Source organism: Dipodomys merriami, unplaced genomic scaffold (assembly GCF_024711535.1).
Source record: "Dipodomys merriami isolate MVZ:Mamm:240054 unplaced genomic scaffold, mDipMer1.0.p SCAF_2, whole genome shotgun sequence".
NCBI classification, from domain to species: domain Eukaryota; kingdom Metazoa; phylum Chordata; class Mammalia; order Rodentia; family Heteromyidae; genus Dipodomys; species Dipodomys merriami.
This window is the reverse complement of record NW_027203381.1, coordinates 14904219-15048397: the sequence shown is the minus strand read 5'-3', so window position 1 is coordinate 15048397 and position 144179 is coordinate 14904219. Positions and strand designations below refer to the sequence as shown.

The following is a 144179-nucleotide window of genomic DNA, read 5'->3' as shown; positions in this document are numbered from 1 at the left end:
AGATTGAGGAATAATTATAGCTCAGTTACCATTGACATTTCTACCCCTTCAGGTTGATGCTATTGTTTAGAGTTGTTACTTACTGTCTTGTCAGCTGGCAAGCTCAGAACAGCAGAGGACTATAACCTGCAGCATTGAGATTATGCAGACAGCTTTTCTTAACATATCTATGAGAGGGTATATTTGTCACTTGGCATTATGGATCGGTACCGATCTTGTGAAGGCTAAACTACTGGCTATGATCTCAGTAATCTAGTTCTTATTGACCTAGCCCATTTTTTTCTCTGTGAAATATGTGGTATGTGAGAAAAGTTTCTCAGCCCCCTTCTTTTGTTATATTACCTTTAAAAAAAACAGTAAATCAAAAATTCAGATGGGCTGTTAACATCTAACATAAAATTTCAAGCTAGATGCTAGTGGCTCACACCTGTAATCCTAGCTACTTAGGCAGCTGAGATCTGAAGATCACAATTCATAGCCATCTTGGGCCAGATAGTCTGTGAAACTCTTATCTCAAATGAACCACCAGAAACCCAGAAGTGGAGCTGTGGCTCCAAGTGGTAGAGCACTCGCCTTGACCAGAAAAGCTCAGGAACAGTGTCCAGGTCCTGAGGTCAAGTCATACAACTGAGAAAAAAATCCATTTTCAATTTTATAGTAACCAGAATTATTAAACAAGATGAATTGTTTTCCAGTAATCAGCTGTTTTATATAACTAAAGCGCTGGGTTTCTTCAGAATTTTGTCCATTCACTCTTCTCTTGCACTATCTTATCACTGGAGCTCAAATTTAACTGTTAAAGCAAACAAACAAAAGAATCACTTGAGAAGCTTCTTCAAAATGGAATTTCTTGGCCTCTCACCCAAAGAGTTCCATTATCATTATCTTTAGTTTACAAGACATTTAAGGCATCTGCATTCTTGGCTAGAAGGAAATTCTGTTTCAAGCAGTCTCTGGGTCTCACTTTGAGGAGTTATCTCTGTCCTTCACCTTTGTGATTTCTAATACCACTAACTAGTCAAACCTACGTATTGACCCACACTACTCTCTTGATGTACACATTCATCTATGCTCCATGCTAAACATTGTCGCTGAATTTTCCCACTGATCCCTTTGAATAAATGCATCCAAGTTTATTCTAACTTCCTCTTCCTTTTCCTTCCCACCTGACAAAAAGAAAAAGAAAATACTCTTCTCTATATTCTTTCTCTGCTGTTACACCCCACATACGGCCAGGTAAACTTCTGCCTTATTCCTTCTTCCCCCTGCCACAGTCCAGATCATATTTTGCTTTAGCATCTTTGATTAAGGCTAGAGTTTTTTTTGGTAAACCTCAGTAAGGCCATGAACAAAAATAAAATCAAACTAGACTCGCCATTAACAAAGCTTAAAATAAATGCTGGACATGATCAATATGATCCCCCATATAACTTAGCTGCATACTAAAGCAAGAGTCACTACTTTTCAGAGAAAGATGGTAAAAAACAGATTTTTCAGTATCGTATCATCTACAATGTCTACTATACAATCCAAAAATTATGAAGCAGAAAAATGTAGCCCACAGCAAAAACATAAGATAGTTAATAGAAGCAGACTCACAAGGATACCAGATGCAAGAATTAGTAGATGAGGATTTTAACATTATTATTAAAAACATTACTGAAAAATTATAGAAAAATATAATAGAGGGAAAATTTCCAACTAGACGCAAACACACTAAATGTAACCTAAATATAAGTCCTAAAACTATATACGTACTTACACATATACAAACATATGGACATGTACAGACACATATATCTATCTAGTTTTATATTACTATAATTATATGCATAACTATATGACTAATTATATATTGTTTTGATAAATAATATATAATAATATATAATTATCATGTAAACTATAATGACATAATTATGGGGGGGAGGAAGGAGACTGGGTCGTGGAGGACGATGCCCGCACCCGCGTGGAAGCGGGAAGGGTGGGAGTCACTGCTGAAATCGCTGGAGAACCACCCGGTCCTCGCTGGACCCCAAGAGGCCCTGGAGGGGCCCATCGGACGCCTGATGTCGCAGTATTTAGCAGCAGGTGAGGTCCACCGCAGACACATGTGTGTGGACACGCGGAAGGCCGGGCCGGGCAGCTCGCCCTTGAGCTGGGGGATGACCTTGCCCACGGCCTCGGCGGCGCCCGTGGATCAGGGATGAAGCTCTGGGCCGCCCCGCATCCGTCATGCTGCAGCTCACCGCACGGACCGTCCAGGGTCTTCTGCGTGGTGGTGATGGCGTGTGCCGTGGCCAGGAGGCCCTCGACGATGCTGCCCAAGTTGTCGTGGTTGACCTTGGGGTGGATGACCTTGGCGCGGATGACCTTGGCGCGGATGACCTTGGCGCGGATGACCTTGGCCAGTGCACCAGGCAGTGGGAGGTGCAGGACGCGTCGCTGGAGATCTTGAGTGAGTTGTATTTCTCGGGGTCCACCCCCATCACAAGCATGAGGCGTCGGTAGATGGGGCAGAGATGATCACAGGCTGGGCACCGCCTGCCACCCCATTTGAGATCGGCAGGATCTCTCTCCTGGAAATTCCTCACACCTTAGGTGGTCTTGGCCTATATAAGCTTTGGGCTAGCTGCATTCGCAGCCGCTGGTCTTTGAGACAAATGTCCACCGGCTCTCCAACAAAGACTCCTAATTGGGCATCTTAAATGGTGGCATCTCTGATTCTTGCGACTGAGTTCCCTTACAACAAAATGATATGAGTACACCAATGTAAGTGATAACCAAATTCTCATAGGATTCCAGGAAGCAAAAAATGTTAATGATTTAAAAAAACAACAATTAACTAGAATTCTACATTCCACAAAAAATCCTTCAGAACCAAAGGAAAGATAGAAAGTTCCAGATTATTGAAAGCAAAGACAATTCAAGTTTAATAGATAGGAATCCGAAGAAGTGACAAAGCTTGTGAGAGGTCAAAGGAAACTCTAATGTACATGAAAGAATAATTCTGAGAGACCAACTTTATATTTTATGTTAATATTAATAATATTTGAGAAGAGCATCTAAAGTAAAAAGGAATAAGGTTATATAAGATGAGGTTCATGGTATACAAATACACAAAATGTATGGAAGAATCACGAAGTTGGGGGGAGCCTGTTGGTCAGCTTCCAATCAATATAGCAATATCTGATATACACTGACTTAAGAAAAGAAAATATTTCTTGTGGTTCACATTTTTGAGATGCTCATTTGTGATCAATTTGCTCCGTTACTTTATCCAATGGCAAAGAACCACTTCAGGGTAGGAGCATGTGTCAGAGCAAAACTGCTCACCTTATGGATACAAATAGAGCAAGAAGGATCAAGGGTTCCACAATCCACTCAAGGGCCTGACCAATCACCTAAACGTATCAGACTATGCCCCACCTCTTACAGGTTCTACTTCCTCCTGTAGGACCACCCTGAGGACCACACTTACCAAATAGACCTTTAGGGGAAATTCAAGGTCCAAACTATCACTAGTAGAATTAAGTGAACTATACTGTTGTAAATTTCTTATGACTACCCATTCATGCTGAACCATAATAAAGATATATTATGTAATCTCTAGAGTAATCACTAGTACATAATACCAAGGGATTTTACCAAAAATCTCCCAAAAAGAGTACATTGAAATGCACAACTAACCAAAAACAAAAAATAAAGAACACATGAGTCAAGCACTATACCGACAAGACAGACACCAAGTTGGCCCAGTGACCTTCTCTCTCATCACTTAGCATGCTCCTTTCCTAGGCAACACTAGACACATTTAGTAAAGGCAGTAAATAACCAGCCTCAACCCTCCCCCTCCCCCTCCACCCCGCAACTTTACCTTGAGATGATACTCCTTTGGGGCAGATACAACCATATAAGGCAGCAAGATCCCCTTGGAGTAATATTCAGGTCTGGACAGCTGCAAGATCGCTAATCTACTACTTGGGCAGCAGCCATCAATCCTAACCTGCTATAATGAAACCCCTAGTCCATGTATCCACACCAGAGTCTCTTCCTCCAAGTCCTTCCTAGCCCCAGCAGGTTATATAGGTCACCTGACACAAATAGCTAACACTTCTTTATTATTATTTCTTTGTTCTTTGTACCTGGATATCTGCATGGTTTTCTGGAATAGTCTAATTTACTCTAACACCATATCAATAATTACCTTAAATATAAATACATTAAAAATCCAACTAAGAGGCAGGGAATTTCGATTTTGATTTGGATTTTCATGAAAATAATGTTCAACTATAGATTGCATACAAAAGAGGCTTATAAAATGTAATGACAAAGACAACTTGGACATAAAATAGCAGAAAAAACTACCAATACAAACAAAAGGAGTTTGTTGTATCTCCATTAAGACTAAACATAGTAGGCTTCAAGGCAGGGGGCCTTAACTGAGATTTTAAAAGGAATGTCATATAATATATAGGAGGCAGCTTATCTGAGACAAAGAATGAACTAATTTAGCAGCGATTCTCACTAGACACAATATTGAAATGAACTATATAACTTGTGGGGAAGGAAGGTTGGGAAGAAAAAAACTGGGGAAAAAAACAAGGGAAGGGATGACACTGTTCAAAAAAAAAATGTGCTCGGTCCCTGACTTATATAATTGCAACCCCTCTGAACATCACCTTTACAATAAGTTTTTTAAGTCAGGTTATCAAGAAAGACATTATTCGTAAATGTCTGTGTACCAAAATTCAGAATAGTCTAAGTAAAATTTAACAAAATTGAAAGCAAAATTTACACAAATCTATTTTATACAGGTGATTATTTAATTAGCCTACCAAAGGCTTAACTCACGTATACATTTGTTGACAAGGTCTACTAGCTTCATAAGGTTCTGATAATCAAGTCTCCACAGTTACATATTATATAAATAAATATTTATTGAAAGTATTAGAGCAGTTAGAGAATTATCTTTCTACTTGAGCAGAGATAGTACTCTGCTCTGTGAAAAGTTGTTTCCTAATTTTTTAAATTATTTTCATGTAGTTGTACAAAGGAGTTGCCATTTAACAATGTGGTTAACGAATATAATAAATCCTAATCAGTGTCAACACTTTCAACATTCTCACCTCTTCCTCCCAAACCAACTTACTCTTCATTTTGTACAGTGTTATACATTGAATTCTTATCTGCATTTTCCTCCTCTTGACCTTTTCACTTATTTACCCTTTTCCCTTTGACCCCACCCATCCTTTTTGAGTCCTCTCTTCCTGGTGTTTTATTTTGCTGAACTATGACTTTGTCTTTCTAAGGAATTACCCAGAGCTTTCCCTTCAATCTACCAGTTTCAGTTAATACATTTGAATACACTTACATCCCACCCAATGTATTTACATATGAAATCTGGCTTCCACATAGAAGGGAAAACACACATCCTTTGTCTCTCTGGGCATGACTTACTTCACTTAACAAAATTTTATTGGCCTCATACTGAAATAGCCTATGTAATATTTTAAATGAAATATATCAAGCTTAACAAACTACCTTCTTGCAATGTTATTTTCCATCAACTTATAAATATATAGAAATTAATATTGAAATCAAAGTCTGCACATAATCAGCCTTCTTTTCCTCCTTTCCAAATCTAACATGCAATTCCCACTGTTATATAAGAACATATTTTATCTTATTTTTAATTTGGACTCAGTATCTTTCAAGCCCATTTATTTTATATAATTTGCAAGGAACATCAGTATCATTGAACTAATTATCAGAGGCAAATGGAAAATGACTTAACATAAAATTAACCTTCTCAGCCCCATTAAATTAGTTATTATTTAAATTTACCAATTCCTTTTCTTTATATGTAATTATTTTTAATATATGTGACTGAAGACAATTAAAATAAGTGAAGAATAGAGTTGTGAAATTGATTCCTATGTTCTACTTTTCAGTATCATTAAATACTACCTAGTCTCTCAAAAACAGAAGAGTATTATGAAGACAATATCCTGAGTGATGGTAACCTGGCTCTTCCAAAGAAAAATCGTCTTTAGATTCATCTTTCTGACCTCTTTTCCCTCTTTTCTCTTTTCTGCCACTCCACCTATATTTCTTCTTCACCTCAAAGTTCCAAGCCCTTCCACAACATTTTTGTGTAATGATCCCCTTGTCAGCCATAGGAGAGGAAAGTAATCTTCTGCAAGTTAGGATAAGCCTGGAGTAGAAATCATCTACTTTCCATTTCAGGATAGAGGATCTAAGAATGACCAAACTTTAGCTCAGAATTTTACCTTTCTACAGATTTTCAGCCTAATAGTCACAGTATCCCAGTTATGAAATCATCCTCATCAACAAATGAACTGATATATAATATGTGGTACCTAAATACAATGAAACATTATTTAGCTATAAAGCTATATTCAGCTATAAAGGAGAATAAATTTTCCAGGTGTCTTTAATCCCAGCTACACAGGAAGCTGAGTGCTAAGGATTGAGGTTTGAAGCCAGCCTGAGCAGGAAAGCCCATACTTTTATCTCTAATCAACTAGCAAAAAGCCAGAAGTAGAGCTGTGGTTCAAGTGGTAGAGTACCAGCCTTGAGCAAAAATGATAAGGCCCTGAGTTTAAGTCCCAGTGGTGAGAGAAAGAGAGAAAGAGAGAGAGAGAGAGAGAGAGAGAGAGAGAGAGAGAGAGAGAGAGAGAGAGAGAGAGAGAGAGAGAGAAATGATGGTATTTGTAGGGAAATAGATGGAACTGGAGATCATCATATTAAGCAAAATAAGCCAGACTCTAAAAGGTGATATCACATTTCCTCTTGTATACAGAAGCTATATCTAAAGAAAAAAAGTACATGAATGGAGAGAGAAACCAAAGGTAGGTGAGAGGAGAAAAAAGAAGGTTGATGGAATAGAATATGCTTTATGAAAATCATAATAAAACTTAGATTTTAAATTTGCAGAAAAAGAGTCAAAGGGAGATAAGGGAGGGATAAGAAAGAGTAATAGGAGTTACATATGACTAAAGTACATTATATGCATGTGCAGAACAGTCACAATAAAAATCCTCTTACTGTATAATTAATACTCACTAATTAAAAATGTGGGAAAAATCTAAAGCAAATACAACAATATATAAAAATGACTTACATCTGGAGGTGTTTATCCAGGCATTTCTTAAATTATTCTTGATATGTTACAAATATTCTTAGACAAAAGGATAGTATGAGTTAAGAAAAAAATCCACAGTCTCAAGTTTAAGTCCCCAGCTATGTCAGCTATGTGGCATAAAAGTTCTTTGGTGTCTCATCAGTAGAAATGGTAATATATGGTTCAGTTCACCAATGTTTGATTGAAGCTCTTGCACATTAATGTTTAATCAAGAGGAAAAAGACCATAAAATGGAAAATTATATTTCACAGTAAAGAAATTATTATAAAATCCTATTACTTAAGTTGAAAGTAATAGTAATATAACGCAACAACCATTAAGATATTTTCTGGTATCTTCTCTTTCAAGAATCAGAATATGAAGCCATTCCTGATCTTTTCGATGGGGGGGGGGGGGTGGAAAGTAGAGAGAGCATGGATCCTCTGAGTTCATACAGAGAGCAGAGACTAGAGCCTGGAGTAATAAGTTTTATGTGTGTCATAATCTTACCTAGTGCCAGCTATGGCCAAAGTTCAAGACTGACACTTCATACTTAGGTAGTCTCTAATGCCACACCCTTCGTTCAAACTAGATTGATTCAAACTAGATTGTTAAACAATCTAGCAGCAAACATAAAGTGCAGCAAATAAAACTCCAGAATTTATAATGGTCCAGTACCTTAAATTAGACTTTAATAGCATATACATTCCAGACATCTTTCCAGGCTTCTTATTTATGAAGAAAAATGTAGATCAACTTGGGGACCAAAGTTGTCGGCAAGACAGTTTGCAAGTAAAATTTGTTTACAGAGGAGGCTGAATCTCCCTAAGTTATTGCCCTCTAAACATGACAATATTTACAGCACCACTCACTTTCTGCAACTAATAAAAATGACCTAAAAAGATGCTCCACAAAACCTTAAATTAATGTAAAGTTATTGGAGAAAAGTAAAGTGCAAATGAGGCAAGAAATGCAGCCATAGACATCAGCCCCAATAACACCTGGAACTCAGTCTGTTCTTTCTGCAGGTTGTTTTAGAGCTACCTGTGCTTGCATATAGAGCGGTACCATAGATGCCCTGTGGGTAATTGTGAATGGCTGCCAGGGGAAAGCATAAATTCAAGGAGGTTTTGACTGGTTAGTAGCAAAGGCTATAAATCTGAACTTCCTGACAACTAAGGTTGAATTCTCATCCATTGTAGTTCACAGATGGTTTTCTAAAGGAAGGGACTTTCTGACTACCTTTATTAATTAAGTGCTTTGAATTATTACACCACCACCATAACTCCTTGGTGTAGCAAAAGAATTAAACAAAAATACAAAAATCAAAGAGAAATTGTGACTTCTAAGGAGTCAATTAAGTTGTGTGTTTGTGTGTGTGTGTGTGTGTGTGTATTTCCCTTTTGGATATGAATGTGCCATACAGATCATAGGGTTTGTTATGGTGTTTCAAGCCATATAGTAATATAGTATTTGCTTGCAATAGCTAACATTAAAGTGTCTAATACAAAACTAAAACAGCTACCTTTATGAGGCACTTACTATTGGCCAAATGCAGTAGGAAGAGCATTTTTCAATTTAGTTAACTTAATGCTTACCGTCTTGCTAGAAGAAAGTAACACTATCTTCTTTTTACAGACAAATTCACTAAACATCTAAAGACTTTTGGCAACCTTAATTAGTCCCAAGGGTGGAAAGCGGTACCACTGTGTTTCCAGCTTGACTTCATTTGGAAAGCTTGTTATAAAAGCAAAGGCCCCATCTTCAGTGTCTGGTTCAACAGATCTGGCATGAAGTCTGAAAATCTGTGTTTCTGTAAAGTTCCCAGGTTGTCCTAATTTTGCTGATCTAGAGACGAGACAAACCACTGAGTAGGTATACACACAAAAGCCCATACAGGAATTGTCAAACTATATCCACAAAAATGGAAAGATAAGGTGACACTCCAGTTACTATACGCATTTCTGCCTCCCATATCTTGTAATTTTAAAGACCATTCACCATTAAGAGTAATGAAGACTACTTGGATAAAGCCTTGGTTTTATAGATTGAGGTAGTAGATTAAAAATTGAACCTGAGCAGCCTTTTGATAAGAAAAAGTATAACAGGGCTATTGGAAAGATGGGGCATGTCTAAATGACACCAAAGTTAAGTTAAAGGCATTTCAACTGGCCAAAGCTGGGGAAATTTAAGCATCAGAATAGATGATAAACATGACTGGGTATAACCTATTAAGTAAATTAGGACATTGTGAGTGTGTATTACTACCTCATTGATGAATTCTAAGTAATACTTTATTAACAAAATACAAAATATTTGTTAATGAACTTTGCAGTGGAGAAACCTTAAAAATGCTATCTTAAGTAAATAATACAGATTAACATCACAAATGTGACATTGGGGGCTCTACTTAAATGCTACAGAATACAATATTATATCTGAAGTGCTTCTTACATATATGCATGAGAAAATAGCAGATCAATCCAAACTGAGTGATATTCTTCAACATATCTGACCGACTCTTTTCAGAAACAATGTTAAAACCATCATTGATAGAGATATATTGTATTTATAAACTGCTTTGTTAAATAGCAGCTCCTTTGTACAATTTTTTTAAAAAACTCAGTAGCTATTATAAATGGAGGGAAACAAAAGCAGCTTCATAATCAAGGAAATGAACTGATCTGAAGATGATGCTGAATATCGGTAGGACAATTAGAAATCTGAAGGATATAACCCTGTGGATTATACTGCATGTGCGCATCCTTCCAGGTAACTCTGGTTTGGATCAGTGGGTTGTGTTAATATGCAACAGCCTTGGTAAGGCAATATCCACACACACCCTACAGCCTTTGAAAGTAATAAGCAGCATATCTGAAAATTACTCTCAAATGGTTCACAAAGAAAAGGACAGAAATAATGTGTGTTTGAATTTAGGGAGAGAGTCAGACTGATAAAGCACATGCAAAAATGAGCAAGGAATATACATTGCTCAGAATTCTTTGCAAATCTTTCCCTAATTATACAATGGTTTCAGAAACAAAAACCAAAAACATGGAATTAAAATCATTCACAAAGTTGTTATGGATGGAAATGCCACCTTCCAGTTCACTCCAAGATTGTGTTAAAGACTCTTTAATTCCAGATTCTGTGAAAGTCTCTTTAGCAGACAGAGCAGTATTCTGAAAGGCAGTGTGAGTTTTAAAAAGAATCTTGATGCAATGTTAATTTCTCTTAATAATGGGCTATTCTCCCCATACCTACATTTATTTGGGGGCAGAACAGTAATGATGTTATTGTCAATAACATTTACATGTCTTTTTTCCAACTGTGAGTCATCACTTAGAAGAAATTTTTCTCTCACACTTTCTCTCCTGACTAACAGTTTAGTGTTGAAGCAGAACACAGAACATGTTGAATGCAGATGGGGAAGTCATTTCCACTGTAGGCAGAGAAAACTCCTAGCCTAACCTTCTCTTAGTTTTGGCAATGTTATCCCTTAGACTTTTCTTTCCCTTTGAGAATAAATAAATATGTTTCTGAAAAAAAACAACTTTAAGAATGCACAGGCTGCCAACCCCTGTATATCTTGATGATTTGTGAGCATTTTCTCTTAATTATGTAGACAAATTTACTCATTCTGCTTGCCAAAACACAGGTTTGTTATGACTTGGAAAGTAGAAAGTTTCCTCAAAAAAAAATTTTTTACAGCCTTTCCCAACCATACATCTTCATGCACCCAGCAAAAGCACAAATCACTGTCTGGGGAGTTGATGCATAAATAGAAATATCAGTGTACTGGATCACAGATGCGATTGACTTAAATGTTTCTTTGATCTTTCTTTTAGAGCCTGCTCTCTTTCTTGTGCTCTTGTGTCTGCACATCACATTTCTATAAACTTTCCATCATAACATATGCTCAAGAATAAAATATGCAGATGTATAATCATAATTTATTGGAGTAGTGTGCCAACCCAGGACTATTCTTTTGTGATGATGTTGGCTGTTATTTTTAAGCTAATAAAAAGTAATAACAATGCAGACTATTTAAGACACACTTCAGAGTATCTATCTCCAAATGTTCTCTTATGTCATCAATTTTAGCAAATTTTTATGGCCAGTTGTTCATAAAGTATTAAGGATTATATGCACTCTCTTCCTCCCTCCCTACTATTGTTTGAATATGGTTTATCCTTACCAAAACTCATGTTGAAATTTAATTGACAGGATTAAGAGATGATGGAGCCTTCACAAGTACAGTCATAGGACTTCTTCACAAACTGATGATTTTCTTTCTCAAGAGACTAAGATTGATGATCTTGAGACTAGGTTTCATTTCATGAAAATGACTTAAATCGGGCAGGGAATATGGCTTAGTGGTTAAGTGTTTGCTTAGCATGCATGAGGCCCTAGGTTCAATTCCTTGGTACCACATAAGATTAATAAAATAAAAGGAAATAACCATTAAAATTATTTTTAAAAAAAGAAAATGACTTAAATCTCTCATGTGTGGATTATCTATGATAAGAATGGATTGTGTTAAAGGAAATCCAAAGCACCACCACCACCACTACCACCTCCACCGTGTTGATCTCTCACACATCTACCTTCCATCTTCTGCCAAGAGTTGTCATAAGTTAAACCTCTTATTGGGAATCAATAAAAATGCTGGCACCATGCTTCGGGGCTGTGAGCTAAATAAGCCTCTTTTCTTCATAAAGTGTCTTGTCTCGACTATTTTGTCATAGCAACAGAAAACAGACTAAGACACCCTTGTTCATGTCACCTACAACTTACTCAAAAAGATACAGTGGAGGGATTGTACCAACTTGGGAAGTTTAATACAAACCAAGGTGAATATCTTCACCCTTTGAATCTCCTCATTTAAACCTAATCTTAGCTTCCACCAATGAGAAAAGCATAATTGAGAGTATGAAAAACATTATTGAATATAAGAAATGCCTTACATTTAAGACTGAAGAAACAAGTGAAAAGGAGTAACATTCATAAAAGAAAGGAAAAAAATGGGCTGAGGAGGTGGCTCAGGGGTAGAGCGCTTGCCTTGCATGCATGAGGCCCTGGGTTCGATTCCTCAGCACCACATAAGCAGAAAAAGCCAGAAGTGGTGCTGTGGCTCAAGTGGTAGAGCGCTAGCCTTGAGCTGAAGGGCTGAGGGACAGCACCCAGGCCCAGAGTTCAAGCACCACGACCAACAAAAAAAAGGAAAAAAGATATAGGAAAAACAGAAAAGGAAAATTAACAATTAATCATGTCCCTTGCCTACATTCAAAACAATTCCACATTGGGGCCAGAAATCTAAATTGCCTTCAAGTGAAAATGTCTCCAGCCTTACAAAGTCCTTATCCAGATCAAAGTCTTGGCAACCAGTTGTTTCTGAGGTAACTGCACAGGTTGGTGGAGGCCATTTTGAACTCTAATTGCTAGGCAGAGCCTGCTGAGTATAGAAGCAGAGTCAGCATCTGCAAGCATCCATCCATAGGGGAGACGTTTCCAAGCGATGAGCAAAGGCCCAGCTAACCAACCAGACAGCCCCTGCTCCCTGCCTGCCACTGTAAGCTAAAGGCCTTCTCAGCATTTGAACTAAATGGGAAGTTGTTCTACCGGTATATAGAGTTCGAGTTTTGCAAGATGAAAAAGTCTTGGAGATCTGTTACAGAACAAGGTACATGTGGTTAATGCTAACCACACTTAAAAATAATTAAGTCAGTAAATCTGATGACCTGTTTTTTAACTACCAGAAAAGCCATATAAACCCACAATCCGCCTCTGCCATGTTCTAGATTGAGCAGAGAGGAAAACTGCATTTGGAAAGGAGGGGGTTAAATGAGGCAAGGGCAAGAAAGTGGATACATGGGGCATTTTCTACTCAGAAGAAAGTTCCATGGAAGGGATGCAAACTGTGAAAAGACCACAGAAGACATTGGGGTGCTGGGGATAAGAGTAAAGATGGAAGAGAAGTTGGAAGGAATTGACATGGAGACAGTCTCAGTGAGTGCACCTGTTACCTTGTTGAGTCAGCTGACCTGCTCTCTCCCGTCATCCACTCAGGAATGCTTATTAATTTTTACAAGCTATGTTAATACATCACTCCCTAGCCACAAATAAAGCAAAGACTCCCCTGCTTGCACTTCTAAATAATGTTCCCAAGTCCATTTGTTGAAATCCATAGGCCCCACTAACATTTTTTGCTTTTATGAATGCCTACTCTGTATTTTATGCTTTCTTTACCTTAGTTGACTTACTGTAATAAAATTGCTGTTGTCAGTATCTATTTATCTATATATGTATGTACATATAGAGATAGAGATAGATATATAGCTAAGGAAATGACCTCAGAGATGTTAGTTAAATCTATTTGGTATTCCACAATTCAAAAATAAGAGTTGGATGTGATCATGCATGCTTGTAATCCCAGCACTCCAGAAGCTAAGCCAGAGGGTCAGGAATCCAGGAATCCTGGGCTGCACAATAATAATACTGTCTCAAGACAAGACAAAACAAAACAAAACAAAGTAACATTTGAGAAATAGGCTCAAAAATGGCTAAGAAAAGTCCACAATTCATTCCATTCATGAACAAATACATTATTATTTGTTGGAAAATACTTACCGAGTACCTACAAAAAAGAGGCATATAAAGAGGCATATATCCCTCTGGGGGAATTAGCCATACACCCATAAAAGGATCACCACCACAAATGCAGGCCCATAATTTTCCATGGCTCTATCCATTATTTATTGGCACAATGGACAGTGCAGCAAATCACCCCGAGGATGCAATGGATTAAACAATCAGGGCTGGCCAGGGGTGTAGGGTCAGGACTGCGTCCTGCAGTCTGCTCTTCTACGCATCTCACATTGTCCCTTCGATGCTTTCTGAAGCCATCCTGTGAGGTGGGAATGACTATCTGCCTTCTATAGTGAGAAAACCAAGGCTCAGAGAGGTTAATTATGTAGCCTCTGTCAGTAATTGGCATTGCCTAATTTAAACATGGGCATATCTAACTCCAATGGTTTATTTCCTCTCAATTTAGACTTCAGAGAAGATTATTTGAGATTAAGTTAAAAGGTCAATTAGAAATTAAAATCCAGTTTGAAAAACAATGAATTTTGTGCAAATTCCAGTCATGCTCTACATTTTCTCTTTTTAAAAAGTCTCATGGTTTTCTTCCTCAACATTTGATAAAAAGATCAAGCCATGGAACATGTGAGTTGGGTGTAAATGAATCATTTTTTTTCTTGTGCATCTATGGAAAAAATAGAAAACCAAAAAAAATACCAGTTTGCTTTTGGCTGTGCTTAGAAAGAGATTTTTTTAAGTATCTGAGAAAATGTACTATCTGGAATGGTTTTATACATACAACTTTAGGAAAGTAATCAATGTGTCCTGTTAAGTATAACTAAACCTTCTCACGTGGTCAGAGCACACAGCACTGACTTTAGAAAACCGTTGAGATGATCCCAAACTCTTGCCATTTGCCAACACAAGCCATTACATTTTGTTTATTTCCACAGTGCATTTATTGCCAAGAGTCATAAATCACGGAGAGGTACAGGGAAATCTGGCCTCTGAAACATATGGAGCAGCAAGATTCTGCATGAAGATTTTGATGGAGAACAGTCTTCACCTCAGTGAGAAATTGTAACTGATGTTGGGCAATGGCACACTTGGGTTTCCTTCCCATCATTTTGTTCCTTCTAGCTCCTCCCTATCATTAAATACTTTAGTCTGTGTTATACAACGACTGTCTGCCTAGCAGTGGGCTATGGAGAACAGTAAGAAAGGAAAAGCCTGAGTCCCTTGAGCCATCAGACTTACAGAGAGGGCTGGAGCCAGAAAGCTCATCAGACTTCCAAAAGACAACCCTGTCATTAGTTTGTGAGGGGAACATCTGTGGAGCAAGGCACTGATTGGCATGTGCTGCCTTTTGAATGACAGGATAGAGACAAGTCTGCAGCAAAGCAGCAAAGTAGCCATCTCTTCCCAAAGTTTAGCCCAATCACAGTGATGAGTGTCTGTCTACTGCACAAAGTGGTGAGCAACTTAGAAAATCTGGTCAATACCTCACCCTATAGGGATGGCCATGAGGCAAAGACAGAGCACTGAAAGGGTCTGTGAAGTAAATATCAGCCTTGGCAGCTGTGCTAACTCATGAGACAAGGAGCAAGAAACAGCTAGATCTCCCAGAGTCACACTAAGCCCTCCCAAGGATTCACATATTCGCTCCAAAGCAGCCAGCATTTGGACAGACACCTGCCACAGAGAACCATACTTACATGGGAAAATAACCCCACTCCAAGTTTCAAAGCACCCGTTCTTCCTGCCATCTCTAACCCCAGAGAAGCTTGATACACAGTATTGAGAGAGGGAGGAGGGTAGAAGCCATGGTAGATTGTACTCTCTTCCTTTCTAAGTCCATCAGAACCACTCCAGACCCAGGCTGGGAGGCGGGGAGATGACATATCATTCAGCTGCACGAAGACTGAAGTTTTAAATTGGCCCAGACTGGACTGGAATGGTTAATAACTGAAAGTGACTGAAAAGTTATAGGGTAAACCTGAGATGTCATGGAAGAATTGAAAAGGAGGATTCAGCTGAGCACGGTTGGAGACAGTGATTGGGGGAAGATAATACGATTTCATCTGTGTCCCCATCCTAAATCAGACTCTTCAATAAACCCATTACTCTTATCTGGGTCTCAATTTTCTCCTGTGAAGGTTAGAGCCCTTCCAGGTCTGCCATTCTCAGAGAAGGAGGCTCTTCACCCTGCATGGTTGAGATGTTCACGTTCCCCCTGGGTATTTTAATGGGGCGCACAATATGTAAATCAGCCACTCTTCCATCTTCAATTCCAACCACCAAAATTAATATTCAAAAATCATCAGGAGTGAGTCAATGACCTTTCACCAACACTGACATCATCATCTTCCTCAGAGTCTAGGTGTCAAATTTTCCTTAGCTTCAGTCCTCTTTTGAATAAAATTGGATTTCTTGGTTTCTCTTCCTCTTCAAGCCAATATATGTATGTAGGCTGCTTTCCATGTTTAACAGACAGAGTAAAAATGGACAGTGCTAAACAGCCAATAGTGTTTCCTATGCTGATTTTCTATAGGTTGTGTGTATAGTTTTTCGTGGACAGCAAAAATGAGCCATTAGTCTTCTACTAATAATTAACAACTAATTTTGTCATTTTCCTTACAACTATTACTGGGCTCTATATTGCAAAAAGAAAAAAAAACCTTGTTTTGAGTTTTATCAGGATCCTTTTCCTGGTGAAAGTGCATTTACCAATGAATCAAGCATGTGTATATTGACATGTATGCTTAAAAAGAATCCCACATGAAACTACTTTATCAAGTAAACTATCTCTAGTTTATTTTTACTTCTATAAATTATTTCTACTCATTAAGCTGACAATTCAGCTCAGTTGATATTTTGGGGTGTACGCTGGTCATGGGGCTTGAACTCCAGGCCTGGTCACTGTCCTTGAGCTTTTGTGCTCAAGGTTAGTGCTCCACCACTTGAGCCACAGCTCTGCTTCTGGCTTTTTGGTGATGAATTGGAGATAAGAGACTCAATCTCTCCGGCTCATGCTTACTTCAAACCATGACCCTTAGATCTCAGCCTCTTGAGTAGCTAAGATCACAGATGTAAGCCACCAATGCCTGGCAGCTGAGTTATGTTTAATGCTTAGTTATTGAGCTAAGAATTGCCAGCACCTCAACAATAGAGGAGCTGTAGAAGTGGCAGCGCCTCCTCCCACACAGCGCTGTCTAGTGCTCCCAGGTGAGCAACCCACCCAGTTGAAAGGATGGCCTTGAATCCATTTGCCTTCTTTCTCTCACCAGAAGCCCCAATGTGTCCACTGTAATTTTTTTTTAAATAAAGGCTTTTTGAGCACATCACTTGTGAGCAAAAAAGTAATTGGAAGATGTGGCCTTATTGGGATATAAGTAATTGACCTAATAAATCAGCCATACTTCTAAGGTGGGTATCAAAGTATTACAGAGACCTAGACATGGAGGAACCAATAGAAAATAACCATAAAGCTGTAAAGTCAGTGTATAGGATATCACTTTTCTGTTAAAATTAGATGTGCTATATAAGTGGATGCTAATTTAATTCCAGTCATTTAGATAAATAATGAATAGATCATTGCTCTATTTTAATTGAATGAATGGTTCACCTTCACCCAGTATTAAGACTCTGAGCCCTAAAACTGTTCACCCTAAATACCTGAAAGGAAAAGATGTGGATCTCACCTACTGCAACTCCGAGAGCTGGGCTCAGTGGGACTCACCTTAGTACTCTCACTGAGGAATTAACACAAGGAACGAAGGCCAGTGAACCCCAAAACCACATGCTTCACTGAGTTATAAACATATTCCAAACATAGGTATGGTGAATAAAATACCTAAAAATGATTTATGTTTGGTAATGTACTCATTATGAAGAAAAGTCTAGGCCTAGAATGTATTTTTAAGTACTCCAATCTGAGTGTGTGACATGCCATTTACAGCAATAATGTCTAAGGATTCGTTTTCATTCAAGGACAATACAGAAGGTCCTCTGAAGCCTTATTCTTGCATCTTCCTGAGTCAGGCTCAAGAAACACATGAAAGCATTAACACTCTATATAGTCCATTTAGCCCATTGAGTTCAGTGGAATAAGAAGCAGGGGAAAAAAGGATACAATGAATACAGAGATAACCAAAGGAATATTATTTTCAAATCATTTTTCCTAATGGTTTTCCAATAGTTTACCTTAAAATAAAAGCCAATGATCTGGACATCGTGATATACACCTTTAATCCTAGCATCAGGAAAGCTAAGGAGGGGTAAGATGAGGCTTGTCTGAGCCACATAGCAAAGCCAACAAACAAGCCAAAAACAAAAACAAAAAACAGATAAACTACTCAATGAACAAGATAACACAAATCTTGGGGGGAAAAAATCAGTGTCCATAGCTTGGGTTCATTTCATCTTATATGGTCATATGTACATAGCTTTTGAGCTTTTCTGCTCATCTGATCAAAGTATCCTAGACATACATGAATTATTGTAAATGAGGGAAACCATGGGACCCTCTATTTCTTTGGGTCTGGCTTATTTCACTTAATATGATTTTTTCCAAGTGTTTCTCTGTTGTTGTTGCTTGTAATGGACTATGTGATTGTTTTGTTTCCTATGTATGTTCTTCTCCCTGTGGTACATCCCCTGTGGTCACTCATACTTGATTTTGGTACTCTGCATCTTATATATGCAGTTGTCTCATTGGAGGAGGGGAAGGGGAATAACAAAACGCTGAAACAAGGACACAGGATGACCTACTGCAGCAATGATACCCCAAGACAGTCTACTGGAAAGGAACAACAAAGGAAGGAGTAACAATGCTCAACAAGAAATGTACTCATTGCCTTACTCATATCACTGTAACCCCTCTGTACAGCATCTTTACAATCAAATAATTTTTTTAAAGCCAGTGCAACTACTAGTGAACATGTGTTCACTCATTTGCCAAACTACTGGTCTGCAACTGTATGGCCCGACCACTGAGGCAGTGGCCACCACTTAGATCATCACCATTTTGCTCTGAATGCAGCAACACCGCCATCCAGTGGCAACCCGTATTCACTGCTGGGCGACGGGATTTTTGCCTGTCTGGAGTGGTGATTGGTGGCTGTGCCTGTCCCAAGGAGGTGGGACCAGAAAGCCTCATGGACGCTCCCACTCCCCAACTTGGACTATTTCCACTCCATGACTATCCATCTCTTGCGAAACATGTGTTATTTAAAACCAATTTTTCAAAGCATTTCATTGATTTTTCAAAGTGAAACACAAAGAATAAGCAGTAAACTCATCATTTATCACTGGTGAAGCATACGGGGAGTGTCACATTTGATTTGTGTGAAAGCTACACGTTAGTGGTGTCTGGTATAAGTGCCAGCCACAGAGAATCACGTTTGAGAGCCAGAGGGAGCACCCTTATTTTAGAGCTGAGAAACCCGCATTCTAGGGGGGTGAAGAGGCTCAGACAACGAGTGAGATGCAGAACAGCAGTTGGAATTTTGGTTTAGGCACCACTCACCTCAGGTCCCTGAAACCAGTTCTGTCTGGTATACCTGAACTCTGATTACATCCGCCACCAACTAGTGAAGATACTGCTTGACTCCTTCCTTAAGCCATTTTACATTGAGAACCACACAAGTGCATGGCCCCTCTCCTTTGCCAGGCATGTTTCATGAAGACTGTAGATGGGTATAAAGGAGTTGAGATTCTAAGGAAGGTCATCCTTAATTCACACCTGGTCTCATAATTTTTGTTTAGCAGTAAACTCATACATTATTTTTTCATGATACCTTCTCTGACTCTTGGATTTAATAACTATGAATTCTGTTCCTAATTAGGACTCTGATTTCATAAGGAAAATATTTCTACAGATTGCCTCCAGTCATACCTGATGTCTTACAGGACACATCTACCTCACTTTCCTGATGTAGTGTTTATGATTGGCACCTGCTATAGTCTTGAATGTTTGTCTCCCCAAAATTCACAAGTCCAAATCCTACTTCTCCAAATGATGATATTAGGAAAAGAAATTGAGCCATGTGAGTGGTGCTTTCATGAAAGCCATTGGTGCTTTTATAAGTGATGCCCAGGAGATCTCCACCTTTTCTTTTTCTTTCTTTATGTTTTAAATAAAGGGGGTAGGAAAGCTTATCAGGAAATGAATCTACTTTCAATAGACTGAAGACAAATCCTCTGAGTGCTATAGGGACCTCTCTCGCTCTTTCTTCTAAAGGACACATCAAACAGATAAAGGCTGCCTGTGAACCAGAAAGCTGGCCATTACCAGTTAAAATTTTTTCTAGGACCACCATCTTTAATTTCCTGGCTTCCAGAACTATTACAAATAAGTTTTGAATGTTTGTAGGCCACACTGTTTGTAGTATTTGATTACAGCAGCCCAGCTGCCTATCAAGATGGTCTCTACCAGGCTGATATGCTACCCCAGATGCTATGAGTATTGGAAGTTCCCCTCTTGTCTGAATTTCTATGAGTAGAAAGCACATCAGCTAGGAAATCATATTCAGAGTAGAAGAAAGCACAAAGCTAGAAATTGATTCAGTGATTACTTAAGGCCAGCTCTTTTAGCTCAAGAAGAAACATGTGTGTGTGTGAGAGAGAGAGGGTGGGGGGAGGAGAGATTTAGTTAATTTTATTGAAGTTCTCTCCTTCCATAGACCAAACCATTTCCTTGTGGTGACAGTGAAGCTTGCTGTTTTCTTCTTCTCCTACTCTTCTCACTCTCCTATATGTTTTTCCTGTTCTTCCTTGTTAAATCATGTACATCCAAAGTGTAGGCTCTTTCATGTTACGAACACACCCTAAGACATCTATCATTGTAGATCAGTGCTAGCCACTTATAGAAGTCACTAACTAGAACTGGAAGCATGGCTCCAGAAATAGAGTGAAAAGCCAAGTGAGAGCAAGAGGCTCTGAATTCAAGTCTCACTGCTAGCAGGAGAGACACAGAGACACAGAGACACAGAGAGAGAGAGAGAGAGAGAGAGAGAGAGAGAGAGAGAGAGAGAGAGAGAGAGAGAGAGAGAGAGAGAGAGAGAGAGAGAGAGAGAGAGAGAGAGAGAGAGAGAGAGAGAGAGAGAGAGAGAGAGAGAGAGAGAGAGAGAGAGAGAGAGAGAGAGAGAATTCCTAACTGATGCCAGAGTTGACAAATTATGCCCAGAACCATGGAAGATTTTGATTAAATACAAATGCTAAGATTTACAACATACCAGAAACTGGCCAAGCTATTTAACTGCTGAAAGGTTTAGCTTCTATGTGCATACGACCATATAAGATGATGCTAAGTGAAATGAACCCCAAGATATGGACACAAGAGGTTTTCTTTGTTGTTGTTTTTAATGCATTATGTGATATTTTTGTTTCCTTTGTATGTTCTTCCCCCTATGGTATATCCCTTGTTGTCACTGTATTTGATTTTGGTACCTGCATCTTGTATGCAGGGTATCTAATTTGGGGAGGGGAAGGGGAATAACAAAATGCTGAAACAAGGACACAGGATGACCCACTGCAACAATGATACTCACAAGACACTCTGTTGGAAATGAACTTTTACAGTTTTGGTAGCTAGAGGTGGGAGAGGGAAGGTGGGACAGATGGGAGAGGGAAGGGATAATAGGAGAAAAACAAAGAAGGGGGTAACAATGTTCCACAAGAAATGTACTCATTACCTTACTCATGTTTAACCCCTCTGTACAGCATCTTTACAATAAATTTTTAAATGTAAAAATAAAAGAAAGCCTTAGCTTCTTTGTCTATAAAAGAAGATACCAGTAGATAATTGTGAAAATTGAGTCATAGACTAATATGGATATTTTAGGATGTCACTGTCATTGGGCTCTGTCCAAGTGATAGAGAGGTCTATGCCCCATGAGATCCATAGTTCTTTCCACAATGTTGGAAAAGGGGCTGGGCCGTGAGTCTGTGCCTTTATATTCTTACAACTCCTCCAAACCCTGTAGGTGTGTCTCCCTGACTGAGCAAACAATTCATGCAGGACAGCAGGACACAGCCCTAGATCACTCAGTCTATATGTTTAAGAAAATTTTGGTTTAGTTTTAACATAAGTACATAAAATTTAAATATATGCAGTACTGCTATAAGTTTAGGCCAGTGCTGAATGCATTTCCTGTAATATGTTAATGTTAAGACTAGCAATAGCTAATAGCTAATATTTATGGATGTTCACTATGTTCCAGGACTGTGTTAAGTACGTTATATTCATTATTTTTATTTAATCATCTTACCAACACCTTGAAGTACTTTCTTTGTCTCTGTCTCTGTCTCTCTCTCTCTCTCTCTCACACACACACACACACACACATGTGCACACATACATACACACTTTATAGATAAAGTAAGACTACAACTTTATTCATGTCTCCAACTTTGTTAGTTGGCTTGGTTTGGATTTTAACACAAGTAGCCTGACTCTAAAACGCAATACCAATTTCATACTTTCTCTCCAGGAGCATCTTATTTGCTTTCCTGTAGCTACATCATCCCTGTAACCTCCATTGTATGCCCCTTCAACATCCCTTGGGATGTTCATCCATTTGTAGAGCTTTGCAATTAAATGCCCACCTGCTCTTGCTCTCTACAACAGAACCTCCCACCCTTGTGTCCTGTTTGGCATTATCTTACTAATGATCTAAGGACTGTACAGCTTTGATATAGCAAGTAACAGTGGTTTTATGTATATCAAACACAGATCACTTTTGTGCTTTAAATGTAGCACTCAGCATCTCTCCAAGAATCGTGTGATGTCACAATTTCAAACATGTGGGTGACTCAGGAGGAAAAGATATATTTGTGTGCAGAATATTTCCCAATATTCCACAAATCCTCCCACATTAGTGATTGCTACTTTCTTTCTGTAAAACATTCTGAGCTGAGCCTGTCTCAAATAGATTACTCACCTGATCACTGGGGGATCAATTTTCCATTAGCTCAGCTGAACGAGTCCCATTCTGTCATCTTTGCCATCATAAACATTATATATTCCATTTTTTGAGGCAGAAAACATGTTTCTACTTCTGAAAGCCACCAGAGTCAGCTTCAACTTCTTCCTTACAAATAAAGGAAGAGGGAAAGAAAGGGAAAGATAGAAAACAAAAATTAGATTGTACCTCCTCTTGGCTATTATATCTCATTTTATTTTAGTTTACTTGCATGAGTATCAAGATTATGCTGAAGCAGCAAAGCTTCCTTCTTTGTAGTCATTTGCAGATTTTTGCATTAAGTAAAGGAAGGTTAAGAAAAAGTTCCTCTGAGCAAATGAGCCTTTAAAAGGAACCTTTCATTAGGCACACAGTGCAGTGATTCTGATCAGTGAGATTCAAATCACAGACGTTCACACTTGACCTCAGTCCTCTGCCACTGGGATAGGCAGTGGAGCACTGTGAGTATTAATTAGAGCAGAAATGCCCATACGATATGCCTGCGTGGATTATGGATAATGAAATGTGGCCTTTCAATTTCTTTTTATCCTTTTCTATCCCCACAGGGAACTCAGGAAGTTTCCTTAATAATCAGAAAATGCACGTAGCTACTCCAATATATATATATATATATATATATATATATACAGGATCCCATTTCAGATGTACAGGCTGAAAATCACAGTAAATAAGCCCAAAAAAAGTACTGCTAAATTAAACAGAAGAAATAAAAATCAGTCACCTTAGATCACTCACTAAAAGGAAGAAAAAGTAGCCTCACCAAAGGTATGATGATCTCATTTGAGTTACAAAAGGTAGGGGTAGATATACATGTACACTAAAAAAAAAAATCTGGACAAATGGACAAGAAGAATGGACAAAAAATCTGGAAAAAGTAACAAAGAAATTGCATATTGCTGAGTAGCAGGAATTTATTTTTATCTTTATGGTATTTCCAAAAATTATGTTAAAATCCTAATAGCCTAGTAGCTCAGGTGAAGCCTTACTGGAAATAGGCCTGTTGCAGACCTCAGTGGCTAACAAAGTCACATCGTAGAGAGTGGGGGCTAATCTAGCTGCTGTTCTTCCATGAGGAGAAGGATGTGGGTGGGTGATGACCATGAGAATACATAAATGCATGAGGTAACGTGATGATGGGGCAACCCAAGACACATCACGGATTGATGATGGCCCAATGAGACAATAGGTAGAATCAAGGCAGGAATTCTCTTCCCAAGAAACACCAGCTTGGCTTTGAACTTCATGTTCCCAGGACAGTGAGGAAATAAATATCTCCTGGTTTAAGCTACCCCCTTTGTTTCAATTTGTCATAGTAGTCTTAAGAAACATTTGTACGTTTTTATTTTCCACCTGTAAGTTTTTATTTTCAATGAAGCATATATATTGTGTAAATGATCCTTTTAATAAAATGGAAGAAAAAGAAGAAAGGGAAGAGAAGAAGGGGGAAGGGAAAGGAAAGGAAGAAAAGTTAATGCAATTGATTTTTCTTATTGTTAACCACCTTAGATGATGGCATAGGGAATATCTAATGAAAAATATTTAATTAAAAAAATGCTTAACAAAAATCACAGCTAGCTTGGTACTGATGGCTTATGCCTATAATTCTAGCTCCTTTAGGGGGAAGGATGAGAGGATTGAGGTTTGAAGCCTTCCCATGCAGGAAATCTGGCAATGAAGCTGTGGCTCAAGTGACTGAACACCATAGTTGAGCAAAAAAGCTGTGGTACAATGCCCAGACCCTGAGTTCAAGCCTCGGTACCAGCACAAAAATAATCATAGTTCATAGAAACAGTGAGACATCAATATAAACATCTTTCTCTGTAGCCCTTGGTCAGTCCATTCACTGACTCATAACTACCTCTTACTCTATGTTAACTTCCTCCAGCTATTAGCAAAGAGTCTCTTGACCTGCTAATACCCACCCTCTCCTCCAGTCAGCAAGCCCTATTCATTCTCAGTCTCATAGTCCCAAACCCTTCTCTTTGTGTGACATTCTTTTACTCGTTTGTTTTTTTAATCAACCATGTACTCAGCAAAACTCTGGACTAGGCAATGGGCTAAGGGTGTAAATGTAAGTAAAAACAGTCTTTATCCACATAGAGTTCACAACCAGTGGAGAAAGATATGAAACAGAATGCTTATTAGCACATAGAAAGTGACACCAGAGGGGCTGTACAGAATATGTTGAGAGATCATAAAGCAAAGCTCCTTACAAAACATAGAAGAGGTCGAAGCTGGGGAAGAAAACAACTTTCAGAAGCATATCTAAGTTCAAGTCCAACCAAACCAAAAAAGAATTTTAAAGGAGAGAATTTGCAAAGAAAGGGGGAAGCAACACTGTAGTTTCAGAAATATAAAAGACTCATGGCAAATCTGAGAAGCCTTAAAACATACAGAGTATAATAAGTGAAGCTCCTGGAATGAGAGCATAACCCACAGAACATTATAGGGGGTCAGAGAGAGCAAGATAGCAGCTCTGAACTCTACTCAGCAAGCAGGAGAAAATATTAATTGGTCAGTCATATTTAAGAAAGATTATTCTGGATGCACTGGGGTAGTCTATCTAAACATTCCAAGAATAGAAGCTAAATAAGAATAAGGTAGGCTATGGACTGCTTTAGGATAGCTTCAGGTTAAGGCTTCAATGAAAAAGCCATAGCTGCTATTCTCTTGTGTCATAGAAGCATGAATAAAGATCCAAACTGTCAATTAAGTGGGGGAAAAAAACTTAATAAGGTTGTTTCTAAGATTAAAATATCATCTTTTTAGCATGGGAAAAAGTTAGAATTGAAACATCAAAGGTTTCTTCTTAGTATTTTTAGAGCTAGAAAAAAAAACTGTTAACTTCTCACTTTGGGTTATTTGGCAATCATAGTTCTTGTTATATCTATTAGGAAAGCTTCTTTACAAAGAATCTGGTTAGTTTACAGATTCACGTGAATTCTGTGTACATTCTGAGCAGGAATGGAATGGTTATAATTATAACTTGACCATTTTTGGAACATTCTCCCCTTAACTCATTGAAACCAACAATAGAAAATAATATTGCCATAAATTGAGTTCATCGCTATAATAGAGGATGGATTTACATGCAAATAAAGGGAAATAACAACTTAAAGTGTTATATAAGTTCATTTTACTATGCCAAAGATATTGGTTCCAACCTATATAAAAATGTATATAAATATAATGGATAAGACTGAATAAATATAATGGATAAAATTTAATTTGTAAGTGGCTGGGGAAATTGTCAATATGAGTTAACATGTTAAAATTTATCATGAATGACTACTTTTTCTTCTATTTTGTTTCTTGTCACCATAATTTAATTGAAAAAAATGCCTTCCAATTGAGATTTTGGGACCTTGAAGACTACCTATATTTACTATTAATTTTGTGCAAAATGCAGATGTTTTAGTAACATATATCTATCTCACATTCCATACATTTATTTTCAATAGTGTCATTGCATTGGTTTCTCTTCTTTCTTTGATTTGTTTGCAATTTGCAAATTATGTAATTTCTATTCTTGGTATTTCTCTTTATAGTGTAAAGTTTTAATGTCATCACAGTTTTATATTGATATCTAAGTTTAAAAATACTAATAATCTCTTTCTAAATAAAGCCAAAATGTATCACGCTTAAGAAAAAGAAGGCAGAGCCGAGCGCCGGTAGCTCACTCCTGTAGTCCTAACTACTCATGAGGCTGAGATCTGAGGATCACGGTTCAAAGCCAGCCCAGGCAAGAAAAGTCTGTGAGACTCTTATCTCCAATAAACTACTCAGAAAACAGGAAATGGCACTGTGGCTCAAGTGGTAGAGCTCTAGCTTTGAGCTGAAGAGCTGAGGGACAGCATCCAGGCCCAGAGTTCAAGCCCCACTACCGACAAAAAAAAAAAAAAAAAAAAAAAAGGAAAGAAAGAAAGAAAAAGAAGGCAGGCTGAGAACAGCAATAGAAAAGAATAGGATGGTCTAGAAGAAGTGCATACAGCAGAATGGGGGAGGAAAAGAATGCTCTCTCTCTCACTCATCCCAGTGGTGAATCTGCGTTCTATCATGTAACTTTTTGATGAAGTTGGACAAAGTTACTTACATTTTTGTATCTCAACATTCTCTTGAGAACAATTTTGAGATTTATCTGATTGGGTTCTGATAAAGATTAAATGAGCTAAGCTCCAGCAAGCAGCAGGACTGGAAAAGTTCCATCAAGGAGGACTGAGAGAACACCTGCAAACTCTGGCTGGTAGAAAAAAAAATGCACAGTACTAAGAGTATACTCTAAGGTTTCTCTCTCTAAATAAAATAAAGCACAGGATCTGCATCCAGATCATGGAGGCCAAAACTCTGATAACTGAGATACATACCCCTCCAAGAATAGTGACAAGAAAAATCACCACAATTTTGTCATTACCATGCCATATGTAAACATGGGAAGTTCTCCAACTGAAAGGTCACTGGAGGTTAAACCCTCCAACCATAAACTTGCCCTCAGATAATTAATCACAATATAGAAATATTAGCCAAAGGGAAGCACAGAAAAATGTCTTTTCTAAATGCAAACATAAATGAAATCAAAGATACAAGCAAACAACTGACTTAGAGTTTCAACAAACAGACGTATGAAATAAGGAAGGCAATCCCAGATGTGCAAAAGGAATGTATAAGATATGGAAATCTTGAAAAAAGTAAGGAAATACAAAAGTCAACAACCCAAATAAAAGGCTCAATTGAAAGTCTTGCTAAATCTGATCAAAATACACTGTATGAATATGGACATATCAAAATCGAACCTCCTGTACAACTAATTAATGCTAATAAAAATGGTTGGAAATAGAAAGCCTTTGAAAAAATTATACTAAGCAAAGTAAGCCAGAACCAAAGACCCATAGGCTGCATGGTTTCTCTCATTTGTAATCATTAGAATGTGCCTATAAATCTACAAGTAAACCCAATGGATAGTAAAAGACAAATAATTAACACCTGGACATGATTAATTTAACAGCACTCTAAACATTCACACAGTGAGAACAAAGGAGAATATTCTTAGGAGAAGATCACAAAGGCTCAATAGCTATGTACATATGATCATATAAAATGATGCTTATTAGCCAGGCACTGGTAGCTACTCAAGAGGCTGAAATCTGAGGATTGCGGTTCAAAGCCAGCCCAGGCAGGAAAAGTCTGTGAGACTCTGTTCTCCAAAAAAAAACACCAAACAAACAGAAGTGGTGCTGTGGCTCATGTGGTAACACACTAGCCTTGAGCTGAAGAGCTGAAGGACAGCACCTAGGCCCAGAGTTCAAGTCCCACAACTGACAAAAAAAAAAAGGTGTTTATCAGCATGAACTCCAAGAAATGGAAGCATAAGGTACTGTTTGAGCTGCTGCTGCTTCTTTCTTCTCCTCCTCCTCCTCCTCCTCCTCCTCCTCCTCCTCCTCCTCCTCCTCCTCCTCCTCCTCCTCCTCCTCCTCCTCCTCCTCCTCCTTCTTCTTCTTCTTTCCTTTTTCTCTAGTTTATCCCCGTCTGTTACTGCCTTACATTTCTGTACTCTGTCTTGTATATAAGTTTATCTAATTTGGGGAAGGGAAGGGGAAGTACAGAAATGGTGGGACAAAAGGTGAACCAATTCAGCACTGAAACCCACTATAGATACTATGAGGGAAATGAACTATACAACATGGGGTGGTGGGGAGAGAAGTCAGGAGAGGAAAAACTGGGAGAGAATGAGGTAGAGGGTGACTCTGTTCAAGAGAAAATGTATTCATCACCTGATTTACATTACTGTAATCCCTCTGTACATCACCTTTACAAAAAAATTTTTAATCTTAAAAAAATGGTTAGAAAAACAGCATTAGAAATAAACACTAGGCCAGAGCATTTCTAAAATTAATTATAATCTGAGAATACATAGATTTGTATTTGATTAAAGGTATGTAATTTTTTTAACTTGAAACCAAGATGACCATATTAGTAGACTGAAACAATCTTCAAGTATTAGGAAGTGAAAGGAAGTAGAGGAGCTAGATCCAATAGACTAAGCCCAACTAGACCTTTGGGACACTATCAAAAGACCAAACTACATAATCATGGGAATAGAAGGAGGAAAACAGGTACAAAACAAAGACATAGACAAGCCATTTAATATAATACTAGTAGAAAATTTCACAACCTGGAGAGCATGTCAGCCAAGCATAGGAAGCTTACAGAACACCAAACGGGCAAAGTAAAAGAAAGAATATCCTTAGACATATTGCAGGTAAAGTATTAAATGTACAGAACACAAAAAGGAAATCTTGAAAGCTACAAAGAAGCAGCAAATTCATTAGAATAACAGATTCCTAACATAAGCAATAAATGAAAGGAGGCAAGAGAATACATACTCCAAACCCTGAAATAGAACAATTAGCAATCTAGATTTGTGTATTCAGCAAAGTTCTTCATAATTGAGAGAGAAATAAAAACTTTCTACAATAAGCTAAAGCCAAAAGCATTCGTGACCACTAAACCATAACTACAGAAGATATTTACAAGAATTATATAGGTAGAGGACAAATGAAAATAGGAGAATACAAATAAGAATAAGCACCACTGGAGAGTAGATTAACATGGGAAAAATAGAAAAGTAAACATCATACAAACAAGAAAATGTCTTTCATAACAATATTAGTGGTCTTAACTCTCCAAACAAAAGATATAAAATTTGAAGTTGGACAAAGTAAGTCCTGTTGTTTGTTACCTATAAGAAACATGTCCACTGACAAAGTCAAACATAGCCTTAAGGTGAAAGAATAAAAAAGGAAAAAATGCACTGTCAAGGAAGTAGATCCTCAAAATAGGCAGAAGAAGCTATACTTTTATCTGATAAAACAAACTTCAAAATTAGTCTGGAAAGACAAAGAAGGCCACTTCATATTAATGAAGGGAACAATCCTGCAAGAGGAAATAATGATTGTTAACATATAAGCACCAAATATTGTTACCTAACAAACTCTTTTGGACTTAGAAGCACTGATAGACTCTAGCACAAAACTAGTGGGACATATCAATAATCAATTCTCGCCAATGGAACATCAAAACAAAAATCAACAAAGACTTCACCTTTCTAAAGAATTATACTATTTGAGTGCTCCATAAAGTCTATTATACATCACTGAATTTATTTGTAACCACTTGCATACCACCCAGTGTCAGTACTTACAAGAGGGGTAGTAGTGTCAAGAGGGGAGGGGTAGAAAAGTGAAGGAGGAAGGGGATCAGAATTCAGTCAAGAATGCATTGTATATACCACAAAGTTAAGAAAAATAAGGGAAGGGGGTCGTTGAAGGGGGTGAAAATATTGAAGGAGAAGACAGGAATCAAGATGCAATGTATACATAAACTGCTTTGTTAAATGACTAAATGTATAAATGTATATATCCTACAGAATTCAGAAAAGTGAGGGAATGTGTGCATAGGGAGGGATGGGTAAGAATGTTGAAAGGAGTGACATTGATCAAGACATACTGCATTCATAAACTGCTTTGTTGAATGATAACTCCTTTGTTCAACTACTTAAAGATAATAAAAATATTTTTAATCAACAAAGAAACCTCAGAACTAAATGACACACACCAAATGAATTTCACTAATATCTACAGACTATTGTAACTGGCAGTTGAACAATATATACAATATTTCCAGCAACCCATAGAATATTCTCCAAAACATTACAAACTAGAATAAAGTCACCTGACCAACCATGTCCACCGCAACATTATCCAGATGACCCTCAGTGATGCCCCTCTGTAGATTAATGGATCAACAAGATATTCTGTGGAATAATTTTATTCATCCATTGCAAGGAAATGGATGGACTTGCATTTACTTGTTAAGTGAAGAATCTAGAACTTCTTTGTAGAATTTATCTAGAATGAATGTGTAGAATCTAGAACTAATTTATAAATGTGAAAATAAACACTTAGGGTTGCATGCAAGTGAACACAAATATATTAACCAAAATATGGCATTTTCAGGGGCGAACTGAGACCATATAATTCCTTAGAAAGGCTCTCAGATCAACAAAATGATTAGGAAATGGGTACTGAAAAGTCGGGGGTATGTGGTCAAGGGAAGAGTGTAGATGAGGAAGGAAGGAGAAAGCAGCCATAAAATTCAATACATATGCTACAAAATGAAGAAAACGGAGGGGAGGAGTACTGTTTGGAGGAATGAGGAAGAATGATGAAAGGAATGCACTATATTCATAAACTTATTTTAATGGTAATTTCTTTGTACAATTACTTGGAGATTATTTTTTAAAGTAACAAATCTTTTGAAGACTATGGGACCTTTCAGAAATTTTTTTGTAAACGGAACTCTGTTGGAACTCTCAGAAAACACCATGTAGGCAGCCATAAGTTCACATATCTTTGTTTTGGCTGTTATAACAAAGCATCCTAGACTAGACAATGTATAAATGATAGGAATGTATTTCTCATCATTCTAGAGGCCAGATGACCTAGAGCAGGAAATGAGTGTGGTCAGGTGATGACCTTCTTCTAAAATGCAAATGCCCATGATCTCATTATTTCCTTACATGGCAAAAAGAGTATGAGAGAGTTTCCTCAGGTCCTTACCCTCAGGGCACCAATCCCCTTCATGAGGCCCCACTCTCATGATCTAATTAGCATATAAATGTGGTGACAGTGATGAGGAGTGAGATACTGGGGTAGACAAATATACAATCCATTGCACCTCCTCTGAATTTATCTATCTCTAATATCCATACTGATGTATTGCTGACTATGCACCATGTTCTAGTCCACATACTCTAGATGTAATACATCTTACAACAATAATTCTCGCAACAATATTGTGAGGCATGTTTTACCATCATCATTCCTTCATAGATTGCAAACTGAGGCTCCCACATGCAGTCTCATGTGACTTTCTCTTATAAACTATCATGGCAGCTCTCTAAATACCCAATCAAACAAAACTGTCCAGTTGTCAGAGCCAACTTGCCAGGAAATGGCAACAGCTGATGCAAGTGGATGGGTTCCATGTGGTGTAACTACAAAGGATGGAGGTTTTCTCCTCTTGAAGCATAGCTCCATATCTTCCACAACCCTTAATAAAAATACTTCTTGACTGTTGTCTGGCAACGCTTTCTGGCACCCATTCCTGGCAGCTGATTGAGCACATTAAATCAGCCCACAGGAGTAAGTCAAACTCTATTAGTCACTGTGTAAAAATGCTAAGCCTATTTATTTATTATGAGTTATTCATAAACATCAAGACTAGACTCTATAATTTAGTACCACCTGCAATGATTCCTGAAAGTGGTAATATTTTACCACTACAATCTGATTAATTGACCTGTTCAAACAGAGCTCCAAATCAAGCATAACTTCCTTTTGACGGAAGTGTATTCATCTTCATCTCAAACCAGCCTCCTCTACCCTTCAGGGAGAACAAAAGAGCTCATCTAAGGGAGCCAATTAAAACTGTCTGAAGTAATGTGGACATTCCACTAAAGAAATGCTGATCAGCTCTTAATGTTCCTTTTCAAAAATAACCTAAACAAAGTTGAACGTGCTTTGCAGTTTCACTCAAATAACTTCAAAAAAGCAGGGGTGTCCAAAGTCAGGACAATGGATGGAGGATGGGAACTCAAGACCTGGGAAAGGACTCTATGGAACTAGACAGGTTTTGTATACTGGTGACAAGGCTGTTATATCTTTTTGAAAAATTCATATTATGTGCACTTTTCTTAACATATATGTTATACTTCAATGAAGATGATAAGAGGGAGAAAGCAGTCAAAAATCCAATGTGTAGCTTACAAAATTAAGACGAGTGAGGGAAGAGGTGTGTAAGGGAGGAATGGGAGAGAATGTTGAAAGAGATGCCAAGATGCATTGTATTCATAAACATCTTTGTTAAATGGCAGCTCCTTTGTATAACTACTTAAAGATACCTTTTTATTACCAAAAACTAAGAAGAAAATGGAAAGGAATAGTTGTTCCTCAGGCAGCCACATCAGCCAATTTTATCTGAAGATAGCACTATTCTAACCTTCTACTTCCATAGTTGATCTGGATGAGTAGGTCATATTAACTGAGCTTTGGTTTAGTCACTTGTAAGGTAAAAATAGTATGTGTCTCATAGACTGACAAAATATGATTATACTTAAATATGTATAGAGCAAGGTATGGCTGTGCATATCTATAATCTCAGCACTCAGAAGACGGAAGCACTACAGTTCAAGCCCCACCACTGATGGAAGCAGAAGAAGTCAAGTTCAAGATGAGTTGGGCTACATAGTGAAATTGTCTCAAAAAATATATACAAGGGGCTGGGAATGTGGCTTAGGTACAGTGCTTGCCTAGCAAGCATGAAGCCCTGGGTTCGATTCCTCCATACCACATAAACAGAAAAATCTGGAACATGGCACTGTAGCTCAAGTGGTAGAGTGCTAGCCTTGAGCAAAAGAAGCTCAGGGACAGTGCCCAGGCCCTGACTTCAAGCCTGATGTCTGGAAAAAAAAATTTATATATATATATATATATATATATATATATATATATATATATATATATACACACACACACACACAAATATATATACACACACACACACACAAATATATATACACACACATATATATATATACACACACACAACTATACACATACATATGCTATCTACCATGTTGTTTAAACATAAAACTTTCCTACTATAGATATGCATATATAGAGATACACATATAGGCATCATGGATCACTTAATAACTGGAATATATTCTGCAAAATGCATAATTAGGCAATTTTGCCATTATGCAAAGAACCTAAAGTGCACTGGGACAAACTGAGACAACTATGACACCTCTAGGCAATATAATATTATGGGTTCACTAATGCATATGCCATTGCACCCACCATTGTAAATGCTGTCCATCACTGACCCAAACATCATTATGAGGTACATGACTGTACATAGATACATTTGGTTTTGTATATATTCGTGGGTATAGATATATATGTACATTCTATAATCTGCTGTATGAATTAAAAATTGTTATTATTATTAAAATGATCAAATCATTACTTACAACAATGGCACATACAATCCTTCCTGATAGAGACTGAGCATATAAATTAAAATGTTAATTTTTTATTTTTATTTTTAATAAGTTTTTTATTGTAAAAATACTGTACAGAGGGGTTACAGTTACATGAGCAAGGCAATGAGTACATTTCTTATCAAGCATTGTTGCCTCCTCCTTTGATTTTCCCCTACCATCCCTTCCCTTCCACCTCCACAACTACACTCCCCCCCTCCAATTGTAAAGTTTGTTTTTCAACATAGTGTCTTGTACAGCTCATTGTTACAAAGGGTCAACCCGTATCTCTATTTAAACATTTTGTTTTTTCCCTTCCCCTCCCCAAATTAGAGAAGTGAATATACAAGATGCAGGGCACTGACATCAAATACAGTGAAAACAGGGGTTAAACCATGGAGGAAGAACATATCAAAGAAACAAAAAACTCACATGGTACATTATAAATACGTTAGAAACAATAGCAAGAAAGAAAAAACCACTTGTGTCCCTATCTTTGGGTTCATTTTGCTTAACATTATCTTATCTGGTCATATGTACATAGCTTTTGACCTTTTCTTCTTGTCCCAGACATATACAATATACAAGTTATTGTAAATAAGGAAAACCATAGGATCTATGTTTCTTTGGACCTGGCTTACTTCACCTAATAAAATTATTTCCAAGTCTTTCCATTTCCCAACAAATGGGGGAATGTCATTCTTTCTCATGGAAACATAGAATTCCATTGTGTTTATATGCCACATTTTCTTAAACCATTCATCTACTGAGGGGCATCTGGGTTGGTTCCATATCTTAGCTATGGTAAATAATGCTGTGATAAACATAATTGTGCTGGGAGCTGTATTATGGTTTTGTTTGTGATTATTTGGTTAAATTTCCAAAAATGGGATTGCTGGGTCATAGGGGAACTCTATGTGGAGTCTTTTGAGAAACCTCCATACTGCTTTCCAAAGTGGTTGAACAAGTTTACACTCCCACCAACAATGCAGTAGGGTTCCCTTCTGGCCGTATCCCCTTCAGCATCTATTGTTATTGGAGTTCTTGATTATAGCCTAAAATGTTAATTTTTTAAATGCTAGTCTGAAGAATTCGATGACTGTAACTACATGGTTTTATTACTGGTCATCTACATGTTCACTGGTCTTTATGTCTATTATTATGATGCCAAACTGCAAAGTGGCATTTCCTTACTTATTTCTAAGATCTTTCCTTAATGTACTTAAGGGTTTCTTTCCTCATACAGAGCTTTAAAATTATCCACCCAGTTTTGATGTAAATGGGTTGTCATCTATTAATATCATCAATTCAGTCTCACTGCTTTTTCCTCTAAATGAGACCAAACAGAATGGAATGAATTAGAACATATCAAAGAATGTCTTATACAGAAAGATGAATTATTTAGGTGAAACATTTATGCTTTTGTATCTATTCATATATACATACGGATCCACAGACATTTGTGTACAGATATAAATGCATGTATATGTATACTAAGTTATCGTGTAAAATGTATTTCTTTTTATCATAATGTATAAAAGCCAATGGTACAAACAAATGCCTTTACTTTATACATAACTATCCTGAAGCCAAGAGAAGTAAAGCAACTTGTCAAAGACACACAGATAGTTGGTGGCAATGACAATATAATTAAAATATATACCATAGTGTGTGATTTTGGGCATTTCTCCAACTATACTAAAACAAAATGAAATTTTATTTTTGCTTTTCAAGATAGCAAAGCCTTGCATATAACTTGTGAAGACATATTTTCAGTAAATCTTTATTCATTGTCTTAAATAGAACTCTAAACAAAAATAGTACTATTGACCTTTTCTGAGATCTTTGCATAAAAGCATGGGGCAAAACCAGGAGGTGTTTAATTTTTGCCTTGTAAATTTCCTCACTAAATATGACAGAAGGGAAGATAGCTCATTAAAGAATGTATCTCTTAAATAGGTACTCTTCACAACATAAAACATACAATCCCATTTTCTCCTTTATGATCTAATTTTCTTGTTGGCAGAGCTTAAGACTTTTTCTTAAAAGGAGAAAAAAATTACTTCAGCTACAATAGTGACCTTACCCTCAACCAATGAGAGTTGTTATAAATAATAACAACATGATCCTAAAGGTTTCTAATGGCCTTAAAATTGCAAAGAATTCTCTCAAGAGATTTGAGTCCAAGGGAAGATGCAGCAGTCTCAATTAAGCTGCATACTGGTGAAAGTTGCCAGAGGAGAGAAAAAAAAAGATGTGTGAGGATTTCTTTTTGTTTCTTCTTCTTCTAGAAATCTCTTACAAATAATTATGCAAAGAACTTCAAGCTACTTAAACTGAACTTTGAGCCTGAAAAAAAAAATGTACGTTCTTGTTGCCAAAGATAAATTCTTTGAAACAATAGCCAGCACATAAGAAAATATGGGCCAAGGCTTTACAGCAGAATTCTACAAGGCCTTCAAAGCAGAGCTCACACCAATACTCCTCCAACTCTTCAATGAAATTGAAAGAGAAAGTTCACTACCGAACTCATTCTATGAAGCCATCATAACCCTCATCCCAAAACCAGGCAAGGACTCATCAAAGAAAGAGAACTACAGACCCATTTTTTGATTAACATCGATGCAAAATTTCTCAACAAAATGTTGGCCAATCAACTTCAACAATTCATCTATAAAACCATACATCACGATGAAACATGATTCATTTCAGTGATGCAAAGCTGGTTTAATATACACAAATCAATTAACATAATTCATCACATCAACAAGAGCAAGGATAAGACCACATGGTTATCTCAATAGATGCAGAAAAAGCATTTGACAAGATCCAACACCCCTTTATGATGAAGGTTCTGGAAAAATTAGGAATCCATGGAACATTCCTCAATACAATAAAGGCTGTATATGACAAACCTACAGCCAGCATTATACTTAATGGTGAAAAACTAAAGCCATTTCCTCTTAACTCAGGAACGAGACAAGGATGTTCACTCTTTCCACTTCTCTTCAATCTAGTATTAGAATGCCTAGCTACAGCAATAAGACAAGATGCAGACATAAAGGGGATCCAAATAGGAAAAGAAGTAAAACTCTTCCTCTTTGCAGATGACATGATCTTGTATTTAAAGAATCTCATAGACTCCACTCCCAAATTATTCAAGCTGATTCAAAACTTTGGCAAAGGGCTGGGATGTAGCTCAGTGGCAAAGCGCTTGCCTAGCAAGTACAACGTCCTGGGTTCGATCCCCAGTACCAAAAAAGAAAAGACAAAAAAAAAAAACTTTGGCAAAGTAGCAGGGTATAAAATTAACCCTCAAAAATCAATGGCTTTTCTGTATGCCAACAATGAGAAAAGTGTGGCTGAAATTAGGAAAGCGACTCCATTCGTAATAGCCCCACAAAAAATAAAATACCTAGGAATTAACTTAACCAAAGAAGTGAAGGACCTCTATGATGAAAACTTTAAAATCTTGAAAAAGGAAATTAAAACAGAACTTAGAAAATGGCAAAACCTCCCATGCTCCTGGATTGGAAAGATTAACATCGTGAAAATGGCAATACTTCCCAAGGCTATCTACAAATTCAACGAGATACCTATCAAAATTCCAACCTCATTCTTCAAGGAAATAGAAGAGGCAATCCAAAAATTCATATGGAACAATAAAAGACCCCGAATAGCAAAAAGGATCCTCAACAGAAAGAACAGTGCTGGAGGAATATCAATACCAAATTTCAAACTCTACTCTAAAGCCATAGAAATAAAAACAGCTTGGTACTGGCACAAGAACAGACCTCAGGACCAATGGAATAGAATTGAAAACCCAGAAATGAACCTACAGACCTACAGCCATCTAATCTTTGATAAGGGAGCTAAAAAATAGAATGGAAGAAAGACAGCCTCTTCAGTAAATGTGCTGGAAAAATTGGTTAACTACTCATAGAAAACTAAAGCTAGATCCTTATATATCACCCTGCACCAGAATCAACTCCAAATGGATCAAAGACCTCGGAGTCAAAGCAGACACTCTGAAAACATTACAGGATGGAATAGGAGAAACCCTAGGTCTCCTTGGCACAGGCTGAAATTTTCTTAATAGAGACCCGGAAACACAACAAATCAAAGAAAGGTTGGACAAATGAGATTGCATGAAATTACAGAGCTTCTGCATGGCAAAGGACATAGCTAGCAAGATCAATAGAAAGCCCACGGATTGGGAGCAGGTCTTCACTAGCCATACAATAGACAAGGGTCTCATATCTAAAATATATCTGGACTCAAAAAATTAAATCCCCCAACAACAAATCTTCAAAGAAACAACTGCCCAATAAATAAGTGGGCCAAAGACTTAAAGAGGGGCTGGGAAGGAGGCTCAGTGGTAGAGCGCTTGCCTTGCATGCCTGAGGCCCTGGGTTCAATTCCTTAACACCACATAAGCAAAAACAAAAAAAAAATGGAAGTGGCAGTGTGGCTCAAGTGGTAGAGCGCTAGCCTTGAGATGAGGGACAGTGCCCAGGCCCAGAGTTCAGGCCCCACGAACACACACACACACACACACACACACACACACACACACACAGAGAGAGAGAGAGAGAGAGAGAGAGAGAGAGAGAGAGAGAGAGAGAGAGAGAGAGAGAGAGAGAGAGAGAGAGAGAGAGAGAGAGAGAGACTTAAAGAGAAACTTCTCTGAAGAGGAAAGAAGGATGGCCAATAGACACATGAAGAAATGCTCAACCTCTCTAGCCATAAAAGAAATGCAAATCGAAACAACATTGAGATACCACCTCACCCAGTTAGAATGGCTATAATCAAGAACTCTAATAACAACAGATGCTGAAGGGGATGTGGACAGAAGGGAACCCTACTGCATTGTTGGTGGGAGTGTAAACTTGTACAACCACTCTGGAAAGTAGTATGGAGGTTCCTCAAAAGACTGCACATAGAGCTCCCCTATGACCCAACAATCCCACTTCTGGGCATTTACCCAAATGTTCACAAACAAGAACACACTAAAGCTACCAGCACGACTATGTTCATTGCAGCCTTATTTACCATAGCTAAGATATGGAACCAACCCAGATGCCCCTCAGTGGATGAATGGATCAAGAAAATGTGGTATATATACACAATGGAATTCTATGCCTCCATCAGAAAGAATGACATTGCCCCATTTGTTAGGAAATGGAAAGACTTGGAAAAAATTATATTAAGTGAAATAAGCCAGACTCAAAGAAACTTAGGTCCCATGGTTTCCCTTATTTGCAATAACTAGTATATGTCTGAGTCAAGCAGAAAAGGTCAGATAAGTTGATGTTAGGGAAATGAACCGTAAGATATGTACTCAAATGTTTTTTTTCTTTCAGGAGATTGTTTCTAACACATTTATAAGATTATTTCTTTGTTGCTTTGTATGTCCCTCCCCCATGGTACAACCCCTGCTTTCACTGTATTTGATGTTGGTATAATTTGTGGAGGGGAAGGGAAAAAACAAATCATTTAAATAAGGATACAGGTGGACCCATTCCAACAATGAGATGTACACGTCGTTATGTCGAAAACGAACTTTACAACTTTGGGGGGGGGAGGGCGGTTGGGGGGGGTGGGGGAGGATGGGATGGGAAGGGGAATCAAAGGAGGAGGCTACAATGCTTGATAAGAAATGTATTGATTATCTTGCCCATGTAATTGTAACCCCTCTGTACAGTATTTTCACAATAAAAAAGAAAAAGAAAATATAGGCCAAGAGTTGTATCAAAGACAAGGAATTTTATTTTTGTTTTTTCTTCCCCCAGTGTAAGTTTGGGAGTCATATTATTTCTTAGATTTCTCTGCCCTGAGGTGTTTCTGTGTATATGTATGTATGTGCATGCACATTAATAGTATGTATATGTATGCATATATATACATACACACATATATATGGATTACTACAGTATATATATATATATTATATAGATTGCTGCAGTGTATATAGTATATGTACTGTAGCAATCAAATAAATATAGAGATGTATAGATTACTATAGTATATATACTATGGTGTATATAGTATATAGTATATGTATGGTAGTAATCAAATTACTGTACTATACATATAGTATATATACTGTAGTAATCAAATAAATTCAAAATATATATAAGATAGGGCTTTGCTAAATGCTCATTTCTAAAAGCAAAGCTTCTTTTCACTGTCATCAATTTAAAACATTCTAATAACTATTCATGTGTATATTAACTTTTTAAATATTATCTGTGCTGGGCAACTGTCTTTATGAATGAATTTAAACAATGTGGAAATGCCCTTAAAGCCTAAAAAGAGGAGTAAGACAAAAGATAGCAGAGGTTCCCAAATAGATGGGTTAGTACCAGAACACACCTTCCTGACCTCAGTCTCAATATCCTTTCCTTGGGTTGCTTCATGTCCACTCAAGGTCATGAGGACATAGGCTAGAACACCAAAGGAGGTGGACATACATTTTGAGGGAGATCAAACAAGTCAAAGTGAATTCTAGAGCTCTAAAACCATTACTGAGTAGACAGAAACCTGAGCAATGGCCTGAGAAAGGCCATAGCAAAGAAGAGAGCAAAAGAAGTAAGAGAAATAAGTTGCTCCATTTCTAAATGCTGGCCACCTTAAGTAGGAGATCTGAAGATGCCTGTCACATGTCCAGGTCAAAGTCCAAAGGCAAAGACTAGCATTATGCACAAATATCCACCTGTTATTGACCCACCTAACCAAACGGAACTGAATAGGATGGTCAAATAACTGGGATTCAAACTATCAGGAAAAGAAATCAGTTTGAAGACTGAACGAAATTAAAACACACAAGATGCTCAAGATCAGATGGTCTAAAAGAGAATTAGACTTGTGACCTCCAATTTTCTTTTATTGTATATCACTTTCAGTATTTTTATGCAGGCATTTCTAATATTGACATTTTATCACATATATGCATGTATCACTATGCAAGTATACTACAAGCCATATGCACAAAACACACATATTTTAATGGGAGGAATCAATCCAACAGTTCCTATTTTCCAACAAAAGTTTTCCCTGGAAATAGTTCTTTTTAACTTTTTGGATATTTCTATTATGTTTAAATAGCTGTACAAAAGAGTTACCATTCAACAAAGTAGTTCATGAATACAGTACATCTTGATCGGTGTCACTCCTTTCAACACAGAAGTGTAGGTGAAGAAGAAAAATGCAGGATAAGCCCATAGTATACAAATGGAGGGGGCTGCAAATCCCCTAAAACATTTTCTGAAAAGGGAAGATCATAGACTAATGTCCTGTTGGTCCACGTAACATTTCAAGATGTAGAAGTATCTAGATTATCAACAGTGATAATCCAGAAATGTGATCTTGCAAATTGGCATTGTTTTATTTACCCCAGCAAGGAGCTATGTATGCTTGCCTGGAAAGCCACATGTTCATTTTGCACCTGATCATTTTCAAGTTCCAATTTTATATGTTTCTTTTCTGTTACCTCCTATAATCAGAATCATCTTATAGAAGAATCTCACAGATATATCACCAGTATTTTAAAACTTCAAGATTCAATCCTGACCTACTCCTTCTGAATTCATTAGTTTTCCTTCTATATTCAGGCTTATGTTGCTTATAATGCTTAATACTTTTGACTTTAATTAAAATAAGCACACATCAGTGGAACATTGCATGTTCTAAAATACACTCACCTGTGTATTAGAAAGCAGTAATAAATCAGCTAAGGAATATGTTTTTAATTGTTGTGCCTGCTTCTTTTTAATTCATATCATCTCTGTCATAAGTAGACTTCATGATGGTAGTAGCTAAGGTTGAACTCATTTCTTTTTACATTTCTTTTCCCACAAAAGTCAACAAAAGACAAATAATGCCTAACAGTTATACAGTGGAATAACTATAAAGACAGACAGATAGGTATAGTCACCCAACCTGTTAGCCATGCCAACTTCCACTTTGTCCCTTAAATTAAGCACATAATATATAAATTGATATTAATTATTATATTATTCTTAAGTTATAATTATTCTTATTAAATAATGAGAATAATATAATAGTTATATAGTTAATTATTAATTAACTATGTTATATTAATTATGCTTATGATTTGGGTAAAAGAGGATCTTCTTTAGCAAATAACTATACAGCCAGGTACATGTCTTACTAACACTCACATAGTCAGCCTCATTTACAAAACTGTCATGAGGTTGGAAATGTCTTCCTATATCCACAGTTCTACCCCTTCTTCTAAAAGGTCACAAGACCCTTGAACAACTTCGGACTAAAAAAGTACATTTTTCTAAGGAAATAGCATATAACTTATTTCTACCCACCTCTCTTCTTTACCTTCCCGCCTCCATCCTCACCACCACACTCTCATATTTTCTCAGTAAGGATCTATGAAAGGAACTAACAAGCTTCTTTCAAAATCTATAATCAGAAAATTTGCTAAGCATTGATTAGGGTAGGAAGGTATAGACAGGGCACAGGTACATTAAATAGTTAATACAAGGAAAAGAAGATATACAACAGAGTCTAAAATATATTAAAATCATTAATGAGTATGTATTTATTCATATGAAAAGGAGTCCCCAACTTATTACTAAGATTCTTTTTTTAAAAAAATCCTAGAAATTCCCATTCCAGAGGAACACAGAAGAGGAAAACATTAATATCCAGTAGGCCTGTGTATAAGGTATTAAGTCGAACCTGACCCCTCTCTCTGATTTTTCATGGATCAAACCTGCCTGTAGGCTTCCTCTGGTACACTACAGTTTAATTTTTTTCCTTAGAAATATTTGCAAGAAATACATCAAGTAATCCAATCTACTTCCTGGCAAGAAATAATCTAAACCTTGAGAATAACAATTAGAAGCCCAAGTGATCATTTTAAGTGGATTGGTAGAGATTAAGGAACCTGGATACATCTTTAGACAGTTTCTGCCTATTACTCTAACCTGTGGCAAGAGGTACTAATTTGTGGCTAATTGGGACTGATGAGTGGAAATTATCCACCAATCCCAAGGACTCAAAATCTTCAATGCAAAAGAAGTAAGAGCCACCATTCTCAGCCAACTAGTGGTAACCTTCTGTAGTATAAAACATGATCCTGAGAAATCTTTCCATATTCCCTCTTAGTTAGAACCCTCTGGAGAAAGAAACTGTCTGACCTAGAAAAGAGATGTATTTGTTCTCCAAACGAGGTCCCTGGGGATAAGCGTGTGTCAATACAACTAAAACCTAACCTACCCCAAATGGAGCAAAAATCAATGCCCTTGCTTCTAGAGAGTGCTTAGAGCATTAAACAAACCCATAAATGATTAGAGATCAAGAGTTTTATTATGTGTTAGCTGCTTGAGCTACATTTCATAATGATTCCGGTCACACTTCCATCAACCACATTAAAGGTCCCTTGACATACCATATCATGCAGGTGTCCAAGGAAGCAGGCAGCCTGTAAAGTCTCTGTGTAGAAAAGAAATAAGGGGGGGGGGGAAAGTGCAAGGACCCAGTCATCTGTCTCAAAAGCACCCCTTCCCTTCCCAGGCTCAGGCTGAAGCACACACGCACCCATAAGGCCGGGGTCCTCACCCAGCCACAGAAGAAACTGCCATCCCAAGGAACTGGCATCCCAAGAAACTGCCATCCCAAGGAAAGCTCTCTTCTGAAGTTATCCATTAAATATGGTTACAAATTCTTAAGATTAAAAACGAAAGAAAAATATATCCAAGCCCCCACAGCTTCCCAAGGTAAAAGAGGAAGACTGCCATATAATTCCAGTATAATTCCAAACATCACTTCTGAGCAAAAAAAAAAAACAAACAAACAAACTTAATTTCCATTCAGGAGATATCTAGAGTTCCTGGGCCATTGCTTCTGCCAGCTTGATTATCTTCAAAGATTTACAGCGTGATATTTTCTCTTCTTCTCAATTCTGCCCTTTCAAATTCTTTTCTGCTACCAACTCTATTTTTGAAAGCCTATGGGATGGAAGATATGGATTTTTTCAAAACAAGCACTGCTTAGCTATGATAAGTGGGAGGAAGAGGTATTTGATAATGATAAAATTGAAGTCCCTGGTTATTCCTATTCTATTGAGCTGGGAATCTATTTTCCACTCTACTTCTGATCAGAAAGTGGTTTCTTTTTTGGTCAACCGTGGTTGAAGTGGAGGGTACATGAAGGAAAATACAAGGGCAGATGGCCAAAGCTTTGACAGCAATTGAAGAGAGGATGAAAGGAGCTATAGGACCAAGCAGTGAGTGTCCAGTTTGAGTTAATGAGTACCTACAATAGATAGTTTTCAGAAACTACTGGATGTAAGGACTTCATTAGGACAGTGGTAGATAAACTGTAAGAGAAAGAATATTTGCCTTTTCATTTAAAAAATAATAACAGTATTTTCTGCCAGCTTAAGACTCTGACAGAAAAAAGAAATTAACTGTCTAGATTTAACCATATAGGGAAAGGGACATAAAAAATTCTGCAAATGACAACCATACGTTATGTAATAAAAGATGTCTACACTGGACAAGAAGGCTGTCTCTCACACCCTGAAAATATTACAGGCAGGATAAGAGAAACTCTATGGCTCCTTGGCACAGGCCTAAATTTTCTTAATAAAGACCCAGAAACATAACAAATCAAAGAAAGGTTGGACAAATGGGATTGCATGAAGCTACATAGCTTCTGCATGGCAAAGAACATAGCTAACAAGATCAACAGAAAGCCCATGAATTAGGAGAAGATCTTTACTAGCCATACAACAGTCAAAGGTCTCAGATCTAAAATATACTTAGAACTCAAAAAATTAAATACCCCAACAACAAATCCTCAAAGAAACACCTGCTTGATTAATAAGTAGGCTAAAAGTTTAAAGAGAAACTTCTCGGAAAGGAAATAAGAATGGCCAATAGACACATGAAGAAATGTTCAACTTCTATAGACATAAAAGAAATGCAAATCAAAACATCATTAAGATTCCATCTCACCCCAGTTAGAATGACTATAAGCAAGAAATCTAATAACAGATGTTAGAGGGGATGTGGCCAGAAGGGAACCCTACTGCATCGTTGGTGGGAGTGTAAACTTGTTCAACCACTCTGGAAAGTAGTATGGAGGTTCCTCAAAAGACTCCCCATAGAGCTCCCCTATGACCCAGCAATCCCACTTTTGGGAATTTACCCAAATGATCACAAACAAGACCATACTACAGCTCCCAGCACAACTATGTTTATCACAGCATTATTTACCATAGGTAAGATATGGAACCAACCCAGATGCCCCTCAGTAGATCAAGAAAATGTGATACACACACACACACACACACACACACACACACACACACACACACACACACAGAGAGAGAGAGTAGAATTCTATGCCTCTATCAGAAAGAATGGCATTCCCCCATTTGTTGGGAAATGGAGAGACTTGGAAATAATTATATTAAGTGAAGTAAGCCAGGTGCAAAGAAGCAAAGGTCCCATGGTTTCCCTTATTTGCAATAACTAGTACATGTCTATGACAAGCAAAATAGGTTAAAAACTATGTACATATGACCATATAAGATGATGTTAAGCAAAATGAACTCCAAGATAGGGACACAGTGTTTTTTTTCTTGCTTGCTATTGTTTTTAATGTATTATAATGTACTATGTGAGTTTTTCTTTCCTTGATATGTTCTTCCTCCACGGTATAACCCCTGTTGTCACTGTATTTGATTCTGGTACCCTGCATCTTGTATATACATTTTTCTAATTTGTGGAGGGGAAGGGAAATAACAAAATGCTTAAATAAGTATACAGGTTGACCCATTGTAACAATGAAATGTACAAGACACTATGTTGAAAATGGACTTTACAACTTCGGCAGGGTAGAGAGGATTGGAGAGGGAAAGTTGGAGATGTGGGGAGGGAAGGGATGGTAGAGGAAAACAAAGGAAGAGGTAACAATGCTCCATAGGAAATGTACTCATTACTCATGTAACTGTAACCCTTCTATACAGTATTTTTACAAAAATAAAACATATATTAAAAAAGAAGGGTGTCTCTTATCTTTATTTTGAACTTACTGTTTTCTTAGTGAGGAAGAATTAGTTTTTCCCAGAACTCTTTTATTATTACCAATGATTAATTATATTTAGAAAAGCTGTACAGTGAAACACAAGGATCCAATTCAATCCCCAGCACCTGTAGCTGGAAGGTTACTTATGAGCTAAGGGTATGGCTCACGTGTTAAAATAGTATGGACGGGGGTGAGAGGGGAAGGAAAGGAAGGAAGGAGGGAGAGAGGGAGGGAAATTATTATGGGGTTTTCATTCTAATGTATGAATTCAATTATTATAAACTAATATATATTCACAAATTTCTGAATTAAGGGTGTCTCTGAATAGCATGGAAGAGAAACATCAGAATATGGTGAACCTGAAGAATACAATAGGTAGGATTCTAGAGCCTTAGAAGGGAAGGCACCAGCTACATGACAAATATTACTCTAGAATGTCGATCTCCTGATATGCTATCTTGGCAGGTTTTTATCTCTGGGAGGGCTCTATTTAGTTCAGTGCTCGACAGAGATGCAATTCCAATTCCTCTTTGTAAGCAAAGCCTTGAAAGGGCCTGTGCTTTTAAAAATCCTTATCTGCTATAGGAACAAGCAAGTTTCTGGCAGAACTCAGTCCTTTATGCTGACCTAAGGAGGGAATCAGCATACAAGCAAAGCCAGGCTCCTGCACGAACACCTGGCTGAGATGTAACTGGATAGTGAAAGCCTTACAGTGGATCACCCATAGTCCTCCCCTTCTTCCTTTTCTTCCTCCTTTTCTTCCTCCCTCTCCACTGCATCTTCCCCGCTCTCCCATCCCCATCTGCCTGGCTTGTCCTCCGGGTGGGAGTCCTTCATTAGTGCTTCAGATATTCATATTCAAATCTGTGCTACACTTGCTCAGGAAATGACTAACGTTTGTTTTCAGACCCACAGGGACTATGATAGCGTTCCATTTGAGAAGAGAGATGCCAGACCAACGTCTCACCAGGTTTTGGTAGCTCCTTTCTTAGACACCAGATGCCTGCATCTTTTTAAAAGAATCAGTAATCATATAATGGATTCTTCTATCACCCCCCACAAGCTCACATGAAATACTATGAGGTACCAGGCCTTGAGCACAGCAAACAAGAAAAACAGTGTCCCTGCCTGCCACCGACCCTTGGGGAAGCACTTGGAAGCACAGTTGCCATACAGAAATGTAAGTACCGTAATGAAGGTATGAACAAAAGCCACAAGGCTGCAGCAAAGAAGTAAGGGATGCGAGCAGCAATGCAGTTTGTTAGTTCTCAGTAATAGTTTGAGGTCCTAGCAATCATTTTGTGCTGTTGCTCTGCAACCTCTAGGAATGTTCTGTGGCACAGGTATACGACCAGAGAACATTTTACAGGCTGGCATCACACATACGACCATTCATCGCCATTACCATTCATCAGCCGGAAGGGTCATTTTTCAAGAATTCATCTTCAGGTATCTCTTTATTAATTGAATCTCCATGAAGTCTTCAGTTTCATAAGAAGAAGATGCAACAATTATATATGTAGGTAGATGAATAGAGGAAAATTATTTCACATCGTTGACTTAGAGAAATTGGGATGAAATGGAAAAGGCAAATGAGCAGGGTGGTCAGGTTGCTTTAAGAAATGTATTAATAATGTGGACAAAACTATCAGTGCAGTCAGATCTCCATTTCTGTATTCTGGGCCACCTTAAAAGTTGGACTGTGAATCAATGTTCAACTCAAATTCTATTTCAAATGTATCCCAAGGCAATTTACAGAAATAATTTAAGAAAATTTCCCTGTAAAGCTGAGATTTCTTTCATAATGTGAATAATCACTTTCTCATTTTCTCTTGCAAACTGGAGTTTTATCATGTTTGCTTAATAAAAGGCAAACTTTGCCTTATATTTTATGTCTTAAAAACATAAGTAGTATTGATGAAACGGCCCTATGCTGGTACATTTTATAAACAGTTTAGTCATCTGGCTCAAGAGATCAGTAGCTCTAGTTTGGGATAACTTTCAAAGTTAACTGGAATCAGAAAATAGCCAGAGTAGGAAATAGCCATCTCTGCTCTAGAAAACCCTACTTTAAAAACTAGATCTAAGGAAATGTACTCATTCCCTTGCTCATGTAACTGTAATCCCTCTGTACAGTATCTTTACAATAAAAAAATTTAAAAAAAAAACTAGATCTATCATCTAAAGCAATACTTCTCAAACTTTAATGCACATGACTCATGGATGTTGGTAAAATGAACATTTTTATTCAAGATGTCTGATGTGAGACATGTTTCTTTTTTTTTTTTTCACCTTGTCATGGGACTTGAACTCTGGGGCTGAGCCCTATCCCTGAGTTATTTTTGCTCAAGGCTAGAACTCTACCGATTTAAGCCATAGAACCACTTCCCCTTTTCTTGTGGTTAATTGGAGATAAGAGTATCATGGACCTTTCTGCCTGGTCTGGCTTTGAACCCTGATCCTCAGATCTCAGCTCCCCTCAGTAGCTAGGATTACAGGTGTGAGGCACCAGTGCCAAGTGAGTTTCTTCATTTCTAACAAGCTGCTGTGAGGGATGAAACCAAACCACTGGTTCATGATCCATACTTCAAGCATCAAGGATCTAAGGTGTCTGAAATAGATAGTAAAAGGCATTCTCTATATGTTGTACTGTGTAATTTATCAGCAACTTGAATGTCCAGACAAAATATCCTGAAGGTCTCCAAGCCTTATTAGTGAAGGGAAAGGGTGAGAGGAAAAAAGGCTCACGGAGACATTTCATGTTCAACGTGATTTCTCCTACCAGACTCCCATCCTGGCTTGGCTTTGCAGGGAGAACATTTTTGGAACATGAAGTCAGCTACCTTACCATTTCCAGTAGACTCTTCCTATTTTATAACATCCTGGAAACCCAGGGCATAAGGGAGAAGGTCAGAGGTGTTCACTTTGATCTCAGGTAGTGTCATTCCACTAAGCCACCCTTGGTTCACTCTCTCCCACAAAATGAACACAATGCCCCAGCTCTCTCTGTCTCCTGAGATGTCTTCTGGAAGAATGATGAGGTGCTGGATATGTAAGCTTTTCCCTTTGAACTGACACAGAGAGAGTACATAAGTCCCAGAATAGCTTTGAGCTCTAAGCTCTGTATTAACTTTGAAACTATGAGATATAGTGCTATATTTTTAGAAATACATGTTTACAGGAAAGCTGTAGATAGGCATTGCACCAGTTTTCAAAAAGTCATGGCCCAAAGGCACAGAAATAACTTCCCTTTGTCAGGGCCTCAGGAAAATTCCTGTGCTCTGATTTTCTCAATAGTGAGAGAACAATCCTCAGTAAGTTGTAACTCGCGTGTAACAGCAAGCCTTCTATTTTTACACAACTTAGACAATTCCTTGAAACCACAAAACAGCCATCACACATGCAAGGATTTAGCTTCCAATCAATAGAAATCAGTCAGCAAAACAGGCAGTCAGAAATCAAAGTATTAGCCAGGCACTGGTGGCTCATGCCTGTAATACTAGCTACTCAGGAGGCTGAGATCTGAGGATCACAGTTCTGCCAGCTGGGGCAGAAAAGTCTGTGCAACTTTTATGTCCAATTAATCACTCAAAACCCAGAAATGGTACTGTGGCTCATACTAGTAGAGTGCTAGCCTTGAGCAAAAGAGCTCAGAGACAGTGCCTAAGCCCTGAGTTCAAGTCCCAAAATCAAAACAGAGAGAGAGAGAGAGAGAGAGAGAGAGAGAGAGAGAGAGAGAGAGAGAGAGAGAGAGAGAGAGAGAGAGAGAGAGAAAAGAAAAGAAAAGAAAAGAAAAGAAAAAAATTGTAGATAGCTCTTCTCCATGCTGAAGAAAAATAAAACTAAAGTGGAAAAAAATCAATATATTGGAGTTCAGTTTCAAAGATATATCAGACCAAAGTAGGACATGAGAGCCAAAATGTTTGCACATTAATGCTACCTTTGTTTCTTCTTAAAACTTCCCTTTGTGTGATAAGCATTTTATGTTTCATAGGAAAACTGGAATATACCAAACAATTTCTTTTGTTAAATAACCTTTCTGGCCAGACATCACAGGCTCACCTATGATCCTAACTACTCAGGCTGAGATCCAGAGGATCACTATTCAAAAGCCAGCCTGGGCAAACGTTTGTGAGACTCTGTCTCCAAAATAACCACCAAAAAGCAAGTGTGGTTCAAGTGATAGAGGGCCAACTGAAGAACTACAAAGCCACGAGTTCAAATCCCAGTGCCACCAAAGATTTATCCTTTCTCAACATATACAGCCACTTTACAGGAAAATATGTGTAAAAGTACCATATATTTTTTTTGTGAAAATACCGTACAGAGGGGTTCCAATTACATGGGCAAGGTAATGAATACATTTCTTATCAAGCATTGTTGCCTCTTCCTTTGTTTCCCCTTCCCATCCCTTGAAGTACCATATATTTTTTTAAAACAAAGGATGGGGTAACAATGCTCGATAGGAAATGGACTCATGACCTTACTCATGTAACTGTACCCCCTCTGTACAGTAGCTTTACGATAAAATATATGTTAAAAAATAAAAATAAATTCCAGACTAACAAAAAAGTACTATATATTTTTATATATGCATGCTTAGAATAGACATCAATATTCTATACTCTAGATGTTTTTAAACATTAAAGATATGCAGAGAAAGACAGGGACATAATTTTTCAGTTGTATTTACTGACTCGGCACTCTTTAGGTAACATAACCTTATGGATTTAGTCAAATGAGATGAGTCTGCCCTCTGGTGGAAGATGAGATTAGTATTTCAGGCTTACTGTTCTGTGTCCTGCTACATAAATCTTATGGCAACTACATGTAAGAGATGCCTTTATTCAAGCATCAGAAGAGAGTGAGTCTTCCTGACCAGATGTTACACTCGCGTTTGGGCAAAGACACAGCTGGCGCTGGCGATGTCTTTCAGTCTTGTTGGGCAGGCTATGCGGAGAGTTGAGATATGAAAGGCAGGAAATAGAGAATCCTTGGGTTAGAGCTCACCCTATAGGAAGCCATTAGGGCTCATTTGCTTTGTCTCAAAAGTGTTCTAGCATTCACTGGCAGAAATCATTTGGAGGACACAGGTTCCATTCCCTCAGACTGTTAGGCAGCCCAAGGAGTGCTGACCTTATTATCTCACAGATCTGAGCGCTGCTCACTTTAAAAAATATATAAAAATCTTATTTCTAGTGCCTGTTTGGCACAACAGTAACAGCTCTACCCTAGAACTGAGAGGGTAAGACAGTTGACACGCAGCTTCCGCCATCACAGCGCAGCAATGCCACATGGAGGGACTCAGACACAAAGTAGCTTCAGTACTGGCCAGGGTAATAGACACAGGGCCCAGCGATGTTCAAACAGCAAGTTCCAGGGCTCAGGTCCAGCACCAGAACCAGACACAGGCAGGCTGTGGAGAGATCATACAGGATTAGACACTAGGAAATCGAAGCCATAATTGGGATCGTTGTAATTTAATTGAAAGGCGGTTTGGTGGTGGAGAGGACAGTACAGAAGGGATTAAGGATGGGGGGAAATGAAGAAAAGAAGATCAGCAGTGACTTCAATGAGGACAGATGATACTCTCCACAAATTCCAAGTGTCACGTTCACAAAACTGAGACAAGAGGATCATGAGTTCAAGGCCAGCCTAGGCTGCAGAGGGAGACCTTATAAAGAATTGTTTGAAGAATTTTTTTTAAAAAAAGAGAAATTCACAGTGTTATTGTATGGCTCAAGGATCTCAGAACTGGGGTACTTTAGTATGCCCTATGCTTTAATGCCATATTCTCTCAGGGCCATACCTTCTCCATTATGAATAAAGCTTAATTATCCTTTGATAACCTAATGAAAAAAAGGATTTTCAAAATGCAAAAGAAAAAGGCCAAAAGACCATAATGCATTAAAAAGGGACACATTCACACACACACACACACACACACACACACACACACACACACACACACGAGCTCATTCATTAAAAGAAACAAGGGACACAGAAAAGACAGGTGAAATGACCCTCTCTGCCCATCCTTGGGGGTAAAGCTGTGAAAAGACAGTAGGAGGAGACAACCTTCCAGGTTCAAACTGAAAAGGTGAACCATAACCTATTTGAAAACAGCAGTCCAGTCCTAAATTTCAAATTAGAGCTGCGTTTGATTGCAAATGTTTAAACTTATATTAAAGGAAAATGGCCATCAAGAGGATTGCTTCTGAAGCCAGGCTCAGCGGGAAGTAATAGGACATTTCCCTCATTAGAATGAAATAGGGACCAAGCTGTGATTGAAACCTTAATGATCAGGCTCCAAGCCCATTCTTTACACAGCACTGACCCCTAGAGGTCTGAACTTGCAGTCACAACGTGCCATGCACTCGGCCTGAGGGAGGGGTTTGAGGGAATAAGTAAATAAAATAAAGAGTAGCTTTAGGTATAAAGGGGGAAGGGGAGAGGAAAGAAATGCATTTTTTTTTAGGCAAGCGCTATCAATTAAAGCTGCCTTAATAGAAAGCAAACCTCGTGAATTTCTCAGGCCCCAAGTGTCAGCAGTTAAACTTGCAACAATATTAGTCAGACAGATTGGAAACAAGGGCTTGCATTTTAAATATGTTTCTTTGATTTCCTGCCTCAGGTGACAGCTGAGACCCTAGGCCAGCTGCCAACACACCCTAAACTCCTCTCAGTACAGGAAGACAGTGGGGAGTCTCAGTCCAATCTCAAAGCCTAGTGGCCTGAGATGCCTTTTCATCTCTCACGTTGTTTAATTTCTCACTCAGAGGAGATAGATATCCCAAAGCATCCTTGCATCATATCAAGTTAAAGCATGGCACTGTATGCACAAGCAAGTGGTGTCATTCCTACAGATGCAGGGGAAAAGTGTGGGTGGGGAGGGGGAAAGCACATCAAATTCCCTCAACAATCTTAATGGCACACTTCTGCCAAGAAAAAGCTTGACTTTTAAGTGACAGTCAGTCCACTCAGCAATCTAGCCCCACCCAAAGAGAGAAGAGAGGAACAAAAGTATATGCAGCCCTGGGGAAGCTGGGGATGCCGATCTGCAAGTGAGACTCGGGCAATTTTGAGTCAGGAATTAAGCTCCAGACAGGAAGATCATTTCAAGTGATATGAGGTCCTGTGACCTAAGCTCTAAATTCTAATGATCCAGGTGGGCACTGGTGACTCACGCTGGTAATCCTGGCTAATCAGGAGGCAGAGATCTGAGGATCACAGTTTGAGGCTATTCCAAGCTGACAAATACCAGATATTCTAATCTCCAAATAACACCCCCCCACACACACACACCAAAAAAAAAAAAGATGTTGTTCAAGTGGCAAAATGCCAGCCTTGAGTTTGAAAAGGCCAAATGAGAGCTCAAGACCCTGAGTTCAAATCCCACTTCCAGCACAAAAATGAGAGAACCTACAATGGTGATGAAAGAAAGATTTAAGGGCTTTTGAAAACAATTGCTCAAAAACAATAGTTTCAGCCAGCCTGGGCAGGAAATTCCATGAGGCTTTTGTTTCCAATTAACCACCAAAAAGCTGGAAGTGGAACTGTGGCTTAAGTGGCAGAGAAGAGTCCAAGCCTTTAGAAAAAAAAAAAAAAAAAAGCTGAGGGACGGAGCCCAGGCCCTGAGTTTGAACCCCAGGAATAACACAAAATAAATAAATAACTCCAGAAGTTTCTAAACATCAGCTATGCACTTTTTCATCTTTTTGGGAGCCACAGGAACCTGAAGTATCCCTGCTTGTCTAGGACAATTATCTCTGGTGTTTAAGTAACTGTGTTTGCATCTGGCCCTGAGCTCAGGGCTGCTGATTGGAACTGGATGGAGGATACTCAGGGAAGGGAGGCCAAGTGTCATGAAGACTTCGGGGATCAATCGGAGAAGCCACCTGCTGTCTGGGCTCCACAATCCTCCCCAGATTGTCTTTGAACAGGCGAGAGCTCCAATGAGACCCTGAATCAATTTCCCTGTGGGTAGTTAGTAATGGTCTCACCTGCGAGACAGCTAGCGCTTTCCTCAGCAGCAGTAATCGTTAGCCTCTCATACAAAGCCAGTCTCTGCAGAGCACGCACCAAGGAAGAGACTAAGTTTATCGAAAATTGGTGAGCCTGAGAAATATAATCTCAAGTAAAGCTCTTTATCCCCGTGAATTCTGGAAGAAGTACTTTTAAACCTGTATATACACGACTGAATGTTCTGCTGGGTTTTTTTAATGAATTAACTACAAAGAGAAGGAGTTATATATAATCTAGACACTTAATTTGACATCAGAAAGTAAACACCTAGCATACAATTAAGCAGCTTGTATTCTGTGGCTAAGCCAGTTAGTTACCTGTCTCGTGAGATTAACAACTGTGACTTTGACACTATCCCAAGTGTGGCTTATCTGGGAGTTCAGGCCATCTTGACTACGGATGATCTCATCATTGATTGGCCAGTGATGTGACTTAATGGGCGAGTAGCTGAAATAATTGGAATGACAATTTCCATAGATGAGAAGTTCGCTCCGACACCATTTTTGCCCATTAGGATGTCACACATTACTCCAATAGACTCAAAGAGCATCATAATTATTCACCAAATAGTCCAATTTCCAACTGCAGTTGTCACTCAGCAAGTATGCCAGAAAGCTATGCAAGAGAAATTCATAAATATGTAAGCCCTGATCAAATGATCCTCCTCACTCTTGGCAACCTCCAGTCTCAGGAGCTCCGTTTTCATTGACGTAAGGAATCCTACTATAACCCCTAGGCTACATGACTGCTTATCCCTTAAAATAAATCTTTTTCCCCACCTATATATTGAGTTGTTTCGAAAAATAAAAAGGAAATGGAACAAACACAAAAAAAAATTGTCAGGCTTCATAGCTGTATCTGAAAAACCAGGAGAATACAAATCTTACTGAATTACGAACTATGCTACTGATGCTTCTTTTTCACTGGGTTGTGTTCCGTATTTGTTAAGACTCTTTTGCCCCAGGGAATAAGGCACTTCTTATTGTCCTTGGTGTTGGAAGATAAAAGTGGAGAGAAGGCAGCCACAAAAGCAAATAAGGCTGCCTTGCCTGTACCGCCACCCAGCCACAGAAAGTGGAACTGCTCCTTTCACCTTTTGACCTAGAAATGACAGAATAGTCTATTCAAAGAAGTCTAATGACACTATTTCAGTCATCTCTTGGTATGCCCATTGGCTTCAGGATCCTGGTAGATTCCCATACCCAATATTGTTCAAACCCATTCTATGAAATGGAGTAGTATTCGAATATAATCTATGTGCATTCTCCAGATCATTCCTATGGTACTTAATACACTGTAAATGCTTTGTAAATATTTTGGTATTGTATTGTTTAGGGAATAGTGACAAGAAAAAATTCTGCACATGTTTAGCATATACACAATCTTTTTCCTGCATATTTTTTTTTAGTTCAGGACTGATTGAATCCACAGAGACAAAACCTCAAATACAATGAGGCAATTATTGCTCCAAAGCCTAGGGGGAAATAATATTGTGTTGAGAACCCTTTTCATTCCCTTCAACATATTATATCAACACAAAATGATTCTGACATTCTAGAAAGCCTGATAAAGTGCTGTTTGCATCATTAAGGTGTTTAAAGTGTTGTTTGCATTGTTAAAGTAATTAAAGATTATTATTTGATTTTGAAAAGCAATTACTATTTCTGTATTTCACTTAAGAGAGCTATGATGGTAGAAACACAAAATTACCGACTACACAAAGATAGGGGATGCTGAAATCAACAGCAAAGGTGCCATGCCTACGCCAAAAAGGTGTGGCATTCTTTTCAGTGTAAGCTTATTATAAAAATGCTAAATTTTTATATCAACAACTATGAATATCAATGATTCTATGGATGTAACTAACAGGATTTGGAATTCTCATGAATAAGGTGAGGAAAGAGACTCAGTGAATGACAGTAGCTGGTGCTCTAAGCCAGACTCGCTGGGTATAAAGTGTGGCTCTATGATTTGCTAATTTTATTATCAAAGAGAGGTAAGCCTTGGGTACCAGTTTGTTCTGCCCCTCCCACACAGGGTCATGGTGTTCATGTTTCTGAAGATTAAAATCGTGTCTGATGCATTGGAAAAGATACTTGACATTGTATATACACAGACACAAACAACAGAGTGCTGGCTTGTTTGTTTTAATACAAAAGGCACACTGAGATCAATAAAAAATCATTTGAATTGGTGTATTAGTCCATTTTCTACAATAACTCAGCCTAGTGATTACTTAGCTCATAGTTGTATGGGCTGAACGTCTAAGGTGCCTGGCACCGGCTCTGGCTCTAGCCAGGACCCTTTGGCTGTATCACATGGACGATTACATCATGGAAGATACCCATTATCTGCAAATACCTCTGACTTCTCTCTCTTTATAATGCTGACAGTGTTCAGTCATCAGGAGGGCTCTATCCTGATGATCTTATCTAACTTAAATCTCCTCCCAAAAGCTCTACCTCCAAACCCTAGAGTTAAATGAAGCTCCTTCCTTCTTACACCTAACAATGGGGATTCATTCCAAGTGAGTTTCTCATGGGTCAAGCCACAGCCATAAGCCATTCATTCATTCCTCATCATTTTATTTGCAGTAAGAACCTGTTAGGAGCCTAATGGAAAGTACTCATAACAAAGCAACTTAGTGTGTTTATGAATCCCAAAAAAAATCATGCATCCTAGATAAGAAGCCTTAGATCAAGGATGGTGGTGCATGCCTGGAATCCTAGCTACTCAGGACACAGAAGAAGGAGGGTTATGAATTTGAGGACATTCCAAGCAATGTTTGTGAGACCCAATCTCAAAAATGAAATACTCAAGAAGATCACAGTTCAAAGCCAGCCCCAGCAAAGAAGTCCATGAGACTATATCTCCAGTTAACAAGCAAAAAGCAGGACAGGGAGTGAGGCCAAAGTGGAAATACAGCATGCAAACAAGCACTCAGAGCAAGTACAATGTCCTGATTTCAAATCTTTAATACTGCCAAAGTAGTTAATTAATTAATTAATTAATAAGGTGCATAGTTCATTCAAATGGTGGAGCACTTTCCCAGTATGTGTGAGATCTAGAGTTCAAATCCCTGTATCAGGAAAGAGAAAGAAGAGTCAATCCTCAAATTAAATGGAAATAATATATACATACAAACAAATACGCATACTAGAAACGTAACACCATGAAATTTCATAGAAATGCTAACAAATATCAGCATCTAAATGACAGCATCAGTATTTAAAATGATAAGAGCTGGTTTGTGATTTATGTTGATAAACATATAGACAATCCTTTGCATCAGCATAGTAGTCTCTCTGCCATTACTGCAACAAAATACCCTATACTGGGTACTTACAAAAGTACTTAATACCTCAGAATGTGGCTGAGTTTAGAGATAGGATCAGTAAAGAGATATCAGATGAAAATGGGTCATTAGGAGGACTCTAATGTAATATAGCTAGTCCGTCCTTCAGAGATCGGGACTCAGAGCTCAGAGGAAGCCCATGTGAAAGAACTGGGCAGCCACTAAGAAGCCATGGAGACGGGCCTCAAGAACAACTGGACCGGATGACACATGGATCTTGCACCTCTGGCCTTCAAAACTGAGGAGATAAACTTCTGTTTCTTAAGCCACTTGGTGGTATTTGTGATGCGCTGGCATAATAACAGATGGACTAAGGGAAACAGCAAAAACAACATGCACCGAAGGATCAAGAGGGTAGGAAAAATAAAAAAAGGATGCTCTCCACACATGTCATGATTCTACTGATATTCCTATGAGGTAGTCTATCCTGGACCTTATTTTAAAATATTAACATCCTTTGAAATTCTTTTTTTTTTTTTTTTGGTTGGTCATGGGGCTTGAACTCGGCCTGGATGCTGTCTCTCAGTTCTTCGGCTCAAGGCTAGTGCTCTACCACTTGTGCCACTTCCAGTTTTCTGGTGGTTAATTGGAGATAAGAGTCTCACAGACTTTCCTGCCCTGGCTGGCTTTGAACTGTGATCCTCAGATCTCAGCCTCCTGAGTAGCTAGGATTACAGGCATGAGCCACCAGCACCCAGCCAGGAATTCTTAAAATATTACAATGTAATCAGATGGTAACATCCCAAGGAGCCAGCAATAAATACAAAACCTTTCATGGCCAGATAAACTCAAGTGTACAGTAAGAGACAGAGAGTGCACACGCATGTTCCCATGAGCATGAAGGAAACAGGTGCAGATTCTCTTATGTGGTGACGAGAGGCAGAACCGTGCTGTCTTTGTGTTAAAACTCCTACTTGTGTTTGACCAGAAAGCAGAGATTATATTTTCCTGTGCAATATTTATGCTATCATTGTACACATTTGAGGGTAATAGGACTGTACCTTGAGCCAGACAGAATAGGACAGGAATGTTAACACTACATGTTGGTTCAAGAAAATAGCTCAGTTCTGTCAGCCAGCCCTGATTGCTTTTCCTTGCTTAAAAAGATCCTGAAATTAAGCTATACATGCAGCAGAGCTGATGGATAGGAGAAAAGAGAGAGAAAGGAAGAAAGGAAGGAAGGAAGGAAGGAAGGAAGGAAGGAAGGAAGGAAGGAAGGAAGGAAGGAAGGAAGGAAGGAAGGAAGGGAGGGAGGGAGGGAGGGAGGGAGGGAGGGAGGGACAGAGGGACAGAGGGACAGAGGGACAGAGGGACGGAGGGAAGGGAAAAAGGGAGAGAGGGAGAGAGAGAGGAAGGGAGGGAAGAAGGAAAGGAGGGAGGGAGGAAAGGAGGGAGGGAGGGAGGAAAGGAGGGAGGGAGGAAAGGAGGGAGGAAGGAAAGGAGGGAGGGAGGGAGGGAGGAAGGGAGTGAGGAAAGGAGGAAAGGAGGAAAGGAGGGAGGGAGAGAGGGAGGGAGGCAGGCCAAATCATATAAGCAATGCCCTTTGGTCCAGTCTGGGCTGTAGCCACATACCAGTTGTGGGAAGGAATCTAGTCAAAGTGTCTGAAAGAGTGTGGTACATTTCAATAGCTGCATAGAACTACTGTTTTAGAAACTCAGCGGTGACTTTTTTGATGGCTTCTTCACAAAGCACCATTTCATTTTAATATATTTTATGGACATTGATGAATGAGCTTGCCATCTTACATTTTCTCAAATGAAAACAATGGGCAAACTAGCTTGCATACTTTTTTACATTACTTTTAGAAAGAGTCCAACCTTCCAAGAAGATGTTAAATTGATTGTTCTCAGAAGTAGTGAAGGTTTTCCATCCTCCCTGCCTGGGTCATTACCTCTGTGTGGCCCATCAGAACCTGCACTATCCAACAGCTAGTAAAAAAAAAAAAAAAGTGCAGATAATGATGCTGTCTCTCTGACCAGAGGCTAGAAGTGAAGCATTGGAGACACAGAGAAGACCTTTTAAGTGAAAGTATAAAATGCAGAAGACGGAAGGTTTTTCTAAATTTCCTACCAAGAATTTCTTTCACTATGGAACGACTGTTGGCAGTTTCTTGCAGACACACGCTTTTTGTTTGGATTTCATCATTTCCTATACCTTTTTTAAAAGCATATTTTACCCCCAAGACATATTTTCTTTCCTCTTTCATGGTTCTGATTATTCTCTCAAAATCTTCATTTTCCCAATAGTGAGAAGTTATATTCTTTCTATTAGGGGTTATTACAAAGATTGTCAGAGAGATTATTCTCTCACTTGGACACAGTTCATTCTTCTCTAAGACCAGGCTATTTCTTCTGTATCATTATCTCTGTAAATATACTAGGCTGATCTCTAGAGAATAGAAAAAGAAGAAGAGTTTTGGGTTCAAACCCCTACTCTGCCTCCCAGATAAGCTGCTGTGCTAAAGGTGCTGTAGAACTCAGTGATTATGTCTGCAAAATGGGAATGGTAACATCTCTCCGGAAGGGTTACGGTGAGTTAAAACTGAGATCTTACACACATCTGCCATTGTTTGTGTCAAAGGATAAGCTAGCCTTCCTGAAAGCCCTCAAACAGGAATTGGGACTGGAAAGAGAATAAATAATGTCTACCTTACATGTGTTTAGTCTGTGTCATTTCCCACACAGGAAAGCTCCAAAACTGCATAAATCAACTCCCTCCCCCCTTTTTTTGGTATGGTTCTATAATGTGATCACAAAGGTAACTCTGAGTTTAGACCTCCAAATAAAGCTTTGAAATTACATCTCTTTTGAAAATGCACCACTGGCTGTTGGCTCATACCTGTAATCCTAGCTACTCAGGAGGTTGAGATCTGAGGATCACGGTTCAAAGACAGCCAGGGCAGGAAAGTCTGTGAGACTCTTATCTCCAATAGACTACCAGAAAACCAGAAGTGGTGCTGTGGCTCAAGTGGTAGAGTGCTAGCCTTGAGCTGAAGAGCTGAGGGACAGCACTCAGGCCCAGAGTTCAAGCCCTGTGATAGACAAAAAAGAAAAAGAAAAAGAAAGAAAGAAAATGTACCACTGGGTCAAAATGATAGTTATGCTGTGTTTACTACTTCAGCCTATCCATTTTCCATTACTTAGCTTTGTCCTTGAAGAAGAAAGCCAGGTCTGTATTTTTTTTATTAGATATGAACTAAAAGCTGTATCCTAAACCATCCAAATAGGCCAAGAAATCAGTCTGCCATCAAAGGAGGAAAGAAATTAAAACCAAAACTCATATGAGCTATAGGTTCCACAGTCCACTACCATGAACAAGATCTATGTAGAAGTTACCAGAAACTGAAAGGGTGAGACTCCCTTTCCAGTCAGTGAGAGAGCCCACACGTCAGTCACAGGCAGACACGGCAGCCAGAAAGCCCCGGCCCACACTCGCTTTACACTAGACTAGCTGAAGAAATTCTGATCAAGTGAAAAGCCACTCACACATGCAAAAGGTCACTGAAAAATGCTTGGTAAGAAATGCAAACATAAACCCCACAAACAAGTTATAGAGAATCATTAGGATTAGGTGACATCTCTCCTTTCCTTTTAACTACACCAAGTCTATGATTAATGAACAACTGCATTCCTGTATTAGGTTAGATTAGGCTAGCGGACAAATATATAGAGAGAGATAGATATTTTAATAGGTATGTTATGACAGATGCCGGTGGGTCACACCAGTAATCCTAGCTAATCAGGAAGCTGAGTGAGGATCGTAGGTCCAAGCCAGTCCCAGCAAAAACGTCCTTTGGACTCTTACCTCTTATTAATCACAAAAAAAGCTGGAAGTGGAGCTGTGGCTGATGTAGTAGCATGCTAGCTTTGAGCACAAGAACTCAGGAACACCGCCCAGGCCCTGAGTTCAAGCCCCAGGACTGGCACAAGCAGACAGATACATACACACATACACAAATACACATGCTATGAAATTCTCTATTTTAATGGTTTTCAACCCATACATATGAACTTCAGTCCCATTCAGTGTGTTCACAACACTACACCTGTGTTAGTAAAAACCTGAGAGGAATCAACTTACAAAGAGGAAAGATTTTTGTGAGCCTAGGATTTCAGGCTTTTCATGACAAAATCCTGGTAAGGAAACATGCTCACTTCATGGTAACTGGGAATCGAAGAGAGAGAAGAAGAGGACAGAGTCCCACTATCTCCTTTGAGAGCACCCACCCTGCTTTCTTCCCCACCCCCCCTTCCTCCCGTTCCCCACACACACCAATTTCTCCCACTTGGCCCCTCCCCTCAAAACCTGAGCCTGTAGGGGTATGCAGATCCCAGATCCCACCAACCATCCAGAGCTCCCATCTTCCCAAATGGAAAACTTGGTATTCAGTAAACATTAACTCTCTATTACTCTTTCCCTTGCCTCCCCTCATCAGCATCCTGCTTTCAAGTTCTATGAAGGTATTAAAATAGCCACCCCTTAAAAAAGCGAATTCAGGCAGTATTTTGACTTTTGTGGCAAACTTATTCGTCTCCCCCATTTTTCAAAGCGCTGCTTTGCAGTTAGGTAGAGGAGGAGCTAGATGGTGGGTGGGTGGGTGGGTGGGTGACAGAGGAAAGATCCCCCCCCCCAATCAACAGGACTTTGGCAGCCAAAAACAGCTGAAGTGGGGACCTGAGGCAAAGAATAAGCAGACAGAGGGTAGTAGATATCAAACAGCAGTGAATCTTAAGCTTCTAAAAACAGAAGAAAAAAACCAAACAAACAGTAACCTTACTTAAATGGATCCTGGGCTCCGCAAGGTTCAGGTTGTGCTGCAGCAGCTGTGGTCTGGTTACATGGAGTTTGGGGGGTGTTTGTAGGCTTTTGTTTTTCCTTTTAATTCTCTGGCCAGAGCACACATGCACCCCACCAGGAGAGGCTTGGGAAAAGCCAGAGCTGAGCCAGCAGCAAAAGCAGCAGCAGCCATTTTCTGAGGGTTTAAGACAAGCAAAAAACTAAGGACAGCCTCTCCCCACCAAGACACAGGCGCTTCAGCCAGGGGTCCAGGACAGAGGCCTCACCTCGGCCAGGGGGGTGAGCGGGGGGTGAGCGACTCGCTCCCAAGCTCCACTCGACAAAGCATAGGAATTCAGATCCTTTCTTTCAAAGTGGATGGTTCATTTTGGTCAACCTCGAGAAATCCTGTTCAGAACAAAAAAAACTCTTCGTTGTTGTTGTTGTTAAGCCAATTTTTTTCTGTCAAGTCCCTGATTTGACCAAGGATCTTGGCCCCAGCTGATTGTACTTCAATTAAGATCCCATGACCAGTTACATCCTGTTTCTTTGTATTTTAATGAAGCAACAGCTTGTCCAACTAACTAATCACACGTGTGAGTGTGACGCTAAATTCTCACCAATGGGAACAAGGGGCAGGCAGTACTACATTCGAGATAAAACCTAGACAGACTTCCTGGGCACACTTCTTTTCTTGTTCATAGTACAGTCTTTTGCAGAACTAAACGGAGTTCCTTAGGGACCCGTGTCCTTATTCTTCTGGGATATCTCAATATTCTGAGATATTTCCAACAAAGCATTGCTGAATATTCCTCTAATGCACCCCAGGCCCAAGGTGCAGGGCACCCTGGGTGGATCTGAATGGTAATCACTGCCAAGTTGAGTTATGACCCACCTCCCCCAGGTGCTTGCCCAATCAGGTAGAGTGGGCAAGTCCAGAGGGAATTCTAGTCAGTGGCAGAAGACCACGTGCATATCCCTGGGGCTGGTTGGAAATAAAACCACAGCGATGATTTCTCCCTTACACAGACAGCAGCTTCAGAGGCTTTGTAGACTTCCGTTTATCCCAAGGCATGGGCACATGCTGAGGGGAGTCTCCAGAGAGACATGGAACTCCCATTCCCCTTGGAGGTACCGCAATACATCCAACACATCCAGGCCAGTACGGAGCAGAAGTGCAGAGAAAACTTAAGTTCATCTTGAAGATGGAACTTAGTGGGCAACAAACTATAACCTGAACCAAGACAGAATATTGACAGTTTGGGGCCTCTGGTTCTTTTTTCTTTTTTTGTTTTGTTTTTGTTATGTTTTATTTGTTATATGTGTGAATGTTTTTTGAATTTGTTGTTGTTGTTGTTTTCATCTATTTATTTGGTTGTGGGGCTTGAACTAAGAGCCTGGACACTATTTCTGAGCTCTTTCACTCAAGGCTAGTACTCTACCATTTGGAGCCAAAGCACCACTGCTGGTTTTCTGGTGGTTAATTGGAAATAAGAGTCTGATAGACTTTCCTACCCAGGCTGGCATTGAACTGGAGTCCTCAGATCTCAGCCTCCTGTGTAGCTAGGATTACAGGAGTAAGCTACCAGCACCTGGCTTTGTTTTGTTTTTTGAGTTTGATTGCTTGATTTTCCTTTTCCCTCCACTTTTCTGTCCTCTTTTTTTTTCTTTTTTCTTTTTCTTTTCCCCATTCCTCTTTTTGGTAACCTACTACAGCTCACCATTCCCATACCCCAGAGATATGCTCTTGTCTCCTTATATCTAACTTCTGTCATCACCACGCCACCTCAGAATCTAACTTTATACTTAACCAGAGCACATCCCACTTCCGGCCTTATGATCTTCCTACTTCACATTTCTTCCCTAATCCTAAGGCACCAAATTTCTTAGTAATAACCCTATATTACTATATAAGAACCCAGCCACCAGTACATATAGCAAGATAGGACTGTAGATTAAGTTATCAGTGGCATCCTACTATATGTAAAGATTTCACTATATTTTGAATCTGTGACACTTGAGATACCTACCCACAGCAATACTGGGATGGCTCGTCAAACCACCCAACACCTAGTCTACCGAGAATACAAAGAATAGCCATCTGGAAGATTCAGGCATTTAAAAACCCATAGCAAATACTGTTTTCAAAGAGTGAAGCCCCAACACAGAAATATAAGAAGCATGATAAAGCAAGGAAATAACAACACCCTCAGAAAATAATCATACACAAAGGAATAGAATGATAGAGAAGAGCACCTCATACATTGAGCTCAAAGGACAGTTGATAAAAATGTTAAATGAAATGAAAAAGGACCCTACAAGCAATTGTATAAACACAAAGAGGATACTAAGAGAAATAAAAGGATTCAATAAGAACACAGACTTAAAAAAAAAAAAAGAAAAACTAAATGAAATGCAAGTGAATACAAGTAAAAGACTAAGTAAGGTCAAAGAAAATACAGCTACATGGCTAAAGAGATCAAAGAAGGCACAGATAAATAAATTAATGAAGTAAGGAAGTCAGAGCAACACATGAAACAGGACTTCAATAAAGAGATAGGAACCCTAAAGAAGAAGAAGAAAAAAAGATCAAACTGAAGGCTGAGAGATTAAAAATAAAGAAGAAAGCTTCACCAGCAGAATAGATGATATGGAAGACAGAGTTTCAATGCTTGAGGATAAATATAATAGAGAGAGGAAGTAAATATCCAGAAAAAAAATCCAAGAATTATCAAGATGCATTGTAGCCATAAAGTGACATGTTGAATTGAAATCTCTTTTTATAACTATTTAAAGATAATTTTAAAATCAGGCTGAGAATGTGGCTTAGTGGGTTCAATTCCTCAGTACCACATGAACAGAAAAAGCCAGAAGTGGCACTGTGGCTCAAGAGCACTAGTCGTGAGCAAAAGAAGCTCAGGGACAACACCCAGGTCTTGAGTTCAAGACCCAGGACTGGCAAAAACAAACAAACAAACAAACAAACAAACATGCCAAGTTAGAAACTAGTGCTCTGAGCCGGGCGCTGGTGGCTCACGCCTGTAATCCTAGCTACACAGGAGGCTGAGATCTGAGGATCGCGGTTCAAAGCCAGCCCGGGCAGGAGAGACCGTGAGACTCCTATCTCCAATAAACCACCAGAAAACCGGAAGTGGCGCTGTAGCTCAAGTGGTAGAGCGCTCGCCTTGAGCTGAAGAGCTGAGGGACAGCGCCCAGGCCCAGAGTTCAAGCCCCACGACCGACCAAAAAAAAAAAAAAAAAAGAAACTAGTGCTCTGTGGGGAAGGGGTGCCTAATATCTGTGTCTCCTTCACTCAATGATTCAAATATTTACTTTTCACTGTAGTTTTTAGGCCCAAAACTCTGGTAAACCTAGGCATTGTGGTATATGCCTGTAATCCCAGCACTCAGAAAGCTGAAGCAGGAATTCCAGGACAGTCTGAGTTACACAATGTGTTCAAGACTAGCCTAGGTTACACAGGGAGACGTTATCTCAAAAATGAAACCTGTTGAATTGTTTTGGGAAGTAGGGGAAGAAGGGAAGGGAGAGTGATAGACGAGATGAGATTAACTGGAATATATTGTAAGTAAATGTAACAAATGTAACAATGTAAAAAAGATAAAAATAGGGTTGCTGGGTCATGATGATCTGATTATGGAAATGAGACAAAGAGCTTGGATAGGAATAAGACTGCATTGGGGCTGGGAAGGTGGCCCAGTGGTAGAGTGCTTGCCTTGCATGCATGAGGCCCTGGGTTCGATTCCTCAGCACCACATAAGCAAAAAAGCCGGAAGTGGCACTGTGGCTCAAGTGGTAGAGCACTAGCCTTGAGCTGAAGAGCTGAGGGACAGCGTCCAGGCCCAGAGTTCAGGCCCCACAACCGGACCCCCCCAAAAAAAAAAAAAAGGAATAAGACTGCATAGAAAATCAACCCCAAATAATTACAACCACTGGCTAGAATCTAACTTTCAGCCCAGCGGTGTCAAATGACTGGAGTCAGTGAAAGTAGTTAAGAGGAATGAGTGCAACTTCAAAGTCTAGAGGGAGAAGAGAGGAGTTTTAGGGGGGACCTATGGGTCTTCACTGTGCCCCAGCCCCCACCACGTCCTCCTCTGCTCTACCTTATGCTCCAGGAGGCTCTTCCTATGGATGTCACATTACCCTCTAGCTTCCTGGTGGACAGTCTCTGGATGTTTAACCAGAGCTGGTTAAACAGTGTCCATTCCTTTGTAAATAGAACCTTAATTGGGTCCTTTGACGGGGTAACTTTCAGCCTAATCCTATTGAGAGGACATCAGCTCCTTCTAGCCCCCGGCGAAAAGGTCCTTAGGATGTGCACTGTTGAAGGGTACTTCTATTTTTCCATGATTGTATCTAGCACAACCCTCAGCATATATTAAAGTGAATGAATACAACACTCTATAAAGCAAAATATGGAGTGGTTACATTGCTTTTATGTGCACTTGAATTTGGAGCTTCATTATGTACAGAATATGAGGTGATTCTTTTGTTTGATCCATTTATTAATAAAGAAACCTTTCCAGATATGTTGAAATTACTGAGTTTTTATAGCAAGTCAGAGTATAGGAAAGACCTTTAATAAATGAGTGGAGAAGTGGAGAACAATGGATAAAACATCCATACAGAATGAATTTTTGCTACATGAATTATTCTCATGTGTTGCGTTAAGTAAAATAAGCTAAACACATAAGACTACACACACTGCATGATTGCATTCACATGATGTTCCAGAAGAAAGTATAGGAACAGATTACAAGTCAGTGGTTGACAAAGAGATCAAGGTAAGGAATGGGTTCGAGTTATGGTGAGATATATGTGACTATTCATTTGCCAACACTTAGAACTGCACATCAAAGAGGCTGAATCTCACTATATAATTAAAACAATAAAAATGTAATTCTTTTAAACTGAAATGTTACGTTACCTTAGAGCACGTAAGAACCTGTTAGAACTCTATCCAGTCACACCCATTCACCTCAAAAGGTTGACTTTTACACAGTCAAAATAATCAGGCATCTCCAAATGCCCCTTACAATTATTTTTTAATATTTTTATTAACTTACAGTAATTGTACAAAAGGGAGTTTCCTTCGGGGGGGGAGGGGGGAGGATTGGGTGGGGGGTGGGGGGGAGGCTGGGAAGGGATGTGAAGGGTAAACAAAGGAGGAGGTTGCAATGCTTGATAAGAAATGTACTCATTATCTTGCCCATGTAATTGTAACCCCTCTGTACAGTATATTCACAATAAAAAATAAAAAAATAAATTTAAAAAAAGGGAGTTTCCTTGTGGCACTTCCATAAAGGCTTACCATGTATCCCAATCAGATTCACCTCCTTCCTCCCTCTCCCCTAGCCCATCCCCCTTCTTCCATCCCATTTATTCTCATCCACCCTCTCCCGCCCCCTCTCACCCACTCAACAGAGCCTTTGGTACTTTCTTGTCACTCATTTCTTTCAATGTGCCATAAATTGATCCAAGAGATTTCATCATGGTATTTCAGATGTGTGACCCATTATATTTCCATCAGAATCAATAGTTTTCTCTGTCTCCCCCCCTCCAAATCATTCTTTCTTTAGAACAACAGCATTTTGTCAATATGGATGTTGGTGCAGGGTTTCCCATGAATTGCCAGATTTTTAGCAACCTTTACCCATTTGATGTGAATAGCAAATCCATACTGCTTCAACTGTGTTAGCCAAAATGTTACCAAACCAATTTGACCCCAGAGAGGGGCAAATTTTCCCTAGATTAATCATTGCTCTGTAGAATGGTATTTAGAATTACTTTATGAGGTTCTACATGCAAAGTTACAAGAGATTTGGAGAGTTTTCAGGGATAATGGGGACAGATAGAAAGTGTTCACTTTTCTGCTGACCTGGGAGTGTCTAGACTCCCCAGGTATAAGGCTCCCCATAAGGTATAAGGACATGATGCGTGCCAGTGCTTGCTCTCTGTCCCATTGCCCCAGTGAGCCATTTTATTTTGTGAATCAAAAGATTAAAGCCACAAAAATTCGAATATAGTATAGGGAAAGTATGGGTTAAAAATGAGGAAGAAGTATTCAGAGAGAGGAAAGACCTACGGCTTTGTAATTGCTGTAATAATTGAATATTGTTACTGAGGTTTAATAGAGATCATTGCTTTCTCCTACCAGGAGGTAAATGTTTGCAAGATCACTCAGTCTATGTCCTTTTTGTTTATTCTTAAACCATTTGTTCACTTCAGATTAAGAAAAAATAAAGCAATTATGTCTTTAATTATCTCATATAATTTGTGAAGAAAGAGCGAGAGGTTCTCTAGCTTGTTTTATGCAATGATAGCAGAGAAATATTCCCATATGGTAAGAGTGGAGTTGAAAAGGAATGCTTTAGTGGAATCACATTAAATGCTAACTTCTATTTATAATTATTCTAGAATATATAACTATTCATTTGATCATTAGTAGATTTTTTCCCACAGACCTAATAATAATGAAGTGAGCATTTAACATTTTACTATGACAGCATTTATCACAAAGTGTATATTTAAGAGTTTGGCCTTTGGGCTGGAGATGCAGCTCAGCAGCAGGGTACTTGCTTAGCATGTACATGGCTATGAGTTCAATCCTTAGCATCAAAAAGAAAAAATCAATTTGACTTTTTGGAAGAATGGCCTTTACCCTTGGTTTGTAGCAGGTATTCTAATTTCTATCTAAAGGGTGGCGCAAATGTTAAAGCACTAATCTTGAGCAAAAACAAATCTCAAGGACAGCACCTAGGTCTTGAGTTTAAGCCCCAGGACCAGCACCAAGAGGAAAAGAATGAAGAAGAAGGAAGAGGAGAAATAGAAGGAGGAAAAGAAGGGGAAGAGGATGGGGGAAAGGGGAGGAGATTGAATCTGTGGTTGACACTTCAGCCACCATATCACTCCTCATGATTAATTTACACCATTAAGGCGATTCCAAACACCTTTCTCTGTGAGTGGCTTAGGACATGCCTATCACCCAGTTGTAGCCAATAAGGAACAGGAACAGGGGAGTGTGGGAAGCAAGTGAAATGTGTACATTAAGGGCCACAATGTCATTTGAGGAACTGCAAGACCTGCTACAGAATGGTTAAAGACCCACTTTGAACCTGACCCCAAACATCAACTAATCTAAAGGGATGTGAGAAACTGCTGTGGGTGACATACAAACTGGGAGCTCTGGTGGAGGAGGCTGCTCACCTCATATCTACCTGGAAACAAGGGAAGACCACCCAGTCTCACCAGAGGTGCAGAAGCTATAGGCTAACCCATCATGGATGGAAACCCCCCAAACAGTGACCCCAAATAAATGTCTTCTGCTCATAAGGTATTTTCTATCCCAGTGACAGAACCCTAATCCAGTGATATCTCACTGCATGAATGTGAAGGTACAGGAAAGCTGAGTTTGCTTTTAGCTCCCTGAGTACTAATGTGTTCCTTCCAGAATTAAGTCTTTTCAGTGCTAGGTGACTAATTCATCCCTTTCGCACAGCAGCTTCTGATAAACCAAGATCAGCTCTGTACCAAAAAGCCACAGCGATTTTAATGAACAGTCACCAGAGTTGCAAGCTTGTGGTTTCCTTATTTGTGACCATTATACTAAGTGACTCTGTGTTGGTAAAAGGGGAGGATTTTTTTTAAGAACACACGCATTTCTATCGTAAACAGCATATATGACCATGTTGCTGTATGTGTGGTTCTCTTCAAGTTTCCTGATGTTTCTATTTTTGCATAACAAGCTGTGTCCTTGTATCTAAGGCCTTCGAATAAATCATGCTATGTCAAGCAAGGCACTGTGTTTGTAGGGGGAGAGGGGGTGCTGAATCAAACCCAGAACCATCTCCAGCTCTCCCAATAAGGCACTTGGACAGATTCCTATCAGTGCCCCAATATACAAACACAACTCACAACTTCAGTTCTCTCTCAACCCAAAGATTGTCAACCCACTTAGCAGAAATCATGATTGCTCTTCTAAAAGCACATTTGAATCTTTCCCAATTATTATGGTTTGTTTTTTGTTTGGTTTGGTTTGGTCTGCTTCCTTTAATGTTGTTATTTGTTTCAGGGAGGGATGAAGTTGCTATCATTTATAAATTAATTCATCAAGTCCAAATGGGTGAACTGCCATTTGAACGTTCCAGGCTAAACCATCACATGCCCTCCTGGATTGTGAAATCACTAGACCAGCCACTGGTGGCTCATTCTTCTTTATTCCCTATTGAAAATTTGACAAAGGCCACCACCCCAGGAGAAGAGCACAGTATCAGAAAAATCTGCCTGCAGTGATCAAATATGCTGAGCCTCAACTCCAAAGGCATAAAGACCTAGGTAAGAAATCTTATGTGGATGGAAGTAGGAGTATCAGAATTCTCTTCGTAACTCCTTGTTTCAAAAACAAAATCATGGCCAGATGTCAGTAACTCTTACCTTTAATCCTAGCTACTCAGTAGGCTGAGGCCTGAGAAGCGCAGTTCAGGACCAGCCTAGCAGACAGCTTGGAGAGACTCTTTACTTCCAAACAACAGCAGAAGGTTGGAAGTACAGGAATGAACTCAAATAATAGCACCAAGCATGAAAAAGCTGAAGGAGAGCTAGAGGCCCTGAGTTCGTGCCCAAAGCCTAGCAGAAACAAACAAACAAAAAAGCATGTGGCCAGTCTTTTGGGTCTATTTATAAATTATAGACATGCAGTTTTCTTATGTACCCAATAACATAATTCAAAATTAATGTGATGAGATAAAAACAATTTGGTCAAATACTCTCAAATCTCAAACAAGAATCGTTCCCATCATTCTTTGATTAAGGAATTTATGCTTGCTCTACCTTTTTTTTGGTGGTGGGCAGTGGGAGGGGAGGTGTGTATTCCTGAAGCTTGAACTCAGGGCCTGGATATTGTCTGTGAGTTTTTATGTTCAAGCTTTTTTTGAGCCACAGCTCTACTTCTAGCTTCTTGGGGGTTAAATAGAGAAGAGTCTCACAGACTTCTTCCCTGGCTGGCTTCAAACTGCAGTCCTCAGATCTCAGCCTCCTGAGTAGCTAGGATTACAGGCGTGAGCCAATGGCAATAGCTCCTTTTCTTTTGTAAGTGCAAGATTAATGCATGCATGTTTAATGCTGGGGAAAAAAAAAAAAAAAAAAAAAGACAGCCACCCAAAGTCCTCCTCATTCCCAGCTGGCAGTTGTCTCTCAATTTGGAAGATTTAACTCCACTGTTTCTGATTGTTTCTTGTTTCAGGTAACTCATTCTAATTTCTAATTGGTGAAATAGACATCAGGTCCTTTCTAGATTCTTCACTGTGGCTGCTTGCACAATTTCGCTTATCTGGCCACACATCTTAGGCAAGTTCACTGGAAAAGCTTTGACGATTTACTTCCCCCACCCCCTCCAAGAAAAAAAAAAAAAAAAACTTTCCTGTAAAGACCACACTGCCCTCTGTAAGCCACCCTGTATATGAGCAACCAAACAGCTCCCTGTCACAGACAGGTACCTAGCCCAGTGGTGAATGGTTGGAGTTAGAGGTTACTTGGTGTCATGTAAACACAGGACCTCCAACAGCTTACAGTAGGTTGAAGCAGTCAGCTCATATATCTGAGTTTTAGATTCCTTAACTCTTGAATAAAATATATATCTATTGGAGAGTTAAAAATCCAAAGATGACAGCCATGGTGGTGAAAGTGTTCTGTGAACTATAAAAATGCTATATAAATAGCAGGAGAGGAAATTATATATATATATATATATATATATATATATATATATGTATGTATATGTATACTTGTGTCATACAAGACTACATAATTAGTACAAAAATGCATGTACCAAGGGAGAGAAAGTCACTGTGCAACTGGCAAGGTTAAAAGTCTTCCTTGAGCCTTCGGAGACATGAAGAGTGGTTGGTTACCCATATCCTAAGTGGTAGTCCCACAAATAATCCTGGCAAAATCCCGATGAAACTGTTTTCTGGGGGAGGGGAGGCAGTGGTCTGCAGTTTGAATAAGGCCCCCCAAAAGTCTGTTCTGGCCCTGTCAAGGCAACTGCACCTGGAACTCCAAATTCACTAAATATAGGAACTTTTTTTTTTTCTCTCAGCAACATGAACATCAGTGTCTGCCTATGTCACATACCGAGTGACAGGCCCTTGCAGGAAACAGTTCCTGACCGCTGTGAGGCCGTGGAAGTATATTTTACATAGGGGGTCACAAGAGTGCCGTAAGTGGAAGCCAGCAGGAAGTGAAGAATCAGGGCAGCTCTGCCTACAGGGTTAGAGGTGGGCACCATGGGAGCCCCTCCCCTTATTCTCCAGAGAAGAATGGCTGTCTTTCCTGTCTCTAGCCCAGCAGAATGACTGAATAGTGGTCTCAGTAGCAATGAAAGTGGTCCATGGATCCCCTCTAAAAGCCCTGGGGCCCTGTACCCCAGCTGAGGCCCCTTGTGTGCAGGAAACACAGGTTAGAGATGTCTCTTGTGGATTAAGTCACTGAAGATGACTTACACACACATTTTTAAAGCTCCAAAATTTATTGCTGTACATTTTCTCATAGCATTTACTATGGAAATATTAATAGTGCAAATATTTATTTTGGGTTTTATAGCATTTGAGAGATCACAAAGCTTTTGATATCTTTTGCAGTCATTTATGATCTATATTATTCAGTTTATATTACTTTGAAAATTTAAACAAGTAATCTTGTATTAAAAATGATTCCATGACGCTCGCTAGGTATCCTCTTTGGGGGGTGGGGGGGAGAAGCCTGGATGCCACAGGGGCACTTTCTTGATAATACATCTTCCAACAGTTGTGTAATTGCGTGACTCTCTAATCAATTACAAAGTCATTTGACAAATACATATATTATGTGCCGGCACTGTGTGAGGCCCTGGAGATGTTAGGATGACAACACACAATCTTAGCTTTCACGGTGCTTCCAGTATCAAAGGAGACACAGACATGCCCAAGTTTACAATACAGATACAATAAAGTGCTTCCACAGAGGTATTTACAAAGTGCAGTGGGAGCCCAGATGACAAGGAAAGAGCAGCTGTTTGGAGAAGTCAGGGATATCACAGAGAAGGTAGCCACCGAGCTGAGACTCCATCGGCGATGCAGAGCTCGCCTTGGAGACAGGCAAGCAGAGGGAGCGACAGGCGCGAAGACAGAGGCCCCAGGGCAACTTGAAAGGAGCAAGCAAGTTTTCTTGACGCCAGATTGCAATGGGGATAAAATAGGAGGATGAGGCTCCACAAGTCAGGCAGCTCTAAAGCCAGTACAAGCCTTACAGCCCTTCTTCCATTTATTCTGCAAACACTAAATGCTTTGTTCCAGACCCTAAGCTAAGCACTGGGGCTTAAAATAGAACAAAATAGACACAGCCTTGCCCTCGTGGAGCGCACATTCTAGAAGAGAAATAGGCAGAAAGTCAACAAATAAATAACATACAGACTCAGGAAACTGTTACAAAGAAAACATACAGGGTGCTGAAAATAATGTGGTCTGAGGGTGGAGGTAACAATAAACAACTCTCGGAAGCAACCTAAAACAGACACACAGGGATGACAACTCCAGCGGTCCCCATTGGCACCCCCACTATGCCGGGCACTGTGTAAACACTTGGCAAACAGCATCTCTCGGAATCCTCACAACTCTATGAGGTAGGTTTTATCATTCATATTTCACTGAGGAACAGGCTCACGGAGAATTCAGTAACCTGACAAGTCACACACAAGTGGCCAGAACCAGGATTCAGACCCCGGTTCTTCTCATTTCAAAGTGCTTAACCTTGAAATTTAAAACTTCACACAAAGATAAACGAGAGAGTTTGATCAGGGAAGACATAGGCTCACACTTCCCTGTTTTGAGGATCACTCTGGTAATGATATGAGGGGAGCAGAGAGTGAGGGGGAGTGGACAGGGGAAGCCACTCAAAGACCAGAGGGAGGAAAAGTTAAGCTGAAGTCAGTGGCTGGGGCTGGGGGAGGATGCACAGGTGACGACAGTAGGGTTAGTACAGTAGTTCTAACAAGACTGACAGGGAAAAACGACTCTAGAATCACTCCTGGACTTCCGCCTTGCACAATGAAGCAATTGAGAAATACAAGCTGGGCAAAGTGATTTGCTGACTTTCATTTTAGACACAGCCTAGGAGTATACTACTGGGAGGATCCTGGGCCTATGGCAAGGTCCCCAGTAAGACACCACTCAATGGCTTTCATAGTCTGTTCTCTCCCTGTGCAAAGTATACAAGAAAAGAAAAATCTAGTGTGTACGTTGTGATTTTAGTTTTTTTTTTTAAAAATCTGTTTATAAAAGTACATCTACCCTAGTTGAAATTATACTCTAAAATATATGATCACCAAGATAAAAACACCCCAAGGTAATTATAAATGAAGAATCTAGGGCTTGGGGAGGAGGGAAAAAAGTCCTTTGGATATCTATCCTAATTAGTCATACTAGCTCTTTAAAAGAGGTCAACATTCACTCTACAAGCCCAGCCCATTTGGGGCTTTCAGACATGCCCAAAGAAGGGCACTGCGCTTCCTGTCCCCTTCAACAGTCCTCCCATAGACGGTAGGACTGCCCGCCCAACCACCAACAGGGCTACTCCTCAGAAATACATGGCCGATCACCTGAATATAAAACCGAGAATTCCAAGATATGTTAATACAGTTTGATAACAAGGGTACAGAAACACAGCAGCCCCAACTTAGCCAGTCATATTCCTTTGACCACCCCCCTCCTCTTTCCCTTCTTTAGAATTAAAGAGAGCTGGAGGTACTGGTAATTAAGTGTACACATGACATGGACACATAACTGGTCACATTCTTGACCATATCATTTTAACTCTAATTGTTTTTCTTTTGCTTTTGTTCTTTTTGCAGTGCCAAAAATCGAGCCCAAGGCCTCACACATGCTAGGCAACTGCTCTACTGGGTCTAACTTTAAATGAAATCAAGATCGGAAGTACAAAAATTTCTCCCCTAGAGTGACAATATTTTTGCTCCATTTCTTACAATTGCTTGGACTTGCCTATAACCATCCCTCCTGTCTTATTGACAGAGTGTGTTCATTTTAACACTCATTGAATAATGTAATGCCACCTTTAGTATTTAGCTATCACAAAATGGTAATAAAGTTAGTCTTGTGAGAGCTTTAACAGAAAGCAATGTTAGTGTTTTGAAGATTGGATATGGATTAGTAAGGTACTACAATCTGATTCGTTAAGCAACTCTGTCACCACGGTGAGGGGTCTGTCCTGCACCTGTTAACTTAGTAACAAGCTAGTGGTTATGAAAAAGTGCAAAACATTCTAACAAAATGACAAACGTGGACTTCAAGTGACACCTAAAGGGTATCTGTGCACATAATTCATGCCACAGGGGAGAAAGGGTCTTGCTTTTACAAAATTATCAAAGTAGTTGTTAGAGGAAAGAAAAAAAAACTGCACATGCCTGGTGACAATGTAACACTCCTGGTGAAAGCACAGTTCCCACGCTGTCCAGAGACACACTGCAAAGCCATGAGCTCTTCTCCACCACCTCTGCCTCAAATGGAAGGCCCAGGATCAAAATGTTCAATGTGTATCAGGGCTACTCACTGTGTGTGCTTTTTAACAGAAAGAATCCAATCAATCTGTGAATATAATCATTTATTTGTCTTTACAGTGATGATGGAAGAATGTACAGGTGTCCTCTTTCAATAAAGTATAAAAATCTGTTTATATACAGTGAAGTCATAATAATCTTTAATTGGGGAATTTATTTGGTACTCCTGATCTGTTTATATTAAAACTGGGGCGGGGGGAACAAATCTTTCATTTAAGTGCTACATTTCCAGTAGATTGCACCTGGCATCAAAAGCTCTGCTTCCTCTTAAGGGTCCTGCTTGATATTACAAAAGACTAATTTTAAGTCCTAGGACTCAAAATAAACATCATTTTTTGAATAATAGATATATACATCAAAAATACATCTAAAAAGGCATTGGTTAGTGCTATTAAAAAGCTCTATGTGCTCGGGTACATTTTTTTTCTTACAGGCAAACCCAGTGGAAACATTTTTATTCAATTTCTAGGAATTTTCTCTTGGGGAAAGTCAGTCGAAAGTAACCTGTAAGGAAAAAAACAAACAAACTTAAAGTGAGAAGTCAGCAAAGTATGAAAACGTAATCAGAAGCTACATTTCATTTAGATATATATGTTTTTTAAATCTTGATTAAGCAGTTATCATACTTTGTAAAATTTCAATAGATTCATACATCAAAAAAGGTCTCAACATATTCCTTCATTGTTCCAAGTCTTTTGAAAATCTTTAATCCCCATTTAATTTTCAAAGAACTCATATTACACTTTGTATATTTAGGTAAATATTTTCTGTCTACAATTAACTAAATCAGTATAACAAAAGACTCAGAGAGCGTACAAAAAAAAGCATAATTACCAAACATATTTGGAGAAAATTTCTCCTTAACTCAAAAATCTATTTATATATCAATCTGTACTGATTTTTTTAAAGCATTTGAAGATGATGGGTATGCACTGAGTCTTAGTGTTGATCCTGATTGAAATAGCCCTGTGCAATTTACCTGTGATATATCCCATTCGCAGCTAAATATTTTAACAACTTTGTTTCCTTAGTTACCTACTTCTTGGCAAGCATTCCTAAAATGATCCGAAGGCATGTTCCATGACTGTAAAATTTAAGCAACGCAGTATTAACTTGTTATTAAACTAGCTAAACAAACAAATGCAGGTCCACTTTGTTAATAAGTGACATTGTGAGAAAGAACCATGACAAAATGAGACTGACAGACCTGAAGAGAATTTTAAGTTAGAAGACTCAGGGTCCCTCTCTTATGAGCCTCAGAAGTTGGCCATGTCCCACCCTTTGGCAAGTTAAAAATCTACCTATTCTACACATTATGAATATAAATTAAGTCATGTGGCCAGGCTCCATTTTCTTAAGCATTTAAGGTGCAGATGAGGCTAAACGAGTTGAGTAAATGAACTCTAATAACTAAGAAGTACTTCTTAGCATTTCAAAACCTACAAGTTTAATTGTATCATGCTCTAATCATGCCACTCTCAAGTTTAAGATATGAGACACAACTTAAGCCCAAATAAGAGCCACTTTGTGAGAGAGTGAGTGTGTGTGTGTGTGTGTGTGTGTGTGTGTGTGTGTGTGTGTGTGTGTGTGTGTGTGTGTGTGTGTGTGTGTGTGTGTGTGTGTGTGTGTGTGTGTGTGTGTGTGTGTGTGTGTGTACACAGAGCTGGCTCCTGTTTCTTCTTGCTTATGTTTGGTACGCTACCACTTGAGCCATGCATCCAGTTCAGCTTTTTGCTTGTTAATTGACATGGAATCTCACAGATATTCCTGCTTGGGCTGGTTTCGAACCATGATCCCTCAGGTCTCAGTCTCCTGAATAGTTAAGATTACAGGTGCGAGCCACTAGGACCTGAAATAACAGCTACTTTTTATAAAGAACCAATCAAAACTCAATCACCCTTACAATAACTAGTTTATTATTATTGCCATGAACCCATGTGCAAGGCAATGAACAGATAGTGGCTAGTGTCTGTAAGTATGAAGTGCCTAGAACACATTTGTGTATAGAAGTTAACTTGTGTAGTGTTAACTTGATAGCAACATGCAAGGTAATCTGCAGAAGTTCAGGCCCAGCTACACCTCAACTGGATAGTCCCTTGATAATCCCAAAGTGATTTCCGGAGAAAAGTCTCAAGAAACTTAAAGCTACGGAAGAGGAGCGCCTTCCTGGCCCCTTCTGATGCATAGGGCAGAGCCAGGCACGGAGGCTTCCGTAAAGCACACTGCCTCATGGCTCCAGAAGCAGCATGGCTAAAAGAAAGAAGCCTCACATCTCTCTCTTGTAAACATCAAACACAAACTAAATGACACTCATCGAAGCTCACACAGCACATCCTTGCTAGCTTGGAAAACAGAGTTCAGGATGCCAACAGTGTCTTCCTGTCCTCACTGTGGAAACAAAAGCAGTCTCAAAACTCAGACTGAACTACACGTAAAGGGTTCTGTGAGGTCAAAAATCTATGTGATGGAATAGCATTGCAGGTCGTGGGCAGGTGAATAAAAATCGATGACACTATGGCATGAGCCACTCCTGAATTAAGGAGCCCATGGAAAAGGTGACATCAATTAAACTTGTCATCCTGGCACTCCCTACACTCAGTCTGCTCCTCTACCCAACAGAACTCACTCTTGTCAGCCTTGAGCTCCAGGCAAACCTGACTCTGCCTTGCCATCCTCTCAAGCCCACATCCAATCAGCCACAGGTCAAGTTACCTCTACCTCAAAATAGATCTCAGATCTGCCCTTGCCTCCTCTTCTCCGTACCCACTAACATCAGTTTCATGAAAAACACCACCACCTCTGCTGGACACATCCACCTCCCAAATCATCTCCCTGATTCAGAGCTTTCTCTACTCCAGTGCGTTTTTCCTACAGTAGCTGGAAGGATTTATTTTTAAGAGAGGGTACAATACCAGGGTTTGAACTCGGGGTCTTGAGCTTGCTTGCTTGACCCTACACACTTGAGCCATGCTTCTAGTCCTGCTCTTAAGAGATTAGTTTGGAAATAGAGTCTAGAAGACTTTTATGGCCAGGCTGGTCTTGAACCATCACCCTACAGGTGTCAGTCTCCTGAGTAGTGAGAATTACAGGCATGAGCCACCGGTGCCGTCTTAAGACAGAGGATTGTGTACATAAGCAAACCTCATCATGCCACTGGCCCTTCCATATTTTCCACTAGTTTTAATCACTGAGCTCAAAGTCCTTAGTCATGACCCCCGGGCTCCCCACGAGTAGGTGTACTGCCACACGGCATGCCCCACCTTCCTCACACACAGTCTACTGCAGTGACTTTTGCTTTGCTCTGAAATAAACCAGGTTTCTCTGTGCTACACCTTCTAATGAGACTATGCTTTGCCTGACTCATTTCCACACATTTGTCGGGCCCAAGGTAAATGTCACTTCCTTGGAAAGGCTTTGTTCAACCTTCACGTCATGTGAGCTATCCCTTGTCTCTCCTCAGTTTTGACTTCAAAGGGAACTAAAGCCTGCCAAGATGCAGGATGGAATTTGGGAAACAGGTTGCCACACTGAAGCTGTGAGAAATCATGTAACAACAAAAACAAAAAACAAAAAACCCACGGTTGTACTTGTAACTCATTAGTGGTTTTAGGACCAAAATTTGTAGTGTTAGGGAAAATTACATATTACATATGTCAGTGTCCTTCCTGAGTGGTTTTTTAATACTGGATATATGGAAGGGAGAGCATCCAATAAGGGAAGAATTCTGCCTATATTGCAAGCATAATTCTAAAGGGGACACAATGCAGTTCAGGTTAATCTTTCCTCCCACCTGATTGGGTCCTGTTTTCCTCCTGCTTCACTCTAACACTGGTGCATGTTTAACCTGGGGGTCAAATGTCCTCACTGAGTAAGAACAAACAGATAGAAATAATTTATATGGCTCTAAATTCAAATGGGAGAATTAGCACATGTGTAACTATGCACAGGCACAGCTTTGTATTCTCTGCTGAGGAGGCTAGGACGGGAAAACAACAAGAAAATAAACAGCATAAGAGCCACCTGCTTCTGGGTCTGGTGTTTGCTTACCTGATCACACATTAGGCTTCATCTCCACTGTCCATTTCAATCTCCATCTCTTCTGTATCAGCAGCCCTGGACAGGATGTCTGCCATCAGCGCCTCTTCCAATTTCTTGCGGACTTGTTGTACTCGTTCTTCCTGTTTCCTTTTCAAAAGCAGAAGAAAAAAACCTTGACAATCTGACAAGTAATGGAAATAAGAAACTACTACATCTTACACTGAGGTTTCTCTGTCTTGTTTGGTTTTTTCCTTTTGCCGTACTTGCATGTGAACTCAGGCCTTGTACCTGCTAGGCATGTGCTCTGCCACTTAAGCCATGCCTCCAGTGCTCGAAACTGCAACAAGAGTTCATCCTCACTAAAACAAGTCACGAAATTACTTAAAACAGATTTTCTCCTAAAAAAGAAAAGGATGGTCTCAGACAATTATCCCTTGTCTCACAGAGAATTCTGGAAGCAGTAGTTTTCTTTCAGTAACTTCTTCCTGAACTTGCAAAGTTCCGAGCATGTGAAGGTTTGCCTTTATTGCTATACAGAACAATTAGACATCACCTGAAAACAGGAACACGAGAGAGGTCAGAGGGCAATTGAGGGAGAAGCACCTTCTCTGGTGAGGCACTGAGACAGACAGGGCGTGCTGGGAGGAGGTCTGAGACAGACAGGGCGTGCTGGGAGGAGCTCTGGCTCTTCATGACTTTGTTAGGAGGGAGAACTCCTGAGCTCCCGTGTCTGTAGACAACAGGTTAGCACAGAAGAGCCACAACTACATGAACTTCTGAACTGAACACAGAAACCAAAAAGCATCTATTCAACTGAGATAAGCAAAGCCATTCAAGATACCAGGTCAACTCTTGACTCCCAGGACCAGGAAGGTGAAAATACTAATAAAGGCTCCAAACCATTAGACAGAAAATAAAACCCAGGAGGAAGAGCTGCCGGTCCAAATTTCACCTTTTAAAAGCAAAGGAAAAAATGAGACTAGCTCCCTGAAAGGATAAGACGGAATTTACACCCAGAGCCAACTAGAGAAGCACAAGCAGGAAGAACACTGGCATGTGGAGGCTTGCATTGTCATCCGGCTATCCGGGAGGCAGAGGTAAAGATCACAGCCAAGTGTGAGACACTGTCTCCTAAACCAAAAAGGTGAGTGAGTGCCTGCACTGGCAGCTCACACCTGTAATCCTAGCTACTCACGAGGCTGACATCTGAGGATGGCAGTTCAAAGCCAGCCCAGGCAGGAAAGTCTATGAGACTCTTATCTCCAATTAACCACCAGAAAACTGGAAAAACCCAATGTAGAGCTCTAGCCTTGAGCAAAAGAGTTCAGGGACAGTGCCCAGACCCTGAGTTCAAGCCCCATGACCAACAACTACAAAAAAAGCTAAGTGACTCAAGTGGAAGAGCGTTTACTAAGCAAGTATGGGGCCCTGAGTTGAAAGCCCAATCCCTCCAAAACAATAAAGAAGAAAAAAAGGTGGGAAGGTAGCTTTAAACAGAGAACAGGTGAGGCCCTCCTCCGAGAGAAGAAAGATGATGAGGATGGATGCAGATGAGAGTGCGGAGTAGCACAGTGACAGGGAAACTGAGGGCTCGAAAAGAAAACGAAGTCTAGTTTTCTACCAGTCACTGAGGAAGACAGACTCCAGCCCGACCCGAACCTGAGACATCAGAAAGAAGCATAGCCACGACTGGAAAACTCAATTACCCCCTGGTATATTTAGTCCCTGGAGGCTCCTCAAACTGTACAGCTAATATTTGTTTTATATTTTAAATAAATTTTGAAAACAAAGCCAGGAAGCTGAGAGGCAGGGAGTATTTACTAAGTCAATCTGAGCTCTATATCTTCTGTCATAATAAAAGAAAGAAACTCAACAGACCTTTATAAAATGGAGTAGGGTCACAAAGACAACATTTGCCCAGTGATTCAAAGTTTATGTCTCATTGGCAGAAAACAAGAGAAGGCACAGTTGCCCGGGAGTAATCCTATAGGAAAGATAGGGCAAAGGGAACAAATGGCACTTTATCTTAAACCCTAAAACCCACAATTAATTTCTTGAGCAATATTAATTTTGATTAATAATTAATTTTAATTGAATATTATTTCTTGAACATAATTAACTGCCAATTTTGGAGCACTACTTCCCGCGCTTATGGGTGTTGAAATTTAAGTGCTTGCCACTATGGGAGGCAGAACTCTAAGATGTTCCCCAGGAACCCCCATACACCTCGTATACACTCGGTATAATTTTACTCCTTAAAGGTGAGTGAAACTGGTAACTATTATGGGCTATCACTCCATGATTAGGTTACTGGTCAACTGATCTTGAGCTAATTAAAAAGAAAGCTCGGTATAGTATACATATGAATATAAAGCACATTACATATAGATGTGAATACAGCATAATGAACAAAACTTTTTTTTAAAAGGTGGAGAGAAAGGGATTAAGAAAGAAAGAACAACAGAAAGGGTGAATTTGATCCAAGTACATCATATGTATGACAAATCAAAATGAAAACATCCCTTTGTACAATTAATTTTCTCTAGTAAAAATGAAACACATATGCAAGAGCACATGCAGGGACCAGAGGACAAGGAATGTAGGCCACCTTTAGAGCTGAAAGCAGGCCCTTTCCCATGGCCAATCAGCCTAACAACCACAAGAATGAACAAGTATATGAGCTTGAAAGAAAATCCCAAGCTCCTGAAGGCAACACAGTCTCTGACTTTGATTTCAATCTTGGGAGACGGGAGCAGAGAACCTGGAGATTGCTGACCTGGACTGCAAGTTCACAGATGGCTGTAACGCTTGTGAGAATCTGTTACAAACTATTAGAAAACAAATTACCCATGGATGAAAATATCGACTTTGCCGAAATACATATACGTAAAGTTGGAATCTTCAGGTGGGTGTTCATTCTGGCAGCACATAAGATAAAATGGAGCACAGGGCACAGGAGGATGGCATGGCCCCTGTGTAAGAATGCTATCTTTGATCAGAGGTTTGCAAGAAATCAGCATATTGACTATATAATGAGAGGAAGCATCATAATTTCATCTGCAGTCAGTTATTTGGAACCCACATTAATTCAAGAAGGAATATCTGCTTAATAATTTCTGCTCAAATGATTAAATCAAATGAATAATTTGTTAGGGAACTTTACCAAAACAGGAAATAGTCCAGAGCTGGCTTTTGATAATTCCCTCTACTGTCAAAAGATCTGTGGCAGACCTGGCATGCCCAGGGTATCAACCCAGTAACAACCTGTAGAGTCCCTACTGATCACTCTGTGCTCATCCCAAGACACAAAAGCACTTGATTCCCATGTAATTTTCTTCCTCAAAAATAAGAATAAGCCCAAAAAGCAAGATGATTTGACTTTTCATTTTGTTATTCTAATTTTTCCAAAACTGCAGATCATACATCTCATGCAATCAAAGCATATGAATATAACTTTGAACTCATTTATACCTTTGCAAAAGGAATTACTTTAAAACCCAAGAGAAGCTTTCTAATTATAAACCTAGATAGACTTGTGTATTTAGAAACATTTTATATCACCTATTTATAGGTTTAGAACAGAATACAAATTTTATTTTTAATTATGATTCAAAAGTGCCATCTACTGGTTTCTACTAGGAATAGTACTCCAGTACTGAAGTTCATAAATCCTAAAAAGAATTTCTTTGTGGTCTTACTATCCAGAACATTTTCAAGATTCTACCCATCTGAGCCAGATGTTTTCCTTTTACTGTTTATTTGCTGTTAAAAATCTAAATTGTGGCCCAGCATTAGAAGAAATAAAAGATGTTAATACATGCTAATACATATTGCTTATATCCTTTCTTATCCTGTTTTACAGCTTTACCCTTAGCTCTTTTTCATTTGTTTCTCATCTTGCTATAATTGTGTATGTGTGTGTGTATAAATGTGTATGTTTAACTTAGTAACTACCTTATACTTTTCCTTGGAACAAAGTGAAGTACAGCTCAATCTCTAAATTGAGCTCAAGTGAAGTAAACATAATGAGGAGAACTAAACTGACCTCTGAAAATACAACTGAGCTTAAAGGAGTATGGTTATGGCCATCATCTCCTTTAAGGACAGTTGGTTTGTAGACAAACAAATGTACATGAAGCAATTACAAAAGGCATGAAGAAAAGGCTAAAGATGTAGGTCAGCTTTATAGTGCTTGCCTTACATGTGGGGGACTTGGGTTCAATCTCAAGAAAGAAAAACAAAAGCAAAAACAAAAAGAACATACATAAAGACCTGATGAGTCTGATTAGGCCAGAAGGTCAGAAGGCCAAATTAGCAAAAAAAAAAAAAACACTGCAAAAATGAAGTGTAGCAAACATAATTGATCTGGCAATAGATGCTCTTGTAATGATATCTCTGATATGCAGCACTTCCATCTTTTTTGAGCATATCTTTGTTATAAAAGTCTAGTATCAACGCCGGGCGCTGGTGGCTCACGCCTGTAATCCTAGCTACTCAGGAGGCTGAGATCTGAGGATCATGGTTCAAAGCCAGCCCGGGCAGGAGAGACTGTGAGACTCCTATCTCCAATAAACCACCAGAAAACCAGAAGTGGCGCTGTAACTTAAGTGGTAGAGCGCTCGCCTTGAGCTGAAGAGCTGAGGGACAGTGCCCAGGCCCAGAGTTCAAGCCCCACGACTGACAAAAAAAAAAAAAAAAAAAAAAAAAAAGTCTAGTATCACTTGCCACTTGTTCGACTTTTAGAGGATTGGTGTATGCATCATAAGGTATCATGGAGATGAGACCTAATCCAAATACAAACTTCACTTGTTTCATGTAAATCACAGACTGGAGATAATTTAATACACCATTTTTAAATAATTTAATACCTGAAACAAAGCTTTATAGTACAAAATTTTTCACTTGTATCATTGTTTTGGAGCTCAGCTTTTGTAGCATTTTGGATTTAACTTTTCAAAGAAGGGATGTTCAATTTATGGAGCTAAGTCTCATGTGCAGTAGAATATTTATCCACAAGCAAAAACCAAGTTTTCCAAGTCAAGGTAAAATACTTTACCTAATGTCTTCATCTGTGACAATGAAAGCTTTGCAGAGGGGCTGAGATGTGTTTAGCCAAACAGCAGGGTTCTTTTCTACAGCTGGGGAGATTTGTCCTGTGATTGGTGCGGAGCTTGTGTGCAAAGCACTGGCAACAGCAGATAAAAGGGTCTCATCATTACTCCCTGGACCAACTCCTGCAACAAGAAAGAAGCACCACTGAGTGGAAGATTCCCACTATGCTGAGCAAACCCCACATGACACAACCGACAGTTGTGTTCAGTGGGATCACCTATTTAAAATGAACATAAGCCAAAGCAACAAAGAACAATACATGAGTAGTAAGTACACTAACAAGGAATATTAAAATAACAGTAACAAAAGAATTGTGTTTTAAATTAAACTTTTCAATACATTTTCCAAAGTAACTAAACTTGGGAAAAGTCAGCCACATTTCCTCAAAACAGTGAAAACTATTTAAATAATCTGAATCCATTATAAAGGCACTATATTATAACAAGTATCCCAAGTAATAAATCCTATAATAGTTTCACCTTGTATTTTGGACATTAATTTCCAGCAATGCTTCAACGATTGTTTTGTTTCAGAACTTGAAAGAAAAAGGCAGTAAAGCATACTACTCCTGCAGCTTCACCAGCCTTTTCAGACTTATAGAGTAAACACTTGCACATCTTGACTATTTGTAGAAAACCAGCATGGTGGCAAAATCTAAGTGAACTGTTTTAAAGTTCTAAACTTACTTAGTTAAAGCAATAATTTTCAAGGAGATGAAGCAATGAAACAATAGCCCAACTATAAATTATAAGGCTCTTGATCAATGTAGGTATGATACATCAAGATTTAGAAGGCAAAGTTGTAACAACAGAACAGTAATGCTTCCTTAGAACTTGGAGTTATCATGATTGGCAGATCCCATTAGCTGTTGTTAGGGACCAAAGTGCAAGTTCCCTCTGCTACGTACAGCAGCAGCTTGTGGAGAGAATGACAGAAAGAGAGCTGTTAGCTGTTCTTTTGGTAAGAGGATAAGAGAAAGAGTAAATGTTGGGGCTGGAGGCTACTGTAATCAAGAAGCTTGAGAAACTCCATCTGCATCTAGTGTTCATGCAGCACAGACAGGCAGCACAAGCACACGATGAACCTATCCTTGAGCCAAAGGTTTCAAGCATTAAAAAAGAAAATGTGCAGTAATATGTTCATGGAAGTAACCCTACACCATGTAGAACTGCCATGTTCATTTTCCCTTCACTACAAGAGGTGCATCAACCAGCAAGAAACATGGCCGTGAGTCAATTCATCAACCAGCAAGAAACATGGCCATGAGTCAATTCTGAATCCACAGACTCAAGCTTGGCACACAGTAGGTACTTAATAAATATCTGCTCAACTAAACTTAGATAATACCTTGAAGACCTTTAGGTAGTTCCATGGTTTTTATAATTTGTTCTGTTACATCTGATGCACTAAGTCCTTGTAGCCTCTTCTCCCAGAAAAGCTGTAAGGCAAAATATCACTGTTAATAGATACATTCTTGACACAAGAAAGTAGCGCATCGATGCTGTTGAATAATGAAATTTAAACCATTTTGATAGTTTCCTATAATTCTCTCAACTTTTCCTTATAACAAGCTACATAATGCTCAAACATGAGTTACTTCAACACACCATAACTTTTTGTTTTTTTGTTTTTGGTGCTAGTCCTGGGACTTGAGCCAGGATCTGGGTATTATCCCTGAGCTTCTTTTGCATAAAGCTAGTGCTCTACCACTTGAGCCAAAGCTCTGGCTTTTTTGGTTCTTCATTGTAATCTTACTGACTTTCCTGCCTAGGCTAGCTTCAAACCATAATCCAGACATGAGCCACCAGCACCCAGCATAAATCTTTTAGGTGACATTACTCAAAATATGTTTTGTTATTTTATGCAATCAATTTATTTTATGGTATTACAAACTGTTTATGCTATATACCATAGTCAATTTTTATAAGGTATCTTCCAAAGAATATAATTTGATTTAAAGCTCATGTGGCATGACATTTTAATGTTAAACTTATTAGGGAAAAAGAAATAATTAAGACAAGTATCAGTCTCTGTATCTAATCATTAAGCAAAAACCGAGCCTACATAGGTGATGTTTCTAAGACAATGATGTCTACCCCTTCAGCACACTTTACAGGGGAAAAAAGGGACCAAAATTTTTTTTTGGGGGGGTCTGGTCGTGGGGCCTGAACTCTGGGCCTGGGTGCTGTCCCTCAGCTCTTCAGCTCAAGGCTAGCGCTCTACCACTTGAGCCACAGAGCCACTTCCGGCTTTTTTCTTTTTGCTCATGTGGTGCTGAGGAATCGAACCCAGGGCCTCGAGCATGCAAGACAAGTGCTCTACCACTGAGCCATTTTCCCAGCCCCAAATTTTTTTTATTAAATAGAAGCCTTCTAAAATAGGTTAGTACTATCTGGCTTTTACACTGGCTAACCTTCTCCCTATTACAAAGGGGTAAGTCACACCTTAGTCGTTCGGTGGCCCCAGGCCATCATTTGTATATGTATTAGTATACTAGAAGGTTCTTCATTCCTTAGGGGGCTACTGAGGTATACAATCGTTTATGGAAACACTAAATTATCCAAATAGCTGTGTTTTTTAATTTTTTTGTCCTTGTTACACTTTAGTCTTTCTAATTAGCCACTATTTCTCATTTACATCTTTCATTCAGCGTATATTTATTGAGTTCCTACTATGTGCTATGCATGGCCTGTGGGTACAATTGCCAATAAGGTAAATCTTGCCTTCATGCTCAAGCCTTCTTTCTTTTCTAGTCAGCCTCATATTTACTGAAGACAAAGGAGAGCGGAGGGGAGATTCTGGAGACTCTCTTTCTGGTATCTTAAATCATGGGTTAAAGACACACAGTAATGTGTTACAGACTGGAAACAGGAGTGACTACACTCAGCATAAGGATATGAAAGACACACAAACCCATGCTGAAGTGCCAGCCCCAAAGCCCACAAGAGGTATGACTTTTGACATGTTCTACAGCTTCTTCAGAAGCTTTTGCGTTCCCCCTCTGCAAACAAAGCAATGACTTTCACGTCACATGACTGGGAATTAAAGAAGCACAGCGCCTGTCACATAGGCATAAGGCTATACGTTTCCTTCCAGCAAATTTTGGTCAGTCTTAGGAATAATTGCCTCCAATGAATTTAAAGATATGGTAGTATAACTATAGTTATTACAGAATAGCAGTATGAAAAGGAATAACCAGCAACAAAAAGCTTTCTGTCCTCTAAGTACCTTTGGTGTACAGTTACATTTCCTTTTTTCTCCCTACAAATTATATCACCAGTGAGAAGAACATTAATCTTCAGAATATCAAGGGTTGAGTTAAGATAATAATTGATGAATGTAATAAATATCCCTTAATAAATATCCCAAGAAACCCTGTTTACTATTTACTCTTTGGTAGAAAAATGTCCTTTTTCTTTTGAATACCACCATATTTATAGAAAAAAGCAAAGAAAACAAGTCATTTAATTTCTAATCAGAATAGGAAGACCTCAGAGATGTGTATATGAGAATGTATACCTACACACTCAGTCCTTTATGGGCTCTGCATATATTTCAACCAACTACAGACCAAAAATATTCAGAAAAAATTGTGTCTATTGAACACTTACAAATGTTTTCCCACTGTCATTATTCCATAAACAATTCAGTGTAACAACGACTTACATAACATTTACATTGGATAAAGTATTACAAGACACGTAGGCATAATATAGATGGGAGGATATTCACAGATAAATGCCAGCATTATGCCATTTGCTGAAAGAGATCTGGGTATCTGTGGATTCTGGTATCAGCAGAGGGTCCTGGAACCAATTCCCTGAGGATACTGAAGGATGACTTACAATATAATTTGATTTTCAAAAATAAATCAACACACTAAAAACTAAAAGCATGTGAACTGTGAACATACCTGATTGCCAATATTTTATACCTAAAAATTCTAGTTTCGGTTGTTAAAAGATTATTTTTGATCCTCTCCTTTTCAGGAGAGGAGAGGGCCTTCTGGAAGTTTAACTAGGCATGCATGCTTGAGAGGCAGGCACTCTACCACTTAAGCCATGCATACTTCCAACCCAATCCTGCCATTTTTACTTCTTTTACTTTTGTCAGTAGGAAGGAAGGTAATACAGAAAGGGAAATTTTGCAAAGTAAATCTTCATTTAAAACATGAGTATAATAGCTCCAGATTTCATCAAGTCCCAGTAGCACGGAGTGTCATTTGACTGACACCCCTCAACTACAGCTAAATCAGAATCTGATAAGCATGGGCAGACTTTGCTCAAGTTCCTTTGATAGTGAGCATCACCTACAGAGTTCAGTAGCAGAAAATATGGAATGCTATGCCAAGAAAATAGGTGTGTGTGTGTGTGTGTGTGTGTGTGTGTGTGTGTGTGTGTGTGTGTGTGTGTGTGTGTGTGTGTGTGTGTGTGTGTGTGTGTGTGTGTGTGTGTGTGTGTGTGTGTGTGTGTGTGTGTGTGTGTGTGTGTGTGTGTGTGTGTGTGTGTGTGTGTGTGTGTGTGTGTGTGTGTGTCCGTCCTTGCCCATCCATTCCCAGGGAAGTAAAGGGAATGGGAAAACGTTAGAGAGGGAAGAAGGCTAGGATGAAAAGAAAACAGTAAGGCAAGGCCACTTCCTGATCACATCTCTCTATGTTACTAATTCATTTTTGCTCTATATCCATCTTCTCAGTCTCTTCTCCATTTTATTGTTTTCAAGGTGTTCTAATAGGGCTCTCTATATTGAAAATACACTTAAATTTACATAGGGGCTAGGAATGTGGCTTAGTGGTGCAGTGCTCGCCTAGAATGCATGAAGTCCTGGGTTCAATTCCTCAGCACCACATACACAGAAAAAACCGCAAGTGGCACTGTGGCTTAAGTGGTAGAGCACGAGCCTTGAGCAAAAGCAGCTCAAGGACAGCGCCCAGTCCCTGAATTCAAGCCCCAGGACTGGCAGAAGAAAAGAAAGAGAGAGGAAAAACATAGGGCAGCTAGTCTTTTCAACACTGTGCTAGTCAGTTGACGGAGTACCCTGAAAAGACAAGGCTACAGGAATAGCCATTAGAGACTGGGTGGAAGGAGCACGAGGCACTTCCTTGGAATTTAGGGTTACAGTCTCTGGTTTTTAATAAACCCATATTTAACCCAGATGAGACAATGACAAGGTACAGTACATTCCTTTCAGAGAGGTTCAATACACACTCCCTCCCTTCCTCCAGGACCACTCTACTTTATTACACTGTCACCATTTCTATCCAATTGTCACAAAATATGCCCTTATCACAAAAAAAAAAAAACTCCTCAAATTCTATGATTTTTTTTCCATCTTTTTTCATTAGCTTTGTAGCCTTCTTTGCAGCCACTTTGTAGCCTTCAAGCCTTTAGAGAAAGTACCACAGGGGACATGTCTTCCTCAGCCTAAGTCAAAAAGCTTCCCCAACCATCCTAAGGTCAGACCGTATCACTGACAGCACGACTCTCTCCAGCTATGGAGGTGGTCCTGCTTCACCACAGGCCCTGCTCTCTTGCAGCACACTCTAGCCTGGAAACCTGACTTCAACTGCCTAATCCAATGATGTGTCTCTCTCAACTTAATCTTGTCATCTGATATGACTTCAAGTATTCAATAAATACACCAAAGGAACAGTGATTTAACAACTGCATAAAATCCAAAAATGTGTGTGCTATCATTCTTGGTTATTACATGCCTCTCCAATCCACTATTAGAAAACTAATAGTTCTCGCATGTACATCACCTTCTATTGCTAATGGTCTAGGCAATATCATAAACTGGTAAGAGAGAAACAGGACAGGATTAAGTCATCTAAACTCACAAAAATGTCTAAAACATTGGTGGGGCAATGCACTTCTGGAGAAAGCATCTTAGTGGTCAGTAGAGCTAGTTGTCAACCTCCCGCCTCACAGTTCTCTCCACATAGGACATCACACAGGACATCAGGGGGAGCCCCATGCAAGTGCTTCAGCCTCTCTGTCTTAGCCTCCCAGATGACAAACAGGATGGTATATCACAAAAGCTGCTGCTTCAGTGAGATGAGCCAGCAAATTTATTTACTAAAAGTAAAAGTACCTCGGAATACAACTGGTGCATTTTCATGAACTTGGTCACTGGGAAATTTGCCAACTTACAAGAAGAGAATCAGAGAGAAAAAATAAGGATCACAAAAACAAAAACTCCTCACAACCATATACAAACACATACTCATACAACAGATCAAGGTTGATCATGTTTATTATTACCCTCCATCAGCCTGAGCTTATTAATATGTACTACAAACAGATTTGTGTTCTTTGTGAAGTCAGGACAGCTTACATCTTGGGAAAACATACAAGCAAAAGATTTTGCTACGCAAAAAAATATATACTTTGCTAGGCAATTCAATAGTTGAGAGTAACTGGCATTAATTGGCATCTCCTGCTCTCCAGAACTCTGCTGGGTGGAAAATAAGCAGAACTCTGTAATAACTGCAATAATGAGGACATAAAATTATCCTTAATTCAAAGAATCTAGGAAGGCTTTTAGAAAGAAGTAACTCTAGAAAACTGTGTAAAATATTTTATAGGCACACAGAAGAGGAAAGAATACTTCTAGCTAAGGAAACCGCTTAAGCAAAGCCCAGTGTTTCTAAGTAATTTTATACTGAACAATAACCAAGGCAGTTTGTTTTAAATATTATATTCTAAAGTCTCACCCTCAGAAATTCTGTCCTACAGGTCTGGATTTGTTTTATTTAATTAGTTTATCTATCTATCTACAAATACCCAGGTGATTCTGATACAGGTATCGATTATCTTGGATTGAGAAAGACTGGTTCGGTTTGAAAGAGAATGGTAGTACACACAGAGAGGTGGTATCCTGTAATTCCTGAGTTTTAATTCTAATTATACCAGAAGTAGTAGAAATTATTCTAGCATGTTGGTTGTAAAAGACTGTAGGATGATACTAACCTTCCTACTCTTTCATTGCAGGAGAACATGTATTAAAATGCATTTTAAAGTCTACCCAGGTTGGGTACCAGTCCAGGCTGTAAAGTAATGGTGGTGGTAGAAAGTGGAAAGGAGAGTAGAGTAGAGAAAGAAAGCCTCTACACCATGCACAGTACTTAGGGAAATGGCTGTAATACAACTGCATCCTGTTAATTTCTCAGAAGGAGCAGGACAACACAACACAGTTCTGACTGGATCTATATAGTACAGAGGAGCCTTGCTCTAATTCCTTATTAAAATAACCCAAGAAGTTTTCCTCCTTGAAGCTCCTCACTGGAAGGAACCATGGAAAGAATTGCTGCAAGGATCCAAATATCTAGAAGTGTGGATAAAGAACCAGGAAATCCCAGGGGCTGGCAGAGAATTATGGAAGAAGAGACAGAAGCCTAGAGAAGATCAGAATGTTGTTCTATTTCTACTCCAGTGGAAAATATAGACAGCTTTTAATTAAGATTTCCCAAAACTATAATTTTCCTCCTATTTTGAGTCTACCCATTTCTATATTGTGATCACAGTACAGACTTTAGAAAAACCTCAAAAGGGCTTTGAGTTTATTTCACAAATAGAAGATAGGAGAGAATTGGGGAACAGAGATGTTTTCGTGTTACAATAAGAAGGAAAAAAAGCCCTAAGCAGTCCTGGAAATCTAAAGCAGTGTTTCTCAATCTTGGCAGTATAGACACTTGTGGTAAATACATAGCAGTTTCCTTGATCTATACTCATTAGATGAAAATAGCATAATCCCAGTTGTAACAATGAAAAGTTGTCTCTGGTCATTGCTAAACATCTTTGGGTCTTGGGGGGGGGCAGGGAGAAACGAGAGAGAAATGAGAGAGAAAGAGAGAGAAAGAGAGAGAGAGAGAGAGAGAGAGAGAGAGAGAGAGAGAGAGAAGCAGGAAGGCAAGATATTTACAATTAGCAGAGACCCAAATACCAGGAGGCATATACCACCACTATACTACCAGCTGCTTTCTCACTCTTAAAGAGAACTCCTATCCACCTCCTCCTTTATGGACTTTGTGAGACCCACCTAAGTAGCCTGACCTTAGTATCTCTTTTGCCCCTGCCAGACAACTAAGCAGTAGGAGGACAGCCAGTTACTGGTAAGTAAAATAAAGCAGAACTAGACAAACACAACTTGATAGGAACATGGCCATAAGCAGTAATTATTTTTAATAATTTAGAAACATTTCAGATTATATGATCATTTATAGGCTGTTCTGAGATACTAAAACCATTATAATATTGTTTCTGTTGGAAGATGGACATTTCCCAATATTTAAGATGTTCTTCTCTGCTGTGTGTTCTACATTATTGCTATACCTGTATTTGAACCCTTGAAGTCACTCTTTTGGGCTGGCACTTTTCTCAATAGTGTGTGATAGATTGACTCATGTGTATGACCCCTCATCCTGTAGCAAATTAAGAGAGCCTTCTAATATCTTACATAACTTGCTTTCTAACTTATGAGTTGTAATACCAAATTTCACATTCTTAGTACACAGTTATCACACAGTACACAGTTATCATATTTGGCTACTTCTAAGCTAAAGCTCCAGGGGGAAAATTGAACCACAAAAAAGTGCAACTTACTTCAACCCTCATAAATCATCTTAAAATGCATTTTCCATTTTGAAAATATAACCTCCACTAGAAGACAAATGCACTAACCATACTTTAGCATTGACATTCACTGACTAAAGTCAATAGTGAAACAAAGACAGACTGAAAATTCCGCTACGTCCAAACTCTTGCTTCCCTTTGTTAGTTGTAGATACCATAAGCTAAACATTAGCCCTAAACCACAGAGCCTGTAATAACGGACTCCATGCCTGACCAGAAATCACCAGGTGCTAAATTCAAATATCCTGAATCTCTAAAAATGTCCTCCTTCCACCAGGGAAGGTGTCTCTGCATTCACAGAAGTTAAGCATTCTGCTGCCTGCTAATACTGTCCCCACATCAGGCCTCTTATAAACTGCTGTTTCAAAATAAACCCATATAATACCTGAGTTGTATCATTATAGTCAACAAAAACAACTTAAATATGATGGGCTGCCAATATCAAAGGACCAACATGTACAACCTATTTGTCATAGTGTTCTAGAAGAAAGAACTAGACAATGACAAGAAAATTATGATGCAAAGCAAAGCTTGATTCATGTGGTGTGCAAAGCACAATGTGATCTCCTGTTAAGAAAAAAAAAAAAAAAGGACTAAAGAGAAAGGAGGAATAAAGCAGAAGGCCAAATTCAGTTTGATGGAAACAAAGGAACTGGAATTACCTGCTGTGGTCATGTCTAAATTATGCCATGAATACTCTCTTTTTCTCCCTCTGGTTGTGGAGCTTGAACTCAGGGCATTGGTGCCGTCCCTGAGTCTCTCTGTGGTCCAAGCTAGCACTCTACCACTTGAGCCACAGCATCACTTCGGTTTTTGAATGATTAAGTAGAAATAAGAGACTCATAGGGTGTTTTCTGCAAGGGCTGGCTTCCAGCCGTGATCCTCAGATCTCAGCCTCCTGAGTAGCTAGTATTACAGGCATAAGCCACCAGTACCCAGCCATGAATACTCTCTTAACTCACACATTGGTATATAATGCTTGTCAAATACCTGAAAGGTACAGTCATAGAATAAGACTTTCATTCATCATGCTTAAATTATTCATGTGTGTTGTCTCTCATTTGTGGATGTTAAGCTCAAAATACAAACACACACAACGATATATGTATATAGAGACATCAGGTTTGCTAATGCAAAGTATATGTAGGAGTAAAACACGATAGTGTAAATTCTTTGAACAATTGACAGTTTAACAAAATGAACACTGAGAAGCTAAAACAAGTTTTGAATGGAGTTCTAGTATGAGTGGGGTGGGGTGGATGAATAGTAGAAGGAACAATCATAATACTCAATGTATGAGTGTGAAAAAGGAAGTGGGGACTTGTAACTGTAGAGAATGGAGAGATAGAAAGAAGAAGGAAGGAGAATGATGGAGAGGTGACTGAACGAGATGCAGTGTATATATAAAGAGCTGTCTTAAATGTTAATCTACTCATACAAGCATTTGAAGATTAAAAATAATTCTTTTTCATATGCTACTTCATAGAAAAGTTTGTAGAGTAAATTTTTATTGATACTAGGCCCATTCAGAGGCTGAAGCACAATCCTTCTCCTTTGTACTTGTCACTTATCAGCACACTTGGAATTATTTGTTCAGTGTTTTACTTCCCTAACTACACTTGAGGGCATGGTTCAGGTCTAACTTCTTTGTCTATGCAACGTCTGTCATGTAAGTGCCATTAGATGTTATTGAATAAATTAGCCAGTTATTTCAAAATCCACTCAATTGGAGGAATTTTGATTTTTAATAGTCAGGCTTAGTTGCTCACCAGAAGAGAGGCCTTTCAGAAAAAGCTTTTTGAAATCAAATTCAATAGTGCACATTAAATACCTAAATTTTTATAGTAGGTCATTAATAGGTAATATTTCTTGTTTAATTCCAATAAAGCACAAAATAAAAATATGTATGTATTATTTAAAACATGATATTAAGTGACCTCTAGAATTAAAATAGGTTATAAATCCTCAAAAGGGGAAGAGAAGGAAAGAGAAAGAGAGAGTTGAGGGGAAAACAAGAGAAGGGATAGATGGAGAATTACTATACACCTATAGTAATTTTAAAAGTATAGTCTTATAAAAGAATACATAAACCAATAAAATGACCAGGAAAGACTAACATGCAAGCAGATCAAAGGAACAGCAAAAGGTTAAAAATACCACTTTCATAAAAACATTTTGTCTATGAGGAAGAACAGCAATAGCAGGGCACTGGTAGCTCATGCCTATAATCAATCCTAGCTACTCAGAGAAGCTGAGATCTGAGATCACTGTTAAAAGTCCACCCGGGTAGAAAGTCCCTGTGAGACTCTTATCTCCAATTAACCACTAGAAAGCTGGGAGTGGAACTGTGGCTCAAAATGCTAGAGCAATAAGTAGCTTTGTGCAAAAAGAGCTCAAGGACAGCACACCAGGCCCTTTTGTTCAAGCACAAAAAGAGAAAAAGAAAAGGAAAACAACTAGGCATATAGCAGAAATTCTGAAGTACCAAGAGAGATTAATTACAATGACAGAAAATGTAGCATACAAATGACTAAAACACCAAGAACAAACCAGACATGCTGGTGTACAGCTATGATCCTAGCACTCTGGAAGTTGAGGAAGGAGAACTTAAAGCTTGAAGCCAGGATGGGCTGTGAGAATTTTGAGGGAAAGAAGTATGATGGCATCACTTGTGCTGCCCATGGATATACATCATGTAAACCTTACTTAATCTGTTTACCCAAAACTCTGACACTCTCTCTGAGTTCATCTACCACTGTGGGACCTCAAGAAACAATGCCTAAAATTAACAAGAAAGCATAACCTATAATGCTCAACCTCTCTAGCCATAGAAGAAATGCAAATCAAAACAACACTAAGATACCACCTCACCCCAGTTAGAATGGCTATAATCAAGAACTCTAATAACAACAGATGCTGGAGGGAATGTGGACAGAAGGGAACCCTACTGTATTGTTGGTGGGAGTATAAATTTGTTCAACCACTTTGGAAAGTAGGATGGAGGTTCCTCAAAAGACTCCTCATAGAGCTCCCCTATAACCCAACAATCCAACTTTTGGGCATTTACCCGAATGATCACAAACCGGACCATACTAAAGCTACCAGCACAACTATGTTTACTGCAGCATTATTTACCATAGCTAAGCTATGGAACCAACCCAGATGCCCCTCAGTAGATGAATGGATCAAGAAAATGTGGTATATATACACAATGGAATTCTATGCCTCCATCAGAAAGAACGACATTGCCGCATTTGTTAGGAAATGGAAAGACTTGGAAAAAATTATATTAAGTGAAGTAAGCAGGCCCAAAAAAACATAGGTCCGATGGTTTCCCTTATTTGCAATAACTAGTATATGTCTGAGACAAGCAGAAAAGGTCAGATAAGTTGATGTTAGGCAAAATGAACCCCAAGATAAGTATTCAAATTTTTTTTCCATGCGGTTATTTCTAACACATTTATAAGATGATTTCTTTGTTGCTTTGTATGTCCCTCCCCCAAGATATAACCCCTGCTTTCACTGTATTTGATATTGGTATAATTTGTGGAGGGGAAGGAAAAAACAAATCGTTTAAATAGGGATACAGGTGGACCCATTGCAACAATGAGATGTACAAGTTGTTATGTCGAAAAACGAACTTTTCAATTTTGGGGCGGGGATGGGAAGGGATAGGAAGGGGAAACAAAGGCAGAGGCAACAATGCTTGATTAGAAATGTACTCATTATCTTATCCATGTAATTGTAACTCCTCTGTACAGTTAAAAAAAAAAGAAAGAATTCTAGAAACACAGGGGGAGGGGAAAGAGGAGGGGAGGAAGGGGGGAAGATGGGAAGGGATGGCAAGGGGAAACTAAGGAGGAGGCAACAATGCTTGATAAAAAATGTACTCATGACCTTGCTCATGTAATTGTAACCCTTCTGTATGGTATTTTCACAATTAAAAAAGACTAAAAAAAAGAATGAACAACAACGGTTTTGTGAATGGTAGAAGACAAAATGTAGTAGTAAACTACTTTTATGAAAAATAAGTTTTTAATATTCACTTTTTATTTATATTTCTGGTTTTTAGAGAAGTGTAACTTTCCAAAAAAATGGGAACCCTCACTCAAGATATAGATGTACATAATAAGCTATGTATACTTATTTTTTAATTCATACATAATGTTATAACTATAACATATAACTATAGCTCTTTCTTCCTCTATAAAAATTATATGCTAATACATCAAAATTGATTTTTACAAAGTTTTTTATTGTAAAAATATAGTACAGAGGGGTTACAGTTACATGAGCAAGGTAATGAGTACATTTCTTATCAAGGATTGTTGCCTCCTCCTTTGTTTTTCCCCTACCATCCCTTCCCTCCCACCTCCACAACTATACTCTCCCCCTTCCATTGACTTTTCTCTCATGGGCTCCAACCCATCTTTTTTTTGGTCAGTTGTGGTGCCTGAACTCTGGGCCTGGGTGCTGTTCTGATTATGTGGTGCTGAGGAATCAAACCAAGGGCCTCATGCATGCAAAGCAAGCACTCTAACCCCTCTACCACTGAGCCACCTTCCCAGCCCCCAGCCCTGGATATCCAATGATTACTTAACAATATACATTTTCTAATTCAAATTCATATCTCGCTATATTTTTAATACTGAGCTGTTTTTAATACTTCCATATTTCTGTCAATTATGCCATTCTGCTAGTCAAGATAACTGAAAGAGTCTTCACACAGACACAGCTGACCAACCAATATATTTTGTCAACTATTTCATGACCAGAATAAAAACAAGTTTTACCATTAATGTCCTAACTACCAACCAAAGTTTTTGGGTTTTTTTCAACAAACTCCTAGCACTAAGTCAGTCATAATACATAAAACAGAGAGGGGAGTACGACCTCTGTCTGGAATGCCCGCCTCTCCTGTACCCTTTACTTTTGAAGACCATACATCCTCCCACTAGAGGACCTCCTTCACAGGTACATACTTTATGTGTGTCTGAATCTCCTTTCTCCCTATCACACTACATGGCAAGCCCCACAAAAAGCAGGGACTTTGTTCAAAATGTCTGGCATAGGCTGAAAGCTAAAAAAAAAAAAAAAAAAATGATACTTGAATAACTCAATTCATTAGCTCAATTCAAGAAATCCACATGAAAGATTGTCATATGACAGCAATGAACAGCCATAATAAAATCATAATCAGAAAAGAAGAAAGAGGATCTCTAAATCCAAATTTGATTAATCAAATGTAACATCTAAATTTGGCAGAGAAGATTCTGAAACAGCCAGCTGGAAAAAGAACAGCAAGAAATATGATCAGGGTTTATACAGATGAGAAAGTTGAATAGCATACTCAAAAATCTAAAAACAGAGTTCTAAATATTATGAGTAAAGAACAAGACAAGAAAATGAGAAAAGTAAAATGAAAGTAAGTGAAAACCAAATCAAGAAGGATTTTGTAAGCCATGTTAAGGGGTTTGGAATTTACGCTAAAAACAACCACAGGAGTGGTGGGTCACACTGTAATCCCCACACTTGGGAGGCTGAAGCAACAGAGTCATAAATTCAAAAAACAGCCTTCACTACATAGCAAGATGTCTCAAAAAATGAATAAATAAAACTAACAGCAAGCACCAAGAGTTTTCAGCAGAATAATACTCTAAAATGTTTGTGTCCGAAAAGCTTCTGACTATAATATAAAGACTGAATTGAAGGGAGGAAGACAGGAAGCAGAGAGATGAAGTAGGGATGGACAAGATAACATTCGCACACAGTCATTGGCTGAGATGTTTAGGATAAAAGATAAGAATAACCACGGATTACATGCATTTCTAAAGCCCAAAGAAGAAAGCAGGTTTCTAGGATATTAAGAGTTAAATAAGATAAATGAGAGGTGCTGTTGGAACTTTCAAGTGAACAATGCAGGGGCAGACTGGTGCAAGCAACATGAAGCTCAGGATAACAATGTAGATGAGAATCACTAAGCTGCAAGTGGTAATGAGGACAAATAAGGTAACACACAGAGAAGAATGTGTTGATACTCTGGGAAACTCCAACAGTTTAAAAAATGGACAGAGAAAGAAGAATCTAGTAGGAGGATTGAGAAAAAACTATGGAGGAAATCTAAGAAAGTCACACATACACAGTGATACACACACACACAGTGATGTTCTCTCTCTCTCTCTCTCTCTCTCTCTCTCTCTCTCTCTCTCTCTCTCTCTCTCTCTCTCTCTCTCTCTCTCTCTCTCTCTCTCTCTCTCTCTCTCTCTCTGATTCAAAGGCAGGGGTTAGTCACAGAGTACCTAGGGCCAAACCAGTTCAAGTAATTTAAGGACTGAAACTTATCCATTCAATTTGTAAGGACAGCAATTTTTAGTTCCCACTACCTCACATAAAACCTTTTATTTGTAACTAACTTATGCCCTCATGGTTTTCCTGTTCTCAAATAACAGCTTTAGAAATTGACTCTCTCAACTGCAGTATTCTCTAGCTTCTATTCCCTTTCTTAAATCCTACTCAATTTTCAACGTTTAGCATATGTCTCTTACCTTCTCTAAAGTTTACCCCCAAATTCCTACTAAAGTAACATCGCCCTTCTTATACACTCATAGCATTAGGTGCTTGTACAGGCATCTCCCAAACACGCTCCAAAGTAATAATTTTAAGTAGGATGGCACATACTATATATTTTCTTTACCGAGACAACCAACAATTTTTCTATCTAGAGTTAAGGAATATAATATCCCCCATATATTCTTAAACTGATCTGCATCTCAATCATAAATACACAATAAGATTATTCTAAAAGTAACTCAGATTAGGAGGAAGTAAATGTTGCTAGAATGACAAAATGAACAGTATTTTGGGGGGGTTATAATAACTAAATAGTGAAATATGTTACAGATTTCGCAATGTCTTTAACATATTATATGGCTGTAAAATTTATGTTTCATCTGGAAGGTTTCTTACATTGTCAGTCATTTAATCTAAAAGAAAAGGCTGATTTCTGAGGGAGTAGTGTTAAGTTTTCTCATCTTTTTTTTTAAGTTTTCTTATCTTTTTGAAGAAAGATTAGCACACAAAATCAAAGGAAAAATATCTAATATAAAGTGGAAAATACAAATGCATTCTTCACTGGCTTCAATAAAGCAAAACAAGAACAAGCAAAGATTGAAGGGACAAGTTGGTTAGAAACAAAGTTTATGGGAAGTAGGAGCTGAGAATGGTCCATGTTTGTTAAGGTTTCCTTTACAGTTTTTAAGTGACATCATTTGTTTCTTTATAAAAAAAAAAAAATTTACAACAGATCAAAAAAAATGCTCACATTACTCCTATAACATAAAGTGAATATTTTATATCTTGTAAGAAATATAAGCAATAGTCATAAACCACCAATCACTTTAAAAGGTAAGGCCTTAAATATAAACATGAATGCTAATACATACACACAAACCAACTGACTAAAGGACAGTATGCTTAGAGGAGGACTCCAAAGGAATAATTCCTCTGAACAACTAATGTACTGTTTATCAAAATGAATACCAGAAGTGAAAATATGTTTAGGGGGAGGACAAAGGAGTGGGCATGTGAATGGAAGGAGGAAGGGTAGCAAATGTAGTAGTTATATTCAATGAACATTATGGACAAAATGAACTTACTATGTAACTCAAGGGTAGGGACAAGAGGTAGAAAATGGGGGAGAATGACGGAAGGGGTAACACTGACAAAGAAGCATTGTACTCATAATCTGATTTAGGAAATTATAACCCCTTTGCACAAGTGCTTAATAAAAACATAAAGTGAAGTAAAAAAAATGAAAGGCTTTATCAGTACCCTGTAACTTAATAATTAAAACAAAGTATATAAAGAAGATGAAGTTTCTTTGATTTGAAGACAAAAGGGAAGAATCAAAGATGAGAGTACCAAAGAAAGGAAGAGCCAGGATGGTGAGTTTTCCATCTATTCAAAGACTAATTGTAGGAAAGATATTCTTAATAACAAATCAATTAAAACTAACAAGATTCTTAGGATGTATTTTATGCATCCTGTTGAATAAGGACATGACAATAATCTCACTATTTGAAGTAACAGTCTGAGAGTTAGTGGAGCTCCCTCTACTTCAGGTTTCTTTTCAATCTAATAAAAAGACACTATCAAAAATGCTGGTATTTCTGCTTGACTCAGACATATACTAGTTATTGCAAATAAGGAAAACCATGGGACCTATGTTTTCTTGGGCCTGCTTACTTCACTTAATATAATTTTTTCAAGTCTTTCCATTTCCTAACAAATGTGGCAATGTCATTCTTTCTGATGGAGGCACAGAATATATATATCACATTTTCTTGATCCATTCATCTACTGAGGGGCATCTGGGTTGGTTCCATAGCTTAGCTATGGTAAATAAGGCTGCAGTAAACAAAGTTGTGCTGGTAGTTTTAGTATGGTCTTGTTTGTGATCATTCGGGTAAATGCCCAAAAGTGGGATTGCTGGGTCACAGGGGAGCTCTATGAGGAGTCTTTTGAGGAACCTCCATACTACTTTCCAAAGTGGTTGAACAAGTTTACACTCCCACCAACAATGCAGTAGGGTTCCCTTCTGTCCACATCCCCTCCAGCATCTGTTGTTATTAGAGTTCTTGATTATAGCCATTCTAACTGGGGTGAGGTGGTATCTCAGTGTTGTTTTGATTTGTATTTCTTTTATGGCTAGAGAGGTTGAGCATTTCTTCATGTGTCTATTGGCCATCCTTCTTTCCTCTTCAGAGAAGTTTCTCTTTAAGTCTTTAGCCCACTTATTTATTGGGCAGTTGTTTCTTTGAGGATTTGTTGTTGGGGTATTTAATTTTTTGAGGTCCAGGTATATTTTAGATATGAGACCCTTGTCCATTGTATGACTAGTTAGGCGAAATGAACCCCATGATAAGGACACAAGTGGTGTTTTCTTTCTTGTTATTGTTTCTAACATATTTATAAGGTGATTGTTTTGTTGCTTTGTATGTCCCTCCCCCATGGTATAACCCCTGTTTTCACTGTATTTGATGCTGGTATAATTTGGGGAAGGGAAGGGGAAAAAAACAAATTGTTTAAATAGGGACACAGGTGGACCTATTGCAACAATGAGATGTACAAAATGCTATGTTGAAAAACAAACTTTACAACTTTGGTGGGGAGGGGTTGGGGGAAGGAGTGCAGTCGTGGAGATGGGAGGGCAGGGATGGAAGGGGAAAAACAAAGGAGGAGGCAACAATGCTTGATAAGAAATGTACTTATTACTTTGCTCATGTAATTGTAACCCCTCTGTACGGTATTTTCATAATAAAAAAACTTATTAAAAAGAAAAAAAAAGAAAAATGCTGGTATTCCCTATCACTATGACTACTTATCTTCTCATAACCAGGTTTTACAAATTCATTTTCTACTTCACAACTTTAATTCTGGGCAGAAATAAATACTGAATTCTCTATTCAATTCTATTTAACACAACTTCTTTTACATATACTAATATGTACTTTTTAAGCTAAAACATTTATCAGAAATTTATTATCTATCAATTTTACAGAATTAACACCTGATTATAATTAAATATCTTGGGCATATGATGAACTAGGCACAGAAATAGTAATTTTTACAACTGCTTGTCATCTAAATTAATTACTTCCAACTACTCAGAGGTGGAATCTAATTTTTTTTAAGTTTAAAAAAAGTTAATCTTATCTCTGGAGCTCAAACTCAACATTTTAAAAAGAATTATAATACCATTAGCTTGTCTTAGTATTTTTAGAAATGTTAGCTAAAGGAACTTCAGAAAGAGAAATTTCACTGCATGAAAAATAACTGCAATGGAATAGTCATCAATTTATACTGTCAATCTAATTTTAAAAATCTAAAGTGATAAGTTTCCAACAATCTACCTAATATGGTTAAGAAACTCATGCCTCAATTCTTACATTGAAGATAATGAAGCAGGAAAGAAAACTAATGCCTTAGTACAATCATAAGTATCTAGAAAAGACTGTCAAGTTATTTAAAGATAAAGTACAAAATGGCCCACGCTTTTAGAAAAGTAAATGAAAAATAACTTTGACACTTCCTATCTATGCAAGCTAAAAAAAAAAAAAAGATTAAACCCTCAAGAAAATGAGTTAAAATGATATTACATTTTATGGTAAAGAGGGAAGAAGGACTTATCTTTGATAACACTTAATTTTGAAATAATTGCACAAACCATGATAATAAAAAACTTAAAAGTATTCAATATATCAAAGGAGCAACCAATCTGGTTATCTCAACTTTAAAATTCGAAGTTGCCTGTCTTTCTTTATAAACACTTCTAGTAATGGTACGTTGAAAAATCTATGACTGAATTTAGGTACAAAAAACAATGTTTCTGCACCCAAAAATGTTAAAATAACAAGCATGTAAGCTGGGCACCGGTGACTCACGCCTGTAATCCTAGCTAAGGCTGAGATCTGAGGATTGCAGTTCAAAGCCAACTCTGGCACAAAAGTCCATGAGACTCATATCTCCAATAAACCACTCAGTAAACCAGAAGTGGTGCAGTGGCTCAAATGGTAGAGCGCTAGCCTTGAGCTGAAGAGCTAAGGGACACTGCCCAGGCCCAGAGTTCAAGCCCCATAACCGCCAAAAAAAAAAGAAGACAAGCATGTATAACTGACTATTCTTTAAGCAAACCTGTGGGTTTAGAGACTACATTGAGTATGACTTAGCAAAGAGGGGGCTAATATCTATTAAATACCATCAGTTCTCAGAAAACAACTCAAATTTCCAACGTAGAACAGCTTTACTAAAGATTATATTCTACCTTTACTTTTGGGGACTTCTAAAGAAAACTATTTTACTCAAGTACATCTTTTCAAAAATGTTACTTATTAAGACGCTTGATGAAAAACAATTTTTCAAACACCAGAAAACAAAAGGATAAGATGTTCAAGACTCTAGAAAGAAAATGAGAAAGAATACAACTAGCAAACAGTGTTATCAAGGAGGGTAGAGGTCAAGATGATAGATTTCCTCACTTGTTGAAATGGATACACCAGAACTACCAGCAATTTGGTGATAATTTTGGGTGTAGTACTACAATAGAAGGGAAAAGCATCACAGAAAGCTGTATGGCCCAAAGGAAACCTAACTGTTGACAAGAGCCTAAGGGCACATGCAAGTACGCATCTTTATACTGGATGTGATACACTTACATGGCCCCTGTTGAATCTCTTGGGGACCAACAGTAAAGCAAGTTTAGAACTTCAAATCTTGAGACATCTATAGCAAGATGCTGATCCAATGTGGCTCCAAATATCTTCTGTTTTCCTGGCTCACCTGAAGAGGAAAAAACACTAGAGAGGATGTGTGAACTGTATTTCTTTATGTACTTTCTTCTAGAGCAACTGTCTGAACGTTTCAGCCCAATTCCTTATGAAATCTGGAGAAGAAACACTTGAAGGAAGGACTAGTGAAAATCAAAATTCAAATGAAAGGGGCTGTGAGGTGCCTAGAAAGAGAATACATGAGCAAAAGATGATTGCTGCGCGTTACTCATGCAAGGAGACAGAAAAAGGAGAGGAAAAAATCCACAGCTGCTTTTCCCTTCACTCGCTCGCCCTAATTATTACTAAAATTTCATGAACTATCTCAACTTCTTACCACAATTTCAGAGTCAACAAGACAACATTCTGTGGAGGTTTTAACGCTTTATCAAGTCTCCCACCCATTTCTATGGCACTATTTAACAGCAGGGCAGGCTTTCAGATAACATGTTTTCTAAGAAAAGAGTCTGGTAGAATAGAGCATGAACCAATAAAGGAGAAGAAAAATTCACTGAGTTTATTAAAAAGCAAAAAAAGGAACTCACAGGATGGCATACCATATTGGCAAAGTTTAATATATTTACAAAAGAGGTAGGGACACATTTCATGAAGAAATCAGAACCAATAAAGAAAAAGGAAGGAAAAAAGTAGCATCTAAATAATAGAAAGTATTTTTATAAAGCGACACAAACTATTTGTCTCAAATGGGAATATCATCCCTAGACAAGATAACCTTTAAAAAACTAAGAGAATCGTATGTTGTATACCACACAAAAAGCATAAAATCATAGTCCATAATATTAGACCCTTTTTATTTTTAACTTTTTTATCAACACATTTCACCTAAATTTTATATTCATGACATTGATGCAATATCCCAGCACATAAAACTTTTTTCAAACATTTCATTTTGATTAAAATTGATTTGATTATGTCTGTTAAAAATACTAGAATTTTCTGAAAATTAAAATTGGAGGATGAATTAGATCCTTACCTGACGTGGCTGTTCATTCATTCGTTGTGGGTCTGATTTCACTTTATTACTAGGATGGTTTGTGACTTTGGTTACAGGCTGTTTGAATATTGATGCTGTTTGTCTAATTGGCAATGTTGTATTCAAGTCTGGTTTACCCTGTGAATATAAGTGTTTTCATTAATTATATGTAAACATAATAGGAATTCCTTTCCTAGTCCAAAATGTATTATTTTGAGCTCAATTACTCCCAAATTATCATTCTGTCTCAGTATTTTAAACACTCTATACATTTTAGGCAGGCACTGGTGGCTCACACCTGTAATCCTAGCTACCTAGGAGGCTGAAAGCTGAAGACTGCGGTTCGAAGCCAACCTAGGCAGAAAAGTCAGTAGACTCTTATCTGCAATTAACCACCAGAAAAACCAAAGTAGTGCTGGGGCTCAAAGTGGTAGAGCACTAACCTTGAACAATAGAACTCAGGGGCAGTACCCAAGCCCTGCATTCAAATCCCACAACCACACACACACACACACACACACACACACACACACACACTTTAAACACTTGATATGAGACATACATACGTGAGTCTGATAACAAGTGCAAAGTTTGTAGTATGCTCCTAAATTAAGCAAATTGTGTCTATAAAATTTTTAGTGAATTTGATTAACAAGATACTAAGGACTTTTCAGAGTGAGGATAGTAAGCTTATATAAAATCCTATAAATTAACATTTTTTATATAAAAATGAAATTACTAATTCTGGCAAACAAAACTCAATTTAGAAGAATGTGATAAAATAAGGAAGCACAGGTTTACCATGTTTAAGCTCAAAGTTTAGAATGTTTTGAGCACCAATGACACGAGTAGAAAGTTCCATACCTAGTTTCATGTGACATGCTGCAATGAAAAGCTGCATTCTAGTGAGGAGAAAATGTGGCATAAGATTGTAATTCACTTCATTTGCAACACTCAACAAAAGGGATAGGGAGAAAACCCAATTTCAACTGTTTGGATATATACATTTAGTGAAAAATGCAAACAATATATCCTGGATCATGTTGACAGGATAGGTGATTAATTTATGGAATATTTGATGAGCTTGTGTGTTTACTACTTCCAGATTGAAACTGTAACATCAACTTCCATACTCCCAGAGATTCCCCTACCTAAGCTCACCTCAGAATCACCCAGGAGTGGATTTTTTCTTTCTTGCTATTGTTTCTAACGTATTTAGGTACCATGTGATTTTTTTTTCTGCTTTGTATGCTTCTCCCCCACGGTATAACCCTGTTTTCACTGTATTTGATGTAGGTATAATTTGGGGAGGGGAAGGGAAAAAAACAAAATGTTTAAATAGGGATACAGGTTGACCCATTGCAACAGTGAGATGTACAAGACATTATGTTGGAAAACGAACTTGGTAAGAAATGTACTCATGACCTTGCTCATGTAACTGTAACCCCTCTGTATAGTATTTTCACAATAAACTTATTTTTTTTAAAAAGGACCATACAGGAGACCATTCAAACACCAACAAGAAGGCCCCAATGCCAACGGAGAGTGTGGTTCAATAGTAACCCGGAGTGGGCCCTAGAAATTTGTATTACTAAGGTCTCCAGGGCTGTGATGTAAGCAGCACACCTAAGGAAGTATTACTCAAAACAAAGATTACCAACTGGTGGCAGGTGAAGTACCTGTCATCAATAGATTCAATTTTCAATGCTTCTAGTAAAGTAAGCCAATAGCTAAAGATCTAGAGTCATGGTACAAAACCCGTAATTCCAGCTTCTTGAAAACACTTAAAGATGAAAAAGTGCTGGATTGAACTTGGTTTGATGACCACCATCCACGAGTGATTAGTCATGGGTGCCACTAGAAGTGCCCTGTTCCCTCAGGCAATACTCCTCACAACTCACATTTGCATTACCTATCTGGGACCTACTGGCATAGTTTGTGGTCACTGCTTAAGGAATATTGGTATTCTATAAGTTGTTACAATATTATTTTGATCCATTATTAGTGGGACCCTTACCCTTTCCTCTCTTCCTACAACCTCCCCCTTTGTTATGTACACTGGCCATTTGTATCATTCTATTATTTTAATTTTCTCCCAAAGTTTGTGCTTACCTTTGAGATAGTCATCTCATTGACTTCAATAATATTGTTCCGCAAGTTTTATAAAAAATAACTCATAAGTATGCAGATTTAACTGACTGCAAAATAACCCCTTAAGAATGTCACCTCTAAAGTATGAGTTCCAAGCATTTTTGAAAGCTTCCCTGGTAATTCTGTGGTGCAAAAGTTTGGGAATGTCTGATTTATGACCCTGGACAGCATTCCCAGGCTGGAAGTCATCAGTACTCAATCCTGCACAGGCTTAACTCATAAATGCCTATGGAAAACCATTTCTGGCACTAAGTATAATCATGTGATTATGCATCACTAAGCAATATCTGGCTTGGTTTTTTAACCTTTTTTGTTTGGTAATGAGGAAGAATATTCTCTACTGGCACTAGAACATCTACTGACACACGATTATATTGTAGCTGTTTGTATGAGCAAACATCATCCGTCATTAGCTTATCAGTGTTACAAAGAAAAACCAGAGGCAAAAGGGACTGTTCTAAACTACAAATCCCAAATCCAAAGACTGGAAGTGTAGAACTTGTAAAACTATTATTGTTATATCCCCTGTTGCCACTCTATTTGATTTTGGTACCCTGATATTGTATACACATTTATTTTAATTAGGGAAAGAAAGGAGAACAACAGAAAGGTGAGACAAAAAAAAAAAAATGAAACAGCAACAGACACCAGACAATATGTTGGAAATCATCTTTACAACTTGGAGGGGGGGGAAGCGGGGGGGGGGGGGGGAATGAGGGAAGAGGTAACAAGTTTGACTGTAACCCCTCTGTATATCACTTTGACAATAAAAAAAAAACTAAAAAATGATGAATGTTGATGCCTTGCATAGGAATATGATTTGGGTGCAATAAAGAACAAACAGGGAGAGGCTGGCTAAAATATCCAAAATACACAGTAACTTCCATGGTCTATGAGATGGTTTGTTCCCCAATGGTCCGGAAACCAAGAGTGTGCTGCTCCAGACCCTGATCCCGTTCAGGAATTTACTGTCTTTTCACTTTTAACTGGAGACAAGCTAAACAACTCATTTTTTTACTAATTAATTTTGTATTCCAAAACCAAATCATGTAAAGCTGAGTAATTTATAAGTTAAGACTCACACGTTTTCCCAGAAGCTGTCACAAAACCAATAAATTGTATTACTACTCTCCCCTGGTGACTGCCAACCAGTCAGTTAATGCAGGCCTGGCCCCTGGCTAAGTTTTTCTAAATTACCAATCTGCCGTAAACTTAGTTGTTTAAAGGCAAGCACTCTTGCATTGGATAGGATTATAGGTGTTCCTGTATTTGAATTCCTCTTTCAAATATATATTGAGTGAAGCCCAACTTTTTATACATAAACAGGCAAATGTATTGTTAACATTAGAATTGTTTCAAAATTTTGTCAAGTCCCATTGAACAGGCTGGCCCTCCAATCAAAACACAAATGAAGGGCTGGGAAGGTGGCTGAGTGGTAGAGCGCTTGCCTTGCATGCATGAGGCCCTGGGTTCAATTCCTCAGCACCACATAAGCAAAAAGAAAAAAGCCAGAAGTGACACTGTGGCTCAAGTGGTAGAGCGCTAGCCTTGAGCTGAAGAGCTGAGGGACAGCGCCCAGGCCCAGAGTTCAGGCCCCACGACCGGACCCAAAAAATAAAATAAAAAATAAATAAATGAATTTCAGATTAATATGTGTAACCCGTCCCAAAGTGTTTAAGTGTTGGAGCATATAACATATCCCTTTAGTTGTGGACAGGAATTTTAAAATAAACTCTATTTTTAAAAGTGTTTCTTCTCTTTCCAATACATGCAGTGGTTCTTCATATACTCACAGAGGAAAATATGCAGGTAAAAATTAACTTTAAGCTGGGCACTAGTGGCTCATTCCTATAATCCTAGCTATTCAGGAGGCTGAGTGAGATCTGAGGATTGCAGTTTGATGCTAGGCCAGGCAAGAAAGTCCGTGAGACTCTTATGTCCAATAAACTTCTGAAAAAAAGTTGGAAGTGAAGCAGTGGCTCAAGTGTAGGATGCTAACAACAACAACAAAAAGTCAGAACTCAGGCCCCCACCCCAGGACTAGCACACACCAAAAAATAATAAACTTTTAATAGAAAATCAAGGACATGGAGAAAACAAATTTTGTTTGAAAAGGAGTGACAGTAGACTGTAATGTAGATTTTTAAGCATGATATAGTTATTATGGTCAGAAAGGATACATATCAATTAATGAGGAAACAATAGTCCCAGAATTAAATCTACAAGAAAATGTAAAAAGGAAGTCAATAGCACAAATAGGAAGCGCATTTGAAATGCTTCATTCTTCCCTAACCTTCTATAAGAATATAAGATTGAGGGCTGGGAAGGTGGCTCAGTGGTAGAGCGCTTGCCTTGCATGCATGAGGCCCTGGGTTGGATTCCTCAGCACCACATAAACAAAAAGAAAAAAGCCGGAAGTGGCACTGTGGCTCAAGTGGTAGAGCACTAGCCTTGAGCTGAAGAGCTGAGGGACAGCGCCCAGGCCCAGAGTTCAGGCCCCATGACCGGACCCAAAAAAAAAATAATAATAATAATAATATAAGATTTAAAGACCAACTCAGTGCCAGTGATTCTGAGGATTAAACTATGTGGCCTCCTTTCTAACCCCATCTAACCTGGTTACAGAATGGCCTATAGGTAAGGGAAAGTACATATCACAGACAAGTGCTTATCAAAGATCCTTTGTATTCCTACCTTGGAAGAGAATTTTGAAAATACATCTACATTTTAAAAGAGATCAGGATCATCTACTTTATTCAAGTTAAAAGAATGTACTTAAATATCTTAAATAGGGACACTTTAATAACAAATTGCTATATTACTTTAAATCTAACAGAATCTTTTTTTTTTTTTGGGGGGCGGGGGGTCTGGTCGTGGGGCCTGAACTCTGAGCCTGGGCGCTATCCCTCAGCTCTTCAGCTCAAGGCTAGCACACCACCACTTGACCATAGTACCACTTCCGGCTTTTTTTTTCTGCTTATGTGGTGCTGAGGAATCGAACCCAGGGCCTCATGCATGCAAGGCAAGCACTCTACCACTGAGCCACCTTCCCAGCCCAAATCTAACAGAATCTTAACACACAAGGTAAAACTCTTCAGTAGTTTTTTTTTTTCTTTTCCTATGTGGTGTGGTTGATCTTGAGCCTGCAAGGAGCTAGCTCCAGATTTCTCCTTATTCATATTTCTTTCCCTCCAATTCTGACATGTCCAAAGCAGAGAACAGAAGACATGCCTTCATTGGAGGGCATCCTGAGTAGCTGAAATCTTATTTCTTCTCCTGTAGTTAAGAATTCCATTTTCATTTACTTCCTATTTTAAATTTAAAATTTTTTATGTATTCTCATATTTTCTGGTTTATTATAATTACTAGTACATAAACTGTTAGGTCCATTCCTGGATGGCGAGCAGACCCTGCCCAGTACCTGTGTTACCTAGGCAACTGGGACACCTGGAAGAGATCACATCTGCATCCGATGAGGTCACATCTGGATCTGATGTGGCCACACCTGTCTCCCACCTGGTCCCACTTCCCTTTACCTGGAAACACCCTTCCCCGCCCCTACCCTATATAAGGCCTAACCCAGGGCCAGACACCCTCTTTGCCAGCTGTGTGGAGTGCCAACCTGGCCTGGTCCCAGTAGGTCTACTGAATAAACCTACCTGAATACCACGTGCAGGCTGTGGTTCTTACTCGGCTATCTCTTTTTAAAAACATAATATAACCCACCCAGAATGTTCTAAAACTTTTAATGCTTGTTAAAATAAAATAGAAAATAGAAAGATATATAAATGTGGGTAATTGAAAAGGTGTCCATCCTGCCTTGATACTGAGTCTTTTTTTTTTTTTTGGGTCCAGTCGTGGGGCCTGAACTCTGGGCCTTGGCGCTGTCCCTCAGCTCTTCAGCTCAAGGCTAGCGCTCTACCACTTGAGCCACAGCACCATTTCCGGCTTTTTTCTTTTTGCTTATGTGGTGCTGAGGAATCGAACCCAGGGCCTCATGCATGCAAGGCAAGCGTTCTACCACTGAGCCACCTTCCCAGCCCCTTGATACTGAGTCTTACTATGATATCCAGACTGGCCTGGCCTGGATTCCAATGGTTCTCCTCCTTCAGCCTCCCAAGTAGCTCAGATTACAGGTAAACAAGCTGCACCAGCTTGCAGGAGAAAAAAATTAGTAACTTCATGCTCTTACAATGAGACAAGAGTTTCGCATTCTTTTTTAATAGATGTAACACTAAAACCCTTGTTTACGTAATTAAGCAGAATAAGACATTTCATGTCACTCAAATTTCTGAACTCCTTTGAGTTATGTTACAATATCATCTGGAAAACCAGCCCCCCAAAAAAAGTATTTTTCTAAACTTTGTGAGAAGAACGATTATTGAGATGGGTTCATTTTATCAATACAATATTTCAAATCACCCCTTTGCTGGAAATATCTATGTCACCCCTTTGCACAGGACAGTCTCAACAGTAGGGATTGACCACTATAGATTGTAAGTGACTTTTAACTAGTTTTCAAATAGTCACACCAAAGTTCATTGTAGGATTTAATGCTCTCACAGGTCTACAACCTACAAAGTTAGGAAAACTTCTCAGGACTGGTAAAATTTTGTAAAAGGGAAGGTGGCTCAGTGGTAGAGTGCTTGCCTTGCATGCCTAAGGCCCTGGGTTTGATTCCTCAGCACCACATAAGCAAAAAGAAAAAAGCCGGAAGTGGCGCTATGGCTCAAGTGGTAGAGCACTAGCCTTGAGCTGAAGAGCTGAAGGACAGCGCCCAGGCCGAGTACAGGCCCCACGACCGGACCCAAAAAAAAAAAAAAAAAAGAAAGATATCAATGAGCAGAAACCTGAGCTTCAAACTAAATCTTATCAAAACCGTAATATGAGCAAATAATTTCCCAAATCTACCTTTACTACTGTATGATATCCAAGTCCATGCCCTCCCAAAAGATTCTATCAGTATGCACACATAAAGCTTCAATATTATGATAAACCTAGTATCATACCAAAGTAATTATTCTCATCAATCGGCCTACCTGCCAACAAAAGTTCTGCTTCAGATAAAGTGGTAGAACCCTAGTCCTGACCAAAAAAAGAAAAAGAAAAAGAAAGCTCAGGGACAGCAAACAGGCCCTGGGTTCAAGCTCAGAATCAAAACCTTAAAATAATAATAGTAAATCATGCCTAAGCACATAGAACATACTTTACAACTACTGCAGGTGTATAAAATGCTATGACGTTAGGTCCTATGTTGTGCAAGCTCTATACTTGTCTCCTGTCTTACACTTACAGATGATAAATAAAAAATATAATTAAATGTAAGCCATACGATCCATATCAAAACTAAGCCAAGTAGAGAGCCATATGTATTATCTACCTCCAGTTCGTCAATATCAATTAGTCTCTAGACTTGTTCCACTTACTGCTATGTAATGTTAAATTACACTTAAAGATAAATATAGCCAGTATCTTCCTCTGAATCACACAGCCCTACAAAAGCACCTAGTAGGAAAATAATCCAAAGTATAAATGGTGGTTTTAGCAAAGTCATAACCACAGTTTTATCATGAATGGAAAAAAATTTAACGAATCAAACTACAAATAAAACTAACACATCCAAACTAACTGTACACTGGCCAGAGATAATACTACATTGCTCTTAAAGAGTTAAACTAGAAACCAGTGGCTCACACCTATAAATCTAGCTACTCAGGAAGCAGAGATCTACAGATTGAGGTTCAAAGCCATCCTGGGCAGGAAAGACTATGAGACTCTTCTAATAAACTCCAATTCCACCTCCCTTCCCCCCCCCAAAAAAAGTTGGGAGTAAAATGGTGGTGGCTCAAGTGGTACAGTGTTAGCTAAAAAGAAAAGGGGGGGACAGTACCTAGGCTCCCGAGTTCAAGCCCCAAAACCAGCACCTCTCCCCCACCCCAAAAAATAAAAGAGCTAATGTCTAGATATGTTCAATTATGAATTCGAAAATTTAGATCATCTCATTGTAAGAAACACCACATTATCTTGGACTAAGGTCAAGAGTAAAGCCAGTATTTGAGGCTCTAAGTTGCTCTAAGAAAAATTTCTGTACACAATTCTAGCCAAAATTATACCAAACTTAATCCCATTCCACCTTCTGTCCCTGTCTACTCAGATAACTAAATGTCCTTATCTCCATATCACGCGTTATCCCTTATTCATCCCTGTAGTAATCTGTTCAGTAACCTCTACATTTACTTCCGCTAAAAATGTTTAGTACACACAAGTATGTATCGTTAACTCTCCTAAAGAAAATTTACTAAATATGATGCGCACTGATCATTTCTATATTTTTCTAATTCTAGCTATGAGCTGTTACAGTAATGATCTCAAGTTCAAGAATCTCTTCATCTTACCATTCTAGTTCCAATATTTACACAATATATGCTTTCCTAACTGATCAGCAGACATTCCTACAACTTCAGTAATTTCTTAACTATTACCTCCAATTGCTGGCCTTACTGAGACTGTCCCTTGAAGATAGTCCCTTGCCTAAAATTCTCTCATTCTAAAGGCTGTAAGAGTGTGCTTTTATATTGCAGTAGCGACCACCACTTTATGCATACTAGTCTAGCCCTCTCTCTCTCTTGATCACTTAAATATTTTGTGAAGATAATTAAACCAGACATCATCTAAGCATAGCTGAGAACCTAGGATATAGTCATATAGAATCTAAGTCTGTGTTTATAGGCACAATAATACACTATCCATCTTAACCCAAGATAATTTATGAGAAATTAATAGCAGACTTTACAGCAGATCCCAAACAAATGATACTCTTTATTTCCAAATATATCCAATGTGCATATATAAATGTGATGACAAAACTATGTCATTCAATGGTACTAGAACTGTCAAGAGTCATACTAGTGTTAGGGAATTTGAATTTTTTTTAGATTTGCAGGTTTAATTTATATAATTTTGGTGTTAGGAGACAGAAACACAAAGAATTCACTTGTTTTCCAACATGAAACATTAAAAATTATAATAAAAAAGGTAAGCAGCTGGGCACCAATGGCTCATGCCTATAATCCTAGCTACTTGGGAGACTGAGATCTAAGGATCATGGTTTGAAACAAGCCCAAGCAGAAAAGTCTGTGAGACTCTTTATCTCCAACTAACCACAGAAAAAGCAGGAAGTGGCACTGTGGCTCAAGTGGTAGCGTGCTAGAGCAAAAGGGGCTCAGGGACAGCATCCAGACCCACAGTTAAAAAGATAAGCTACCTGAAGGTTCTCTAAACATATTTTGCTTTCAGACTCACTGTGTTCTTCTAATTATGGATTGTTTCCAATTAAATTTGTTTAGAAACTATTTCCATGTCTCTTCTTTCTTTTCTTCTTGAAATGTTGGGTCATTTCTCTAGAACCTGAATACCTCTTCTTTGAAAAGTCAAAGCCTATCTAAATGCCTAAAATTTAGCTTTTATGGTGCCCCTAAGCATATGAGGCTATTTAAATTGAATAAAAATAAACATTTAGGTTTTCAGTCAAACTAGCCATATCAAGCACCCAACAGCCACATGAGTGTGTGTGGCTCAGAGATTTCCATCATGACTGGAGTTCCATGAGATGTGTGGTTCTGTAACATCTTTCTGGCAGTAAGCTCTGAGAATACCACTAACTTCAAGTATCAATTTTGACTGATGGCTTACAAATCTTTCTGTAGCCTTTGTCCACTATCCTAATGTAAGACCTCCACTCAATTGTGTGGCTTCATCTTTGCTTTAAGGTCTATCAAAAAGTGGTTGGTGGGAAATAATTATGTGAGTCACAAGGAAATTAATAAAGTATAGTGTAATCAAGAACGGAACTGATGTTTAGGGTCAGGGTAAGACTGAGTCTGAGACAAGTACAAATAAATATTAATAAATCACAGTGTACATTAATCAAAAACAAAGCCCTACAGTAAAGCTACCTTTCTAAACACAGTTGAAATATTCACCATCAATAAACTTACCTTTGATATAAAAGTTACATTATGATGACAACTTATAATTATCCCAAAAAATGGTAATTTAGCCTACATCAAACATTATTTTGTTTTCTGTATCTCTAATTCTTTTTTTTAAAGTTACTCAAAGCCAGGTGCCAGTAGCTATAGCCACAGCACCACTTCTGGTTTTTCTGGTGGTTAACTGGAGATAAGAGCTTCACAGGCTTTCTTGTCCGGGGCTGGCTTTGAACTGTGACCCTCCTATCTCAGCCTCCTGAGTGGCCAGAATTATAGGCATGAGCCACTAACACCCCACATGAGAGCTAATTTTTAAAAACACAAAGTGAGTACTTAACTGAAATACAGTCAGATGACTAATGTATGAACATTAGACCAGGTCCCCAAATCTTCACCAAGAAAGTCAGAAAGTAATAAAAATGAAAGGCATTTCAAAATACTGTATGGTATACTCATTTATTAAATAAACATTTATCACCACTATAGAAGTCTAGAAGAGGAGGGTAGTTAAACATCTAGCAGTGTTTATTAAAGTACCTACCGTGAACTTGGTTTTGGACCATATACACAAAGCTGTAACCTAAAGACAAAAAAGACAGGTCCCTGCCCTCATGGAGCTCACAGTCTAGCTGAAGCAGACAGCCACAGACACAATGGCAAAGCAATAGCAAGCAATATGGAAGGACTGCTGCTGCCTGGAGAATGCAGGATAGGCTTCCCAGAAATGGAGACAGTGGAGCTGGGCCTTGGATGAGCAGATCGCCAGATGGAGGGGAAGGGGGAGCACATTCCAAGCAGAGGAAACAGCACATAAGCAAGCAGAATCTTGAAAGCACATGCCATGATGCGTGATGAGTGGTCCAGGGAAGCTAGAGCAGAAAGGTGCACACAAACTAGAGATGAATTAGGTTTGGACTTTTAATGATGAACCATAACTGTTAGGAAGTAAATCTTCAAATTACACTACAGGTAGCTAAACTTTGTTTTCTGATAACAATGCATTCTCTTCATTTCATGAATATATGGAATCTTTCTGTAAATACTCAGCACTATGTTTAGTCTTATAAAGAAAACATAGATATAAATCTTAAGAGATATATAGCTTGGTTTTCTATTGTTACACTATCTAGAGAGAGAGACAGATGTCATGCTTTTGTGGGGATTTTTGGTCATAGATGAGTTAGAACTGAGGGCCCGGTACTTGCTAGGCAAGCGCTCTTCCACTTGAGCCATACTCTCAGTCTTTTTACTTCTAGTTTGCTTTTCAGATAGTGTCTCAAGCTAACTTTGCCTCAGACCTCATTCCTCCTACTTCTGCCTCCCAGGTAGCTGGGAATTACAGGGATGTACAGACACACCTATGAGCATCTTAACTACCCCTCCCCCCCAAACTGCAATCACAGCTTATAGATATCCTTACACATAATCCTAGTTTTCCCAACTTGAGCTCCTTTTACTTCCATTATTAGCTCTCATTTTTCTAAATACTTTCACAACTATTAGACCAAACTAACTCCAAAGTTAAGCAACATAAGGCAATTTAGCCTTCCCTTCCCATGCTGCCTCCCTAAACAAGTTACCTGCCAATGTCCCTATGGAAACCAATGACAGATATTATGACATGAGCAAACTGCACGCTGAACTCGACCAGTTTTTATGAACTACTGTGAAACAAACTATTAAATCAAATTCTGAATACTTTTTTTCCCAAGTATGATATAGACATACCTGACCCCTCAGGAAAAGTAAAAAGCACAAAGAAAATAGTTTGGGTCAGAAAATTTCCTACACTGGACACCAGGCTAATCAAGGTAACTTAGTGCTAAGGCAGATAGATGATAACTCAGGGAAGGGGAAATAGGAAAAGGAATTAATGCAGTTCAATACTTTGGCATATATTTTATATTGTTATAGAAATTCCATTATATAAAAATAATCATGCTACAGGAAATTTTTTAGCACCTTAACTTTACAAATGAAAAGCCTGAGACAAAAAAGAAGGAAGTTGCCTAGGACCACATTAGCTAGTAGGTAGCAGTCAGTTCACCAAACCTTGCCTACCTGGTTCAAAGCCCTGGCGTCCACACAGTCTCTGGGGTACCAAAATGAATACTGTACTCAAAAGGACTGATTAGTCAAATCCCATTTCCTGCTATTTTTTTCATACTTGTAGTGTGGGACAGTTATCAATGCCAAAAATACATACATATAGATCTCTAAAAGCAATAGGAATTAAAAAATTAACAACTGATAATGAAATTTCTAAAAGAGCTGACTTGGGCATCTGCATTGGTAATGATGACTTCAACCTCCATTTCTGGCTCAATGCTGAGGGAAATCATCTGCTTGACAACCTCGCAAGGATTGTATATGTCAATGAGTCGCTTGTGGTGACACATGTTTAGTTGCCCTTGAAGGAAAAGAAGTTTGTCATATGACAACAGTGGATGTTTTATTACAATTAAACTAATATAATTCAAATGCAGCATGCTTAAAGTGCTATACAATAAATTAGCAACCAAGCTGCTCAGGAAAATTAAGAGCTAATGGGAAAATCTCTAATCATGGTCTTAGGGTGATCCTGAGATTCAACACCCTAAACATTACCAAGATTCAAAAAACTGCCCTTTCTCAAATTCTAAACCTGAAAACTTTTAAGCTAATGATAAGCTATGTGGTAAGGCTATTTACCACATTACATTTAATTTAAATTTAACTAAAGCAGTAATAACTATTTTAAGGGAAAAAAAGGAAACTCAGACAAGTAATACTAACAAAGAAATCTTCTGTAAATCATTCCAATAGGTCAAAAAATGTGATGCATGTTGGCCAAGAGAGACAGTGAATTGTCATATTCTACTATGCAGAATTTACTTAAGGTTTTTTTGTGTGTCTATACTTCCAAATAACAGAAAATAAATCACATTTGTAAGATGAAAAGCTTGTCAGCAAGCAAAAGATAATTCGGACAGCCAAAATTTCAATGGTATAATTATAATGTAAGCTACTTTTGGAGATAGTGTGAAATGGCATATATATTCCATAAATAAATTAACCAACCTTATTTTGATTGAGAGAATCATTCCGCAGTCTTTGCTTGTTCTTCTGTAATTTACTAGGCATCATCTTTCCAGTTCTGAAGTCAAAACTGCTGAGGTCAACAGTATTTCCCAGGTACCTTGCCAACTGAGGTTTGCTTCTGAACTTCTTTCCACTTGGACTACAAGAAAAACAATGTTAATTGTACAAAAGGCAGTAATAACATTCTACATCTCTGCACAAATCTTTTCCTCATGTTTCTTTCCCTGCCCCCTTCAACTGTTACAATTTCACAGGTTCACTTTTTAAAGAACTATTATGTTTTGCCCGGTGTGGTAGTTATACCTGTAATCCTAGCTATTACAGAAGGCAGAGACTGCAGACGGAGGCCAACCTAGGCAAAAAATAGTTAAAGACTCCATCTCAACCAGTGGTGGCATGCACTTGCTATTCCAACTACAAAGAAATGTAAACATGAGGATCATAGCCCAGGCTAGCTCAGTCAAAACTGTATCCAAAAGAGTAAGTAGAAATGCTACAAATTGCATTGAACAGATGTTGCTCAGATTACCCTATTAATTCACTCAGCAACTGCTAGAGAACTAGTATAACCTGCAGCAGAGCACAGCATGATAACTGTTCTTTTTCTTGTTTTCTTCTTTTTTTAATGTATCTTTTATTGTAAAATACTGTATAGAGGGGTTAGTTACATAAGGTAATGAGTACATTTCCTATCCAGCATTGTTACCAGTCCTTTGTTTTTCCCCTACCATCACTTCCCTCCCTACCTCTTCCCAACTCTTCCCTCCCTCCCCCCAAGTTGTAAAGTTCATTTTCAACATAGTGTCTTGTAATCTCAATGGGTCAACCTGTATGTTTCAAGATTTTGTTATTTCCCTTCCCCTCCCCCCAAATTAGAAAAAATAGATATATAAGATGCAGGGCACAGGAATCAAATACAGTGAAAACAGAGCTTATATCATGGGGGAAGAACATATAAAAGAAACAACAAAAAAAATGACATAGTTTTAGAAGAGGAAATAAGAATGGCCAATAGACACATGAGGAAATGTTCGACCTCTCTAGCCATAAAAGAAATGCAAATCAAAACAACATTGAGATTCCACCTCACCCCAGTTAGAATGGCTATAATCAAGAACTCTAATAACAACAGATGCTGGAGGGGATGTGGACAGAAGGGAACCTTACTGCATTGTTGGTGGGAGTGTTAACTTGTTCAGCCACTTTGGAAAGCAGTATGGAAGTTCCTTAAAAGACTCCACATAGAGCTCCCCTATGATCCAGCAATCCCACTTTGGGGCATTTATCCAAACTCTCACAAGCAAGGCTATACTAAAGCTCCCAGCACAACTATGTTTATCACAGCATTATTCACCATAGCTAAGATATGGAACCAACCCAGATGCCCCTCAGTAGATGAATAGATCAAGAAAACGTGTTTACATATATGTGTGTGTATCTCTCTCTCTCTCTCTCTCTCTCTCTCTCTCTCTCTCTCTCTCTCTCTATATATATATATATATATATATGGAATTCTATGCCTCCACAGAAAGAATGACACTGCCTCATTTGTTAGGAAATGGAAAAACTTGGAAAAAAAAAATATATTAAGTAAACCAGACCCAAAGAAACACAGGTCCCATAGTTTCCCTTATTTGCAATAACTAGTATACATCTAGGATAATCTTACCAGACAAGCAAAAAAGGTCAAAAGCTATGTACATATGGTAACTGTTAATGTCTTCAATCTTACAACTTTCTTTCCAAATCCAATTTTGAAAATGCTAGCTGCTTCTTCTGTATAATATATATTAAGTGCCAAAGGAAATCAGACAAAAGCTTCAAAAAGCCAATAATCCTCTTACAAACACACTTACACATGGTGTCCAACTCAGAGCATTTTTTTTCTCCCATTATCCCTTCCCTCCTCTACCTCCGTCACTCCCCCCCTCCCTGCCCTGCCCAAAGCTGTAAAGTTCATTTCCAATATAGTGTCTTGTGGGAATCATTCTTGCAGTGGGTCATCCTGTGTCCTTGTTTCAGCATTTTGTTATTCTCCTTCCCCTTCCCAAATTAGACAAATGTATATTCAAGATGCAGGATACCAAAATCAAGTACAGTGACAACAGGGGATATACCATAGAGGGACGAACATACAAAAGAAACAAAAAAAGTCATATAGTACCTGAAAAACAACAACAGCTGGACTCTGGTAGCTCACACTGTAATCCTAGCTACTCAGGAGGCTGAGATCTGAGGATCACAGTTCAAAGCCAGCCCAGGGAGGAAAGTCCATGAGACTCTTATTTCTAATAAACCAACAGAAAACTGGAAGTGGTGGTGTGGCTGAAGTGTGAGAGCGCTTGTCTTGAACTGAAGAGCTGAGGGATAGCGCCCAGGCTCAGGGTTCAAGCCCCACCAAAAATAACAAAAACTAACAACAAAGGAAAACCTCTTGTGTCCTCAGAGCATTTATAATGGAAAAAGAATTTTTTTTTTTTTTTGGGTCCGGTCGTGGGGCCTGAACTCTGGGCCTGGGCGCTGTTCTTCAGCTCTTCAGCTCAAGGCTAGCGCTCTACCACTTGAGCCACAGCGCCACTTCCGGCTTTTTTTTTCTGCTTATGTGGTACTGAGGAATCGAACCCAGGGCCTCATGCATGCAAGGCAAGCGCTCTACCACTGAGCCACCTTCCCAGCCAGGAAAAAGAATCTTAAATTAACATTTAAATGTTTCTTCCCATAACTATTAAAATGAAAAAACAAGGCAAATATCCTTGAACCTGTTTATAGAATTCTTATATGACAAACTACTACCTTAGAGAATTTACCTATCAAGAATAATTCACTTCACAAAGGATGAACAAAATGCAGCAGTAGCTCTCACTAGATACTACACTGAAAATGAACTATAAAACTTGTGGGTGGCAAAGAAACATAGGTCCCATGGTTTCCCTCACTTGCACTAATTTGTATACGTCTAGGATAATTTTATCAGATGAGCAGAAAAGCTCAAAAGCTATGTACATAGATGCTAAGTGAAATGAACCCCAAGATATGGACACAAGAGGTCTTTCCTTGTTGTTGTTGTTTTAAATGTACTATGTGATTTTTTTTTTGTTTCCTCTGTATGTTCTTCCCCTATGGTATATCCCCTATTGTCACTGTACTTGATTTTGGTACCCTGCATCTTATATATACATTTGTCTAATTAGGGGAAGGGAAGGAAAAAAACAAAACACTGAAACAAGGACACAGGATGACCCATTGCAACAATGATACCCACAAGACAGTATTTTGAAAATGAATTTTACAACTTGGGGGAGGGGGGGAGGAGAGTGAGGGTGTGGGAGAGGGTAGAGGGAAGGGATAGTGGGAGAACAACAAGGGAAGGGGTAACAGGGCTCAACAAGAACTGTACTCACTGCCTTACTCACGGAACTGTAACCCCTCTAAGCCCTCTGTACAGCATCTCTACACTAAAATAAAATTAAAAAAAAAAAATTCTGGGTGGGGACAAAAGGTAAAAACTGGAAGAAAGTGAGGAAAGGAAAGGGTGACATTGTCCAAAATGAACATACTCTTTACTGACTTACGTAACTAAATCCTTCTGTATATCACTTTAACAATAAATTAGTACAACTAACAATAATATAATTAACAATAATTATAATTAACAATAACAATTTTTTTAAAGAATGACTTCTTGTAAAAATACTGCCAATATTGGAAAATTACAAAGGCACTATGATACTGAAGACTAAAAATTGTAGTCTTTACTGAAGTACTTTTTCTGTGTGGCACTAAACTGTAACAAGTTTTTTATACGTAGAATGTCCTCAAAGTCCTATCTAATAAATTTTGAGTCAATATGCTGGACTGTTAGCCAGTGTGTTGTCATCGGAAGAAAATTCTGAGAATTTCAGAAAACCTTTCTAAAAAGCCAGTATGTCATTTGAAATTTAACCTTGCGCCATCTGATCACAAGGGAGAATTATGTTAAAGAGGAGGAAAACTGCTGGGAAATCAACAATAAAATGTTCTCCTGAAACAACAAGACAACTCTGTGCTAAGTCAAAACAAATGAACACAGTTGTCTGCCATCACAAACTTTAAGTCAACTGAAAATCTTACCAACAATCTTTTTTCAAATCACATGACCCAAGTATGCTTGAAAAAGAATTCAAATAACAAACAGAACATGCCCAAGGAATTATACACAGCAAACCTCAACACCCATTTAACCTAGACTTACAAATATGCTCAGTAATAGCAAATTTTTTGTTTTGTTTTGTTTTACTATATATTCTGAGAAGATGCTCTACCACTTGAACAATGCCTCCAACTTTTTGCAAAAGTTTTTTGCATTCGTTTGCCTAGAACAAACCTGTCTAGTCCTTAGGCTATTTTGCCTTCAATTTAAGTGAGAGTACCAATTTGATGGATGAAATGAGGTCTTGCTTTTTATGCAGACTGGCTTAGAACTATGATTCTCCCTGTCTCCCTTTGGGGAGCTAGTATTACAGATGTAAGCATTAGCTCTCTGTACCCCTCATCATTTCCAATGCTATCTGCAACCTGAGTCCTCTCTTTCCATCACGTCTATCCACCCCTACCTGACCACTTGTACAACCCCCATCTTCGTTAATGGCACCACAGCCCTTCTAGTATGTAAGTTCCAACTAGCTCACCTCACCCCTCAGCCACACATCAAGTACCCACGTCAAGAGACTTCTTCGCAATGCTGACAAAATCGTTTCACCTTCCTTAATAATAGCACATCAGGAGCTTTCCATCTAACATAAGCATTTTGCAGCCTCTGTTCCCAACAGCCTTGGTATTGCATTCCCAAACCAAGTACATCCATTCACCTTTGACTCTTTCAGACATGTTTTTCCAGGTGGAAGAATAAACACAAGCGATATCCTGCCTTATCAGGACAACTAAATTATTACCTCCTCCTCCTCTAAGAAGCCTGTTGCTATTTTGCAGTCAGTATTTTGAAAAGAAAAGAAAATGCTACTACTCTCTGTAATTCTATTTCATAGCAATTCCTATACATTTCCTTAATGAGTCCACTTTTTTAAAAAACCTCAAATACTATACACAGGCCACTATTCAACAAGGTAAGCAAGAAGCCTTATCAGAGACCAAGATCTGAAGATCTGGTTCAAAGCCTGCCAGGGCAGGAAATTCCACGAGATTCTGATCTCCAATTAACCACCAAAAAGCTGGAAGTGGAGCTGTGTGGCTCAAGTTTTGAGCACAAAAGTGGAGGGAGCTCACCCAGGCTCAGAGTTCAAGTCCCAGGACCAGCACCAAAAAAAAAAAAAAAAAAAGCCTTATCAACTGAATAATAATATGGTTTTCATTTGCAGACACTGAAAAGATAAATCCTATGCTTAGAAATTATGTGGAATTTTAAGAACTGAACTGGAAAGTATTTCCACAGTTCGTTATTGGAACTACACGAGAAATGAAGTATTACAAAATGACCCAAGTCAATGTAAGAAGTTGGCAAGAATTGTCTATTGGGTCATTTATATAACTATAATTAACCCTAAATATGCTAGACAGTCATAGAACACTTCTAATCAGAGGCCCAAGTTGCCATCACAGAAAAAAGCTCTATAAAGATCATTCAATATGCCTCAAAAATGAAAGACAAAAAAACCTCTCCATAAATTGAGAATTCTAAACCAGATTTCCTTCAAAAGATCTCTTCAGTACAATAAAAAAAAGACTAAGCATAATAATGGACCTTATTTCAATTAATGTTCCAGAAGATGAAAATATTCAGGCAGCCACTTTTACCAAAATAAGACCAGTGATTAGTGTGTTGCTCAGACAAAAAGTCATTTGTGAGAGAATCATGTTGAAAAAAATTTCACTAAGTATATCTGGAATAAGTATTTCCTTAACATAACAAATGAAATGTCATCTGAAGCCCTCCTGTAACATTCTCACAGTAACATTCCTCTCTGGAGCAAAACACAAGAGGAAGCAATCTATTCCATACATCATTCCCTAAATACCTCAGAAGTCAATTAAAAGATTATTGATAAAATGTGACCATGTTAAGTTTATGGTCTAGCTTAGCAGGTTAGCATGGCACAAAATTATTCTGTTGTTTATGGATTTTAAGAACAAATGTGTGGTATTACTTAACAAGAAGGAAAAGCTGAGTGTTGATGACTCACCCTGTAATCCTAGCTACTCAGGAGGCTGAGATCTGAGGGCTGCAGTTCAAAGCCAGCCCAGGAAGGTAAGTCCATGAGACTTATCTCTGATGGACCACCAGAAACCCGGAAGTAGAGCTATAATTCAAGTGGTAAAGCACCAGCCTTGAGCAAAAAAGCTCAAGGACAGTGCCCAGGCCCCACAACCACCCAGGAAAAAAATCTCAGGAATCCCACTAATAAACTAAATTGGCAAACAAGGGGGGAAAGGCAGACATTAAATTGTAAATTGTAATGATTAGTATATCCAAAAGGAAGGTGGAATATCAAGCTCTAATTCATTTCAATCTCCAGCTCCTGCGTAAAGCTGAGATTGTATGAGGCATCTGACAGATGCATCCCATACATACCTGCTGCCTTCAAAAGCAGCAGAACAGCCACGGTCTTTAACTATACTGTAACTTAAGCACCGGCTTGAAGAAAAGTCAACCTAGCTGTCCCAACGATGTTCAGACCAGGACCCTGGGGTAGGGGCAACCACAATTAAGAGTGCCTGCCTAGCAAATGTAAGCACTGAATCCCAGAACAAACAAACAAACACACACACACACACACACACACACACACGCACGCACGCACGCATGCACGCACGCGCATACACATACACACACACGCGCACACACACACACACGACCTCGCTTGGCAGGAGATGAGGTAAGCTATGGAAGCACTAAGGCCCAAAGGAAGTAGGCAATGCACCCACAAGATATGGATCATCTGCACATGGCAAACTAACTCTGGAAGTAGAGAGCTGACATTGTAAGCTCTAGTCTTTCCCCAAAACACTAAGTTGCCCTCTACAATGGTTGTTATAAATCCTCCTCTTAGATACACCAGAATTTTAAAAGGGATTAAGCTTTTACTCTAGTTACTTAGGGAAATTATTTTGTTTGGGTATTTTTAACCCTATTATATTGTTAAAAAGTATTAGTCATTGTCAGTTTTCTCTGACCAAAGTAATGACTTTTAATGCCAGCAATGAAATACTGTTTCACTTTCAACCACACACACACAAAAAAATCCCAATCAACTGCCCCGACAAGCCACTCCTGAATGAACTGTGACTACACCTTTAATATCCAACCCATTGTTTAAATACCCTGAAAAGACCTAATGTGTTTTTCCAGGTCATAAAGAACACGGAATCACTTGAACTTTGCCTCTTTTCATTTTGATTAAACTATGCAAAGCAATTCTTAAACCGATTCCACCTTGGAGATTTTTTAAGCACAAGTTTTGAAAAAGAAACTGCATCTAAAAGTCACTGATCAAGATGCACTATATTCATAAACTGATATGTTAAATAGCAACACCGTTTAAATAATAATGTAAAAAAAAACAAGTAAAACGTAACTGAAAAATCAGAATACTTAAACTAATCACCTTAATGTGACTTAATGTGGTGTTCACATTTCTGTCACACTACGAATTCACCTTTAGTTATTACTGCCTGAGATAGACATGTCCATCACACTCCAAGTCATTACAAGACCTGCTGCAGGCCAGTGAAACTACACCCTGGAACCATCCTTCTAATTCAAGGAACATAACACATTTTCATGTTATTTTCATAACCTAGGTCATCATGCTGTTTAAATTGTTATGAAGAGCAAAAAGAATTATATCTTCAAGCCAGTTACTAAGATAAAGTAGAATAAGATGAAGTTGTCTGTGACAACAAAGCTCACAAATGGCTATGGTTACCTAACAGAGCCAATGAGCAAGGTCAGAGGTACTTCACTCCCCCACCTCATCAGTATCAGGAAGTACTTAGGGGAAGTAATAAAATCATCATCTTTAAAATTCTGTAAGCTACAGCACTAGAGACGTTCAGCAATGAAGAAACACCAGCTTTCTGTTATCTAAATCTACTGGTAAGAAAATTTTAAGAAAAATCCTTAAAAAGGAAAATTCAAAAAGGAAAATTCGAGCTGAGTGCCAGGAGCTCTCAGCTGTATTTCTAGCTACTTAGGAGGCTGAGATAGGAGGATCCCAGTTCAAAATCAGCCCCGGCAGGAAAGTCCATGAGACTCTTAGCTCCAACTAACCACCAAAAAGCTTGAAGAGGAGTTATGGCTCAAGTGGTACGGTGCCTGACTTGAGCGGAAAAAAACTAAAAGATAGCACCTAGACATACACATTCACACACACACACACATGCATACATTTTTTTTAATGAGTATTCAGCTACTCAATGCACTTGTATGTGATTTAGTAGAAGGCATGATACTGAGTAAGGTAGAGGACACATGGTAAATGCTACAACAGGAGTAGGGAACCAATTTCTGCCAAGATCAATTTGGATATATTTATACCATGACTCATAAGCCATACAAAATTATTAGTACAGGCAGATAGGCCTCCAGTAGCTAAGGAGAAGCAGATTAATGTCTGTCCCATCACATAACACATGATTTTAAGGACCAAACATCCCCACCCCTGCAATGTAGTAAGGCCCATCTACAGCCAGAAGTTTCAGATTTAATAAACACATTAACCATTTGTTTCATTCAGCAAGACTTACTAAAAACCTTCCAAGGATGAATGAGGTGATGCACAGACTATAATCCTAGCTATTGGACAGTCTGGGTAGGAAAACTGGTAAAGGCAAAAAGCTTACTTGAAAAACAAAGCAAAAAAGGCTCGAAGCAAGGCTCAAGTGGAGGTAGTAGAAGGAAGACTTCCACTTAACAGATACCAGGCTGGATATTGAAGATTCAAAAATGAATCCAGCTGGGCGCTGGGGACTCATGTCTATAATCCTACCTACTCAGGAGGCTGAGATCTGGGAACAGCAGTTTGAAGCCAGCCTGGGCAGAAAATTTCCCATGAGACTCTTATCACCAATTAACCACCAAAAACTGGAAGTGGTGCTATGGCTTAAGTGGCAGAGTGCTAGCCATGAGCACAAAGAGGCTCAGGGACAGCAGGTCCTGAGTTCAAACCACACAACCAAAAAAAAAAAAATGAACAAACAAACAAACAAAAAACCCCAATGGGGCTGGGGCTCCAAATACTGTGAGCCAGCATTTGCCTAGCATGCCTAGTGCTCTATGATCAATCCCTTGCACCAACACAAAAAATAAAGCTGACTCAGTCCCTGCTAAACAATGAAGACCTGCCAACTATTTATTAAAAGCAAATATGAAAAGAGTTAATAGAATTATAATTTAAATGCCTTAGCAATAGCTTATTTCTCCTACAGGACTCTGGGGAAAGTTTATTCTTTCTTTTCTTAAAGATATGTAGACTTGTTAAAATTTTTTAAATGGCAGGTATAGTGTATAGTGTCTCATGCCTGTAATCCTAGCTCCTCAGAGGCTAAGATCTGAGGGTACCAGTTCAAAGCCAGCCAGGGCAGGAAACTCCCTGAGAACTGGACGTGAAGCTGTAGCCAAAGTAGCAGAGTGCGAGCCTTGAGTAAAAAAGTCAGGGACAGTGCCCAGGCCCTGAACTCAAGACCCCTGACTGACCAAAAAAAAAAAAGAGAGAGATTTTAAGAATGTTCAATTTACCAATGGATTCTTCTAGTGTAAAATAGAAAAAGGAAAAGAATACCAAGAAATAGAATTCAAAAAAAGCTTTAAATGAGGATGACAAAGGAAGGAAAGGGAAAATGAATGACAGGATTGTTTGGAATATATTGTAGTCACGTGTGGAAATGCAACAGTGAAATTGTCCTCTATAAATTTAAGTCAATTTAAAAAATGCTTTAAAAAGTGTTTGTGCCATTCTTGATTCTCACATTTGTAAAAAAAATTCATAATACTTTCAGACAAATGCAAAGTACTCATGTAAAGTCAACTTTTAAATCTTATTTGCACTTACAGAGCTTATATATTATCAAATTCTGAAATTAATGTGGTTGAATTTGTATTATACCGAGAAAAAAGACAGCAAAATCATAAGAGCGAGAAGTATCCTGTTAAATTTATTTCATGCCTTTTTCCCACTTACTTGGGAGCTTATGTTTAAAAGTTGCAATAAAACTCCATTCAATAAAATTTCATCATACAACTTTTCACTTTTTAGTGGAAATATCTAAAAGCAATAAAAGCTTCTTCTAATTTCAAAAGAAGCACGATGCTCATGAAGAAAGAGTCTATTTATTTCACCCGATGCTGGTAGCTCACGCCTATAATCCTAGCTACTCTGGAAGCTGAGATCTGAGGACTGCAGCTCAAAGCCAGACCAGGAAAGGAAAGTCCACGAGACTTCCTTCCACTTAACCAATAGGAATCCTGAAGTGTCGCTGTGGCCCTCAGTGGGAGAGCACTAGACTTGATCATAAGAGCTTAGGACAACAGCCAGGCCCTGAGTTCAAGCCCCACAACTAACCAAAAAAAAGAAAAAAAAAGTTGTTTATTTCTAATTAATCATGAAAGTCTTGAGACAATCTCAAATACGAGTAAAAAGTTTATTTCCCCGTAGTCACATGAATTTCCCATAAGTCACATTATAAAATTTATATAAGTAGGAAGTATCAGGTCCTTTACAAATCATCTGCTTCTATCCTAATAACCAAAACTAAGTTATAAAAAATGTATATCATAACTGAAACTTTAAAAAATGTAACATTTCAGTGGACTGTTATTAGCATGCATATACATCTGTTCCTTTGAACTATGCACCTCCTCTATCACTGGTGGTGTGGGTATTGTGGGATTTCTGCATGTCAAGATTATAAAAATCGATGATAATGGTGTGCCTTAACAAAATTTCCTTTAGTATATATCCCAAGAAGATGTGATGATACAGCTGAGAAAGAAAGATGAAAGAACAATTTTGACACCTTCTGTTTTTTATCTTTGGATACTGGTTTTATTCAAACAATATTAAGGAGAAAGACAAACATCAAGCCAAACTTTTTCTTCCTTTTCTCCAGTTGAATAGCATTAAAAAGAAAAACTGTTCTTTAGGGTACATCTCAACCTCACCTCAACTCTAAAAGAAACAAATTGATTTCTTAAGCAACCATACAAAACTATCCCACAAGCTATATTAGCCTATTTACAACTTGACTTTCAAATTTAAGTGAAAGCCTTTAACATAAAGACTAAAGGTTGGCCTTTAGAGAATATGGTAACTATGTTAAATGTCTGATAAGTAAGTGTTATCCCTTAGAATGCACATAAACATGAAAATATTTCTAAACAAATCAATCACTTCTATTATCCAGAATATTGTTTTAATTATATTAATTTACAACAATTCTTTCCATTTTTCTCCCCTACCAGAATGACATAAACCCAGAAAGTCATCTGTTGGTACAATAGCTTTACTATCAAATATGATTTAAATTTTACCTTTTAACATCTTTGTAATGTGAATAGTAAACAATTATTTCAGTGGCACAAACTTAATAAAGTATATTAGGCATGAGGTGAGATACTTGAGAATTCAACTACAGGTCTCTATGTCAGGCAGATAAAGTAGTCACATCTTCAGGACTCTGACTGAATACTCACCAACCGTATAACCCCTAACGCATCCAATCTGTAAAACAGAGAAAACAGCACTTGTGCCTCAGACAGATATAAACTCACATAAAATAACACATGTGAAATCACACTAATAGCTGCCAAGAACTGGAGAGTTGTGACACAAAAATACACTTAGAATTAATGTCCACAAGACCCTATGTCATATGCCATGCAGTGGATAAAATTCTACTGCTAATTTCTTGTGCCGGTACACAATGAACATCCTATTTAGCACTTGCATTGTATCTCTAATATTCAAAATCCCAGGAAAAGGCTTTCTGTCCTTGTTCAGGATGCTCACATTAACAATAAACTTAAAACAATGTACGCCAGTGGCTCACGCCTGTAATGTGAAGCTTATGGTTCAAAGCCAACCCAAGCAGGAAAGTCCTGTGCAACTCTTACCACTAACTGCTAACGGGGGGGGGGGGGGGGGGGGGGGGGGGGGCATAGGAGCTATGGCTCAATGGTACAGTGCTAGCCTTGGGGGGGAACCAACAGCAGCACCAAGGCCCTGAGGTTCAGGCCCCAGGACAAATAAAATAAATAAACAAAATATAAAAATAAGAAATGTTTAATGGTTAGGTATAATAAAATATCTATTAATTTTAGTCCAACATATCCCAATATACATAAAGAAAATTTAAGTCATTGAAGGCTTACTGTACAAAACAGTACGTGTGACATCAATAGGAAAATACTTATTGAGCATCTGTGTGTCCAGCATTGTGGTTAGGGGGAAGAAAAAAGTATTTTAGAAAGAAAGCTATCTTTAAGAATGAATGTAAGCCCAGCACCAATGGCCTACATCTGTAATCCTAGCTAAGGAGTCTAAGAACTGAGGATCATGGTTCAAAGCTAGCAGAAGCAAGAAAGTAAGAAAGTCAGAGAAGCTCTAATCTCTAATTAACTACCAAAAAAACAAAAGCCAGAAGTGGAGCTGCAGCTCAAATGGTAGAAATCTAGCCTTGAGTGCAAAATAGCTCACAGACAATGCCAAGACCCCGAGTCCAAGCCCTAGGACCCTCAAAAAAAAAAAAAAAAGATTGTAAGGGTAAAATCCAGTGATACTGGACTTAACTACACAGAAATAACCACAAAGAAAATGCAGGTTAAGTGTCCTTTATCTGAAATTCTAGAGACCAGAAGTGTTTGTGATTTATGATTTTTACAGATTTTGGATTATTTATAAATATACAATGAAGTATCCTGAGGATAGAACCCCAGTTTAACCATGAGATTTATTTGTGTATCATATCCTATGTGTCTTATACACATATCCTGAAGGTAATTTTACACAATAGTTTTGATACATCTGTGTTTTTACTATTACTGGCGCTGTGGCTCAAGTGGCAGAGCGCTTGCCTTGAGCTGAAGAGCTGAGGGATAGCGCCCAAGCCCAGAGTTCAAGCCCCACGACCGACCAAAAATAAATAAATAAAAAGATCTTCCACTTGTATCTTACCTGCACTCAAGAATTCTTCAGATTTTGGAGCATTTGGGGTTTCAGATTTCTAAATGAGAGGTGCTCAATCTATAATATGGGAAAGCACCTCCTACTTAAAAGTCAAGATGTCTTTAACTTGTATATGTCAGAACTGTGATAATGGTCATACCATCCATCCATTCAGGCCAGTTTTCTCCAAATACTACCTAGAGATATTTTGTTTTGTTTTGGTTTTGGTTTTGTCGGTCCTGGGGCCTGAACTCTGGGCTTGGGCACTGTGCCTCAGCTCTTCAGCTCAAGGCTAACACTCTACCACCACTTGAGCCACAGCACCACTTCCGGCTTTTCTGCTTATGTGGTGCTGAGGAATCGAATCCAGGGCCTCATGCATGCAAGGCAAGCACTCTACCACTGGGCCACCTTCCCACCCCTTGTTTTGGTTTTTGAGGCAAAATGGTAGGGAGGGAAGGGTCAGTGAAATGAGATATTCAGAATTCAAAAGCCTTTATTCAGAATTCAAAAATATGGGCTCAAAATTCTAAAGCCCCAAAGCATCAAAACAAATTATATATATACACATATGTATATTTATATAATATATAACATATACACACACATATATATACAAACCTGTTTATACATTCAACTCATAAAAAAAACAAGAATTACCTACTAAATTCCTTTTTTCCTTAGTTCTTAAATATGTCTAAAACACCAAGAAATCTATATATTTATCTTAGTGCTGTGGAACTGAATCCTTGTAACAAACACAGTAATATACAGGGGATAGTCACACTCATCCAATGATGAAGGATCAGTATAGGGAATTTAAGTAACCTATTAAGTCTCTAACAAGTCCAGGCCTCTCAGCCTCTGAGCTCGGCTGTCTTCCTAGCAACTTCTCACTTTTATTAATATCACTCATGATTTTTACAAGCCTCAATCATATTTGAATCCTCCTCTTTCAAGATCAAGAAATCTTTTTAGTCCCTCTTCATATGCCTGCTCCATGCAATTATTTTCATTTTCTGGTTCCATTATGCCTTTTTACAGAGAAGCAGTCTGATACAAATGCATCATAATTTTGTTAAAAATGAAAAACTGTTTCCTATTACATTTCCAGTACTCAACCAGATAACATCCTAGAGCAGCAGCAGTTAAGTTTGCCATAATTCCCAGGTCTTTCACCCCAGTTGGAACCAAATTAGAACCCACAAATTCAAATTGATTTAAAAAAAAAAAAAAGAGTTACTAAAGGATCCAATGAAGAGGAGAAAAATATTTCAAAAACAATCAGCAAGTGCAGGTAACCAAGAACTGAGAATGACAGGATTGAGTAGACGAGTAGAAAACTATTATTCAAATACTGGGTTCAAACAACAGCAACAAACTTTTTCAGAAACGACAGCAATGGACCCAATAATTTAACAAACCACACCCTCTTAAAAAACACACTTCAGACGATAATATGAACTGCCACGGCACTATCAGTAATCCTGGACAGAAGGCATAATTATATTGTTTAACTGGCAACCAGGAACACATCCTATTAGAACTCACCAGCATCAGGGAAAAGGCCTAAAAACTATTCCACCAAAATTTGAAGCTTTCTCTTTAATTTCCTTTCACTTAATATATGTCAGCCACACTTTTCATTAAGAGCCCAGGTTAGTTTAAATTAATCTCCCGAGGGACAGGCTAATTCAGGGGTCAACATTATTAAAATCTGTTTGAGCCACTGGGTGCAGGTGTTCGCGTTATTAACAGGGGAGTTCACTCTTAACCCATCTGTTAACAGATATGACAGAGGCTTTGTGAGCTACCAGATTTGTTTAAGGGCAAAGTGTACATTGGGGAAACATGTAAAGTAACACTGTGGGCTGAAAATAACTTCTCCCCATTTACAACCAGTAGGTGACCCCTCCATCCCTCACGGCAAGCCAAAATCACAAGTGAGTAACAACTTACTGAAAGTGTCACAGTGCTCCATGTATCAGGAATTCCTACTGCGGTAACCATCCAATACAAAAACCAATCACGCAGGCAATCAGTAAGTTGCGGACAGTATTCCTCCTAGCTCTGAACTCAACACATGTGGCACAGATCTGTTAAAGGTAATACTTCCACTTTGCTCAAACAACTAAAAGGCCAGTCATGCTCCAGAAACTCACAAAAAAATTCTCTTTAAAAGACTAAGAATACAGTGATCTGTGATTTTCCGTAAGACAAATGTTAGAAATTTTGCTTTAAATTGATCGTATCAGATTTTTATACAATATTTACTGAATTCATACAAACATTTAACATAAACAATTTACAACACAATTGAGGAAGTTTGGCCACAAATCCAAATGAGCACCACCTCGATCTTTCTCGCCCTGTGGCGCTGGGGAATGAACCCAGTGCCACATGCATGCCAGGCAAGAGCTACCAATGAACTAGCCCAAAGTTCAAAATTTTTTGTCAGAGACAGTCTCTCTGTAGATGTTCCAGGGTGGCCTCAAACCCCAGGACTCAAGTGATTTTCTACCTCAGCTTCTTGAGGAACTAGGATTAGACTTTAGAACTGATGTTCTTTTAGTGTTGTTGTATTTTTGTTCAGTCTTTCTGTTTTTGTGAGGTGACTTTTTGTGTCTTTTTTGTTTTTCTGACAGGGCCCATATATAGTCCACATCAGTCTCAAATTCACAATCATCACTCCTCAGCCTCGGGGATTATAGGCCTGCAACCACCAAACCTACTTAGATACCACTTTTTTTTGTTGTTGCTGTTGTTGGTTGTGGGGTTTGAACTCAGGGCCTTGGCATTATCCATCCCTGAGCTTTTTGCTCAAGGCTAGCACTCTACTACTTCTGGTTTTCTGGTGGTTAATTGGAGATAAAAGTCTCATAGACTTTCCTGCCCTGGCTGGGCTCAAACTGTGATCCTCAGATCTCAGCCTCCTAAGTAGCTAGGATTATAAGTGTGAGCCACCAGCACCTGACAGACTTCACTTCAAGGTAACTTTTCCAGCTTTTTTCCAGAAGAAAAAAAAAAATCTGAAATAATCAAACGCTAGTTCAAATATACATCATCCCCGAACCAAACCCAGAGAGATTTGTCACAGGGAATGAAATTCTAAGTTTAAGCTGTTCAACTGAGCTGGGTACTTGTGGCTCTCCCCTGTAATGCTGCTACTCAGGAAGCTGAGATCTGAGAATAGAGGATCAAAGTCAGTCAGGGCAGGAAAATCTGTGAGACTCTATCCCCAATTAACCACCAGAAAACCAGAAGTGGAGCTGTCGCAAAAGAGCTCAAGACCCACAATCTACAGGAAAAAAAAAAAAAAAAGTTCGAGAATAGATCCATTCCTCAACGAATTCAAGCCCACAGAAATTTTTTGTCAAATATAAGTGTGTATGAGACAGCAAAACATATATAGTTCACAGAAGGTTATGTAGGCTGTCTACTTAGAAAACAGAATGTGGGGCTGGGAAGGTGGCTCAGTGGTAGAGCACTTGCCTTGCATGCTTGAGGCCCTGGGTTCGATTCCTCAGCACCACATAAGCAAAAAGAAAAAAGCCGGAAGTGGCGCTGTGGCTCAAGTGGTAGAGCACTAGTCTTGAGCTGAAGAGCTGAGGGACAGCGCCCAGACCCAGAGTTCAGGCCCCACGACCGGACCCAAAAAAAAAAAAAAAGAAAAGAAAACAGAATGTGCTGTAAATGAAATACCAAATACCTATGTTCAGGAGCTAGAGAGATCGTTCAGGCAGTGTTAGATAGCTTGTCCACAGATGTACAAGGCCCTGGACTTGATTTCCAGCAAGCATCACAGAAATGGGGAAAGCCATGCTCATATCTCCATGTTGTATCAGAAGGATCATTCTTGAATTATGTCTGTTTATATACATCGTTGTGTATGGACCATTTTATTTCTTACATTTTACACCTAAGAACTACCAACTCATAAACAGTATAATACACACACACACACACACACACACACACAGTTTCCTCAGGAGGATAAAAAGAAGAGAAAGCCTTCATAACATTTCAATAACTCTATGGCTAACAACTGGCTCCTACATTCAAACCCAGCCCCTGAAATAATGGTTCAGTCAGGCTGGGAAGGTGGCTCAGTGGTAGAACACTTGCCTGACATGCATGAGGCCCTGAGTTCGATTCCTCCGTACCACATAAGCAGAAAAAGTCGGAAGTGGCGGTGTGGCTCAAGTGGTAGAGCGCTTGCCTTGCATGCATGAGGCCTTGGGTTCAATTCCTCAGCACCACATAAGCAAAAAGAAAAAAGCTGGAAGTGGCGCTGTGGCTCAAGTGGTCGAGCGCTCGCCTTGAGCTGAAGAGCTGAGGGACAGCACCCAGGCCTAGAGTTCAGGCTCCACGACTGACCAAAAAAAAAAAAAGGTTCAGTCCACAAACAGCCCCCCTCAAAACCAAAGAATATGTTTACACTCTTCTATAAATAGAATAACATACAAGAAAACGTAGTAACTTTGTTTATGCTTCTACTAATATTAATACCCACAGACCATTTCCTGGGCATTATACAAATTTAAGGACATGGACAGTATGACCACAGGATTGCAAGATTACATTTAGGTAAGAAACTTTAGGTGAGAAACTTGAACCCCTTGGAACAGTTGAGGCCAGAAAAGTCGTTACTGCAGAGGCTGTCCTGAGTCTGACAGCAGAGCAGCAACACCGACATCTACCCACCAGAGGCCCGCAGCACCGCCACCCTCCCACCCCCCCACCCCCCGCCCGCTTCCAGGTGTGAGAACCAAAAAAACGTCTCCGGGCGTGGCCACCTGATCCCTAGGGGGCAAATGCTGATCTAAAAGTCTAACAACTTAATACTGTTTCCGTTGTCAAAAGAGAGTATGTTCCAGCACACAAAGCGGTTGGAAAAAAGCAAAACACACGCGCACGCACACGCATTCCGAGTGGCTACTTCAGATGAAACTTTTCCTGGCTCCTACAAAGTAACTGAAACTTGGTTCGTGCAGATAGCTAATTCCTCCACATGTGCACGACGAAACACCCTTGGGAGGATGAATCTGGGGCAGGCTGGGACAGGAGCCAAGGATGACTAGCTTTTATGGCTTCGATGAATTACACCTTGTTTTAACCCTTGGGTGGACCGGCCAAGCATCGCTCCCATTCGTAACCCTTTCCTGGCGAAGCCTGCCCCCCCCCCCCGCCCGGCCGGCCTCCGCGCCGATGCCCTCGCCTTCCCCCGCTGAACCTGTCACTGCCCGAAGCTGAGATCGCACCCGGGGGGCGGGCTGGCTCTCACCGCCACCAGGCCCAGGACCCCTACTCTCACCGAACCACCCCCCCCGGGCCAGCCGTGACCCCTGACCCCGGCCTGACCCCGCCGCCCCCCCGACCCCCCCCCGCCCACCCCCGGAGATACCTGAAGTAGTAGACATCGCTCTTGCCAGCGCTGAGTCCTGATTTTCGGATCACTTCCTCCTTCTTCCATCCGGGGGGGAGGGCCGGGCAGTCCATCCTCTTCCCGCTCTCCGTGGCCCGGGGTCCCCGGGGCCCCGGCCCCGCGCTCCCCGACGGGAAAGGGACCGGCTCCCGCCGGGGGGCGCCGCCGCCACCGCCGCCGCCGCCGCCGCCGCCGCCGTCGCCGCCAAGGCCGCCGCCGCCACTCGGGGGACGGCCGCGGCCCCGGCCCCGGCCCCGGCCCCGTCCACGGCCCCGGCCCCGGCCACGGCCACGGCCACAGACGCCGCCGCCCCGGCCCGCCTGCTTCCACCGCCCCCGGCCACGGCCGCCGCCCCGAGCGACTTCCCTGCGCACGCCGCTCACCGGGGACGGGGCGAGCGCGCTGCCCTGGCCCCCCTGCTCTATGGCGGAGTCGCCGCCGGCGCCGCTGCCGCCCGCCGCACTCTCCCCCTCCTCCTGCTCCGGGCAGCAGCGGCCTCCCCCCGGGTGCGCGCGCATCCAGCCCCCTCCCCAGCCGGCGCTGCGCTTCTTCCGTAACCGAGCCCTTGGAATCCCGGAGACCCGCCCCGCCCGCAGCGCGGCGCGCGGGGGACGCGCGCAAGCATCATAGAGCGGGCGCGCACAGAGCGGCCCTCCCGCCCGGGGCGTGGCCCCGGCCGCCGCCTCTTAGGTCCTCCAAGCGCTCGGGGTGGCCATCTTGTCTCCGCCCCATCGAGGCCACGCCCATCGCTGGCTCGCCCCGCCCCCAGACCTCTCTAGCCCCGCCTCTTGGCACGCCCTTCCGGGTCCTGAGCCCTGGGCCAGCTCAGAGCCGGCCAGGCTAGGAGACCGGAGCCACCAGGGTGGGCCAGTCTGAGAGAATGCGGTTGTCACCTTCTTCCAATAGGGTCGAGGCCTTCCATTGTTTCTGTTAACAGTGTTTATGGCCCAGATCTCGTGTTGTTTTTACTAGATCATTCCTTCCCCCCTCTGCACCTGGGACCGCAGGTGCATGGAGCAGACCATGACCACGGTCAGCTCCCCTGACTTTCAGAACGGGAAGGGGGTGCTGACCTGGAATAGTCCCTCCAGTCCTGAGGTGCTTATTATTTCATTCTCAGCCCATAACTGAACATGAAGTGTTTACTCTTTGAATCCACCAAGAACTTATTTACCAGCTTTCAAGGGTCGTTTTGATTTTTTTTCCTTGACTTCATCATCACAAAAAAAAAAAAAAAAAGACCTTTGGCTTGGGAGATACTTCTTCATGAGGAAGTTTAAGTTAGCCTAATACAGGATTTATAACCCATTATGTGTAGCCTACTATAGAATTTATCGGGATCAGGAATAATTTTAAAGGATAACGATAAATCGATCCAGGAAAGTGATTTAATTTTTTTATTTCGCAAATCCATTTATTTTCTTTTTTCTTTTTTTAATAAGCTTTTTTATTGTGAAAACACTGAAAAAGAATCCTATCTTTTTTTTTTTTTTTTCAGAAAGGATATCTCATATGTTTTTTAGGCTGGCCTAAGCTCCTGAACTCGTGTCCTACAGCCTCAGTAGTTCCTTCAAGTACTTCCTCCCACTATGCCACAGGCTTACATAAGAAGTATATACCTGTTTAATATTTATAGAAATGTGTCACTGAAATTTAAGATGATAGATTATGAAATAGTTGGAAGACTGAAAAGTAGAAAGCATACTTTTTATGACAAACTAGGGTTTCTAAATGCATAGAACCTAAATGCTGAAGACCTAGTTTAATATATATATATATAAAATGAAAAATCAAATTTTATTTGCTTTGCCTCAAAGTGCAAACATTAACTCATACACACACAATGTATCCCTGGTTTCATTTAATGTCCTTGATTAGAATTTCATGATCCTAAGCCATAGCTTTCTACAGGAAATCTATCTGGAAAAAAGAGAGGAAAAAAAAAAAAAAAGAATATTCAACTGGAGTTTTCAGGCATGAAGTCATTACTGGAAATCTAAATATTTAGTAATCATTAATTGGTGAAGGTAGCAATTGAAGGACCCTATTCTGTAGTTCCATGGTAGAGCCCTGAGTGTAGCATGCACAAAGCCCTGAGTTTGATCCCTAGCACTGCGATAAACAAGAACTATTAAGTAAATCTGAATAGAAACAACAGTTGAAACAACAGATGGGAAAAAATATAGTATTGGTAAATTCACCTTGCTAGGTTTGCCTATTGAAGCTATAGATCAGATAAATAGCATATATAAAAGTATAAAAGTAGTAAGTCAGTTGAACATCTGGTCTTTTTTTTTTTTACTTCTACAACCAGATTCCATTTGCTAAATCCCTGAGATATAATACTCCTCCGTTAAAAAAAAAAAAATTCAGCATTCCAAAAGCTTTTCAGTCACACTTGAATTTTTCTGCTATAATACCACAGAGAAAAATACCAAAAAAAAAAAAAAAAAAGAAATCAGACAATTATTTAGTCTCTACCATTAAAAGAAAAAAAAACATCCCAATTAAAGAAACAAAATATATAGAGACCAGATCATAACCATAAAAATACTGAGGGTATATCTAAATATGTTTCTCTTCAAATACCAGATGAAACTTTTATAATTCCAGGAAATGCATTTTATATTACTTCTCAAAGAAGCACAGTGATATTGTAAAGTTATGAGTGAATTTTGTGCTTTTTGTCTTTCTTACAATGAATAATATATCTCTGGCTTATTTTATGGAAGAAAAAAAAAGATGAAAACAAGCCTGGATTATGTATGACATCTGGCTCCCTCATCAAACAATAGAGTTAATCTACTCCGATTACCAATCCCAGGTGTAAAGGCAGGTGCTCCCATACCAACTGTCACTCATGAAAAACTATCCATTCTCTCATTTTTAATTTAACATGCAAAGCTAAGGTTAAGCCATTAAAGTCATTTTTGAGAAAAATAAGTGTTCATTTCTATTTTATCATAAAAATTACAATAAAAAGTTTTCAGATTTTTAAGAATTATTTTTTAAATGTAACAAATTCAAAGAACGAAACTTAATTGGTAAGAAGTAATGACTAGATTTTTTAGGTGTACTTTATTGACAAATGGATAACATATTTGAATCCTTGACTGTAAAAAACTACTGAACTAAAAAGACAAATATTAGAAAACATTGTGTTTTCCGAGCATGCTTGCATCAAGTGGTACAGACTGTCAGTTTCTCTTTCTTGCTGAGTTCAAATGGTAAGGGTCAGAATTTATACCAAAATATACAGGAGTAAAGGCACAAGCAAAAAGATAGTTTTCGGTTCCAATTAGCAGGTCTCATGATTCATTCAGTTGGCTCCACTACAGTTCACCTAATTCCCAACTGAAAAATGCTGCAGCCGACACAGCACGTCAAGGGCCCAGATGATACTTTCAAGTACATGTAGCTTTAATAAAAAAAAATTTTTATAGCCTCTACTTGGAATGACTACAAAGGAATCTAGCATCACATAGTTCAAACTCAGAAGAAAAGAGTTAATTATCTAAAAAGCAAGCAAAAACAAGAAGGGGTAGGTAAGTTTTGAACCTAAGAAATATTTTTTTTTTTTTTTTGGTCAATCGTGGGGCTTGAACTCTGGGCCTGGGCGCTGCCCCTGAGCTCTTCAGCTCAAGGCTAGTGCTCTACCGCTTGAGCCACAGCACCACTTCCAGTTTGAGTAGTTTATTGGAAATAAGAGTCTCATGGACTTTCCTGCCTGGGCTGGCTTTGAACCACAATCCTCAGATCTCAGCCTCCTGAGTAGCTAGGATTATAGGCATGAGCCACCAGCGCCCAGCCAAAGGAAAATATTTTAAGAACTAATGTATTTTTCTTCTAATTTCTCCTTGTTGTAAGATTAGCCATGTTTGAGACTAAAAATTGAAACTATGCTATGATTCGACTCTCTAGAAGTAAAAATTGAAAAATAAAAAATATAGTGCTCCCCGAAGAGAGAAAATGATCTTTAGGTTTTAGAGCCCTGGGATACCACTTGATTTATCTAAATGTGGTTTTGGACTGTAATCCTGGCTAAAAACATCAGCATGTTAGGACCCATGATCCGTCAGAAACAAGGACTTTGTGCTCAACTCATGCCAGCCACTTTGCAGAGTTCCAGACCAGTCTGGACACACACACACACACACACACACACACACACACACACACACACACACACGAAAAAGATAAAAAGAAAGAAGGAAGGAAAGAAGGAAGGAAGGAAGAGAAAAAGAAAAAGAAAAAGAAAAAGAAATTAATAACAACAAAGTGACCAAAAAAAAAAACCAAAAAAAAATGCTAGGGCTGGGAAGGTGGCTCAGTGGTAGAGTGCTTGCATTGCACACATGAGGCCCTGGGTTTGATTCCTCAGCACCACATAAGCAGAAAAAGCCGGAAGTGGCGCTGTGGCTCAAGTGGTAGAGCGCTAGCCTTAAACCGAAGAGCTGAGGGGCAGCGCCCAGGCCCAGAGTTTAAGCCCCACAACCCACAAAAAAAAAAAAAAAAAAAAAAAAAGAAAAGAAAAGGAAGGGAAAGAAAAGAAAAGAGAAAAAAAATGCTGGTGTGTGTTCTATATCTACATCGAATGAAAAAAAATAACAATAAATTGGAACACACATCTCATCAAAAGAGACTTTGTGCCTGTAGGTGGTTTTCCCAGTGTTGCAGACTCTTACCAAATAACAGAACTAAGTCCAGAACCCAAATCCTGACCCAGGTTCAGATCCTGTCTGCTTGGCTGTTGGAAATGGTCTTACTTTGCCTGGTTTTTTATCCTTAAATTTCAGTCCTTTAAGATGGGGAAAAGCTTTGCTTCAGAGCTTTTCATTTGGTTTCTGTTCTTTGTCTCAAGCTCAGTTAGTCAGTACTCTGTCCAAGAAAACTTTCCTAACATCCTCCACACTCTAATCCCCTACAAACACCCCAGGTGGTATTCTGTGTGCCCCACAACTCTTAAGTATTTCCCCTATCCATTTATTGTACTGCATTCTCGTTATCTAGTTAACTTCTCTTCTTTCTATTTTCCACTTCATTTCCAGTGCCTATTATTGGACCTGTCAGGAATATGGGAAGGACTCATCAGATTCCTGATGAATTAATACAACATAAAAAATTATGAGCTCTCGGGCTGGGAAGGTGGCTCAGTGGTAGAGTGCTTGCCTTGCATGCCTGAGGCCCTGGGTTCGATTCCTCAGCACCACATAAGCAAAAAGAAAAAAGCTGGAAGTGGCTCTGTGGCTCAAGTGGTAGAGTGCTAGCCTTGAGCTGAAGAGCTGAGGGACAGCGCCCAGGCCCAGAGTTCAGGACCCACACCCGGACCCAAAAAAAAAAAAATTATGAGCTGTCTGCTAGGTGCTGGTGGTCACGCCTGTAATCCTAGCTACTCAGGAGGCTGAGATCTGAGGATCATGGTTCAAAGCCCAACCAGGCAGAAAAGTCTGTGACACTCTTATCTTCAATCAGCCACCAAAAAAACCAGAAGTGGCTCTATGGTTCAACACAGTAGAGTAACTTTGAGCACAAAAGCTCAAGGTGAGTGTCTAGGCCCAGAGTTCAAGCCCTATGACCAACAAAAAGAAAAAAAAATATTAACATCCTTCTAGTCTCAGAAAATTTGGATAGGTTTCACAAATGTTTCACAAAACAATAAATTTAATTTAAAATAAGCCTTAAATTCAGTTTACAAATGTCTGTTTATAAGAAAACTATGTTTTCTTTCATCTCTCCTACATCAAGTTTAACTTGAACAGAAAAATCTTGGAGAATCTAGGTCATAAGGATAAACACAAAATGAGACTCTGCTTCTAAACAACCATCCCTGGACTTAAATATCTGTTGCTGCTGGTATTTCAAACAATGAATCCTTCTAATAGTCTCAAAAATTGTATACACATGAATAATTTAATGTCTTTTTGAGGACTGATTTTTTGTTGTTGTTTTGTGGGGTTTTGTTTTTTTTGTTGTTGTTGTTATTTTTTAAGATCTATTGCAAACTGTACCTCAAGGATATTGTCTTTCTGATTCTTTTGGGATCTGTTTCATCTCTAGCATATGCTGTTTTTGGTTTGGCTAATTCCTGATTCACCCTTAATCTTGGGCACATGCAGCATGGCTTTAAAAAAAATAACAGAAAGTTCACACTTTGCTTCAGTGATACCATTCCAAAATGCTTTTAGACTTTATAGCAATTTATATTCCGTTCAACTGACTGAAGACCCTGCAACAAGTTAATCGCAATTGTACATTTGTACCTAATTACACTCCATTGCTTATCTCCAGGCATCTGTTACTATTGTCACATGCATACTCTTCTGCAGAGCTTGGAAGTCTTTCCTCTGGGGTGGAGGATGAGAACAACAATGGCTCAGCACTTTCTTTGTCACCATCTGTGACAGACATATTCGTTATCATAACCCAACACCCACTACCAACCTGAGGATCCCTGGCCCACCTCATTACAGCGACTAGAAAACATAAATATTCTCCAAACCTAGCTTAAGTGAGAACAGAGGAGAGAGGGGAAAGGAGGACAAAGAAAGAAAGGGAAGAGAAGGGAGGGGAGAGCAAGAAGACTGGATGGCACTACCCTCTTGCCCTTGGGAG

The 144179-nt window shown here is 39.0% G+C and overlaps 1 protein-coding gene, 1 non-coding gene and 1 pseudogene across 2 annotated transcripts; all 3 read right to left on the bottom strand.

The window, feature by feature from the left end:
* Positions 1-1900: 1900 nt before the first annotated feature.
* Positions 1901-18884, bottom strand: LOC138831810 (glyceraldehyde-3-phosphate dehydrogenase-like; annotated as a pseudogene).
* Positions 18885-75694: 56810 nt separating this feature from the next.
* Positions 75695-138211, bottom strand: Mbd2 (methyl-CpG binding domain protein 2). The gene is made up of 7 exons (XM_070029122.1): positions 137547-138211; positions 118968-119127; positions 105766-105903; positions 86165-86255; positions 84762-84939; positions 79715-79852; positions 75695-76171 (listed from the first exon to the last, which is right to left on the bottom strand). Exons 1-6 carry the CDS (start codon positions 138083-138085, stop codon positions 79726-79728), a joined length of 1233 nt encoding a protein of 410 aa, XP_069885223.1. The 5' UTR covers positions 138086-138211; the 3' UTR covers positions 75695-76171; positions 79715-79725.
* On the bottom strand, positions 111035-111160 carry LOC138832681 (small nucleolar RNA SNORA38). Its single transcript, XR_011373627.1, has one exon. It is a non-coding gene; the product is annotated as a small nucleolar RNA SNORA38 (small nucleolar RNA).
* Positions 138212-144179: the final 5968 nt, after the last annotated feature.

Excerpts from the sequence above, each read along its gene's own strand:
- Mbd2 (XM_070029122.1), bottom strand. The coding sequence starts at position 138,085 with ATGCGCGCGCACCCGGGGGGAGGCCGCTGCTGCCCGGAGCAGGAGGAG. Across the intron at positions 119,128-137,546 it reads AGCGATGTCTACTACTTCAG|TCCAAGTGGAAAGAAGTTCA; the intron begins GTATCTCCGGGG and ends TTTTTCTTGTAG. Across the intron at positions 86,256-105,765 it reads TGAATGAACAGCCACGTCAG|CTTTTCTGGGAGAAGAGGCT; the intron begins GTAAGGATCTAA and ends TTTGCCTTACAG.